Source organism: Salmo trutta, unplaced genomic scaffold, assembly GCF_901001165.1.
Source record: "Salmo trutta unplaced genomic scaffold, fSalTru1.1, whole genome shotgun sequence".
In the NCBI taxonomy this organism is placed as follows: domain Eukaryota; kingdom Metazoa; phylum Chordata; class Actinopteri; order Salmoniformes; family Salmonidae; genus Salmo; species Salmo trutta.
The window spans coordinates 49,340-193,518 of NW_021822729.1; the positions used below are offsets into that span (position 1 = coordinate 49,340).

General features: G+C 40.3%; 1 protein-coding gene across 1 annotated transcript; it reads left to right on the forward strand.

Annotated features, from left to right (window-relative positions):
- Positions 1-13,582: 13,582 nt before the first annotated feature.
- LOC115184044 (coiled-coil domain-containing protein 97-like) lies at positions 13,583-52,411 on the forward strand (the record flags this gene model as incomplete). The annotated part of the gene is made up of 5 exons (XM_029745040.1): positions 13,583-13,805; positions 47,850-48,038; positions 49,569-49,847; positions 50,537-50,660; positions 52,321-52,411. Coding segments are annotated over exons 1-5 (906 nt in total), but the record flags the coding sequence as incomplete, so codon positions are not given.
- Positions 52,412-144,179: the final 91,768 nt, after the last annotated feature.

Genomic DNA, 144,179 nt, shown 5'->3' on the forward strand with positions numbered 1-144,179 from the left:
TATATATTCTATATATACTGTATACTCAGACACTTCCTAACCTGCTATAAAGGCTTCTATATATATTCTATATGTACTGTATACCCAGACACTTCCTAACCTCCTATAAAGGCTTCTATATATATTCTATATATACTGTATACTCAGACACTTCCTAACCTCCTGTAAAGGATTCTATATATATTCTATATATACTGTATACTCAGACAGGCTAACCTCCTATAAAGGGTTCTATATATATTCTATATATACTGTATACCCAGACACTTCCTAACCTGCTATAAAGGCTTCTATATATATTCTATATGTACTGTATACCCAGACACTTCCTAACCTCCTATAAAGGATTCTATATATATATTATATATACTGTATACTCAGACACTTCCTAACCTCCTATAAAGGGTTCTATATATATTCTATATATACTGTATACCCAGACACTTCCTAACCTGCTATAAAGGATTCTATATATATTCTATATATACTGTATACTCAGACACTTCCTAACCTGCTATAAAGGATTCTATATATATTCTATATATACTGTATACTCAGACAGGCTAACCTCCTATGAAGGGTTCTATATATATTCTATATATACTGTATACTCAGACAGGCTAACCTCCTATAAAGGATTCTATATATATTCTATATATACTGTATACTCAGACAGGCTAACCTCCTATAAAGGGTTCTACATATATTCTATATATACTGTATACTCAGACACTTCCTAACCTCCTATAAAGGATTCTATATATATATTCTATATATATTGTATACTCAGACACTTCCTAACCTCCTATAAAGGGTTCTATATATATTCTATAAATACTGTATACTCAGACACTTCCTAACCTCCTATAAAGGGTTCTATATATATTCTATATATACTGTATACTCAGACAGGCTAACCTCCTATAAAGGATTCTATATATATTATATATACTGTATACTCAGACACTTCCTAACCTCCTATAAAGGATTCTATATATATTCTATATATACTGTATACTCAGACACTTCCTAACCTCCTATAAAGGATTCTATATATATTCTATATATACTGTATACTCAGACACTTCCTAACCTCCTATAAAGGATTCTATATATATTATATATACTGTATACTCAGACACTTCCTAACCTCCTATAAAGGGTTCTATATATATTCTATATATACTGTATACCCAGACACTTCCTAACCTCCTATAAAGGATTTTATATATATTATATATACTGTATACTCAGACACTTCCTAACCTCCTATAAAGGGTTCTATATATATTCTATATATACTGTATACCCAGACACTTCCTAACCTCCTATAAAGGATTTTATATATATTATATATACTGTATACCCAGACACTTCCTAACCTCCTATAAAGGATTCTATATATATTCTATATATACTGTATACTCAGACACTTCCTAACCTCCTATAAAGGCTTCTATATATATTCTATATATATATAATATATTCTATATATACACTGTATACTCAGACACTTCCTAACCTCCTATAAAGGATTCTATATATATTCTATATATACTGTATACCCAGACACTTCCTAACCTCCTATAAAGGATTCTATATATATTATATATATACTGTATACTCAGACACTTCCTAACCTCCTATAAAGGGTTCTATATATATTATATATACTGTATACTCAGACACTTCCTAATCTCCTATAAAGGATTCTATATATATTATATATATACTGTATACTCAGACACTTCCTAACCTCCTATAAAGGCTTCTATATATATTCTATATATACTGTATACTCAGACACTTCCTAACCTCCTATTAAGGGTTCTATATATATTCTATATATACTGTATACTCAGACAGGCTAACCTCCTATAAAGGGTTCTATATATATATTATATATACTGTATACTCAGACACTTCCTAACCTCCTATAAAGGGTTCTATATATATTCTATATATACTGTATACTCAGACACTTCCTAACCTCCTATAAAGGGTAGTATATATATTCTATATATACTGTATACTCAGACACTTCCTAACCTGCTATAAAGGATTCTATATATATTCTATATATACTGTATACTCAGACACTTCCTAACCTCATATAAAGGGTTCTATATATATATTCTATATGTACTGTATACTCAGACACTTCCTAACCTGCTATAAAGGATTCTATATATATTCTATATATACTGTATACTCAGACACTTCCTAACCTCATATAAAGGGTTCTATATATATATTCTATATGTACTGTATACTCAGACACTTCCTAACCTGCTATAAAGGATTCTATATATATTCTATATATACTGTATACTCAGACACTTCCTAACCTCCTATAAAGGGTTCTATATATATATTATATATACTGTATACTCAGACACTTCCTAACCTCCTATAAAGGATTCTATATAGATATTATATATACTGTATACTCAGACAGGCTAACCTCCTATAAAGGCTTCTATATATATTCTATATATACTGTATACTCAGACAGGCTAACCTCCTATAAAGGGTTCTATATATATTCTATATGTACTGTATACCCAGACACTTCCTAACCTCCTATAAAGGCTTCTATATATATTCTATATGTACTGTATACCCAGACACTTCCTAACCTCCTATAAAGGGTTCTATATATATTATATATACTGTATACTCAGACACTTCCTAACCTCCTATAAAGGATTCTATATATATTATATATATACTGTATACTCAGACACTTCCTAACCTCCTATAAAGGGTTCTATATATATATTATATATACTGTATACTCAGACACTTCCTAACCTCCTATAAAGGATTCTATATATATTATATATATACTGTATACTCAGACACTTCCTAACCTCCTATAAAGGGTTCTATATATATTATATATATACTGTATACTCAGACACTTCCTAACCTCCTATAAAGGATTCTATATATATATTATATATACTGTATACCCAGACACTTCCTAACCTCCTATAAAGGGTTCTATATATATATTATATATACTGTATACTCAGACACTTCCTAACCTCCTATAAAGGATTCTATATATATTATATATATACTGTATACTCAGACACTTCCTAACCTCCTATAAAGGGTTCTATATATATTCTATATATACTGTATACTCAGACAGGCTAACCTCCTATAAAGGATTCTATATGTATTCTATATATACTGTATACTCAGACACTTCCTAACCTCCTATAAAGGCTTCTATATATATTCTATATATACTGTATACTCAGACACTTCCTAACCTCCTATAAAGGGTTATATATATATTCTATATATACTGTATACTCAGACACTTCCTAACCTCTTATAAAGGATTCTATTTATATATTCTATATATACTGTATACTCAGACACTTCCTAACCTCCTATAAAGGGTTCTATATATATTATATATACTGTATACTCAGACACTTCCTAACCTCCTATAAAGGATTCTATTTATATATTCTATATATACTGTATAATCAGACACTTCCTAAACTCCTATAATGGGTTCTATATATATTCTATATATACTGTATACTCAGACACTTCCTAACCTCCTATAAAGGGTTCTATATATATTCTATATATACTGTATACTCAGACACTTCCTAACCTCCTATAAAGGGTTCTATATATATTCTATATATACTGTATACTCAGACAGGCTAACCTCCTATAAAGGGTTCTATATATATTCTATATATACTGTATACCCAGACACTTCCTAACCTCCTATAAAGGATTCTATATATATTCTATATATACTGTATACTCAGACAGGCTAACCTCCTATAAAGGGTTCTATATATATTCTATATATACTGTATACCCAGACACTTCCTAACCTCCTATAAAGGGTTCTATATATATTATATATACTGTATACTCAGACAGGCTAACCTCCTATAAAGGGTTCTATATATATTCTATATATATATAATATATTCTATATATACTGTATACTCAGACACTTCCTAACCTCCTATACAGGGTTCTATATATATTATATATACTGTATACTCAGACACTTCCTAACCTCCTATAAAGGCTTCTATATATATTATATATACTGTATACTCAGACACTTCCTAACCTCCTATAAAGGGTTCTATATATATTCTATATGTACTGTATACTCAGACACTTCCTAACCTCCTATAAAGGGTTCTATATATATTCTATATGTACTGTATACCCAGACAGGCTAACCTCCTATAAAGGATTCCATATATATATTATATGTACTGTATACTCAGACACTTCCTAACCTCCTATAAAGGATTCTATATATATTCTATATATACTGTATACTCAGACACTTCCTAACCTCCTATAAAGGGTTCTATATATATTATATATACTGTATACTCAGACAGGCTAACCTCCTATAAAGGCTTCTATATATATATATATATTATATATACTGTATACTCAGACAGGTTAACCTCCTATAAAGGGTTCTATATATATATATATTATATATACTGTATACTCAGACACTTCCTAACCTCCTATAAAGGGTTCTATATATGTTCTATATATACTGTATACTCAGACACTTCCTAACCTCCTATAAAGGCTTCTATATATATTCTATATATACTGTATACTCAGACACTTCCTAACCTCCTATAAAGGGTTCTATATATTCTATATATACTGTATACTCAGACACTTCCTAACCTCCTATAAAGGGTTCTATATATATTCTATATATACTGTATACTCAGACACTTCCTAACCTCCTATAAAGGGTTCTATATATATTCTATATATACTGTATACCCAGACACTTCCTAACCTCCTATAAAGGATTCTATATATATTATATATACTGTATACTCAGACAGGTTAACCTCCTATAAAGGATTCTATATATATTCTATATGTACTGTATACTCAGACAGGCTAACCTCCTCTAAAGGGTTCTATATATATTCTATATGTACTGTATACTCAGACACTTCCTAACCTCCTATAAAGGGTTCTATATATATATTCTATATATACTGTATACTCAGACAGGCTAACCTCCTATAAAGGGTTCTATATATATATTCTATATATACTGTATACTCAGACAGGCTAACCTCCTATAAAGGGTTCTATATATATTCTATATATACTGTATACTCAGACACTTCCTAACCTCCTATAAAGGGTTCTATATATATTCTATATATACTGTATACTCAGACACTTCCTAACCTCCTATAAAGGGTTCTATATATATTATATATATACTGTATACTCAGACAGGCTAACCTCCTATAAAGGATTCTATATATATTATATATACTGTATACTCAGACACTTCCTAACCTCCTATAAAGGATTCTATATATATTCTATATATACTGTATACTCAGACACTTCCTAACCTCCTATAAAGGGTTCTATATATATTATATATATACTGTATACTCAGACAGGCTAACCTCCTATAAAGGGTTCTATATATATTCTATATATACTGTATACTCAGACAGGCTAACCTCCTATAAAGGGTTCTATATATATTCTATATATACTGTATACTCAGACAGGCTAACCTCCTCTAAAGGGTTCTATATATATTCTATATATACTGTATACTCAGACAGGCTAACCTCCTATAAAGGGTTCTATATATATTCTATATATACTGTATACTCAGACAGGCTAACCTCCTATAAAGGATTCTATATATATTATATATACTGTATACTCAGACACTTCCTAACCTCCTATAAAGGATTCTATATATATTCTATATATACTGTATACTCAGACACTTCCTAACCTCCTATAAAGGGTTCTATATATATATTATATATATACTGTATACTCACACTTCCTAACCTCCTATAAAGGGTTCTATATATATTCTATATATACTGTATACCCAGACACTTCCTAACCTCCTATAAAGGATTCTATATATATTATATATACTGTATACTCAGACAGGTTAACCTCCTATAAAGGATTCTATATATATTCTATATATACTGTATACTCAGACACTTCCTAACCTCCTATAAAGGCTTCTATATATATTCTATATGTACTGTATACTCAGACACTTCCTAACCTCCTATAAAGGCTTCTATATATATTCTATATGTACTGTATACTCAGACACTTCCTAACCTCCTATAAAGGATTCTATATATATTCTATATATACTGTATACTCAGACACTTCCTAACCTCCTATAAAGGATTCTATATATATTCTATATATACTGTATACTCAGACAGGTTAACCTCCTATAAAGGGTTCTATATATATATATATTATATATACTGTATACTCAGACACTTCCTAACCTCCTATGAAGGATTCTATATATATTCTATATGTACTGTATACTCAGACACTTCCTAACCTCCTATAAAGGGTTCTATATATATATTATATATGTACTGTATACTCAGACACTTCCTAACCTCCTATAAAGGGTTCTATATATATTCTATATATACTGTATACTCAGACACTTCCTAACCTCCTATAAAGGGTTCTATATATATTATATATACTGTATACTCAGACACTTCCTAACCTCCTATAAAGGATTCTATATATATTCTATATATACTGTATACCCAGACACTTCCTAACCTCCTATAAAGGCTTCTATATATATTCTATATATACTGTATACTCAGACACTTCCTAACCTCCTATAAAGGGTTCTATATATATTCTATATATACTGTATACTCAGACACTTCCTAACCTCCTATAAAGGGTTCTATATATATTCTATATATACTGTATACTCAGACACTTCCTAACCTCCTATAAAGGATTCTATATATATTCTATATATACTGTATACCCAGACACTTCCTAACCTCCTATGAAGGATTCTATATATATATTCTATATATACTGTATACTCAGACACTTCCTAACCTCCTATAAAGGGTTCTATATATATTCTATATATACTGTATACTCAGACACTTCCTAACCTCCTATAAAGGCTTCTATATATATTCTATATATACTGTATACTCAGACACTTCCTAACCTCCTATAAAGGCTTCTATATATATTCTATATGTACTGTATACTCAGACACTTCCTAACCTCCTATAAAGGCTTCTATATATATTCTATATATACTGTATACTCAGACACTTCCTAACCTCCTATAAAGGCTTCTATATATATTCTATATGTACTGTATACTCAGACACTTCCTAACCTCCTATAAAGGATTCTATATATATTCTATATATACTGTATACTCAGACACTTCCTAACCTCCTATAAAGGATTCTATATATATTCTATATACTGTATACTCAGACACTTCCTAACCTCCTATGAAGGGTTCTATATATATATTATATATACTGTATACCCAGACACTTCCTAACCTCCTATAAAGGGTTCTATATATATTCTATATATGCTGTATACTCAGACAGGCTAACCTCCTATAAAGGATTCTATATATATTCTATATATACTGTATACTCAGACAGGCTAACCTCCTATAAAGGGTTCTATATATATTATATATACTGTATACCCAGACACTTCCTAACCTCCTATAAAGGGTTCTATATATATTCTATATATACTGTATACCCAGACACTTCCTAACCTCCTATAAAGGGTTCTATATATATATATTATATATACTGTATACTCAGACACTTCCTAACCTCCTATAAAGGATTCTATATATATTCTATATGTACTGTATACTCAGACACTTCCTAACCTCCTATAAAGGGTTCTATATATATTATATATACTGTATACTCAGACACTTCCTAACCTGCTATAAAGGATTCTATATATATAATATATATACACTGTATACTCAGACACTTCCTAACCTCCTATAAAGGATTCTATATATATAATATATATACTGTATACCCAGACACTTCCTAACCTCCTATAAAGGGTTCAATATATATATTATATATACTGTATACTCAGACAGGCTAACCTCCTATAAAGGGTTCTATATATATTCTCTATATATATAATATATTCTATATGTACTGTATACTCAGACACTTCCTAACCTCCTATAAAGGATTCTATATATATATTATATATACTGTATACTCAGACAGGCTAACCTCCTATAAAGGATTCTATATATATTCTATATATACTGTATACTCAGACAGGCTAACCTCCTATAAAGGATTCTATATATATTCTATATATACTGTATACTCAGACAGGCTAACCTCCTATAAAGGGTTCTATATATATTATATATACTGTATACTCAGACACTTCCTAACCTCCTATAAAGGATTCAATATATATTATATATATACTGTATACTCAGACACTTCCTAACCTCCTATAAAGGGTTCTATATATATACTGTATACTCAGACACTTCCTAACCTCCTATAAAGGATTCTATATATATTCTATATGTACTGTATACTCAGACACTTCCTAACCTCCTATAAAGGCTTCTATATATATTCTATATGTACTGTATACTCAGACACTTCCTAACCTCCTATAAAGGATTCTATATATATATTATATATATACTGTATACTCAGACACTTCCTAACCTCCTATAAAGGATTCTATATATATTCTATATGTACTGTATACTCAGGCACTTCCTAATCTCCTATAAAGGGTTCTATATATATTCTATATATACTGTATACTCAGACACTTCCTAACCTCCTATAAAGGATTCTATATATATTCTATATATACTGTATACTCAGACACTTCCTAACCTCCTATAAAGGGTTCTATATATATATTATATATACTGTATACTCAGACAGGCTAACCTCCTATAAAGGGTTCTATATATATTCTATATATACTGTATACTCAGACACTTCCTAACCTCCTATAAAGGGTTCTATATATATACTATATATACTGTATACTCAGACACTTCCTAACCTCCTATAAAGGATTCTATATATATTCTATATATACTGTATACTCAGACACTTCCTAACCTCCTATAAAGGGTTCTATATATATATTCTATATATACTGTATACTCAGACAGGCTAACCTCCTATAAAGGATTCTATATATATTATATATACTGTATACTCAGACACTTCCTAACCTCCTATAAAGGATTCTATATATATTCTATATATACTGTATACTCAGACACTTCCTAACCTCCTATAAAGGATTCTATATATATATATATATTATATATACTGTATACTCAGACACTTCCTAACCTCCTATAAAGGATTCTATATATATATTCTATATATACTGTATACTCAGACACTTCCTAACCTCCTATAAAGGGATCTATATATTCTATATATACACTGTATACCCAGACAGGTTAACCTCCTATAAAGGGTTCTATATATATTCTATATGTACTGTATACTCAGACAGGCTAACCTCCTATAAAGGATTCTATATATATTCTATATATACTGTATACTCAGACACTTCCTAACCTCCTATAAAGGATTCTATATATATTCTATATATACTGTATACTCAGACACTTCCTAACCTCCTATAAAGGGTTCTATATATATTATATATACTGTATACTCAGACACTTCCTAACCTCCTATAAAGGGTTCTATGTAGAACTTTAGTGGTTCCGTATATTAAGCAAGACAGAACCCTTTTTGGTTTAAACAGGAGTGAAGAGTGGGTTGATACAACGGATATATTGTCCAAATTCAGCTTGTAACAACGATCAGAATTAGTAAGAACAATAAAGTTATTCCTGCCAACATATTAGGCAATAATTAAGAGTAGGCTAAATGATTGTGTCATGCTAAAATTCTATAGATATGTGTGTGTATACTGGTAAAGATGTGTGTGTGTGTGTGTGTGTGTGTGTGTATGTGTGTGTGTGTGTGTGTGTGTGTGTGTGTGTGTGTGTGTTGGTGAGACAACCACATATCACAGTGAAATATACAGGATACAAACATTTCATTCCAGCTATATAGCGTTTTGCAAAACAAAAATTAATACACAAAAATCTATGAATTAAAGTCTTACAACAACAATATTTTACAGACACATGAAGGACCCGCAAGCAATCATTTCCGATGAAAAATAACAAATGTGAAAAAATTGTGGAAATAATGTTTTAGAAACAAAGTCCTTAAACAACATTGTCATCTCACCTCTTAGCTTTGTTGTCATGTTCCCCTGAGAGATGCATTTTAGAGGCAGGGCCCCCCTCCTCTCTCTCCCCAGAGAGACTCATTTTAGAGGCAGGGCCCCCCTCCTCTCTCTCCCCAGAGAGACTCATTTTAGAGGCAGGGCCCCCTTCCTTCCTTTCCCCAGAGAGACTCATTTTAGAGCACTGACCCCTGTAAACAGAGATCCAGCATGTTGGTTGTGGTTAACACAGTGACAACTAAACAGAGATCCAGCATGTTGGTTGTGGTTAACACAGTGACAACTAAACAGAGATCCAGCATGTTGGTTGTGGTTAACACAGTAACAACTAAACAGAGATCCAGCATGTTGGTTGTGGTTAACACAGTGACAACTAAACAGAGATCCAGCATGTTGGTTGTGGTTAACACAGTAACAACTAAACAGAGATCCAGCATGTTGGTTGTGGTTAACACAGTAACAACTAAACAGAGATCCAGCATGTTGGTTGTGGTCAACACAGTGACAACTAAACAGAGATCCAGCATGTTGGTTGTGGTTAACACAGTGACAACTAAGCAGAGATCCAGCATGTTGGTTGTGGTTAACACAGTGACAACTAAACAGAGATCCAGCATGTTGGTTGTGGTTAACACAGTGACAACTAAACAGAGATCCAGCATGTTGGTTGTGGTCAACACAGTGATAACTAAACAGAGATCCAGCATGTTGGTTGTGTTTAACACAGTAACAACTAAACAGAGATCCAACATGTTGGTTGTGGTTAACACAGTGACAACTAAACAGAGATCCAGCATGTTGGTTGTGGTTAACACAGTAACAACTAAACAGAGATCCAGCATGTTGGTTGTGGTTAACACAGTGACAACTAAACAGAGATCCAGCATGTTGGTTGTGGTTAACACAGTAACAACTAAACAGAGATCCAGCATGTTGGTTGTGGTTAACACAGTGACAACTAAACAGAGATCCAGCATGTTGGTTGTGGTCAACACAGTGATAACTAAACAGAGATCCAACATGTTGGTTGTGGTTAACACAGTGACAACTAAACAGAGATCCAGCATGTTGGTTGTGGTTAACACAGTGACAACTAAACAGAGATCCAGCATGTTGGTTGTGGTTAACACAGTGACAACTAAACAGAGATCCAGCATGTTGGTTGTGGTTAACACAGTGACAACTAAACAGAGATCCAGCATGTTGGTTGTGGTTAACACAGTGATAACTAAACAGAGATCCAGCATGTTGGTTGTGGTTAACACAGTGACAACTAAACAGAGATCCAGCATGTTGGTTGTGGTCAACACAGTGACAACTAAACAGAGATCCAGCATGTTGGTTGTGGTTAACACAGTGATAACTAAACAGAGATCCAGCATGTTGGTTGTGGTTAACACAGTGACAACTAAACAGAGATCCAGCATGTTGGTTGTGGTTAACACAGTGACAACTAAACAGAGATCCAGCATGTTGGTTGTGGTCAACACAGTGACAACTAAACAGAGATCCAGCATGTTGGTTGTGGTTAACACAGTGACAACTAAACAGAGATCCAGCATGTTGTTTGTGGTTAACACAGTGACAACTAAACAGAGATCCAGCATGTTGGTTAACACAGTGACAACTAGTTCTTGACTGTTAATTGTTCTATTTTATTCATTATCTCTTTGAGAAATAAAACATTTACTAACAGATACATATCCAAATGTAACAGTGTAGGTTCCGTCCCTCTCTTCGCCCCAACCTGGGCTCGAACCAGGGACCCTCTGCACACATCAACAACTGACACCCCACGAAGCATCGTTACCCATCGCGCCACAAAAGCCGAGGCCCTTACAACGCAAGGGGAACAACCACTTCAGGTCTCAGAGCGAGTGACGTCACCAATTGAAATGCTATTAGCACGCACCACCGCTAACTAACTAGCCATTTCACATCGGTTACACAAACAGTCAGGTGATTTAATGCATCACATGAACATGTAGTCGTGACTGATATTTTTCACCTTTTCTCCGTGTAGTGGAACTAATAATAATAATAATGTCTAACTTTCTCTTTTAATAATTTCTCTCATTCTAGTGTGTTGCTTTGTTCAACAGGTGTGATATTATTATGTTGTTACTGAATTCAGTTCATAATAACAATGTTAAGAAAAGTATGTTCAGTGGTTTCAAACCAAATTACACAGGAAGCAGGAGATCATTGTAGTTTAGAAAACAACAAATGTTCTGATATTCTGAAAGATGATTTAGAACTATGATACATTAACATTTTTACAAATGGTAAAATAATCACGATATATGAATCGTATAATACGATATATGAACAATATGTTATTGAATTTGACTTGCCTACGCCCAGTTAGCGCCATTTTGTATGATTGAACTGTCACATAACTGTCCCAGGTGAAATGGACTGTTAGATCTGAGTGTTTTACTGTCAGTCACTATACTAAAATAACACCATACATTTAATTTCTCTACACACTTTACAATAATCACTGGGAAGATTCTTACCTTGTAGCCTGAATTCACAACCAGAACATGTCAAGTCATTGAGATATTTTCCGTTGTTCTGAGAGAGCACCTTCCTGATAACAAGTGGCTCTGTATCTATGTTCTAGGTACAGTTGATCTTTGGATGCAATAATATCTGGTCAAAGTCTAGTGACACAACACCATAGTATATCATAAACATAACAGCAGTTGGCCAGTAAAGGCCATGACATACTATAAAACAGGGTTCGTCAACTAGATTTGGCTTCGGGACAATTTTTTTCTGATTGGGCCAGAACATAATTAGCATATAATATTAGCACAATTAATAGGCCTACACTACAAATTTAACAACATGTTTAACACATTTGATTAGTACATAGTACATTGAGTGACAATAAAATAATTTAGATCTGATTAAGTTCATAAAATCACCAATATCTCTATTCAATTATAACTTTTTGTTTATTTCTCTGTGTGTTGATTGGTGGGGAAAAACAGGTCTACGTAGCCTACTGTAGTCTACACTACTTTATTAATATCAACATTCATTCAGAACAATGAGCTTGATAGCAAGAGAACATGTCGCTCTCAAAAAGTAACAAAAGAAAGGTGGATGATGATAATCAAAGTTTCAGGGAAGAAAGGACAGAGAGATATGCATTAATCTTACCATCTTTCTCCAATGCCAAGCCAGTGTGTCTTGTTGCAATAAAAATGTTTGCAAAGAATTCAATCTCAGACGGCATTATGAATCTAAACATGGTACTTTCAAAGTGGCCTTCCCGCCCCAGACAGAGGCCTGAAGCAGAAACACTGAAGCATTAACTACAAGCTACAAACACGGCAGTAGAATCCTCCTTCGTGGCCTGACCCAACAACAGAAGGTCACAAGTGCTTTCCTAAAAGCATCCTGGGTTCTAACCAAACACAACATGCCCTTCACAGACGCAGAGCTGTTTAAAAACTGCATGGTGACCGTTTTGGAGGAATTGGCTACAGACAAGTCTATGGATAGCATAATTGCGTCTGTCAAACAGGTGCCACAGTCTGCATCAACAGCCGGACTGCGTGTCTGTGCTCTGGCGGATGATGTGCATAGGATTGTTCTGGAGGGACTCAGTCAGGCTGAGCATTTTCCCCTGGCTATTGATGAGAGTACTGACAACACTGATGTAGCACAGTTGTGTGTATATGTCCGTTATTTTCATGGAAATGACTTTAAAGAAGAGCTACTGGCACTGATTCCCCTGGAAGGACACACCTCCGGGGACGTTCCCCTGGAAGGACACACCACCGGGGACGTTCCCCTGGAAGGACACACCACCGGGGACGTTCCCCTGGAAGGACACACCACCGGGGACGTTCCCCTGGAAGGACACACCGCCGGGGACGTTCCCCTGGAAAGACACACCACCGGGGACGTTCCCCTGGAAGGACACACCACCGGGGACGTTCCCCTGGAAGGACACACCGCCGGGGACGTTCCCCTGGAAGGACACACCGCCGGGGACGTTCCCCTGAAAGGACACACCACCGGGGACGTCCTATTCACAAAGCTGCAAGAATTGTTTACTCAGCATGGCTTGTCATTCGAAGAAGTCAACTCTGTGGTCTCCGACGGGGCTCCTGCTATGGTGGGCAGAGGTTTCTGATGGACTCCTGCTATGGTGGACAGAGGTTTCTGATGGACTCCTGCTACAGTGGACAGAGGTTTCTGATGGACTCCTGCTATGGTGGACAGAGGTTTCTGATGGACTCCTGCTACGGTGGACAGAGGTTTCTGATGGACTCCTGCTATGGTGGACAGAGGTTTCTGATGGACTCCTGCTATGGTGGACAGAGGTTTCTGATGGACTCCTGCAATGGTGGACAGAGGTTTCTGATGGACTCATGCTATGGTGGACGGAGGTTTCTGATGGACTCCTGCTATGGTGGACAGAGGTTTCTGATGGACTCCTGCTATGGTGGACAGAGGTTTCTGATGGACTCCTGCTATGGTGGACAGAGGTTTCTGATGGGACTCCTGCTATGGTGGACAGAGGTTTCTGATGGACTCCTGCTATGGTGGACAGAGGTTTCTGATGGACTCCTTCTATGGTGGACAGAGGTTTCTGATGGACTCCTTCTATGGTGGACAGAGGTTTCTGATGGGACTCCTGCTATGGTGGACAGAGGTTTCTGATGGGACTCCTGCTATGGTGGACAGAGGTTTCTAATGGACTCCTGCTACGGTGGACAGAGGTTTCTGATGAACTCCTGCTATGGTGGACAGAGGTTTCTAATGGACTCCTGCTACGGTGGACAGAGGTTTCTGATGGACTCCTGCTATGGTAGACAGAGGTTTCTGATGGGGCTCCTGCTACGGTGGACAGAGGTTTCTGATGGACTCCTGCTATGGTGGGCAGAGGTTTCTGATGGGGCTCCTGCTACGGTGGACAGAGGTTTCTGATGGACTCCTGCTACGGTGGACAGAGGTTTCTGATGGACTCCTGCTATGGTGGACAGAGGTTTCTGATGGACTCCTGCTATGGTGGGCAGAGGTTTATGATGGACTCCTGCTATGGTGGACAGAGGTTTCTGATGGACTCCTGCTATGGTGGACAGAGGTTTCTGATGGACTCCTGCTATGGTGGACAGAGGTTTCTGATGGACTCCTGCTATGGTGGACAGAGGTTTCTGATGGACTCCTGCTATGGTGGACAGAGGTTTCTGATGGACTCCTGCTATAGAGGACAGAGGTTTCTGATGGACTCCTGCTATGGTGGACAGAGGTTTCTGATGGACTCCTGCTATGGTGGACAGAGGTTTCTGATGGACTCCTGCTATGGTGGACAGAGGTTTCTGATGGACTCCTGCTATGGTGGACAGAGGTTTCTGATGGACTCCTGCTATGGTGGACAGAGGTTTCTGATGGACTCCTGCTATGGTGGACAGAGGTTTCTGATGGACTCCTGCTATGGTGGACAGACACAGGGGCCTGGTCAGCAGGTTGTTTTACATTGTCTCATCCATCAGAGTGTGTTGTGTACCAGACTAAACATGGTTTACATTGTCTCATCCATCAGAGTGTGTTGTGTACCAGACTAAACATGGTTTACATTGTCTCATCCATCAGAGTGTGTTGTGTACCAGACTAAACATCCACAGAACATGACATAAGCAGAGCTGTGGGAGACCACCTCAAGCCCCTGGTAGAGCCGGGGGTGGTGTTTACCACTCCACCACGCCTTCAGCATGCTGGAAAAGTGGGATTGATCTGGTTGATCCATTTGTTTGTTTCCGTTTCCAGTAGTTGAATCCTTTGATGTAAACATTTCATTTTCAACAAATTAACTGGGTTGGTTGAAAAGTGATACTAAACGTACATATCATGCACTATTTTGAGATAGTGGAAGAAATACTGAATTTATACTAAGATGGACCAAGATATGTGTTACTTTTGCACAGATTTGTTCATTGGTTTGACAAGAGTTTGTTGATTGTCAGTCATTGGGTTCATTTGTTTTACAATATGTTGAAATCAAATCAAGCTTTATTTATACAGCACATTTCAGACATGGATGCAACACAATGGGTTTACAGGAAAAACGAAATAAATGAAAATAAACAAATATATGATAAAAAACAGAAGACTAACAATTCAAAGACTAGTGAACATTCTAAGGAAATGCCATTGATTAAAATATTAACAATTGGATGCAACATCCAACCCAAAATATAACTTGTTTTACTACATTGTTTGTTACATTCCCGAGCAAGAAAATCAGAAATGTCCCTTAAACAGAAGAGGGAACAAACAAAGAGTCACAACAACCACAACTAAACAGGTGGGGTTTTAGGAGGGGTTCTGATAGACACTATGGGGGTGTCCACTTAAAGTTGACTAGTAACAACAACTGGGACCTAAAAGACACCCACCATGAGACCCACTAAATCTGCCCAAGAAGAGGAAAACAAAAGAAAAACCCACACCAAACTTAAAGACAGGAAGCAAACCAAAAAGGTGGAGCAACTAAAGGTGTTGACTCTCCACATGTATCAAGACAACTGGAGCACTGGGCCAGACACTCTTAAATAGAACCTGGACCAGCTCAGGTGAAACACCTTCCCACTAACGAGATGGACAAGCCAGCACAGGTGTAACACATACTGACTAACGAGGTGACACCAATCAGTGCGTCCTACGAGCTAACGAGCTAGAAGTGCTAACGAGCTAGACGTGCTAACGAGCTAGACGTGCTAACGAGCTAGACGGGCTAACGAGCTAGACGTGTTAACGAGCTAGACGTGTTAACGAGCTAGACGGGCTAACGAGCTAGACGTGCTAACGAGCTAGACGTGCTAAAGTCCAACTTCAAAACATAAATAGAAAAACCAAAGCCTGTAACACCTTCCCCCTTAAGACAACAAATATATCCTACATTTCTTTTGGACAAGTTTGCTCACCACCAACAGAAAACAACTTCAATTTCACATTATAATCAACTAAAATGATTCCCTTCTACAATATAAACATGGTGTCTACTGGCTGTCAACAATTAAAAACAAGAAAAAAAATGTCTAAATAATATACAGTATCTTTTCTCCTTCATCTTTCGTTCTATCCTTCCTTAGCTTCTAGAACTCTCGTCCTCTTGGAGCCCAAACAAAACTCATCTCCAATAGGACACAGACATGTCTGATTTCAAGAGGAAACTCCTGCAATATCCATAGTAACTTTCCACCTCACAGCTTCTCTCTCTTTTCAGGGTTCACTATATAGGCATGTTGTTGGATCGGGGCCCAGTCCCCAATGTCATGTTCTAGTACATTTGGTTTGGCACACCTGAGAATGAACCCTGATATTCTAAAAACAGGGCAACAATGTCAATATAATTGTACCAAAAAATTGTCAGTTGGTTGCATAAATAATTATGATTACTAAATGTTACATGAAATGAAAATATGAAATAGCCCCAATGTCAAAACACAGTTTTAACGTGTCCAAATCAATAACCAATACGCAGAAACAGTTTGGGATGAATTGAAAACCTAAACATAAAATGTGCTATATACACAAAACATCTGCCACAATAATCATATTACTTGTATTTTTTTTAAACAAGCACCTTGTTTTGACAAGTAGCAATAAATCACTGATATCGATTAGGGGGAAAATCAGGTTGTACGTGCTGTTGAAACTAACACAACTAAAAAAAACACATGGAAATGGGACATATATTTTACCTCACTGGTTAGAGGACAACCTGCAGAACACAGTCAGCTACATTTTGGAGTGATACATTTAAATTTAGGGGTCGCTAAACAAAGGAACACTTACTTGTCATAACTCATCGATATCATGTTGAAATCAATTGCGCGAGAGGAGGGAGATGAGGTTGCACGTCCTGTAAAATCTAACAGCTCCAAAACCACACGGAATCTGGGAATAATGTGTACATCACTGGTTAGAGGACAATTTGTAGAAAACAGCTAGCTACATTTTGATTAAAGTGAGTCACCAATGCTGTAAATGTAACACAGCTCTTTTTTTGTTAGTCACTTTTTGTTAAATCTCATAAATAGTGTGTGTTCTCTGGTGTCGAGTCAGATTGCTAGATGTAATAAAACTCTTCCCACATTGATCACAGCTATAAGGCTTCTCTCCTGTGTGTGTTCTCTGGTGTATTGTCAGATTTCTAGATCCTGTAAAACTCTTCCCACATTGATCACACCTATAAGGTTTCTCTCCTGTGTGTATTCTCTGGTGTTGAGTCAGAGAGCCAGATGTAGTAAAACTCTTCCCACATTGATTACAGCTATAAGATTTCTCTCCTGTGTGTATTCTCTGGTGCACTGTCAGAGAGCCAGACCTACTAAAACTCTTCCCACATTGATCACAGCTATAAGATTTCTCTCCTGTGTGTATTCTCTGGTGTCGAGTCAGTGTGCTAGGTGCAGCAAAACTCTTCCCACATTGACCACAGCTATAAGATTTCTCTCCTGTGTGTGTTCTCTGGTGTAAAGTCAGAGAGCCAGACATACTAAAACCCTTCCCACATTGATCACAGCTATAAGATTTCTCTCCTGTGTGTGTTCTCTGGTGCACTGTCAGATCTCCAGATTGACCAAAACACTTCCCACACTGATCACAGATATAAGATTTCTCTCCTGTGTGTATTCTCTGGTGTCGAGTCAGTGTGCTAGGTGCAGCAAAACTCTTCCCACATTGATCACAGCTATAAGGTTTCTCTCCTGTGTGTGTTCTCTGGTGCACTGTCAGATCTCCAGATTGACCAAAACGCTTCCCACACTGATCACAGCTATAAGGTTTCTCTCCTGTGTGTGTTCTCTGGTGCACTGTCAGACCTCCAGATCGACCAAAACGCTTCCCACACTGATCACAGATATAAGATTTCTCTCCTGTGTGTGTTCTTTGGTGTAATGTCAGCTGGCCAGACTGAACAAAACTCTTCCCACATTGACCACAGCTATAAGGTTTTTCTCCTGTGTGTGTTCTGTGGTGTGATATCAGGCTGGTTGACTGAGTAAACCTCTTCCCACATTGACCACAGCTATAAGATTTCTCTCCTGTGTGTGTTCTCTGGTGTTGAGTTAGATGGCCAGATGTAGTACATCTCTTCCCACATTGAGTACAGCTATAAGGTTTCTCTCCTGTGTGAATTATCTGATGAATTTTAATGCCTGATGAGGTGAATCTCTTCCCACAGTCAGAGCAGCAGTGAGTTTTCTTCCCTGTGGATCTCTGCAGGTGTTTCTTGAGGTGTTCTGATCTGGAGAGAATCTTCTCTGCCTCGTCAGCATCATGAGGTTGTTGAGGCTCCCCAGAGGATCCAAGATAGTGAAGTATCTCTCCTGTGTGAACAACAAAGTCAGACAGATGATTTAAAGGCCCACAACAGCAGAAATCCACTGTAAAAGGTGATGCCAACAGCGTAGCCATGATGTTATACAACAATTGATATCTGTAATGAATGTTAACATGATTTAACAATTGTCTTAAAATGAGCAAGAACATTCATTATTTGTCTTGTTTTCACATTAGTAGTAACATCTAAGATTGTCGGCTAGAAATAAGTTATTCATGTTGTTGAAACTCTAAGCAGTGTGCCAGACGACTTTTGGTCTCCAATATTGGCCCCTTTCTGTTTTTCCTAAAATTGCAGCACGAGGGCGATGCGCATGCAATTTGATTGCAGAAACTCCTCCCTGCTAATGAGGAAACCGATAGTTATGGATGTAGTATATCTGCCTGGAGCAAAAATGGTGAGCAAAGATTTTAGTTTTTCACAATGTATTCTGAATGTGAATGGGGGAAAACTCAGGGGAGTAACCTCCATTTCCAGGTTGCTTATGAGTGCATTTCACACTACTTTGGATTATAATTGTAAAGCTCGCTTGAATGTCCTGCTTAATATAATGTTTGCTACAGTATTAAGAACCGAGTTAATGACAGTATCCATTTGGGTGTTGTCAATAAATTTTTAAATGTATTTTTAATTACATTTTGTTTTTCACCTTTATTTAAGCAGGTAGGCCAGTTGAGAACAAGTTCTCATTTACAACTGCGACCTGGCCAAGATAAAGCAAAGCAGTGCGACACAAACAACAAAGAGTTACACATGGGATAAACAAGCATACAGTCAATAACACAATAGAAAAATCTATATACAGTGTGTGCAAATGGAGTAAGGAGGTAAGGCAATAAATAGGCCACAGCAGCGAAGTAATTACAATGTAGCAAATTAACACTGGAGTGATAGATGTGCAGATGATGATGTGCAAGTAGAAATACTGGTGTGCAAAAGAGCAAAAAAGTAAATAAAAACATGGGGATGAGGTAGGCAGTTGGATGGACTATTTACAGATGGGCTGTGTACAGCTGCAGCGATCGGTAAGCTGCTCAGATAGCTGATGCTTAAAGTTAGTGAGGGAGATATATGTCTCCAACTTCAGCGATTTTTGCAATTCGTTCAAGTCATTGGCAGCAGAGAACTGGAAAGAAATGTGTCCAAAGTAGGTGTTGGCTTTGGGGATGACCAGTGAGATATACCTCTTTGAGTGCGTGCTATGGGTGGGTGTTGCTATGGTGACCTGTGAGCTGAGTGAAGGCGGCCTAGCAAAGACCTATAGATGACCTGGAGCCAGTGGGTTTGGCGACGAATATTTAGAGAAGGCCAGCCAACGAGAGCTTACAGGTCGCAGTGGTGGGTGGTATATGGGGATTTGGTGACAAAACGGATGGCACTGTGATAGACTGCATCCAGTTTGCTGAGTAGAGTGTTGGAGGCTATTTTGAAAATGACATCGCCTAAGTCAAGGATCGGCAGGAAAGTCAGTTTAACGAGGGTATGTTTGGCAGCTTGAGTGAAGGAGGCTTTGTTGCGAAATATGAAGCCGATTCTAGATTTAATTTTGGATTGGAAATGCTTAACTTCATCGGGGTAGGGGGCAGTATTTTCACATCCGGATGAAAAGCATGCCCAGAGTAAACTGCCTGCTACTCAGGCCCAAAAGCTAGAATATGCATATAATTAGTAGATTTGGATAGAAAACACTGAAGTGTCTAAAACGGTTTGAATAATGTCTGTGAGTATAACAGAACTCATATGGCAGGCAAAACCTTAGAAAAATCCAACCAGGAAGTGTGGAAATCTGAGGTTTGTAGTTTTTCAAGTGATTGCCTATTTAACACACAATATACATCCAATATACAGTGTCTATGGGGTCATATTGCACTTCCAAAGGCTTCCACTAGATGTCAACAGTCTTTAGAACGTTGTTTCAGGCTTCTACTGTGAATGGGGAGAGAATAAGAGCTGATTGAGTCAGGTGTCTTATTTTAGTTACGTGCGCAGCCATGAGCACGAGCTCAGTTCTCTTTCCTTTATGAAGACAAAGGACTTGTCCGGTTGGAATATTATGGAAGATTTATGATAAAAACATCCTAAAGATTGATTCTACACATCGTTTGACGTGTTTCTACAAACTGTAATAGAACTTTTTTGACTTTTTGTCTGGACTTTAGTGCGCGCGCCTTCTGCATTTGGAATAGTGAACCTAACACGCGAACAAAATGGAGGTATTTGGACATAAACATGAACTTTATCGAACAAATGTACATGTATTGTGGAACTGGGATTCCTGGGAGTGCATTCCGATGAAAATCATCAAAGGTAAGTGAATATTTATAATGGTATTTCTGACTTCTGTTGACTCCACAACATGGCGGGTATCTGTATGGCTTGTTTTGGTGTCTGAGCGCTGTACTCAGATTATTGCAAAGTGTGCTTTCGCCGTAAAGCTTTTTTGAAATCTGACACAGCGGTTGCATTAAGGAGAAGTATATCTTTAATTCTATGCATAACAGTTGTATATTTTATCAACGTTTATGATGAGTATTTCTGTAAATTGATATGCTCATTCATCAGGGGTTTTGGAGGCAAAACATTTCATGCCAATGTAAAATGGGGTTTTTGGATATAAATATGAACTTTATCGAGCAAAACATACATATATTGTGTAACATGAAGTCCTATGAGTGCCATCTTATGAAGATCATCAAAGGTTAGTGATTAATTTTAGCTGTATTTCTGGTTTTTGTGACGCCTCTCCTTGCTTGGAAAGTGGCTGTGTGGTTTTTCTTGTCTAGGTGGTGTCCTAACATAATCTAATGCTATGCTTTCGCCGTAAAGCGTTTTTGAAAACGGACACTGTGGTTGGATTAATGAGAAGTGTATCTTTAAAATGGTGTATAATACTTGTATGTGTGAGAAATTTGAATTATGAGATTTTTGTTGTTTTGAATTTGGCGCCCTGCTATTTCAATGGCTGTTGGCGAGGTGGGACGGTAGCGTCCCACCTACCCCAGAGAGGTTTTAACATGCCGGTACATACTGCTGTAATAACATGCAAGCAAATTGTCAGCCAAAATATTGTGTAAGGTAACTTACTTGAAAAGAAATGTCTTTATTACATTGCTTAACATGTTCTTAACATTTGTCATAATTAGTTAAAGCAATGAATTTGTTTCGGCTCTCGTTGGACTTCTGGCTGCATATTTTCCGCCATTTTCTTCAAATCTGAAAATGTTGTGAAGCTACGTCCATTTCATGAAGAATTGCATTATGGGCCCTAAAGTACTGCGTGTATACGTCGTATTTTGGCGAATTTAGTACGACATCCGGGAACTTTTGGCATACTAACTACATCAACGACATCATAACCGCCATCGATAAGAGACATTACTGTGCAGCCGTATTCATCGACCTGGCCAAGGCTTTCGACTCTGTCAATCACCACATTCTTATTGGCAAAATCGACAGCCTTGGTTTCTCAAATGATGGCCTCGCCTGGTTTACCAACTACTTCTCTGATAGAGTTCAGTGTGTCAAATCGGAGGGCCTGTTGTACGGGCCTCTGGCAGTCTATGGGGTTGCCACAGGGTTCAATTCTCGGGCCGACTCTCTTCTCTGTATACATCAATGTTGTCGCTCTTGCTGCTGGTGAGTCTCTGATCCACCTCTACGCAGATGACACCATTCTGTATACTTCTGGCCCCTCTTTGGACACTGTGTTAACTAACCTCCAAACGAGCTTCAATGCCATACAACTCTCCTTCCGTTGCCTCCAACTGCTCTTAAACGCAGGTAAAACTAAATGCATGCTATTCAATCGATCACTGCCCGCACCTGCTCGCCCGTCCAGCATCACATCACAGCAGCAGGTATATCTCACTGGTCACCCCCAAAGTCAACACCTAAAATTGCGACAAGGGCGATGCGCACACAATTTGATTGCAGAAACACCTCCCTGCTAATGCAGAAACCGCTAGTTATGGATGTAGTATATCTGCCTGGAGCAAAAATGGTGAGCAAGTGGCCTAAGCTGTGCCATTAGAGATTCTGGGTTCGAGTCCAAGCTCTGTTGCAGCCGGCCGCGACCGGGAGGCCCATGGGGCGACGCACAATTGGCCCACCGTCGTCCGGGTTAGGGGAGGGTTTGGCCGGCAGGGATATCCTTGTCTCATCGCGCACTAGCAACTCATGTGGCGGGCCGGGCGCAGTGCACACTGACCAGGTCGCCAGGTGTGCGGTGTTTCCTCCGACACATTGGTGCTGCTGGCTTCCGGGTTGGATGGGCATTGTGTCAAGAAGCAGCGCGGCTAGGTTGGGTTGTGTTTCAGAGGACGCATGGCTCTCGACCTTCGCCTCTCCAGAGTCCGTATGGGAGTTGCAGCGATGAGACAAGACTGTAAGTACCAATTGTGGAGAAAAAAGGGGTGAAAAAAATATATCTATTTAAAAAATGGTGAGTAAAGATTAGTTTTCACAATGTATTCTGAATATTACAGCACTAGATCAGGAGTGCTACTCAAGGAAACTCACATTAAGCTCTGTGTCTATTCACTAATTCACCACCGTGGGGGAAACTCAGGGGAGTTCTCATAGGCTGACAGCAAATATAGCCTCCATTTCCAGGTTGATTATGATTATTATTATCATTTGACACTACTTTGGATTATAATTGTAAGGCTCGTTTGAATGTCCTGATTTAATATAATGTTTGTGTTATTGTCGAAAATGTACTACATTATATTTAAAAACGACTTCAACCAGTAAAATGCTCATTGGCTAGTTTTCCATCAGCCTGACAATGAGGTTTTGTCCATTAAGTGTATGCCAAAATGGTCTATAATCTCACCTAACAATAACATAGACCTACTGTAGGACCCATAACTTCACCTAACAACAACATAGACCTAGGACTATAAATCATTTAATATTTCAGGTGAAACATGGAAACTAAAATGTCTTTGTCATGACATTTCATAACCGGATCACCAGATCATTTTGTGAATAATCCCACTAGTTTACTCTGTAATGTGTTGTCATTCTAAATGTCCCGAATGAAGGAAAATAGCTCTGTGTGTTGTACAATAGCCTATCCACCAAGGAACAGTTCTCTACACATTATGAGCTAAGTATCTCCGTTTCCAAACGGACTAATGAGACCCTACTGTAAATCAAGTAAACAATAACACATTATAAATATCGATTTGTTTGGGATGTTGGATCCAACGTGGAGCACGGCATAACTGTCTTTACCGGTGTAATGAATGAAGAACTACATTTGACTGGCATGCAGAAAATGATTTCCTGGATCAGCTGATGATAGTTGAACATGTGACTGTAACTAAACAGCTACAGTATTAAGTGTTATGTGTAATTATTGAAGAACCGCATTAATGACAGTATCCATTTGGGAGTTGTCAATAAAGTTAAGGTGACTCTCGGTTAGAACCATTGGATTTAGTAAACTGAAATGATTTAGGATTTCTGTGCCCATGAAAACTGTTTTCCCAGCGTAATATAAGGAAACACTAAAATTTACGTAGTTAGAGAGCATTTCAGAGATCTGAATACAAAAAACTGTCCGACAGCAAGATCCAGTATTTAAGTTAAAGTTCATCATATGACAAGCTTAACGTTATGACTATAACTACTGTTCCCTGAAGGAGGGAAACTAGGTACCCAGGTCTGCCCACGTATTCTCGCATACCCCTAGAGCATCGAGCCAGTGGGGTGGTGGCACTGGAATCCTCATCTCTCCCAAGTGGACATTCTCTCTTTCTCCCCTGACCCATCTGTCTATCTCCTCATTTGAATTCCATGCTGTCACAGTTACCAGCCCTTTCAAGCTTAACATCCTTATCATTTATCGCCCTCCAGGTTCCCTTGGAGAGTTCATCAATGAGCTTGACGCCTTGATAAGTTCCTTTCCTAAGGATGGCTCACCTCTCACAGTTCTGGGTGACTTTAACCTCCCCACGTCTACCTTTGACTCATTCCTCTCTGCCTCCTTCTTTCCACTCCTCTCCTCTTTTGACCTCACCCTCTCACCTTCCCCCCCTACTCACAAGGCAGGCAATACGCTTGACCTCATCTTTACTAGATGCTGTTCTTCCACTAATCTCATTGCAACTCCCCTCCAAATCTCCGACCACTACCTTGTATCCTTTTCCCTCTCGCTCTCATCCAACACTTCTCACTCTGCCCCTACTCGGATGGTATTGCGCCGTCCCAACCTTCGCTCTCTCTCTCCCGCTACTCTCTCCTCTTCCATCCTATCATCTCTTCCCTCTGCTGAAACCTTCTCCAACCTATCTCCTGATTCTGCCTCCTCAACCCTCCTCTCCTCCCTTTCTGCATCCTTTGATTTTCTCTGTCCTCTATCCTCCAGGCCGGCTCGGTCCTCCCCTCCTGCTCCGTGGCTCGACGACTCACTGCGAGCTCACAGAACAGGGCTCCGGGCAGCCGAGCTGAAATGGAGGAAAACTCGCATCCCTGCGGACCTGGAATCCTTTCACTCCCTCCTCTCTACATTCTCCTCTTCTGTCTCTGCTGCTAAAGCCACTTTCTACCACTCTAAATTCCAAGCATCTGCCTCTAACCCTAGGAAGCTTTTTGCTACCTTCTCCTCCCTCCTGAATCCTCCTCCCCCTCCCCCCCCTCCTCCCTCTCTGCGGATGACTTCGTCAACCATTTTGAAAAGAAGGTTGACGATATCCGATCCTCTAGGTCATGCCAGTAGGTTACAGTAGGTTGTAACTCTCTAGGTCATGCCAGTAGGTTACAGTAGGTTGTAACTCTCTAGGTCATGCCAGTAGGCTACAGTTGGTTGTATCTCTCTAGGTCATGCCAGTAGGTTGTATCTCTCTAGGTCATGCCAGTAGGTTGTATCTCTCTAGGTCATGCCAGTAGGTTACAGTAGGTTGTATCTCTCTAGGTCATGCCAGTAGACTACAGTAGGTTGTATCTCTCTAGGTCATGCCAGTAGGCTACAGTAGGTTGTATCTCTCTAGGTCATGCCAGTAGGTTACAGTAGGTTGTAACTCTCTAGGTCATGCCAGTAGGTTACAGCAGGTTGTATCTCTCTAGGTCATGCCAGTAGGTTACAGTAGGTTGTAACTCTCTAGGTCATGCCAGTAGGTTACAGTAGGTTGTATCCAAGTGGAAACAATTATGTTATGTGGACACGTGACATACCGACAACTTTGATAAAAACACTATAGGAGTTGTCTCCAGATCGCTATGCATATTCATGCTAGTAGCTTAGCATCTCTCTCCATTGAATACAGGCGGTTGACGTCAACAACCCTCATAGAATATAAACAATAGATTACAATAATAAGATGTATCCACCAATCCAAAGACAGGATAGGTGGGAGCGAGACAACCCACAGTGCAGCTTTGTGGACAACGACTCCCCTTGTTAGGACGGAGAGACATCTTGTCAGTATATCCATAATCTTTGGTGTAGCCAACCCAACTCTCACATGGATCTATTGGAGGTCACGGTGTGTAGTAAAACATCACTACATTAAAATCACTACATGCCGTGGCCCCCCAGTCTGCGGTCAGCAGATAGACCTCAAATATATATGTTAAGTCACTTTTTGGAAACGGAACGGAGAAAACAAGGGGTAGCTTGTTCTCTACGTCGTCTGATTCTAGACATATCAGTCATCATCCCAGGGCCCTCCGTTGAAGAGGTATTGACGAGCCAACTCCGAATATCCAAAGTTAAAAACTAATTGAAGGTGGTACTTACTGGTGTTACTCAGATCTCCTGTCTCATCCTCTTCATCTTTCAATGTGACAGTAATCTCCCCCTCCTTCTTCACTCCAAAAACAACATCATCCTCCTCTTTTACTGTAACATCCTCCTCCTCTTTCACTCTGAAAGCATCTTCCTCTTGTTTAACTGAAACGTCTTTCTCTTCTTCTTTCACTGTAACAGCCTCACCCTCTACTTCTTGTTTTACTGTAACATCCTCCTCTTCCTTCTCCTCTTTCACGACAATGTTCAGCCCCAGAGCTTCTTTCTCGGTCCAGCAGACCTCCTTTTCTTTAACAGGAGGGGAGTAGTTTAGGGAGCTCATGTTCGGGGATGTTAGCTAGCTAGCTATCATTAGCGGCTAGGCTAATGCTAACTTAACCAGCCAGCTACTATAGCTGACAAATAAAAAAGAACGTAATATTAAATTAAATAGGTTAACAAGTAGATACGACAGAAGTGTGTCTAAAACACAGTAGGTAATATAGACCGAAAGCGTATAAATAGGTTGAATCTTTCGGCTATGTTGGCTAGCAAGCTACCGAGGTGGTTGACGAGCTGTTTATGAAGAACCGTCCACTAGATTATACGTCACGCTGCAGCATCGCCTGAAAGACGCACATCGCCGTCTGCTGACTGGAGGGAAACGCAGTTGAGGATCACATTTTATTTTCAGACTAAGATTATTTTAAATGGATTTAATTAAATAATACTATTATATTGAGACATACAAAGACAGGAATGTGTTGGTTGATTAGTGCGAATAAAATGTTTACTACAGCACATTTAAGACAGTTTCACTCAGTCAAACTAAATCTAAATAAGTAGCCAGCGACTGTAGGTCTATATTGCTCCTACATGGTGTAACAATACATCATGTAGATGTATATAATGAACAGACTAGGTCTATATTGCTCCTACATGGTGTAACAATACATCATGTAGATGTATATAATGAACAGACTAGGTCTATACTGCTTCTACATGATGTAACAATACATCATGTAGATGTATATAATGAACAGACTATGTCTATACTGCTCCTACATGGTGTAACAATACATCATGTAGATGTATATAATGAACAGACTAGGTCTATACTGCTGCTACATGGTGTAACAATACATCATGTAGATGTATATAATGAACAGACTAGGTCTATACTGCTCCTACATGATGTAACAATACATCATGTAGATGTATATAATGAACAGACTAGGTCTATACTGCTCCTACATGGTGTAACAATACATCATGTAGATGTATATAATGAACAGACTAGGTCTATACTGCTGCTACATGGTGTAACAATACATCATGTAGATGTATATAATGAACAGACTAGGTCTATACTGCTCCTACATGGTGTAACAATACATCATGTAGATGTATATAATGAACAGACTAGGTCTATACTGCTGCTACATGGTGTAACAATACAGTGCATTCGGAAAGTATTCAGACCCCTTCACTTTTTCCACATTTTGTTACATTACAGCCTTATTCTAAAATGATTAACACTACCGTTCAAAAGGTTGGAGTCACTTAGAAATGTTCTTGTTTTTGAAAGAAAAACACTTTTTTGGTCCATTAAAATAACATCAAATTGATCTGAAACACAGTGTAGACATTGTTAATGTTGTAAATGACTATTGTAGCTGGAAACAGCTGATTGTTTATGGAATATCTACATAGGCGTACAGAGGCCCATTATAAGCAACCATCACTCCTGTGTTCCAATGCCACGTTGTGTTAGCTAATCCAAGTTTATCATTTTAAAAGGCTAATTGATCATTAGAAAACCCTTTTGCAATTATGTTAGCACAGCTGAAAACTGTTGTGCTGATTTAACAAAGCTTTTGTAAACAGTGTTGTTGCATAACAATCAGGGAGTAGAACAACAATAATTATCACCCTCTTGACCAATCTTCCCTCCCCTTAACATTGGGTTGATTCAGACCCTGTCAGTGTACCAGGTGGACATTGGGTTGATTCAGACCCTGCCAGTGTGCCAGGTGGACATTGGGTTGATTCAGACCCTGTCAGTGTACCAGGTGGACATTGGGTTTGATTCAGAGCCTGCCAGTGTACCAGGTGGACATTGGGTTTGATTCAGACCCTGTCAGTGTACCAGGTGGACATTGGGTTTGATTCAGACCCTGCCAGTGTACCAGGTGGACATTGGGTTTGATTCAGACCCTGTCAGTGTACCAGGTGGACATTGGGTTGATTCAGACCCTGTCAGTGTACCAGGTGGACATTGGGTTTGATTCAGACCCTGTCGGTGTACCAGGTGGACATTGGGTTTTATTCAGACCCTGTCAGTGTACCAGGTGGACATTTGGTTTGATTCAGACCCTGCCAGTGTGCCAGGTGGACATTGGGTTTGATTCAGACCCTGCCAGTGTACCAGGTGGACATTGGGTTTAATTCAGACCCTGCCAGTGTACCAGGTGGACATTGGATTTGATTCAGACCCTGCCAGTGTACCAGGTGGACATTGGGTTTGATTCAGACCCTGCCAGTGTACCAGGTGGACATTGGGTTTGATTCAGACCCTGCCAGCATGGCCAGAAATGTATTCCAAGGTCAGTAACTTATAACCACAGAACCACCCCAGACCTTTCATGCATGACTAAAAACACCTAAGTATTAGATTTACTGCCATGGTCTAGTATGTCACCGCCTCAGACACCATTCACAATGCTGGCTGAGGTACGAGTAAAACATGACATATTATTTCCTAACCATTCACAATGCTGGCTGAGGTACGAGTAAAACATGAAATATTATTTCCTAACCATTCACAATGCTGGTTGGGGTACGAGTAAAACATGACATATTATTTCCTAACCATTCACAATGCTGGCTGAGGTACGAGTAAAACATGACATATTATTTCCTAACCATTCCCAATGCTGGCTGAGGTACGAGTAAAACATGACATATTATTTCCTAACCATTCACAATGCTGGCTGAGATACGAGTAAAACATGACATATTATTTCCTAACCATTCACAATGCTGGCTGAGGTACGAGTAAAACATTACATATTATTTCCTAACCATTCACAATGCTGGCTGAGGTACGAGTAAAACATGACATTATTTCCTAACCATTCACAATGCTGGCTGAGGTACGAGTAAAACATGACATATTATTTCCTAACCATTCCCAATGCTGGCTGAGGTACGAGTAAAACATGACATATTATTTCCTAACCATTCACAATGCTGGCTGAGATACGAGTAAAACATGACATATTATTTCCTAACCATTCACAATGCTGGCTGAGGTACGAGTAAAACATTACATATTATTTCCTAACCATTCACAATGCTGGTTGGGGTATGAGTAAAACATGACATATTATTTCCTAACCATTCACAATGCTGGCTGAGGTACAAGTAAGACATTTTACATTTTAGTCATTTAGCAGACGCTCTTATCCAGAGCAACTTACAGTATTGAACAGTTCACTTAATTGTCCATTGAAATACATTTTGACAATTTAATCATTACTACATTAAGGCCTGATTGCTGGAGTGCTGCAGAGATGATTGTCCTTCTGGAAGGTTCTCCCATCTCCACAGAGGAACTCTGGAGCTATGTCAGAGTGACCATCAGGTTCTTGCTCACCTCCCTGACCAAGACCCTTCTCCCACGATTTCTCAGTTTGGCCGGGCGGCCGGCTCTAGGAAGAGTCTTGGTGGTTCCAAACTTCTTCCATTTAAGAATGATGGAGGCCACTGTGTTCTTGGGGACCTTCAATGCTGAAGACATTTTTTGGTACCCTTCCACAGATCTGTGCCTCGACACAATCCTGTCTCAGAGCAATATGGACAATTCCTTTGACCTCATGGCTCGGTTTTTGTTCTGACATGCACTGTCAACTGTGGGACCTTATATAGACAGGTGTGAGCCTTTCCTAATCATGTCCAATCAATTGAATTTACCACAAGTGGACTCCAATCAAGTTGTAGAAACATTTCAAGGAAGATCAATTGAATCAGGATGCATCTGAGCTCAATTCCGAGTCTCATATCAAAGGGTCTGAATACTTAAGTATATACATTTGTAAAAATGTTTAAAAAAAATGATTTTGTTTTGTCATTATGGGTTATTGTGATGTAATTATGGGGTATTGATTATTCAATTATAACATTATTCAACTTTAGAATAAGGCTGTAATGTAACTAAATGTGTAAAAAGTGAAGGGGTCTGAATACTTAATGAATGCACTGTATACCCCTTGCAGTTTTGTACACAGTCATGTGATATGTGGTATAGAAGAGTCCAATCTTAGGAGAGTATATGGGAAGCACTATACTGTGTGTCTGCAGGTGTCTATCTGGTCAAAACCACTGATACAGGAGCCCCTCCACCCTCTGGTGGGATGGATCATGTCAACAGAGAAACCTAGATTCAAATACTTAGATTTGTGTGTATTGGGTATATGTCGTGAAATTGTTAGATATTACTTATTAGATATTACTGCACTGTCGGAGCTAGAAACACAAGCATTTCACTACACCCACAATAACATCTGCTAAACACGTGTATGTGACCAATAAAATGTGATTTTGATTTGAATTAAACGTCCTATTTATCAAAGATGCTTTTGGCTGGAGTCAAAATGACTCCAAAGGATTTGAATTTGTTAAAAGTCCATATTGTAGAATTGAATAAACCACAATTTGACTATGATCAAAGATATGCCTCTGAGGTCAAAATGATCCATGTCAGAAGTATGGTTCAACGCAAATATGTAGTGGGTGTAAAGTTTGTTTTAAATTCTCACTCATTAAAAACAAATCAATCAACACATGCTTCTCTTTGAACGACTTAATATAATATTAAACTTTTATGAAATAAATGAAAAATAAACGTTTGGTTCCTCAACTGCGTTGCCCTCCAGTCAGCAGATGGCGATGTGCATCTTTTAGGTTCAGGCGATGCTGCCAGTGTGACGTATAATCTAGTGGACGGACGCTCCTTCAACAACAACAGCTAGTCAGATACCTCGGTAGCTTTCTAGCAAACATAGCTACAACATTCACGCTCTTTACACTGGTTTGGTGTATATTAGTCGCTGTATATTAAACACACTTCTGTCGTATGTACTTGTTGGCCCATTTAGTTATATATTTACGTTGTTTGTCAGCTAGCTGGTTTGCAAAATTAGCTTAGAACTAGGCTAGTCGCTAATGCTAGCTAGCTAACATCTCCGACCATGAGTTCACTAAGCTACTCTCCTCCTGCTAAAGAAGAGGAGGTCTGCTGGACGGAGAAAGAAGCTCTAGTGAAAGAGGAGGAGGAAGAGAAGGATGTTACAATACAAAAACAAGTAGAGGGTGAGGCTGTTACCATGAAAGAAGAAGAGAAAGACGTTACAGTGAAAGAAGAGGAAGACGCGATCAGAGTGAAAGAGGAGGAGGATGTTACAGTAAAAGAAGAGGAGGCAGAGAAAGAGGAGGATGCAGTTTTTGGAGTGAAAGAGGAGGAGGGGGAGATGACTGTCACATTGGAGGAAGAAGAGGAGGTTGGAGATCTGTTTAACACCAGTAAGTACCGTCTCTGCAGTCGTTGAACCAATATGCAGTAAAGGGCTTCTACACTTTAATGTTGTTCTGTAGGAATGGCTGAAGCTTCACTGTAACGTGTTGAACATCAAGAGTGGACCATCAACAACACGTTAACAATTGATCAAATGCATCCAATGACAATGCCTGAAATACTGTAGTCCTCAATATCTCCTATTAGATTAGCCCAAGATGTTCTCTTAAAGGGGCAATCAGCAGTTGTTACATCCATTTTGGGACTTATACATTAATGATATGTACCCATTGTTTCCTGAATAATTCACTTATAAATGCCTCATGAGCTTAGTTCAACTGTCGTACCCCATCAGAACCCAAAATATAAGCTTTTTTTTACTCCAATGTTTGTCAGTAAATATAAACACTGTATATCCTCAAAACATGGTTAAAACTAGAATGTTGATATCATGGATGGTTACATTTCTCCAGCCCCATCCTCAGCTTTTTACAGAAACGGGCAGGGAGTACGATTTGTTATTGTTTCTACTGCTGATTGCTGCCCCCGTTACTCCTCAAGGTCCAAGGACTGCATGTTATTTTCAGAGGTAGACTGGCTCTGGCAGCAAAAATAGTCAAATATTCCATCTAAATGTGAATCGATTCTCAATTGCGATACGTTTCTAGAAACATAAATCGCTGTACTTTCATGTCACATCAAAATCATTTCACATAATACTTTCATATCACATCAAAATCATTTCACATAATACTTAAATACCGCATCAAAATAGGTAACCAGTCGCAACGTACCAAACGGTAAACCAAATTGGTTTCTCGTCATTTCTCCTTCCTTCAGGCTTCTTTTTCTTCTTTGGACTTTATATGGCGGTTGGCAACCAACTTTAAGGTGCATTACCACCATCAACTGGACTGGAGTGTTGACCTCAGTTCATCTTCTCACCCACGTGGGTATATACCAAGACAGTCATGAAGAGGGCACAACAAAACCTTTTCCCCCTCAGGAGACTGAAAAAATTTGGCATGGGTCCCCAGATCCTCAAAAGGTAATACAGCTGCACCATCGAGAGCATCCTGACCGGTTGCATCACCGCCTGTTATGGCAACTGCTCAGCATCTGACCGTAAGGCGCTACAGAGGGTAGTGCGAATGGCCCAGTACATCACTGTGGCCAAGCTTCCTGCCATCCAGGACCTATATAATAGGCGGTGTCAGAGGAAAGCCCACAGAATTGTCAGAGACTCCAGTCACCCAAGTTGTAAACTGTTTTCTCTGCCACCGCACGGCAAGCGGTACAGGAGCGCCAAGTCTAGGACCAAAAGCCTTCTCAACAGCTTCTACCCCCAAGCCATAAGACTGCTGAACAATTCATAAAATTGCCACTGGACAATTTACATTGACCCCCCTCCCTTTTGTGCACTGCTGCTACTCGCTGGTTGTTTGTTACCTTTGCATAGTCACTACACCCCCACCTTCATGTACAGATTACCTCAACTAGCCTGTACCCCTGCACACTGACTCGGTACCGGTGCCCCCTGTATAGAGCCTCGTTATTGTTATTCTCATTGTGTTACTTTTTATTATTACTTTTTATTTTAGTCTACTTGGTAAATATTTTCTTCTTGAACTGCACTGTTGGTTAAGGGCGTGTAAGTAAAGCATTTCACGGTAAAGTCTAAGTTGGTGTCTTGACGGATTTGTAAAAAAACGGTTTGTCATAAAACACTATATATATTTTTTTTAAATGTTGCTGACACCCCTCCCCAGAGGTGTCTCATTGGGAATTAGATTTGATTACAAATCGCCCCTGTCTGTTACCACAGAAGGGTTCCTTCTGTCCCATTCCCAGCTAGGTTACGAGGCGCTTTGTCACCAGTACCTATGACTGGTTGATAGGGGAGTGGTTTCAGTCTGTCCCATTCCCAGCTAGGGTACGAGGTGCTTTGTCACCAGTACCTATGACTGGTTGATAGGGGAAACCTCCACGCTTATTATAGAAAAAGTAATTAGGGGGAAACTATTTAGTAAACTGAAATAAAATAAGAAACCTGTTTGAAAAATGAAAACTATTCCAAAACTATCTTTGACTCAAACTAAAATAGCCTAAAATAATAACCAGCATGAATTATGTTCAGTTTGAATAATTTATATCTTAACTTTGGGCAAAAATAGAATTGGGTTTTAAATATTTTTGTGGTTTTAAAGCTTCTGAATCTGGTGGCTGGTAAATGCTGCCATGGGATGGCAATGTTTCAAATAGACCTAGCTTGTGTATCACTATCACTAGCTATCACCAGAAATACTTTAAGAAATTAGGATATTGGAAACTCCTTTCAATTCGTATTAACATCTTAAAGAAAATAACATTGGCATGAATTACCCTCTGTGAACAAGAAGCACAACATTACAAATAATTTCAGAGACGTGAGATAATTAACTTGTTCTCTATAATATCGTATAGCTTTGCAATCGTAACAAGCAGACCAGAGAATCTTGTTTCTCATGGTCTTAGAGTCCTTAAGGTGCCTTTTGTCAAACTCCAAGCAGGCTGTCATGTTCCTTTTACTGAGGAGTGGTTTCCATCTGGCCATTCTACCATAAAGGTCTGATTGGTGGAGTGCTGCAGAGATGGTTGTCCTTCTGGAAGGTTCTCCCATCTCCATAGATAAACTCTGGAGCGCTGTCAGAGTGACCATCAGGTTTTTGGTCACCTCCCTGACCAAGGCCCTTCTCCCCCAATTGCTTAGTTTGGCCGGGTGACCAGCTCTTGGAAGAGTATTCCATTTAAGAATGATGGAGGCCACTGTGTTCTTGGGGACCTTCAATGCTGCATACTTTTTTGGGGAACCTTTCCCCAGATCTGTGCCTCGACACACTCCTGTCTTGGAGCTCTACGGACAATTCCTTCGACCTCATTGCTTGGTTTTTGCTCTGACATGCACTGTCAACTCTGGGACCTTATATAGACAGGTGTGTGCCTTTCCAAATCATGTCCAATCAATTGAATTTACCACAGGTGGACTCCGAACAAGTTGTAGATACATCTCAAGGATGATTAATGGAAAGAGGATGCACCTGAAAGCAATTTCGAGTCTCATAGCAAAGGGTCTGAATACCTAAGTAAATAAGTATTTTAGTTTTTTTTTACCTGATTTCACTTTTTCATTATTGTGTGTTGATTAATGAGGATTATATTGTGTGTTGATTAATGAGGATTATATTGTGTGTTGATTAATGATGATTCTATTGTGTGTAGATTAATGAGGATTCTATTGTGTGTAGATTAATGAGGATTCTATTGTGTGTTGATTAATGAGGATTCTATTGTGTGTTGATTAATGAGGATTCTATTGTGTGTAGATTAATGAGGATTCTATTGTGTGTAGATTAATGAGGATTCTATTGTGTGTTGATTAATGGTTGGTTTCTCAAATGATTGCTCCTTTGCACCCCAGTATCTGAACTTGCACATTCATCTTCTGCACATCCTACCATTCCAGTGTTTAATTGCTATATTGTAATTACTTTGCCACCATGGCCTATTTATTGCTTTACCTACCTCCCTTATCCTACCTCATTTGCACATGCTATATATAGATTTTTCTACTGCATTATTGATTGTATGTTTGTTTGTTCCATGTGTAACTCTGTGTTGTTGTTTGTGTCGAAGTGCTTTGCTTTATCTTGGTCAGGTCGCAGTTGCAAATGAGAACTTGTTCTCAACTAGCCTACCTGGTTAAATAAAGGTTAAATAACATTTTTTAAAAACAGTTGACCGACCAAAAAGGGACTTTAAGACTATAATTACTGTTCCCTGAAGGAGGGAAACGAGGTACAACACCTGTTTGGCCCTGCCCTTTCCTGGGTCGGTGAATAGCTGTATTAAATTAAAGGAATGAATCTCACCCTCACGCTCATCACCTGTTGAAGGCGGGGCGCGTATTTAATAGTATGTTGTACCTAGTTTCCCTCCTTCAGGGAACAGTAGTTATAGTCATAACGTGTGGATTTAATAGTATGTTGTACCTTGTTTCCCGCCTTCAGAGAACAGTAGTTATAGTCATAATGTTAAGCTTGTCATATGATGAACTTCAGCTTAAATACTGGATCTTGCTGTCAGACAGTTTTTTTGTTTTTTGAAATTAAGTGGCTTTTTATGTTACGCTGGGAAAACAGTTTTCGTGGGCACAGAAATCCAAAATCATTTCAGTTTGCTAACCTAGAGTCACCTTAACCTCTGGAGGTGGGACGCTATCGTCCCACCCACGGTTCACACTATTCAACGGCCAGTGAAAAATCAGAGCACCAAATTCAAAACCACAAAATGTCATAATTCAAAGTTCTCAAACATAGGACTATTTTACACCATTTTATAGATACACTTCTCCTGAATCGAACCACTTTGTCCGATTTCAAAAAGGCTTTACAGTGAAAGCAAACATTAGATAATGTTAGGAGAGTACATAGACACAAATAACCACACAGCCATTTTCCAAGCAACTAGATGCATCACAAATACCCAAAACACAGCTAAATGAAGCACTAACCTTTGACGATCTTCATCAGATGGCACTCCTAGGACATCATGTTACACAATACATGCATTTTTTGTTCGATCAAGTTCATATTTATATCCATAAACCCCATTTTACATTGGCGCGCGACGTTCAGAAAATATTTTGCCTCCAATACTGCCGGTGAATCAGCACAACAATTTACAAAAATACTCGTCATAAACGTTGATAAAATATTAAACTGTCATTCAAAGAATTATAGATGAACATCTCCTTTATGCTAACGCTGTGACAGATTTCAAATAAGCTTCAAGAGGAAAGCACACTTTGCAATATTCTGAGTACTGCGCTCAGAAAAATACACTAGGCAATACAGATACCCGCCATTTTGGAGTCATCTAAAATATTAAATAGCATTAGAAATATTCACTTACCTTTGATCTTCATCAGAAGGCACTTCCAGGCATCCCAGGTCCACAATAAATGTTGCTTTGTTCGATAAAGTCCATCATTTATGTTCAAATAGCTCCTTGTTGTTAGCGCATTCAGTTAGCTACTCCAAGTGTAGGATGCGCGCTGAAAATGTCACAACGAAAAGTAAAAAAGTTCTATTTACGTTCGTTCAAACGTTGTATAGCATCAATCTTTAGGGCCTTTATAACGTGAAACTTCTGTAATATTCCAACCGGACGATTCCATTGTCTTGAAAAACGTTTTGGAGCACAGCTACCACTCACGTGAATGCGCGCCAATGAACTGATGTCCTTCCCTGGGTCACCAACTTCCCCACCTTCTTGTTTGCTCTCTGTTCATCATAGACGCCTCAAACAACTTTCCAAAGACTGTTGACATCTAGTGGAAGCCTTAGGAAGTGCAAAATGAACCCTAAGTCACTGTGTGTTCGATTGGCAATGACTTGAAAAGACTACAAGCACCAGAATTCTCACTTCCTGGTTAGATTTTTCTCAGGTTTTTGCCTGCCATATGAGTTATGTTATACTCACAGACATCATTCAAACAGTTTTAGAAACTTCAGAGTGTTTTCTATCCAAATCTACTAATAATATGCATATTCTAGTTCCTGGGCCCGAGTAGTAGGCCGTTTAATTTGGGTACGTTTTTCATCCGGCCGTGAAAATACTGCCCCCTACCCTAGAGGTTAACTTTATTGACAACACCCAAATGGGTACTGTCATTAATGTGGTTCTTCAATAATTACACATAATTCTTAATACTGTAGCTGTTTAGCTAGTCACATGTTCAACTATCATCAGCTGATCCAGGAACTGAATGCCAGTCAAATGACAAACATCACGACATAGATATATTTGTTGTTAGGTGAAGTTAGGGGTCCTACAGTAGGTCTATGTTGTTGTTAGGTGAAGTTATGGGCCAATTTGGCAAACACTCATTGTAAGGCTGATGGAAAAGCCAGAGAGCATTTTACTTGTTGAAGTATAAAGCAGTTGATTTGCAATGATGACACAAACATTATATTAAGCAGGACATTCAAACAAGCCTTACAATTATAATCCAAAGTAGTGTGAAATGCACTCATTAGCAACCTGGAAATGGAGGTTACTCCCCTGAGTTTTACCCCATTCACATTCAGAATACATTGTAAGAAACTAAAATCTTTGCTCACCATTTTTGCTCCTGGCAGATATACTACATCCATAACTAGTGGTTCCCTCATTACCAGATATAGTACATCCATAACTAGTGGTTTCCTCATTACCAGATATACTACATCCATAACTAGTGGTTTCCTCATTACCAGATTTACTACATCCATAACTAGTGGTTTCCTCATTACCAGATATACTACATCCATAACTAGTGGTTTCCTCATTACCAGATATACTACATCCGTAACTAGTGGTTTCCTCATTACCAGATATACTACATCCATAACTAGTGGTTTCCTCATTACCAGACATACTACATCCATAACTAGTGGTTTCCTCATTACCAGATATACTACATCCATAACTAGTGGTTTCCTCATTACCAGATATACTACATTTTACATTTACATTTTAGTCATTTAGCAGACGCTCTTATCCAGAGCGACTTACAGTAGTGAATGCATACATTTCATTTCATGCATTTTTTTGGTACTGGCCCCCCGTGGGAATCGAACCCACAACCCTGGCGTTGCACACACCATGCTGGTGTTGCAAACACCATGCTCTACCAACTGAGCAGATATACTACATCCATATCTAGTGGTTTCCTCATTACCAGATATACTACATCCATAACTATCAGTTTCCTCATTAGCAGGGAGGAGTTTCTACAACCAGATTGTGTGGGCATCGCCCTCGTGCCGCAATTTTATTAAACACAGAAAAGGGCCTATATTGGAGACCAAAAGTTGTCTGGCACACTGTTTAGTGTTTCAACAACATGAATAACTTATTTCTAGCCTACAATCATCGATGTTACTACTAATGTGAAAACAATACAAAATATGTCTATTGTTGACTATTAACTATATCACTTGACTATATTAAGACAATTGTCAAATAATTTAACAGACGTCAATTGTTGTACAACTAAATGGGTATGCTCAGGGCATTACCTTTTACTGTGGATTTCTGTTGTTGTGGGCCTTTAACCATCTGTCTGACTTTGTTGTTCACACAGGAGAGAGACGGGACTTTCTTGGATCCTCTGGGGAGCCTCATGATGCTGACGAGGCAGAGAAGAGTATCTCCACATTAGAACACCTCAAGAAACACCAGCAGAGACCCACAGGGAAGAGAACTCACTGCTGCTCTGACTGTGGGAAGAGTTACTCAAGATCAGATTCACTACAACTACACCAGAGAATTCACACAGGTGATAAATCTCACTGCTGCTCTGACTGTGGGAAACGTTGCAAATCTTCATCAGAACTTAAAATACACCTGAGAATTCACACAGGAGAGAAACCATACTACTGCTCTGACTGTGGGAAACGTTTCTCAAGATCAGACTCACTAAAACTACACCAGAGAATTCACACAGGTGATAAATCTCACTGCTGCTCTGACTGTGGGAAATGCTGCAAATCTTCATCAGAACTTAAAATACACCTGAGAAATCACACGGGAGAGAAACCTTACTGTTGCTCTGACTGTGGGAAGAGTTTCTCAAGATCAGATTCACTAAAAGTTCACCTGAGAATACACACTGGAGGGAAATCTCACTGCTGCTCTGAATGTGGGAAGAGATTCAACTCTTCAGTAGACCTTAAAATGCATCAAAGAATTCACACAGGAGAGAAACCTTTTGGCTGTGATCACTGTGGAAATAGTTTTACTCAGCAAAGCAACCTGAAATCACACCAGAGAATACACACCGGGGAGAAACCCTATGGCTGTGATCAATGTGGGAAGAGTTTTACTTTGTCAAGCTGCCTGATAGTGCACCAGAGAACACACACTGGAGAGAAACCTTTTAGCTGTGATCAATGTGGGAAGTGTTTTGTTACATCTGGCAATCTGACTGTACACCAGAGAACACATACAGGAGAGAAATCTTATAGCTGTAATCAATGTGGGAAGAGTTTTACTCAGTCAAGCAGCCTGATAGTACATGAGAGAACACACACACAGTAGAGAAGCTTCACCATTGTTCAGATTGTGGGAAAAGCTTTTCAACATCACAGACTTTGAAGCTGCACCAGAGAACACACACAGGAGAGAAATCTCTTGTGAGCTGTGATCAATGTGACAAGAGATACTCTGATAAAAGATCTCTGATCAAACATCAGAAAATACATGGTGTTGTTGCATTATGTCAATGAAATAATGTCACAATGTAGAATGTTTTAACATTGTAGTAGAAGTATTTTAATGATGTCACAATGTAGAATGTTTTAACATTGTAGTAGGAGTATTTTAATGATGTCACAATGTAGAACCCTAAACGTTTGCCCCCTGTTCTATTGATTTCAACATGATATGGATATTAGCCTCAGGGGGAAAATCCAGGCTCTGAAATGGAAGAGTTACTATTTATGAGATTTAACAAAAAGTGACTAACAAAAAAAGAGTTGTGTTACACTTACCACGTTGGTGACCCACTGGAATCAAAATGTAACACTTCAAAATGTATCTGGCTGTTTTCTACAAATTATTAAGAAGTTCGTTTTTGGCCAGCTGACTCTACACCAGAGAACACACACAGGAGATAAACCTTGTATCTGTGGTCAATGTGGGAAGGGTTATACCTCATCTAGCAGTCTGACTCAACATCAGAGAACACACACAGGAGAGAAACCTTATAGCTGTGGTCAATGTGGGAAGAGTTTTACTACATCTGGCCATCTGACTCTACACCAGAGAAGACACACAGGGGAGAAACCTTATATCTGTGGTCAATGTGGGAGGAGTTTTACTGAGTCTAGCAGTCTGACTCAACACCAGAGAACACACACAGGAGAGAAACCTTTTAGCTGTGTTCAATGTGGGAAGAGTTTTGGTCAATCTGGGGATCTGACAGTACACCAGAGAACACACACAGGAGAGAAACCCTATAGCTGTGATCAATGTGAGAAGAGTTTTACTAAATCTAGCAGTCTTATTGTACACCAGAGAACACACACAGGAGAGAAACCTCATAGCTGTGATCAATGTGGGAAGAGTTTTGTTACATCTAGCCATCTTATTGTACACCGGAGAACACACACAGGAGAGAAATCTCGTAGCTGTGATCAATGTGACAAGAGATACTCTGATAAAAGATCTCTGATCAAACATCAGAAAATACATGAAGGAGTTGTTTCATGATATCAATGAAATAATGTCACAATGTAGAATGTTTTAACATTGTAGTAGGATTATTTTAATGATGTCACAATGTAGAATGTTTTAACATTGTAGAAGGAGTATTTTAATGATGTCACAATGTAGAACCCTAAACGTTTGTCCCCTGTTCTATTGATTTCAACATGATATGGATATTAGCCTCAGGGGGAAAATCCAGGCTCTGAAATGGAAGAGTTACTATTTATGAGATTTAACAGAAAGTGACTAACAAAAAAAGAGTTGTGTTACACTTACCACATTGGTGACGCACTTGAATCAAAATGTATCTGGCTGTTTTCTACAAATTGTCCTCTAACCAGGGATGTACACATTATTCCCAGATTCTGTGTGGTTTTTGAGCTGTTAGTTTTAACAGGACTTGCAACCTCATCTCCCTCCTCTCGGCACAATTGATTTCAACATGATATCGATGAGTTATGACAAATAAGTGTTGTGTTCCTTTGTTTAGGGACCCCTAAATTTAAATGCATCACTCCAAAATGTAGCTGACTGTCTTCTGCAGGTTGTCCTCTAACCAGTGAGGTAAAAGATATCTCCATTTCCATGTGTTTTTTGTTTTGTTGTGTTAGTTTCAAGAGCAGATTCAACCTGATTTCCCCCCAAATGGATATAAGATTTGTGTTTTGCGTTTAGCCAGTGCGTTGCTATGGATCTTTATTTATTTTGACTGCACGTTTTTCCGTATTGGAGATGAGTTTTGTTTGGGCTCGTTCCAAGGAGACGAGTGTTCTAGAAGCTAGTGGGATTTATAAAGAGGAGAGTTCTAGAAGCTAGTGAGTTTTAGGAAGACGAGTGTTCTAGAAGCTAGTGGGATTTAGAAAGAGGAGAGTTCTAGAAGCTAGTGGGATTTAGGAAGACGAGAGTTCTAGAAGCTAGTGAGTTTTAGGAAGACGAGAGTTCTAGAAGCTAGTGGGATTTAGGAAGACGAGTGTTCTAGAAGCTAGTGAGTTTTAGGATTCTATAGAAAGAAAAAGGAGAAACAAATAATACTATTGTATATTATTATTTAGAAATACGTGTTTTTTTTCTTGTTTTTAATTGTTGACAGGCAGTAGACACCATGTTTATATTGTAGGAGGTGAAGCATTGTAGTTGATTATAATGTGAAATGGAAGTTGTGTTCTGTTGGTGGTGAGCAAATTTGTCCAAAAGAAATGTAGGATATATTTGTTGTCTTAAGGGGGAAGGTGTTACAGGCTTTGGTTTTTCCATTTATGTTTTGAGGTTGGACTTTAGCACATCTAGCTCGTTAGCACGTCTAGCTCGTTAGCACGTCTAGCTCGTTAGCCCGTCTAGCTCGTTAGCACGTCTAGCTCGTTAGCACGTAGGACGCACTGAATGGTGTCACCTCGTTAGTCAGTATGTGTTACACCTGTGCTGGCTTGTCCATCTCGTTAGTGGGAAGGTGTTTCACCTGAGCCGGTCCAGGTTCTATTTAAGAGTGTCTGGCCCAGTGCTCCAGTTGTCTTGATACATGTGGAGAGTCAACACCTTTAGTTGCTCCACCTTTTTGGTTTGCTTCCTGTCTTTAAGTTTGGTGTGGGTTTTTCTTTTGTTTTCCTCTTCTTGGGCAGATTTAGTGGGTCTCATGGTGGGTGTCTTTTAGGTCCCAGTTGTTGTTACTAGTCAACTTTCAGTGGACACCCCCATAGTGTCTTTCAGAACCCCTCCTAAAAAACAAGTTATATTTTGGGTTGGATATTGCATCATATTGTTAATATTTTAATCAATGGCATTTCCTTACAATGCTCATTAGTCTTTCAGTTGTTATTATTGTTTTTTATCCTCATATTTGTGTGCTAAATATTTCTGATTATTTTCATAGTTTTTTACTGTGAAGCCATTGTGTTGCATCCATGTCTGACATGTGCTGTATAAATAAAGCTTGATTTGATTTGAACATATTGTAAAACAAATTAACCCAATGACTGACCAATCAACAAACTCTTGGTCCACCTTAGTATGAAAAACTGTATCAATCCCACTTTTCCAGCCTGCTTAAGGCATGGTGGAGTGGTAAACACCACCCCCGGCTCTACCAGGGGCTTGAGGTGGTCTCCCACAGCTCTGCTTATGTCATGTTCTGTGGCCTTGCTGTTCCATTTCTTGACTGCCCCTGCAACACAGAAACACATTTAGTCATATTATATAAAACACTCAAAGCAATGGATATGGAGCATCTATGGCCTCAGTTACACCTGGCACCTAAATGTGACTTCTGATCACTCCAAGCTGCATTAGGTTCAGATCTACCAGGATGGGCCTTTGACATAGTCTGGATGCAGTCAGGCCACTGATTATGCATCAGCAATGTAAAGAGATGGGGTGAATGAGGGGAAAAGTAAATTTGACACAAATTACCTTCATAAATCAAATCAAATGTTATTGGTCACATACAGGTGTTCAGATGTTATTGCAGGTGTAACGAAATGCTTGTCCTTCTAGTTCCCACAGTGCAGGAATATCTAACAATTAATATCTAACAATTTCACAACAAATACCTAATACACACAAATCTAAGTAAAGGAATGGAATTAGGAATATATAAATATATGGATAAACAACGTCAGAGCAGCATAGACTGAGATACAGTGGGGGGGAAAAGTATTTGATCCCCTGCTGATTTTGTACGTTTGCCCACTTACACTTTCACTGACAAAGAAATGATCAGTCTATCATTTTAATGGTAGGTTTATTTGAACAGTGAGAGACAGAATAACAACAACAAAAAATCCTGAAAAACGCATGTCAAAAATGTTATAAATTGATTTGCATTTTAATGAGTGAAGTAAGTATTTGACACCTTTAACTTGTTGTCTGAAGATAAAATGTACATTTTACTGAACTGCGTCCAGTCAGCAGATGGACTAGATGCCTCTTAGGCCGCCCATTGTGACTCCATCAAGAATTCAGCAGAGCAAGTTTGTATGAAGGTCTGGTTATTAAATGGGTACATAGTTCAATAGTAATATCCTCTAAAACGCCCTGGTGACAAACTTTACTGCCCTGTTTCCAGTTGTCCACATGGCTGGGAGAACCTATTCAAGTAAGTAAATAGATTTTGAAAATGTAAAAAAACGATGTATTATTAGCTAACTAGCTACATTGCAGGCTAACTCAAATGAGCTGCTAAATGAGCTAGCTATCTAGCCAACTTCAAATACTGTATAGATAGATACCTAGCTAAGTGAATTAAATATCACCAGCTACCTAACTTCATATTAGCTAGCTATCTTGATGTATTTATCACTGTAAAAAACAAACTCCAAATGCATTTGTAGGTAGCTAGCTAGCAGCCATGGAGGAGGGTGAAAGGATAGCAGCCCCAACTGTCAGTGAGAGATGAGGCTATTCTGGACAGGGCAGGTACTTTTGTGTAGTTCCTGTCCCTAGAAGTGAGGACGGAGATAATAGTAACATAATATTCAGTGTGGTGTAATTTGACTATAATGAAGTCTGTTTCTTGTGAGGTTTTCTGTCCTCAGATAAAGAGCTCTATGAAAGCCAGTCTACATATGAAGAGGTCCCAATGAAGAGCAGTGGTTCTCAGTCCTGGGGACTCAAAGAGGGGCACATTTTTGTTTTTGCCTTCACACTGCACAGCTGATTCAAATGATCAACTCATTATCAAGCTTCAAGTGGTATTTATGTATTCATTTGTGATGCCATGCTTGATATGATCCTGTTATTGTCACATGCTACACATGTACATATGTGTGCCCATGCATCTAACAATCCAATGTTATCATGATTTGTTATCAAGGATATTATACTTCAGTAATCCACAATGACCTGGTGATGTAACAGTCTAATAATTACATTGTCTTCCATATTCCTACAGAGACCCTGTAACTGGAGATTCCTTCAAAACGATTGCCTACAGTTACCTTGTAGGTCACTGCAAGGTTGGGTGACCAGGGTCATCTGGGACTGTCTCCTGGAGGAATTCAGGTGTGTGAAGGCTACCTGTGTCCTGCATAACTTCATGAGGATGGACACGAGGACCCTAGACTACACTATGCACAACCAAAGGCTCTTTTAAGAGCCATTCACATTGCAATAAGAGTATTCTTCCATTTACTGAGCTATGTCAACTGCAGTTATTGAATTCACAGTTTCTCTCCCTTTGATTTCTACTTCTCAGGTGAGGGTGCTGTTTAGGTAAGGGTGTGATGTCTGTGCAAAAACAAAACAGGCTATTTTAAATCACCCATATTGAAAAAAAATTGAACAATTAGACACCCTATAACCCACACCTACACACTCATGAATCAATCTGATTGATGGATTGTGTTGTGCAGTAAACAGGCTCAGGTGTTTAACTGTGGATCCTTCCACCATCAAAGAATAGGCAAGAGGGCCAACCATGGAGAATAGTAAGACACTTCATTATTTCTATAACTACGTTATATTGTTTTTCCTTGTTGGTCCGTTCATGTTTTTCAGCATAAAGTACTCTGCAGCCACTTAGTGTGGTATGGACACCAGGTGAGGCCACACAGAGATTCCTGTTGAACACTGTCGCTTTAACTACCTTATTTTCTCAATAACAGTCTCTCTCCTTCACTTCATCCCTCTCTCCTCTTCTCCCTAAATCCTCTAGGTTATATCAGCTGTGTCGGTGAACTCCTCCTGCATCTGAACTGGCTACATAGAGGGCACAGCATGATCAGAGGTGAGAGGTCACCTGGTCAGGTCAACAGGAAGTATTATTAAAGAGATGCTTTACATTGAAATACAGATAGAGATGCAGTAGTCCCAGAGTTAATGATCCCAGGTCAGTTTATATTATACAGGAAGTATTATTAAAGAGATGCTTTACATTGAAATACAGATAGAGATGCAGTAGTCCCAGAGTTAATGATCCCAGGTCAGTTTATATTATACAGGAAGTATTATTAAAGAGATGCTTTACATTGAAATACAGATAGAGATGCAGTAGTCCCAGAGTTAATGATCCCAGGTCAGTTTATATTATACAGTAAGTATTATTAAAGAGATGCTTTACATTGAAATACAGATAGAGATGCAGTAGTCCCAGAGTTAATGATCCCAGGTCAGTTTATATTATGCAGGAAGTATTATTAAAGAGATGCTTTACATCGCTCCACAGGTAATATTACACTTCTTTACATTACAACGGTTTGGTTTGTTTGATCTGAGCAATTTTTCTTAGCTATCAAAGATAATTGTGTAGTTTTGAGTAATTAGAGTAATTATCAAGGCTAGCTATTTTTTCGTCCTCCTAACGTAGTCAACACTGCTAGCTGCTAGCTAGTCATCACTGCTAGCTAGCCAATCGCTACCCTCTCCCCCAGGGCCTCTAACCCTCTCCCCCAGGGCCTCTAACCTCTAACCCTCTCCCCCAGGGCCTCTAACCCTCTCCCCCAGGGCCCCTGATCTCTAACCCTCTCCCCTCTAACCTCTAACCCTCTCCCCCAGGGCCTCTAACCCTCTCCCCCAGGGTCTCTAACCCTCTCCCCCAGGGCCCCTGATCTCTAACCCTCTCCCCCAGGGCCTCTGAACCTCTCCCCCAGGGCCTTTAACCCTCTCCCCCAGGGCATCTGGCCTCTAACCCTCTCCCCCAGGGCCTCTAAACTCTAACCCTCTCCCCCAGGGCCTCTAACCTCTAACCCTCTCCCCCAGGGCCTCTAACCCTCTATCCCAGGGCCTCTAACCCTCTCCCCCAGGGCCTCTAACCTCTACCCTTCTCCCCCAGGCCCACCTGAAGCGTCAGCATCTGTCAGCGTTCTGCCATCTGATTTCTGACCCCCGGGCGCAGTACTACTGCCGTGAGGTGAGACGGAGAGCAGCGGGACGCTCTAACAGGACCCGGGTTCTCAACCAACGCTACGCCGCCCTCAGGGAGCTGCAGAGGGGTGAGCCGAGCAACCAATCACAGACCCTGGTACTCAGTCTAGCAACCAATCACAGACCCTGGGACTCAGCCTAGCAACCAATCACAAACCCCCTGGTACTCAGCCTAGCAACCAATCACAGACACCCTGGTACTCAGCCTAGCAACCAATCACAGACACCCTGGTACTCAGTCTTCAGCACCAATCACAGACCCTGATACTCAGCCTAGCAACCAATCAGAGACCCTGATAATAAGGCAGTAGTGTCATACTTGAGTAAAAGTGAAGATACCTTAATAGAAAATGACTCAAGTGAAAGTCACCCAGTAAAAATACTACTTGAGTAAAAGTCTAAAAGTGTTTGGTTTTAAATAGACTAAAATATATTTTAACAATTGCGTTTACTTTTGATACTTGAGTATAAAAAAGTAAAAGTATAAATAATTTCAAATTCTTTATACTAAGCAAATCAGATGGCGCCAGGGGCACACGCCAACACTCAGACGACATTTACAAACAAAACGTGTGTTTAGTGAGTCCTCCAGATCAGAGGCAGTAGAGATGACCAGGGATGTTCTCTGTTTAGTGAGTCCTCCAGATCAGAGGCAGTAGGGATGACCAGGGATGTTCTCTGTTTAGTGAGTCCTCCAGATCAGAGGCAGTATGGACAACCAGGGATGTTCTCTGTTTAGTGAGTCCACCAGATCAGAGGCAGTAGGGATGTTCTCTGTTTAGTGAGTCCTCCAGATCAGAGGCAGTAGGGATCAAATCAAATTTCAAATAAAATGTATTTACATAGCCCTTCTTACATCAGTTGATATCTCAAAGTGCTGTACAGAAACCCAGGCTAAAACCCCAAACAGCAAGCAATGCAGGTGTAGAAGCACGGTGGCTAGGAAAAACTCCCTAGAAAGGCCAGAACCTAGGAAGAAACCTAGAGAGGAACCAGGCTATGAGGGGTGGCCAGTCCTCTTCTGGCTGTGCCGGGTGGAGATTATAACAGCACATGGCCTAGATGTTTAAATGTTCATAAATGACCAGTATTGTCAAATAATAATAATCATAGTAGTTGTCGAGGGTGCAACAAGTCAGTAACACAAGAGTAAGTGTCAGTTGGCTTTTTCATAGCCGATCATTGAGAGTATCTCTACCGCTCCTGCTGTCTCTAGAGAGTTGAAAACAGCAGGTCTGGGACAGGTAGCACGTCCGGTGAACAGGTCAGGGTTCCAGCAGGTCTGGGACAACAGGTCTGGGACAGGTAGCACGTCCGGTGAATAGGTCAGGGTTCCAGCAGGTCTGGGACAACAGGTCTGGGACAGGTAGCACGTCCGGTGAACAGGTCAGGGTTCCATAGCTGCAGGCAGAACAGTTGGAACTGGAGCAGCAGCACGGCCAGGTGAACTGGGGACAGCAAGGAGTCATCAAGCCAAGTAGTCCTGAGGCATGGTCCTAGGGCTCAGGTCCTCCGAGAGAGAGAGAGAAAGAAAGAAAGAGAAAGAGAGAATTAGAGAGAGCATTTTTAAATTCACACATGTCTCTAATCCCCCCCAGAGGGCCAGTACTTCAGCGAGGACCAGATGAGAAGCCGGGAGCCCCTACTGTATGAACAGTACATCGGCCAATACCTGACTGAGGAGCAGCTGTTACATCGCTCCCTCGAGGCCATGCAGGGAGGAGCAGGGGAGGAGCGGGGCCCGGGGGGAGCAGAGGGGGGACTGGCCCACCTCCTCCTCAACTCCTACCAGGAGAGACTGATCCAGAGCCGGATGCAGGAGGAGCAGGACAGGGAGGAGAACGCACTGGAGGAGGATGAGGAGGGAGAGGAAGAGGGTAAGACACACAGCATCACCAGACGTGTGTTCAACAAGGAAGTAGTTTGACGACATTCACTACAGTTGGCTAACAGTTTGAGAAGGTAGTCTGTAGCAAAGGTACGGGATTCACTATGGTTGGCTAACAGTTTGAGAAGGTAGTCTGTAGCGAAGGTAAGGGATTCACTATGGTTGGCTAACAGTTTGAGAAGGTAGTCAGCAGCAAAGGTAAGGGATTCACTACGGTTGGCTAACAGTTTGAGAAGGTAAGGGATTCACTACGGGCTAATAGTTTGAGAAGGTAGTCTGCAGCGAAGGTAAGGGATTCACTACGGTTAGCTAACATTTAGAGAAGGTAGTCAGCAGCGAAGGTATGTGATTCACTACGGTTAGCAAACATTTTGAGAAGGTAGTCAGCAGCGAAGGTAAGGGATTCACTACGGTTGGCTAACAGTTTGAGAAGGTAGTCTGCAGCGAAGGTAAGGGATTCACTACGGTTGGCTAACAGTTTGCGAAGGTAGTCTGCAGCGAAGGTATGTGATTCACTACGGTTAGCTAACATTTTGAGAAGGTAGTCTGCAGCGAAGGTAAGGGATTCACTACGGTTAGCTAACATTTTGAGAAGGTAGTCTGCAGCGAAGGTAAGGGATTCACTATGGTTGGCTAACAGTGTGTGTGTGTGTGTGTGTGTGTGTGTGGTCCCTCCAGCTGGAGGGTTGGGAGCAGAGGGCTATGAACCAACACCCCAGGAGAAAGCACTGCTCAGGGACGAGTTCATCACTCTGATGTACCAACGCTTCCTGGACGGACACGACAAAGACTTTAACTACAAGTTAGTAGCTGGCTAACTAAATTACTAACTGGGTAGACTAACTAAATGACTAACAGGGTTGACTACCTAAATGACTAACAGTGTTGACTAACTGAATGACTAACAGGGTTGACTACCTAAATGACTAACAGTGTTGACTAACTAAATGACTAACAGGGTTGACTACCTAAATGACTAACAGGGTTGACTACCTAAATGACTAACAGTGTTGACTAACTAAATGACTAACAGGGTTGACTACCTAAATGACTAACAGGGTTGACTAACAGGGTTGACTACCTAAATGACTAACAGGGTTGACTAACAGGGTTGACTACCTAAATGACTAACAGGGTTGACTAACAGGGTTGACTACCTAAATGACTAACAGGGTTGACTAACAGGGTTGACTACCTAAATGACTAACAGGGTTGACTACCTAAATGACTAACAGGGTTGACTAACAGGGTTGACTACCTAAATGACTAACAGGGTTGACTAACTGAATGACTAACAGGGTTGACTAACAGGGTTGACTACCTAAATGACTAACAGGGTTGACTACCTAAATGACTAACAGGGTTGACTACCTAAATGACTAACAGGGTTGACTAACAGGGTTGACTACCTAAATCACTAACAGGGTTGACTAACAGGGTTGACTACCTAAATGACTAACAGGGTTGACTAACAGGGTTGACTACCTAAATGACTAACAGGGTTGACTAACAGGGTTGACTACCTAAATGACTAACAGGGTTGACTAACAGGGTTGACTACCTAAATGACTAACAGGGTTGACTAACTGAATGACTAACAGGGTTGACTAACAGGGTTGACTACCTAAATGACTAACAGGGTTGACTACCTAAATGACTAACAGGGTTGACTACCTAAATGACTAACAGGGTTGACTAACTGAATGACTAACAGGGTTGACTAACAGGGTTGACTACCTAAATGACTAACAGGGTTGACTACCTAAATGACTAACAGGGTTGACTACCTAAATGACTAACAGGGTTGACTAACTGAATGACTAACAGGGTTGACTAACAGGGTTGACTACCTAAATGACTAACAGGGTTGACTACCTAAATCACTAACAGGGTTGACTAACAGGGTTGACTAACTGAATGACTAACTGGGTTGACTACCTAAATCACTAACAGGGTTGACTAACAGGGTTGACTACCTAAATCACTAACAGGGTTGACTAACAGGGTTGACTACCTAAATGACTAACAGGGTTGACTAACAGGGTTGACTACCTAAATGACTAACAGGGTTGACTAACTGAATGACTAACAGGGTTGACTACCTAAATGACTAACAGGGTTGACTACCTAAATGACTAACAGGGTTGACTACCTAAATGACTAACAGGGTTGACTACCTAAATGACTAACAGGGTTGACTACCTGAATGACTAACAGGGTTGACTACCTGAATGACTAACAGGGTTGACTACCTGAATGACTAACAGGGTTGACTACCTAAATGACTAACAGGGTTGACTAACTGAATGAATGACTGACGAACCATCTACTTTACCAGCTGTGTTGCAGTGGACAGACTGAACTACTTTACCAGCTGTGTTGCAGTGGACAGACTGAACTACTTTACCAGCTGTGTTGCAGTGGACAGACTGAACTACTTTACCAGCTGTGTTGTGTTGCAGTGAAGTGGATGGGAACCCCGACTACGACAACCTGGACATCGTCAACAGAGATGCAGAGGAGAAGTACTTCGATGATGATGATGAAGAGGAGGATGAGGAGGATGATGAGGAGGAAGAGGAGGAGGAGGAAGAGGAGGAGGAGGAGATGACTGTAGTTATGATGTCATGACAGCAGCTGTCATTTGGACTGTAAATACGATAGCTTCTGTAATAACTAAACTATGTTCCTACTCTTTCTGTTCTCATCACATTCATGTAATATTCAGTTTGTATGGATGGCAATAAATCATGTATGTTTACCTACGTTGTTAGTCAGTTTAACTAGTTCCTAACTAGTTCCTAGTTCTTGTTTGGACCCTGCTGACAACACTGGCCACTGAAGTATTTCTGAATGAGTCAGAGAGCTGATTGTAACTGAGTCAGAGAGCTGATTGTAACTGAGTCAGAGAGCTGATTGTAACTGAGTCAGAGAGCTGATTGTAACTGAGTCAGAGAGCTGATTGTAACTGAGTCAGAGAGCTGATTGTAACTGAGTCAGCGACTCAATGAAGAGTTAGTATTTCTGAATGAGTCAGAGAGCTGATTGTAACTGAGTCAGCGACTCAATGAAGAGTTAGTATTTCTGAATGAGTCAGAGAGCTGATTTGTAACTGAGTCAGCAACTCAATGAAGAGTTAGTATCTCTGAATGAGGTCAGAGAGCTGATTTGTAGTATTTCAAAGGGCTGAAAACAGGTGGAAATTGTGTTCCAGGAGTGAAATCGGTTCCATTTTTATTTAGGAGGGATCTTTTCCGTTTCCATTAATGGCGGAGAACACGTTCAGGGATTGAAATTCAACTAGCAAATGAATCCTATAAATGAACAGTGCTCATGATTTCCCCGCCCATGTAATACCGCTCATTATGGTTCGCCAGACCAGTCTTCTATTCAACCAATAAGGCACGAGGGGGTGTGATATATGGCCAATATACCACGGCTAAGGGTTGTTCTACATCCGGTCCGGAGCGAGCAGTCGCACTTCGCTTCGCTCCACAGGTAATATTACACTTCTTTACATTACAACGGTTTGGTTTGTTTGATCTGAACAATTTTTTCTTAGCTATCAAAGATAATTGTGTAGTTTAGAGTAATTAGAGTAATTATCGAGGAGTAATTATCGAGGCCAGCTATTTTTTCGTCCTCCTAACGTAGTCAACACTGCTGGCTGCTAGCTGCTAGCTAGTCAACACCGCTAGCTAGCCAATCGCTACCGACTAGTAGCACTGTAGAAACTATTACATTACAACGGAACGACTTGATTAGTGTAGTGTTAGTTAGCTAGCTACATAGCTGTCTTTGTCATAGCTTGATAATTGTGTAGTTTAGTAATAGCTAGGTTAGCTAGCCAGCTATTTCCGTCCCCCGCGACGCCATTGTTCCATACCCAGCCAACTATTACCGACGAGCAGCATTGTAGAAACTAAATACGTTACAAAGGAACGTCTTGATTAGTGTTATGTTATGTTAGCTAGCTACAAAGTTGCTTTTGTATAATAGCCAACCTCTACCGACTAGCAGCACTGTAGAAACTATTACATTACAACGGAACGACTTGATTAGTGTAGTGTTAGTGTTAGTTAGCTAGCTACATAGTTGGCTTTGCTGTCTATGTATCTAAGATAATTGTGTAGTTTAGAGTAATTATCGAGGCTAGCTAGCCAGCCGCGACGCGACGCCTTGTCCTGACTCCAGACTTAGTCAACACACCTAGTCATCAAACACACTGCTAGCTAGTGGGTTTGCTAGCTAGCCAACCGTTACCGACTAGCAGCGCTGTAGATACTATTACATTACAACGGAACGATTTGACTAGTGCAGTGTTAGCTAGCTAGCTACATAGTTGTCTTTGTCATAGCTTGATAATTGTGTAGTTTAGTAACTATCGAGGTTAGCTAGCCAGCTATTTCCGTCCCCCGCGACGCCATTGTTCGATACCTAGCCAACTATTACCGACGAGCAGCATTGTAGAAACTAAATACATTACAAAGGAACGTCTTGATTAGTGTTATGTTAGCTAGCTACAAAATTGCTTTTGTATAATAGCCAACCTCTACCGACTAGCAGCACTGTAGAAACTATCACATTACATCGGAACGACTTGATCAGTGTAGTGTTAGTAGGAGCAGTATAGACCTAGTCTGTTCATTATATGTTCATTATATACATCTACATGATGTATTGTTACACCATGTAGGAGCAGTATAGACCAAGTCTGTTCATTATATACATCTACATGGTGTATTGTTACACCATGTAGGAGCAGTATAGACCTAGTCTGTTCATTATATACATCTACATGATGTATTGTTACACCATGTAGGAGCAGTATAGACCTAGTCTGTTCATTATATACATCTACATGATGTATTGTTACACCATGTAGGAGCAGTATAGACCTAGTCTGTTCATTATATACATCTACATGATGTATTGTTACACCATGTAGGAGCAGTATAGACCTAGGCTGTTCATTATATACATCTACATTATATATTGTTACACCATGTAGGAGCAGTATAGACCTAGTCTGTTCATTATATAAATCTACGTGATGTATTGTTACACCATGTAGGAGCAGTATAGACCTAGTCTGTTCATTATATACATCTACATGATGTATTGTTACACCATGTAGGAGCAGTATAGACCTAGTCTGTTCATTATATACATCTACATGATGTATTGTTACACCATGTAGGAGCAGTATAGACCTACAGTAGCTGGCTACTTATTTATATGTTGTTTGACTGAATGAAACTGCCTTAAATGTGCTGTAGTGAAAAAATTTTATTCTCACTAATCAATCACCACATCACTGTCTTTGTATGTCTCAATATAATAGTATTATTTAATTAAATCCATGTAAAATAATCTTTGTCTGAAAATAAAATGTGATCCTCAACTGCGTTTCCCTCCAGTCAGCAGACGGCGATGTGCGTCTTTCAGGCGATGCTGCAGCGTGACGTATAATCTAGTGGACGGTTCTTCATAAACAGCTCGTCAACCACCTCGGTAGCTTGCTAGCCGACATAGCCGAAAGATTCAAGCTATTTATACGCTTTCGGTCTATATTAGCTACTGTGTTTTAGACACACTTCTGTCGTATCTACTTGTTAACCTATTTAATTTAATATTACGTTATTTTTTATTAGTCAGCTATAGTATCTGGCTGGTTAAGTTAGCATTAGCCTAGTCGCTAATGATAGCTAGCTAGCTAACATCCCCGAACATGAGCTCCCTAAACTACTCCCCTCCTGTTAAAGACGAGGAGGTCTGCTGGACGGAGAAAGAAGCTCTGGGGCTGAACGTTGTCGTGAAAGAGGAGAAGGAAGAGGAGGATGTTACAGTAAAACAAGAAGGAGAGGGTGAGGCTGTTACAGTGAAAGAAGAAGAGAAAGACGTTATAGTTAAACAAGAGGAAGAAGAGGATGATGCTGTTTTTGGAGTGAAGAAGGAAGGAGAGATTACTGTCACATTGATGATGAAGAGGAGGAGACAGGAGATCTGATTAACACCAGTAAGTACCGCCTTCAATTAGTTTTTAACTTTGGATATTCGGAGTTGGCTCGTCAATACCTCTTCAACGGAGGGCCCTGGGATGATGACTGATATGTCTAGAATCAGACGACGTAGAGAACAAGCTACCCCTTGTTTTCTCCGTTCCGTTTCCAAAAAGTGACTTAACATATATATTTGAGGAGGGTCTATCTGCTGACCGCAGACTGGGGGGCCACGGCATGTAGTGATTTTAATGTAGTGATGTTTTACTACACACCGTGACCCCCAATAGAGCCATGTGAGAGTTGGGTTGGCTACACCAAAGATTATGGATATACTGACAAGATGTCTCTCCGTCCTAACAAGGGGAGTCGTTGTCCACAAAGCTGCACTGTGGGTTGTCTATCTCCCACCTATCCTGTCTTTGGATTGGTGGATACATCTTATTATTGTAATCTATTGTTTATATTCTATGAGGGTTGTTGACGTCAACCGCCTGTATTCAATGAAGAGAGATGCTAAGCTACTAGCATGAATATGCATAGCGATCTGGAGACAACTCCTATAGTGTTTTATCAAAGTTGTCGGTATGTCACGTGTCCACATAACAACTTAATCATTACGAAACTTCTGTTGGATCAAGTAAACCTCATGTAGCAAATAAGCCATTCATTTTGTTGTTGACCAAATTCAACACTTTCCACATTGGGTTGATAATTGTTTCCACTTAGATACAACCTACTGTAACCTACTGGCATGACCTAGAGAGTTACAACCTACTGTAACCTACTGGCATGACCTAGAGAGTTACAACCTACTGTAACCTACTGGCATGACCTAGAGAGATACAACCTGCTGTAACCTACTGGCATGACCTAGAGAGTTACAACCTACTGTAACCTACTGGCATGACCTAGAGAGATACAACCTACTGTAACCTACTGACATGACCTAGAGAGATACAACCTACTGTAACCTACTGACATGACCTAGAGAGTTACAACCTACTGTAACCTACTGGCATGACCTAGAGAGTTACAACCTACTGTAGCTTACTGGCATGACCTAGAGAGTTACAACCTACTGTAGTCTACTGGCATGACCTAGAGATTTACAACCTACTGTAACCTACTGGCATGACCTAGAGAGATACAACCTACTGTAGCCTACTGACATGACCTAGAGAGATACAACCTACTGTAGCCTACTGGCTGGCATGACCTAGAGAGATACAACCTACTGTAGCCTACTGGCATGACCTAGAGAGATACAACCTACTGGCATGACCTAGAGAGTTACAACCTACTGTAACCTACTGGCATGACCTAGAGAGTTACAACCTACTGTAACCTACTGGCATGACCTAGAGAGTTACAACCTACTGTAACCTACTGGCATGACCTAGAGAGATACAACCTGCTGTAACCTACTGGCATGACCTAGAGAGTTACAACCTACTGTAACCTACTGGCATGACCTAGAGAGATACAACCTACTGTAACCTACTGACATGACCTAGAGAGATACAACCTACTGTAACCTACTGACATGACCTAGAGAGTTACAACCTACTGTAACCTACTGGCATGACCTAGAGAGTTACAACCTACTGTAGCTTACTGGCATGACCTAGAGTTACAACCTACTGTAGTCTACTGGCATGACCTAGAGATTTACAACCTACTGTAACCTACTGGCATGACCTAGAGAGATACAACCTACTGTAGCCTACTGACATGACCTAGAGAGATACAACCTACTGTAGCCTACTGGCTGGCATGACCTAGAGAGATACAACCTACTGTAGCCTACTGGCATGACCTAGAGAGATACAACCTACTGGCATGACCTAGAGAGTTACAACCTACTGTAACCTACTGGCATGACCTAGAGAGTTACAACCTACTGTAACCTACTGGCATGACCTAGAGAGTTACAACCTACTGTAACCTACTGGCATGACCTAGAGAGATACAACCACTGGTAAACTTTTTTTCACACTTTTATGGGGTATTGTGATGTCTTTGTGAGGTATTGTCTGAAATGCAGGGTGTGAATGCATGTTGTTGTATGTTCTAGGGCTGTCCCAGATATTTTAAAAAAATTGTATTTTCTTTCAACCAATTGATTGGTTGAAATGTTATGACGTGTATTTTTCATAGACACACCCCATGTGTTTAATAAAATCAACTGTATGTGTGGAACTTGAACTGATGCTTCAAGCGTTTGATTAAATAATTAACACACACAAATTACTTGAGGAAGCCAGAGGTCAATATAACCAGAAGAAAATAACCAATTCCCCACCTGCTGCTGGCCTTCGTTAATTCTGACGTTATGCTCCTGAAGTTTCCGGTAAAATAGGCAAACATTTTCCATTTCCGTTTGAAGTACCAATTTATCTGACCATTTCTACCGATCTGCGTGCCAGTTATGAACGAGTTACAACACCTGTTTGGCCCCTCCCCTTCCTGGGTCAGTGAAGTGAGGTTTTACATTTAAGAAACAAATCCAAGCCTCACGCTCATCACCTGTGGAACGCGGGGCTTCCAGCGAGGCGTGGATTTAATAGTATGTTGTACCTAGTTTCCCTCCTTCAGGGAACAGTAGTTATAGTCATAACATGTGGATTTAATAGTATGTTGTACCTAGTTTCCCTCCTTCAGGGAACAGTAGTTATAGTCATAACGTTAAGCTTGTCATATGATAAACTTAAATACTGGATCTTGCTGTCGGACAGATTTTTGTATTCAGGTCTCTGAAATGCTCTCTAACTACGTAACATTTAGTGTCTCCTTATGTTACGCTGGGAAAACAGTTTTCATGGGCACAGAAATCCTAAATCATTTCAGAGTTTGCTAAATCCAATGGTTCTAACCAAGAGTCACCTTAACTTTATTGGCAACACCCAAATGGATACTGTCATTAATGCGGATCTTCAATAATTACACATAATACTTAATATTGTAGCTGTTTAGTTACAGTCACATGCTCAACTATCATCAGCTGATCCAGGAAATAATTTCCGCATGCCAGTCAAATGTGCTTCTTCATTCATTACACCGGTAAAGACAGCTATGCCGTGCTCCATGTTGGATCCAACATCTCAAACAAATTTATGTTTATAATGTGTTATTGTCTACTTGATTTACAGTAGGATCTCATTAGTCTGTCTGGACACAGAGATACTTAGCTCATAATATGTAGAGAACTGTATCCGGATGTGAAAATACTAGGTAGGAGCAAGCCCATGTAATGCTTTGTAGGTTAGCAGTAAAACCTTGAAATCAACCCTTGCCTTAACAGGAAGCCAGTGTAGAGAGGCTAGCACTGGAGTAATATGATCAAATGTTTTGGTTCTAGTCAGGATTCTAGCAGCCGTATTTAGCACTAACTGAAGTTTATCTAAATATGAATCGATTCTCAATTGCGATAAGTTTCTAGAAACATAAATCACTGAAGTTTCATATCACATCAAAATAATTTCACATAATACTTTCATATCACATCAAAAACATTTCAAATAATACTTTCATATCACATCGTAACAAGTAAGATAAAATACTAGGTTAAAGGCCCACAACAGCAGAAATCCATTGTTTATTTGAGGTAAAAGGTGATGCCCAGATCATACCCATGAACTTGTACAACGATTGACTTCTGTTAAAATATTTGACCATTAAGACAGTCAACTTACCAACAATCATATTTTGTCTTGTTTTCACATTAGTAGTAAAAGAAATAAGTTATTAAAGTTGTTGAAATCCTAAGCAGTGTGCCAGACGACTTTTGGTCTCCAATATAGGCTCCTTTCTGTGTTTGCTAAAATTGCAGTACGAGGGCAAAGCATACACAATTTGATTGCAGAAACACCTCCCTGCAAATGAGGAAACCACTAGATATGGATGTAGTATATCTGCCTGGAGCAAAAAATTATGAGCAAAGATTTTAGTTTCTCACAATGTATTCTGAATATTACATCGCAAGATCAGGAGTGCTCCTCAAGGAAACTCACATTAAGCTCTGTGTCTATTCACTAATTCACCACCGTGGGGGAAAACTCAGGGGAGTTCTCATAGGCTGACAGCAAAAATAGCCTCCATTTACAGGTTGCTTATGAGTGCATTTCACATTACTTTTGGATTATAATTGTAAGGCTCGCTTGAATCACCTGATTAATATAATGTTTGTGTTATTGTCCCAAATCAAATGCTTTATACTTAAAAAAACACTTCAACTAGAAAAATGCTTTGGTTAGCTATGCCATCAGCCTGACAATGAGGGTTTGAACACTAAGTGTTTAACAAATTGGCCCATAACTTTACCTAACAACAACATAGACCTACTGTAGGACCCATAACATCACCTAACAATCAATAACATAGGCCTACTGTAGGACCCATAACTTCACCTAACAACAACATAGACCTAGAACTATAAATCATTTAATATTTCAGGTATTTGAATATCGCGCCACTCGATTCCACTGGCTGTTGACTAGGTGGGACGATTTCGTCCCACATACCCTAGAGAGGTTAAAGAATTATAGATAAACTACTTCTTTACGCAGCCGCTTTGTCAGATTTCAAAATAACTTTACGGAGAAAGCACATTGTTCAATATTCTGAGTACTGAGCCACATCATCAATCCAAGCTATACAGTTAGCCGTCCAGCCACGGCATCCACAAAACTCTGAAATATGTTTAAAATATTTTCTTACCTTTGCTGATCTTTGGCTGAATGCACTCGGAAGGACTCCCACTTCCACAGAAATGTTAATTTGTTCGATAAAGTCCATCATTTATGTCGAAATAAATCTGTTTTGATGGCGCGTCCAGATCACCATTCCAAAATGCATGAAGCGCGTCTATCCGCCGTCGACGAAAAGTTATAATGTTCACTCAGCGTTTGTAGAAACATGTCAAACCATGTTCACAATCAATCTTTAGGGTGTTTTTAACGTAGAATTTCGATAATATTTCAGCCGGACAATAGCAGTTTCATTTCAGAAGAAAAAGAAAAATGGCTAACCCTTCGTGAAAACGCGCGAGGTAAGTCAGTGACCCCAGCGAGACCACTTACTGTTCCGGGGATTATTCAATCAAATTGCATTGTAGAAGCCTCAAACAAGGTTCTAATGACTGTTGACATCTAGTGGAAGCCTTAGGAAGTGCAAGTTGTAGTTTGGATAGAACATAATTTGAAATGACTACAACCCTGAGTGCCCACTTCCTGGCTGGATACCTCTCAGGTTTTTGCCTGCCATATGAGTTCTGTTATACTCATAGACATCATTCAAACAGTTTTAGAAACTTTAGAGTGTTTTCTATCCAAATCTACTAATAATATGTAAATATTTGACTCTGGACCCGAATAGTAGGCTGTTTCATTTGGGTACGTTTTTCATCCGGCCGTGAAAATACTACCCCCTATAGCGAACAGGTTAACCGTCTGTCTGATTTTGTCATTCACACAGGAGAGAGGCGGGACAGTCGTGGATCCTCTGGGGAGCCTCAACAACATCATGATGCTGACGAGGCAGAGAAGAGTCTCTCCAGATCAGAACACCTCAGGAAACACCAGCAGAGACCCACAAGGAAGATATCTCACTGCTGCTCTGACTGTGGGAAGAGATTCACCTCATCAGGCATTAAAATTCATCAGAGAATCCACACAGGAGAGAAATCTTTTAGCTGTACTCAATGTGGGATGAGTTTTACTGACTCTAGCAGTCTGACTAAACACCAGAGAATACACACAGTAGATAAACCTTATAGCTGTGGTCAATGTGGGAAGAGTTTTGTAAAATCTAGAGATCTGACAGTGCACCAGAGAATACACACAGGAGAGAAACCTTATAGCTGTGGTCAATGTGAGAAAAGTTTTGGTCAATCTAGCCATCTGACAGTGCACCAGAGAAGACACACAGGAGAGAAACCTTATAGCTGTACTCAATGTGGGAAGAGTTTTGTTCAATCTAGCCAGCTCTCATTACACAAGAGAACACACACAGGAGAGAAACCTTATAGCTGTGATCAATGTGGGAAAAGTTTTACTAACTCTAGCAGTCTGACTCTACACCAGAGAATACACACAGGAGAAAAACCTTATAGCTGTGGTCAATGTGGGAAGAGTTTTGTTCAATTTGGCCAGCTGACTCGACACCAGAGAATACACACAGGAGAGAAATTGTATAGCTGTGATAAATGTGGGAAGAGTTTTACTAACTCTAGCAGTCTTACTAAACACCAGAGAATACACACAGGAGAAAAATCTTATAGCTGTGGTCAATGTGGGAAGAGTTATGTTAAGTCTACAGATCTGACAGTGCACCAGAGAATACACACAGGAGAGAAATCTTATAGCTGTGATCAATGTGGAAAGAGTTTTCCTGCATCTGGCAATCTGACTCGACACCAGAGAACACATACAGGAGAGAAAGCTTATAGCTGTGATCAATGTGGAAAGAGTTTTGCTGCATCTGGCAATCTGACTAGACACCAGCGAGTACACACAGGAGAGAAACCATTCCACTGTTCAGATTGTGGCAAAAGATTCTCAACTTCACAGAACTTGAAGATGCACCAGAAAACACACACAGGAGATAAACCTTATAGCTGTGGTCAATGTGGGAAGAGCTTTATTACATCTAGCCATCTAACACGACACCGGAGAACACACACAGGAGATAAACCTTATAGCTGTGGTCAATGTTGGAAGAGCTTTATTAAATCTGGCCATCTGACAGTACACCAGAGAACACACACAGGAGAGAAACCTTTTAGCTGTGATCAATGTGGAAAGAGTTTTACTGACTTTAGCAGTCTGACTAAACACCAGAGAATACACACAGGAGATAAATCTTATAGCTGTGGTCAATGTGGGAAGAGTTTTGTAAAATCTAGAGATCTGACAGTACACCGGAGAACACACACAGGAGAGAAACCTTATAGCTGTGATCAATGTGGGAAGAGTTATGTTTCATCGAGCGGTCTGACAGTACACCAGAGAACACACAGAGGAGAGAAATCTCTTAGCTGTGACCAGAGATAATCTGATAAAAGATCTCTGATCAAATATCAGAAAATAGATGGAGTTGTTTCATGATATCAATTAATTAATGTCATAATGTAGAATGTTTTAACATTGTAGGAGTATTTTAATGATGTCACAATGTACAATAAAGTTTGTCCCCTGTTCTATTGATTTCAACATGATATGATATTAGCCTCAGGGGAAAAATCCAGGCTCTGAATTGAAAGAGTTACTATTTATGTGATTTAACAACAAGTGACTAACAAAAAAAGAGCTGTGTTACACTTACCACGTTGGTGACCCTCTTGAATCAAAATGCAACACTTCAAAATGTAGCTAGCTGTTTTCTACAAATTGTCTTCTAACCAGGGATGTACACATTATTCCCAGATTCCGTGTGGTTTGTGAGCTGTTAGTTTTAACAGGATGTTCAACCTCATCTCCCTCCTCTCGCACAAATGATTTTAGCATGATATTGATGAGTTATGACAAATAAGTGTTCCTTTGTTTAGCGACCCCTACATTTAAATGCATCACTCCAAAATGTAGCTGACTGTCTTCTGCAGGTTGTCCTCTAATCAGTGAGGTAAAATATATCTCCCATTTCCATGTGTTTTTTTAGTTATGCTAGTTTCAACAGCACAAACAACCTGATTTCCCCCCTAATCGATATCAGTGATTTATTGCTACTTGTCAAAACAACAGTGTTGTTAAATATTTCTGTTTATTTTGTTAATTTTCATTGTCTTTTATTTGTTTTTTCCTGTGAAGCATCCATGTCTGATATGTGCTGTGTAAATAAAGCTTGATTTAATTTGAACATCTTGCAAAATAAATTAACCCAATGACTGATAATCAACAGACTTCATTTTTTATTTTATTTAACCTTTATTTAACTAGGCAAGTCAGTTAAGAACAATTCTTATTTACAATGATTGCCTACCAGGGAACAGTGGGTTAACTGCCTAATTTTTACCTTGTCAGCTCTAACCACTAGGCTACCTGCTGCCCTCTTGCATAACCAATGAACACGTATTTTAGAATGAAAAACAGTATCAATTCAGTGTATCTTCCACTATGTCAAAACAGTATCACTTTTCAACCAACCCAGTGCATTTGTTGAAACTGAAAGGTTTTGAAATCAACAATACGTCAAAATCAGACGTTTCATTCAGACCCTGCAGGGCTTAAATTAAGCCAGGACTTGATAAACTAGGACAATTAAGTAGCTTTCCTGAACTTGGCTTAGTTAGTCGGAGACTGGAGTCAGGTAAGTAAGCCTAAATGAGAACACCTGGGTTAATCCTGATTAGGTTCAGTATGAACACCTGGGTTAAGCCTGATTAGGTTCAGTATGAACACCTGGGTTAATCCTGATTAGGTTCAGTATGAACACCTGGGTTAATCCTGATTAGGTTCAGTATGAACACCTGGGTTAATCCTGATTAGGTTCAGTATGAACACCTGGGTTAATCCGGATTAGGTGCAGTATGAACACCTGGGTTAATCCTGATTAGTTTCAGTATGAACACCTGGGTTAAGCCTGATTAGGTTCAGTATGAACACCTGGGTTAATCCTGATTAGGTTCAGTATGAACAACTGGGTTAAGCCTGATTAGGTTCAATATGAACACCTGGGTTAATCCTGATTAGGTTCAGTATGAACACCTGGGTTAATCCTGATTAGGTTCAGTATGAACACCTGGGTTAATCCTGATTAGGTTCAGTATGAACACCTGGGTTAATCCTGATTAGGTTCAGTATGAACACCTGGGTTAATCCTGATTAGGTTCAGTATGAACACCTGGGTTAATCCTGATTAGGTCCAGTATGAACACCTGGGTTAATCCTGATTAGGTCCAGTATGAACACCTGGGTTAATCCTGATTAGGTTCAGTATGAACACCTGGGTTAATCCTGATTAGGTTCAGTATGAACACCTGGGTTAATCCTGATTAGGTTCAGTATGAACACCTGGGTTAATCCTGATTAGGTCCAGTATGAACACCTGGGTTAATCCTGATTAGGTTCAGTATGAACACCTGGGTTAATCCTGATTAGGTTCAGTATGAACACCTGGGTTAAGCCTGATTAGGTTCAGTATGAACACCTGGGTTAATGCTGATTAGGTTCAGTATGAACACCTGGGTTAATCCGGATTAGGTTCAGTATGAACACCTGGGTTAATCCTGATTAGGTTCAGTATGAACACCTGGGTTAATCCTGATTAGTTTCAGTATGAACACCTGGGTTAAGCCTGATTAGGTTCAGTATGAACACCTGGGTTAATCCTGATTAGGTTCAGCATGAACACCTGGGTTAATCCTGATTAGGTTCAGTATGAACACCTGGGTTAAGCCTGATTAGGTTCAGTATGAACACCTGGATTAATCCTGATTAGGTTCAGTATGAACACCTGGGTTAAGCCTGATTTAGGTTCAGTATGAACACCTGGGTTAATCCTGATTAGTTTCAGTATGAACACCTGGGTTAATCCTGATTAGTTTCAGTATGAACACCTGGGTTAATCCTGATTAGGTTCAGTATGAACACCTGGGTTAATCCTGATTAGGTTCAGTAAGAACACCTGGGTTAATCCTGATTAGGTTCAGTATGAACACCTGGGTTAATCCTGATTAGGTTCAGTATGAACAACTGGGTTAATCCTGACTAGGTTCAGTATGAACACCTGGGTTAATCCTGATTAGGTTCAGCATGAACACCTGGGTTAATCCTGATTAGGTTCAGTATGAACACCTGGGTTAATCCTGATTAGGTTCAGTATGAACAACTGGGTTAATCCTGACTAGGTTCAGTATGAACACCTGGGTTAATCCTGATTAGGTTCAGTATGAACACCTGGGTTAATCCGGATTAGGTTCAGTATGAACACCTGGGTTAATCCTGATTAGGTTCAGTATTAACACCTGGGTTAAGCCTGATTAGGTTCAGTATGAACACCTGGGTTAATCCTGATTAGGTTCAGTATGAACACCTGGGTTAATCCTGATTAGGTTCAGTATGAACACCTGGGTTAATCCTGATTAGGTCCAGTATGAACACCTGGGTTAATCCTGATTAGGTTCAGTATGAACACCTGGGTTAATCCTGATTAGGTTCAGTATGAACACCTGGGTTAATCCTGACTAGGTTCAGTATGAACACCTGGGTTAATCTTGATTAGGTTCAGTATGAACACCTGGGTTAATCCTGATTAGGTCCAGTATGAACACCTGGGTTAATCCTGACTAGGTTCAGTATGAACACCTGGGTTAATCCTGATTAGGTTCAGTATGAACACCTGGGTTAAGCCTGATTAGGTTCAGTATGAACACCTGGGTTAATCCTGATTAGGTCCAGTATGAACACCTGGGTTAATCCTGACTAGGTTCAGTATGAACACCTGGGTTAATCCTGATTAGGTTCAGTATGAACACCTGGGTTAAGCCTGATTAGGTTCAGTATGAACACCTGGGTTAATCCTGATTAGTTTCAGTATGAACACCTGGGTTAATCCTGATTAGGTTCAGTATGAACACCTGGGTTAATCCTGACTAGGTTCAGTATGAACACCTGGGTTAATCCTGATTAGGTTCAGTATGAACACCTGGGTTAATCCTGATTAGGTTCAGTATGAACACCTGGGTTAATCCTGATTAGGTTCAGTATGAACACCTGGGTTAATCCTGACTAGGTTCAATATGAACACCTGGGTTAATCCTGATTAGGTTCAGTATGAACACCTGGATTAATCCTGATTAGGTTCAGTATGAACACCTGGGTTAATCCTGATTAGGTTCAGTATGAACACATGCTGTTGGTCTAGTGGTGCTCATTAAAACCCGGAATAGAAAACACCAATACTGGTGTGAATCTGGAGACGAAACAATGGCAGAGGCAAAAATAATTTAGTGTGTATGAAAAAACGCTCCAAAACAAACGTTGTCAAACCATCCAGTTATTGAAGGTAAAAACCACACTGCTGCTACTGAGCAGTAGAACAAGCGGGTTGGGCTGCAATTTGCAGTGAATTCAATGGAAATGTAACCACAAGAAGAGTACAACAACTAGAGGTGAGATATCTGCATCATTATCAGGATTTCAAGAAGAAACAACAACTAGAGGTGAGATATCTGCATTATTATCAGGATTTCACATTTCTCAAATTCATATTTTTGTGACATCACTTTTATTATTAAATTATATCTGCCTTTTATAGACTCTGTGGAAGAACCTTAAACTGGCTTTAAAAAGAGAGAAAGCAGAGATCAGAAGAGAGAGATTTACTACTGGTGGTGGACCACCAAAACAAGACAACACTGATGAATTGAGTGACTTCCTGTCAGGAATAATAGAGCAGCAGCAACCTCTGGATGGTATACCAGATGATGACCAACCTCTGGATGGTATACCAGAAGATGACCAACCTCTGGATGGTATACCAGATGATGACCAACTTCTGGATGGTATACCAGACGATGACCAACCTCTGGATGGTATACCAGACGATGACCAACCTCTGGATGGTATACCAGACAATGACCAACCTCTGGATGGTATACCAGACGATGACCAACCTCTGGATGGTATACCAGATGATGACCGACCTCTGGATGGTTTACCAGACGATGACCGACCTCTGGATGGTATACCAGATGATGACTGACCTCTGGATGGTATACCAGATGATGACCGACCTCTGGATGGTATACCAGATGATGACCAACCTCTGGATGGTATACCAGATGATGACCGACCTCTGGATGGTATACCAGAAGATGACCATTTGGACAGTTCAGATGAAGAACTGAGCACTAATGGTACATAAACCAAAGACAGTAAATTGGTTACTTCCTTTGTTAAATATATTCCACTGTCTGAGTCAATCTTTATTCTTCTTCATTATAAGGACCACATGAGTTTATTTGTGCTTCTAACCATGTTCTTTTTCCAGAGGAAAGGAATGTGAACAGTTTGGAAGAGCCAGTACACAGTGAGGGTGTAATGTGAACAGGTCGGAAGAGCCAGTACACAGTGAGGGTGGAATGTGAACAGGTTGGAAGAGCCAGTACACAGTGAGGGTGGAATGTGAACAGGTTGGAAGAGCCAGTACACAGTGATTGTGTTCCCTCCACATCTGCTATAACATCCCTGAGAGAAGATGCTGCCACCACCTTTCAGCAGAGAACAAAGAAGATGACCATGCATGAAACGTTAACCAGAGAATTTCATGAGCATAAAATGAAATATCTGAAGGAAGAACATGAGATGAGAATTGTCCAGGTTGAATTTGATATGAAGTTGGAAGAGAGGTATGATCCTAAAAAGAGACAGTAATGAGACAATAGAGATGACCAGCCATGGTGAACAATATGATATGTAAAACTATACATGTTTTGTCATTTGGATATTCATGAGAGAGAGTATTTTAATCACCACAAACTACATTTTAAACCAGCCTTGGTTTAGTCACTCATTGTAACGGCCGTCGGGAGAGAGAGTAGACCAAGGTGCAGCGGAGTTAGTGTTCATCATTGCATTTAATAACAGAAAGAACACTATACGAAACAACACAAGAAAACCGACAGCCAAACAGTCCTGTCAGGTGCAAAACACTAACAGAAACAATTACCCACAAAACCCCAACGGAAAAACAGGCACTTATGTGTGACTCCCAATCAGCAACAACACTCTACAGCTGTGCCTGATTGGAAGCCACACGGCCAAAATCAATGAAACAAACCAACATAGAAAAATGCACATAGAACGTCCACCCAATGTAACACCCTGGCCTAACCAAAATAAAGAACAAAAACCCCTCTCTATGGCCAGGGCGTTACAATCATTTCATTTTGCTGCACACTATTTGAATTTTGTACCGAACAAACATTATCAAAGCAAAAATAAGCCATAATGAACACATCTGCCTCAGCCACGGACACATCTACCTCAGCCACGGACACATCTACCTCAGACACATCTACCTCAGCCACGGACACATCTACCTCAGCCACGGACACATCTGCTTGATGCTAATCTTCCATGGGAGGAGTTGTGCAGCACAGCTGTAGTAATGATCACCTTGCAGCATCTTCTTGGCTTGGAACGAAGTGTATTGCGAAAACACTGGAATCTATTTTTCCATACTCCAAACACACGCTGGACCATCCCTCTCGTGTGGATATGAGCTCTGTTGTATCTTTGCTGCTCAGCTGTTATGGGATTTATGTCTGGAGTAAATAAAAACTTACTCTGACCAGATTACTATGTAGTAACTATTAGTAGACCATATTACTATGTAGTAACTATTAGTAGACCATATTACTATGTAGTAACTATTAGTAGACCATATTACTATGTAGTAACTATTAGTAGACCATATTACTATGTAGTAACTATTAGTAGACCATATTACTATGTAGTAACTATTAGTAGACCATGTTACTATGTAGTAACTAGTAGACCATATTACTATGTAGTAACTATTAGTAGACCATGTTACTATGTAGTAACTATTAGTAGACCATATTACTATGTAGTAACTATTAGTAGACCATGTTACTATGTAGTAACTATTAGTAGACCATATTACTATGTAGTAACTATTAGTAGACCATGTTACTATGTAGTAACTATTAGTAGACCATGTTACTATGTAGTAACTATTAGTAGACCATATTACTATGTAGTAACTATTAGTAGACCATGTTACTATGTAGTAACTATTAGTAGACCATGTTACTATGTAGTAACTATTAGTAGACCATATTACTATGTAGTAACTATTAGTAGACCATATTACTATGTAGTAACTATTAGTAGACCATGTTACTATGTAGTAACTATTAGTAGACCATATTACTATGTAGTAACTATTAGTAGACCATATTACTATGTAGTAACTATTAGTAGACCATGTTACTATGTAGTAACTATTAGTAGACCATGTTACTATGTAGTAACAATTAGTAGACCATGTTACTATGTAGTAACTATTAGTAGACCATATTACTATGTAGTAACTATTAGTAGACCATATTACTATGTAGTAACTATTAGACCATATTACTATGTAGTAACTATTAGTAGACCATATTACTATGTAGTAACTATTAGTAGACCATATTACTATGTAGTAACTAGTAGACCATATTACTATGTAGTAACTATTAGTAGACCATACTACTATGTAGTAACTATTAGACCATATTACTATGTAGTAACTATTAGTAGACCATATTACTATGTAGTAACTATTAGTAGACCATATTACTATGTAGTAACTATTAGTAGACCATATTACTATGTAGTAACTATTAGTAGACCATATTACTATGTAGTAACTATTAGTAGACCATATTACTATGTAGTAACTATTAGTAGACCATATTACTATGTAGTAACTATTAGTAGACCATGTTACTATGTAGTAACTATTAGTAGACCATATTACTATGTAGTAACTATTAGTAGACCATGTTTCTCACCCTAATATCCACTGTCACCAAGTAGTTGTCCACTATGTTGTCCTCTCTGAAACTGAGACCAATGAAGAGTTGAGGGAAATCCTTCCATCCTGAGTTGCACCTTTCCAACAGGCAACAATGTTTGAGAACTCTAAATTAGGATTAGCATCCACCCTGAACATTGATGGAGAACCAGTTGTTATGGTTACGGTACTCCTCAGCATCAGGAGTTGATGGTAAACCAGTTGTTATGGTTACGGTACTCCTCAGCATCAGGAGTTGATGGTAAACCAGTTGTTATGGTTACGGTACTCCGCAGCATCAGGAGTTGATGTAAAACCAGTTGTTATGGTTACGGTACTCCTCAGTTGTTATGGTTACGGTACTCCGCAGCATCAGGAGTTGATGGTAAACCAGTTGTTATGGTTACGGTACTCCTCAGCATCAGGAGTTGATGTAAAACCAGTTGTTATGGTTACGGTACTCCTCAGCATCAGGAGTTGATGGTAAACCAGTTGTTAAGGTTACGGTACTCCTCAGCATCAGGAGTTGATGGAAAACCAGTTGTTATGGTTACGGTACTCCTCAGCATCAGGAGTTGATGGTAAACCAGTTGTTAAGGTTACGGTACTCCTCAGCATCAGGAGTTGATGGTAAACCAGTTGTTATGGTTACGGTACTCCTCAGCATCAGGAGTTGATGGTAAACCAGTTGTTATGGTTACGGTACTCCTCAGCATCAGGAGTTGATGGTAAACCAGTTGTTAAGGTTACGGTACTCCTCAGCATCAGGAGTTGATGTAAAACCAGTTGTTATGGTTACGGTACTCCTCAGCATCAGGAGTTGATGTAAAACCAGTTGTTATGGTTACGGTACTCCTCAGCATCAGGAGTTGCTGGACACTTGATGGGAACATGACATCCATCTAACCAGCCAATCACTCCTGGGAACTGCCCATATTCAGAGAATTGCACTTTATAGTTGGCTTGGCCAGCAGCATCAGGAAACTAGATGTAAAGACTCCTCCTGCAGACTTTATAGTTGGCTTGACCAGCAGCATCAGGAAACTAGATGTAAAGACTCCTCCTGCAGACTTTATAGTTGGCTTGACCAGCAGCATCAGGAAACTAGATGTAAAGACTCCTCCTGCAGACTTTATAGTTGGCTTGACCAGCAGCATCAGGAAACTAGATGTAAAGACTCCTCCTGCAGACTTTATAGTTGGCTTGACCAGCAGCATCAGGAAACTAGATGTAAAGACTCCTCCTGCAGACTTTATAGTTGGCTTGACCAGCAGCATCAGGAAACTAGATGTAAAGACTCCTCCTGCAGACTTTATAGTTGGCTTGACCAGCAGCATCAGGAAACTAGATGTAAAGACTCCTCCTGCAGATTTTATAGTTGGCTTGGCCAGCAGCATCAGGAAACTAGATGTAAAGACTCCTCCTGCAGACTTTATAGTTGGCTTGGCCAGCAGCATCAGGAAACTAGATGTAAAGACTCCTCCTGCAGACTTTATAGTTGGCTTGACCAGCAGCATCAGGAAACTAGATGTAAAGACTCCTCCTGCAGACTTTATAGTTGGCTTGGCCAGCAGCATCAGGAAACTAGATGTAAAGACTCCTCCTGCAGACTTTATAGTTGGCTTGACCAGCAGCATCAGGAAACTAGATGTAAAGACTCCTCCTGCAGACTTTGTCAACTATTAAACACACAGTTGCTTCACTGGCACTGACACAAATCACCAGTTTCACAATGAAATATTCCAGATGCCAAAAACCTCAGTGATCAGAACTTGGAGAGAATTGGGTGAAGGCCTTCCTCTTTGAGACAGAGAGGAAAGTCTAGGCTCAAGCAGAGATATTATCTCCAATGCATTTTCTTTGTACATAAGAAAGCGGTCTCAAGGTAATGTAATGGATTCCTCCTATCCACAAGTACTGGTCTGGCTGGCCTCTGTAGAGCATGTTGGTCTTCATTTAGACATTCCACATAGTCCAGGCTCCCTCACAAACAGCACTAAGCAGAAGTTAAACCTGCCTCTTTGAAAGATTCATTTAATCTTCCATTTAGTCCTGGAGTAGCTCTAATCCTCCCTCTTGCAATCGGCTTTGATTAGTCCAGAACAGGCTAAATCTACCACTATTTTAACATAACTCAAAGCGACTTGCACAGACTTAAGACAGCTCAAACAAGCATTTTAGTCTGGGACTAAGCTTAAGCCTTGTCTGTGAAACCGGCCCTGAGTGTTTTATATAATATGACTAAATGTGTTTCTGTGTTGCAGGGGCAGTCAAGAAATGGAACAGCAAGGCCACAGAACATGACATAATCAGAGCTGTGGGAGACCACCTCAAGCCCCTGGTAGAGCCGGGGCTGGTGTTTACCACTCCACCACGCCTTCAGCAGGCTGGAAAAGTGGGGACCAAGAAATGTGTTGCTTTAACATTATTTGTTCATTGGTTTGGAAATAGTCTTGATTGGTCAGTCATTGGATTAATTTGTTTCACAATATGTTTAAATCAAATAAAGCTTCATTTATACAGCACATTTCAGACATGGATGCAACACAATGGTTTCACAGGGGGAAAAAACTATGAAAACAAACAAATATTTAGTACACAACAAACAGAGGATAAAAAACAAGATTAACAACTGAAAGACTAATGAGCACCCTAAAGAAATGCCATTGATTAAAATATTAACAATTGGATGCAACATCCAACCCAAAATATAACTTGTTTTACTACATTGTTTGTTGTTACATTCCCCAGCAAGAAAAAATCTAAAATGTTGCTCAAACAGAAGAGGAACTAACAAAGAGTCACTGACAACAACCACAACTAAACAGGTGGGGTTTTAGGAGGGGTTCTGAAAGACACTATGGGGGTGTCCACTGAAAGTTGACTAGTAACAACAACTGGGACCTAAAAGACACCCACCATGAGACCCACTAAATCTGCCCAAGAAGAGAAAAACAAAAGAAAAACCCACACCAAACTCAAAGACAGGAAGCAAACCAAAAAGGTGGAGCAACTAAAGGTGTTGACTCTCCACATGTATCAAGACAACTGGAGCACTGGGCCAGACACTCTTAAATAGAACCTGGACCAGCTCAGGTGAAACACCTTCCCACTAACGAGATGGACAAGCCAGCACAGGTGTAACACATACTGACTAACGAGGTGACACCAATCAGTACGTCCTACGTGCTAACGAGCTAGACGGGCTAACGAGCTAGACGTGCTAACGGGCTAGACGTGCTAACGGGCTAGACGTGCTAACGGGCTAGACGTGCTAACGGGCTAGACGTGCTAACGGGCTAGACGTGCTAACGAGCTAGACGTGCTAACGAGCTAGACGTGCTAAAGTCCAACTTCAAAACATAAATGGGGAAACCAAAGCCTGTAACACCTTCCCCCTTAAGACACAAATATATCCTATATTTTTGATGGACAAGTTTGCTCACCACCAACAGAAAACAACTTGCTGTCAACAATTAAAAACAAGAAAAAACACGTATTTCTAAATAATAATATACAATGATATCATTTTTCTCCTTTTTCTTACTATAGAATCCTAAAACTCACTAGCTTCTAGAACTCTCGTCCCCTTGGAACGAGCCCAAACAAAAATCAAATCAAATTGTATTAGTGATGTCTGATTTCAAGAGCAAACTCCTGCAATATCTCGATAGGCATGTTGTTGGATCGGAAAACACATATTTTTGACTGCCCACATCTGAGACAATCAGAAACCAAGTTGTCCTTGGCAATAATTAACTTAATGGTGAGGCATGAAATAATAAAACACGTATCTTTTGTCAGGCTGGATGTTTGAAATATGAGGTGATTTGAGTCATGCTTCTTCAGTAGTGGAATAAAGACAATTAGCATTTGAATGTTGTAAAGAAATACTGGAGTGATGTAGGATTGTTAATAAAATTGATTATAGACAAATTGATTATTGGCCGTCGGGCATAGTATTCTTTTCAATGACATGTTGCTAGGTGGGATAGCCCCAATTTCAAAACAGTTTTAAAGTGTCCAAATCAATCACCAATATGCAGAAACAGTTTGTGATATATTGAAAACCTAAACATAAAATGTGCTATATACACAAACATCTGCCACAATAATCATATTACTTGTATTTTTTAAACAAGCACCTTATAAACTGCACAAGCACCAGAAACGCTGTTGTTTTGACAAGTAGCAATAAATCACTGATATCGATTAGGGAGGAAATCAGGTTGTACGTGATGTTGAAACTAACACATCTAAAAAAAACACATGGAAATGGGAGATATCGTTTACCTCTCTGGTTAGAGGACAACCTGCAGAAGACAGTCAGCTACAATTTGGAGTGATGCATTTAAATGTAGGGGTCGCTAAACAAAGGAACACAACACTTATTTGTCATCACTCATCGATATCATGTTGAAATCAATTGTGCAAGAGGAGGGAGATGAGGTTGCACGTCCTGTTAAAACTAACAGCTCAAAAACCACCCGGAATCTGGGAATAATGTGTACATCACTGGTTAAAGGACAATTTGTAGAAAACAGCTAGCTACATTTTGAAGTGTTGCATTTTGATTCAAGTGGGTCACCAACATGGTAAGTGTAACACAATTCTTTTTTTGTTAGTCACTTTTTGTTAAAACTCATAAATAGTAACTCTTTCATTTCAGAACCTGGATTTTCCCCCTGAGGCTAATATCCATATCATGCTGAAATCAATAGAACAGGGGACAAACGTTTAGGGTTCTACATTGTGACATCATTAAATTACTCCTACTACAATGTTAAAACATTCCACATTGTGACATTAATATTATGAAACAACTCCATGTATTTTCTGATATTTGATCAGAGATCTTTTATCAGATTATCTCTGGTCACAACTAAGAGGTTTCTCTTCTGTGTGTGTTCTCTTGTGTACAGTCAGACTACTAGATTGACTAAAACTCTTCCCACATTGAACACAGCTATAAGGTTTCTCTCCTGTGTGTGTTCTCCGGTGTAGAGTCAGATTGCTAGATGAAACATGACTCTTCCCACATTGACCACAGCTATAAGGTTTCTCTCCTGTGTGTGTTCTCTGGTGTAGAGTCAGATTGCTCGATGTAGTAAATCTCTTCCCACATTGATCACAGCTATAAGGTTTCTCTCCTGTGTGTGTTCTCTGGTACACTGTCAGATCTCCAGATTGACCAAAACTCTTCCCACATTGATCACAGCTATAAGGTTTCTCTCCCGTGTGTGTTCTCTGGTGTAATGTCAGATGGGCAGATCGAACAAAACTCTTCCCACAAAAATCACAGATATAAGATTTCTCTCCTGTGTGTGTTATCTGGTGCACTGTCAGAGCTCCAGATTGACCAAAACTCTTCCCACATTGAACACAGCTATAAGATTTCTCTCCTGTGTGTGTTCTCTGGTGTTGAGTCAGATGGCCAGATGTGGTAAAACTCTTCCCACATTGATGACAGCTACAAGGTTTCTCTCCTGTGTGGATTCTCTGATGAATTTTAATGCCTGATGGGGAGGTGAATCTCTTCCCACAGTCAGAGCAGCAGTGAGTTCTCTTCCCTGTGGGTCTCTGCTGGTGTTTATTGAGGTGTTCTGATCTGGAGAGACTCTTCTCTTCCTCGTCAGCATCATGATGTTGTTGAGGCTCCCCAGAGGATCCACGACTGTCCCGTATCTCTCCTGTGTGAACAACAAAGTCAGACAGATGGTTAAAGGCCCACAACAGCAGAATCCACTGTAAAAGGATGATGCCAACAGCGTAGCCATGATGTTGTACAACAATTGACGTCTGTAATGAATGTTAAAATTATTTGACAACTGTCTTAAAATGAGCAAGAATAGTCATATTTAGTCTTGTTTTCACATTAGTAGTAACATCGATGATTGTAGGCTAGAAATAAATTATTAAAGTTGTTGAAACTCTAAGCAGTGTGCCAGACGACTTTCGCTCTCCAATATAGGCCCCTTTCTGTGTTTGCTAAAATTGCGGCACGAGGGCAATGCGCACACAATTTGATTGCAGAAACTCCTCCCTGCTAATGAGGAAACCGCTAGTTATGGATGTAGTATATCTGGTAATGAGGAAACCACTAGTTATGGATGTAGTATATCTGGTAATGAGGAAACCACTAGTTATGGATGTAGTATATCTGGTAATGAGGAAACCACTAGTTATGGATGTAGTATATCTGGTAATGAGGAAACCACTAGTTATGGATGTAGTATATCTGGTGATGAGGAAACCACTAGTTATGGATGTAGTATATCTGGTAATGAGGAAACCACTAGTTATGGATGTAGTATATCTGGTAATGAGGAAACCACTAGTTATGGATGTAGTATATCTGGTAATGAGGAAACCACTAGTTATGGATGTAGTATATCTGGTAATGAGGAAACCACTAGTTATGGATGTAGTATATCTGCATGGAGCAAAAATGGTGAGCAAAGATTTTGGTTTTTCACAAGGTATTCTGAATATTACAAAGAAAGATCAGGAGTGCTACTCAAGGAAACATGAAGCTCTGTTGTCTATTCACTAATTCACCACAGTGGGGAAACTTACAGGCTGCCAGCAAAAACAGCCTCCATTTCCAGGTTGCTTATGAGTATATTTCACACTACTTTGGATTATAATTGTTAGGCTCATTTGAATGTCCTGCTTAATATAATATGTGTTGTCGCAAATCAACTGCTTTATACTTTAAAAAAAAACACTTCAACCAGTAAAATGCTCCTTGACTAGCTTTGCTACCAGTCTGTCAATGAGCGTTTGTAAAATAAATGTACCCAAATTGGCCCATAACGTCACCTAACAATAACATAGACCTACTGTAGGACCCATAACTTCACCTAACAATAACATAGACCTACTGTAGGACCCATAACTTCACCTAACAACAACATAGACCTACTGTAGGACCCATAACTTCACCTAACAATAACATAGACCTAGGACTATATATCATTAAATATTTCAGGTGAAACATGGAAACTAAAATGTATTTGTCATGACATTTCATAACCTGATCACCAGATAATTTTGTGAATAATCCCACTAGGCTACTCTGTAATGGGTTGTCATTCTAAATGTCCTGAATAAAGGAAAATATCTCTGTGTATTGTACAATAGCCTATCCATCAAGGAACAGTTCTCTACACATTATGAGCTAAGTATCTCTGTGTCCAGACAGACTAATGAGACCCTACTGTAAATCAAGCAGACAATAACACTTTATAAACATCAATTTGTTAGGGATGTTGGATCCAACGTGGAGCACAGCATAACTGTCTTTACCAGAGTAATGAATGAAGAAGCACTTTGGTTGTTGTTGCATGTCGTGATGTTTGTCATGTGACTGTCATTCAGAAAATGATTTCCTGGATCAGCTGATGATAGTTGAACATGTGACTGTAACTAAACAGCTACAGTATTAAGAATTATGTGTAATTATTGAAGAACTGTGTTAATGACAGTATCCATTTGGGTGTCGTCAATAAAGTTAAGGTGACTCTAGGTTAGAACCATTGGATTTAGTAAACTGAAATGATTTAGGATTTCTGTGCCCATGAAAACTGTTTTCCCAGCGTAACATAAGGAGACACTAAATGTTACGTAGGTAGAGAGCATTTCAGAGATCTGAATACAAAAAACTGTCCTAACAGGACAATAACCTAAACCACAAGGCCAAATCTACACTGGAGGAGCTTACCAAGATGACATTGAATGTTCCTGAGTGGCCTAGTTACAGTTTGGACTTAAATCGTCTTGAAAGTCTATGGCAAGACTTGAAAATGGTTTGTGTCCCTGTTTTATAAGATAGTACTCACTGTATTTACTGGTGTTAACCAGATCAATGTCCCTGTTTTATTAGATAGTACTCACTGTATTTACTGGTGTTAATCAGATCAATGTTCCTGTTTTATAAGATAGTACTCACTGTATTTACTGGTGTTAATCAGATCTCCAGTCTTCTCTTCTTCGTCCTCCTCTAATGTGACAGTAATCTCCCCCTCTTCATCCTTCATTCCAAAAACGTCTTCATCTTCTTTCACTTCATCCTCCACTCCAAAAACTGCATCTTCCTCCTCTTTCACTCTGAACGCGTCTTCCTCTTCTTTCTCTGTAACGTCTTTCTCTTCTTCTTTCACTGTAACAGCCTCACCCTCTACTTGTTGTTTTACTGTGACATCCTCCTCTTCCTTCTCCTCTTTCACGACAACGTTCAGCCCCAGAGCTTCTTTCTCCGTCCAACAGACCTCTTCTTTAGCAGGAGGAGAGTAGCTTAGTGAGCGCATGGTCGGGGATGTTAGCTAGCTAGGCTAATGCTAACTTAACCAGCCAGCTAGTTGACCTACAATGTAAATATGAAATTAAATGGGGTAGCTAGTTGTTTCCACATAAGTATGTTTAAAGCAAAGTGGTAAATAAACCACGAAAGTGTCTAAAGAGCTTGAATGTTCCGACTTTGTTGGCTAGCGAGCTACCGAGGTGGCTGCAGTTGTTGAAGAAGCGTTCCGTCCACTAGATTATACGTCACACTAGAAACATCGCCTGAAAGACACATATCGCCATCTGTTGTCTGGAGGGAGGAAACGCAGTTGAGGAGGGAAAACTATTTTTATTCTTCATTGAATTATAATATTATAAAGCAGTTTAGGGAAACGTTTTTTTTCTCTCCATTAAATAAGAATATATCAACACTTACAAAGAGCAACAAGTTTTTATGAGAATTTAAAACATACATTTACATTTACATTTAAGTCATTTAGCAGACGCTCTTATCCAGAGCGACTTACAAATTGGTGCATTCACCTTATGATATCCAGTGGAACAACCACTTTACAATAGTGCATCTAAATCTTTTAAGGGGGGGGGGGGGTAGAAGGATTACTATATCCTATCCCAGGTATTCCTTAAAGAGGTGGGGTTTCAGGTGTCTCCGGAAGGTGGTGATTGACTCCGCTGTCCTGGCGTCGTGAGGGAGCTTGTTCCACCATTGGGGTGCCAGAGCAGCGAACAGTTTTGACTGGGCTGAGCGGGAACTGTGCTTCCTCAGAGGTAGGGGGGCCAGCAGGCCAGAGGTGGATGAACGCAGTGCCCTTGTTTGGGTGTAGGGACTGATCAGAGCCTACATCTACTCCACATCTGTATTCCGGATTCAGTCAAATAACTAGATATCAATTATTGATAAAGATGAGCAAAAATTACTGTATGAAATAAATAAATTAACTTTACCCACTACCAGGATATTTTAGCCCAAATCCTGGTTACCTCTCTGCTAGGAGGCTGAAACTTGGCCATAAGTGGATCTTCCAGCAAGACACATCAACATCCACAAAGAAATGGTTAATTGGGCACAAAATCAACATTTTCAATGGCCATCTCAGTCTTTGGACTTGAACTCCATTGGTTTGAATTGAACAGGGCAGTCCATAAAACAGACTAAATAAAACAAGGACCTGGAAAGATTCTGTCTGGAGGAAGGGTCTAAGATCCCTTCCAATGTGTTCTCTAATCTCATTAAACATTTCAGTGTCGTTATCCTCCCAAGTTGGAGTATTGAAAACATGGGTAGCAATAATTCAGACCCCTACCTGTTAAGAATTACATGTTACACTAAATCTCTTTCTCTGAGCAATTGTATTAGTATGAAATAATATAATTTCCCTTCATTTTTTTTTACATACAATATAGCTCAGTATTTTAATTCTTGATTTTATAGAGTCGTTTTTGCTCATCTTTATCAAGGGTGTCAACAATTTTGTCCCCCACTGTACCTCCACACCGCTCCTACATGGTGTAACAATACATCATGTAGATGTATATAATGAACAGACTAGGTCTATACTGCTCCTACATGGTGTAACAATACATCATGTAGATGTATATAATGAACAGACTAGGTCTATACTGCTCCTAAATGGTGTAACAATACATCATGTAGATGTATATAATGAACAGACTAGGTCTATACTGCTGCTACATGGTGTAACAATACATCATGTAGATGTATATAATGAACAGACTAGGTCTATACTGCTCCTACATGGTGTAACAATACATCATGTAGATGTATATAATGAACAGACTAGGTCTATACTGCTGCTACATGGTGTAACAATACATCATGTGGGGCTTTAAGGCGATGCTGTTGGTGTGACGTATAATCTAGTGGACGGAACGCTTCTTTCAACAGCAGCAACAGTTATTCAGCCACCTCGGTAGCTTGCTAGACAAAATAGCCGAACCAATAAAGCTCTTTAGACGCTTTAGTGTATATTAGCCACTGTGTTTTAAACCCACTTCTGTCGTCTAGTTAGTTATCAGATTTAATTTCATATTTACGGTGTTGTTGTTATTATTCAGCTAGCGGGCTGGTTAAGTTAGCATTAGCCTAGCTAGCTAACATCTCCGACCATGAGTTCACTAAGCTACTCTCCTCCTGTTAAAGAAGATGTCTGCTGGACGGAGAAAGAAGCTCTCGTCAAAGAGGAGGAGGAAGAGGAGGCTGTTTCAATACAAAAACAAGTAGAGGGTGAGGCTGTTACAGTGAAAGAAGAAGAGAAAGACGTTTCAGTGAAAGAAGAGGATGACGCGTTCAGAGTGAAGGAGGAGGAAGATGTTACAGTAAAAGAAGAGGAGGAAGTGAAAGAGGAGGAAGCAGTTTTTGGAGTGAAAGAGGAGGAGGGGGAGATGACTGTCACATCGAAGAAGGAAGAAGAGGAAGAATCTGGATATATGGGCTCGGTTTCCCAAACGCAGAAGAAGAGAAAGAGGAGGAGGGGGAGATGACTGTTACATTGGAGGTAGACGAGGATGAAACTGGATTTCTGGTCTCGGTTTCCCAAAGGCATGTTAAGGCATCCAATGGTTCCAACGATGAACGGGCCCTGATTAACACTAGTAAGTACTGTCTTAAATACAGAGGCACAAACTCTGCAGTTGTTGAACTGATGTGTGGTGTTAAAGGGGAAATCTGCAATTGTTACATCCATATTGTGACTTTTAAATTATTTATTTATAGCCATTGATTCTTGAAGAATATAACACATGTCTCATGAGCTTAGTTCAACTGTTGTTCCCCATCAGAACCACAAATAAGCTTTTTTTACTCCAACGTCTAGAAAGAATGTAAATGTAAAAACACTGTATAGCCTCAACATGGTTAAAACTATAATGTTGATATCATGGATGGTCAGTCCTTGCATCCATAGGTCTGTCTGTAGTTACATTTCTCCAACCCCATAATCATCTTATAATCAAACTAGTGGTGGAATGACAACTTTGTTATTGTTTGAACTGCAGATTGCTGGGTTGTGTGGGTTTTTTAAACAGCAACAAAATGGCTGCCCAGAGGCTTGGTTTGGTAAACAGCTGAGGGATGGGGGAAGAAGTGTAACCACTCTCAAATTCATAGAGAAAGCTATTGTAGCAACCGTAACCCAACACCTAGCGACCTCTTCAAGAAGTTCAGACATCTTGGCGTAACAGTTATAAGGTGTTGGCTTGACAGTCGCTGGACCCAGGTTTGAGTTCAGCTCAGGGCTACCCCCTGAATTGACTACACTATGAATACAAAGACTGGCCATCCATGATGTCATAATGATAGTTTAACCAGGTAACTAGGATATATAGTATATTCTAGAATTCATCCATGATGTCATAATGATGGTTTAACCAGGTTTCTAGACTATATAGTATATTCTAGAATTCATCCATGATGTCATAATGATAGTTTAACCAGGTTTCTAGGCTATATAGTATATTCTAGAATTCATCCATGATGTCATAATGATAGTTTAACCAGGTTTCTAGGCTATATAGTATATTCTAGAATTCATCCATGATGTCATAATGATAGTTTAACCAGGTTTCTAGGATAAATAGTATATTCTAGAATTCATCCATGATGTCATAATGATAGTTTAACCAGGTTTCTAGGCTATATAGTATATTCTAGAATTCATCCATGACGTCATAATGATAATGATAATATATATAGTATATTGCATTCATGAACTGGTTTGAAACCTTTGTTTTAAACCCTTCTCCAAGTTGGTGCCTCGACGGATTTGGAAAAAATGGTTTGTCATAAAACACTATTTTTTTATTTATGTTAATGTCCCCTTTATTTAACTAGGCAAGTCAGTTTATTTACAATGACTGCCTACCCCGGATGATGCTGGTCCAATTGTGCGCCGCCCTATGGGACTCCCAATGTGATACAGCCTGGATTTGAACCAGGGTGTCTTTAGTGACACCTCAAGCACTGAGATGCAGTGTCTTAGACCGCTGCGCCACTCGGGAGCCCCAAAATCATGTTCTAGTGCTGTCCCCAACTAAAATACATCTTGGTCAACCAAGAGTCATCTGTTCTTTCTACCAATTGCCCCATGTGTTTTTATAAAAATCTATATGTACTGATCTTGTCTGATGCTTTAAGCACGCTGTTTGATTAAATAATTAAGACACTCAAATGACTAGAGGGAGCCAGTCATCAACATAACCTGACTGGAGGGAGCCAGTCGTCAACATAACCTGACCGGAGGGAGCCAGTCGTCAACATAACCTGACCGGAGGGAGCCAGTCGTCAACATAACCTGACTGGAGGGAGCCAGTCGTCAACATAACCTGACTGGAGGGAGCCAGTCGTCAACATGACCTGACTGGAGGGAGCCGACCAGTTCTGAAAGCCTTAAGCCGTACCCTCATCCTACTCCTCTGGTGATGTAGAGGTTATCCTAGGCCCTGTGTGTCCCCAAGCGCTCTCATTTGTTGACTTCTGTAACCGTAAAAGCCTTGGTTTCATGCATGTTAACATAAGAAGCCTCCTCCCTAAGTTTGTTTGACTCACTGCTTCAGCACACTCCGCCAACCTTGATGTCCTTGATGTGTCTGAATCAGGAGGAGCAATCTACTGCAGAGATTAAAGTTCTATCATACTTTCCAGGTCTAAGCCCAAACAGTTTGAGCTTCTAATTTTAAAAATGAATCTCTCCAGAAATAAGTCTCTCACTGTTGCCGCCTGTTACAGACCCCCCCTCAGTTCCCAGCTATGCCCTGGACACCATATGTGAATTGATTTCCCCCCATCTATCTTCAGAGTTCGTTCTGTTAGGTGACCTAAACTGGGATGCCTGGTTGTTGTTTAAAAGTAATTTCCTCACCACCTTATATAAGCATGCCCCTTTCAAAAAATGTAGAACTAAGAACAGATATAGACCTTGGTTCACTCCAGACCTGACTGCCCCCGACCAGCTCAAAAACATCCTGTGGCGTACTGCACTAACATCAAATTGTCCCCGCGATATGCAACTTTTTAGAGAAGTCTGGAACCAATACACACAGTCAGTTAGGAAAGCAAAAGCTATATTTTTCAAACAGAAATTTACATTTGCATAGCTCTAACTCCCAAACGTTTTGGGACACTGTATAGTCCATGGAGAATAAGAGCACCTCATCCCAGCTGCCCACTGCACTGAGGCTAGGAAACACTGTCATCACCGATAACTCCACGATAATCGAGAATTTCAATAAGCATTTCTCTACGGCTGGCCATGCTTTCCTCCTGGCTACCCCAACCCCGGCCAACAGCTCCCCACCCACCGCAGCTACTTGCCCGAGCCTCCCCAGCTTCTCCTTCATCCAAATCCAGATAGCTGATGTTCTGAAAGTGTTGCAAAACCTGGACCCGTACAAATCAGCTGGGCTAGACAATCTGGACCCTCTCTTTCTCAAATTATCCGCAGCCATTAACCCCTATTACTAGTCTGTTCAACCTCTCTTTCGTATCTTCCGAGATTCCTAAAGATTGGAACGCTTCTGCGGTCATCCCCCTCTTCAAAGGGGGCGACACTCTAGACCCAAATTGTTACAGACCTATATCCATCCTGCCCTGCCTTTCTAAAGTCTTCGAAAGCCAAGTTAACTGGTATGGGCTATGTGGGACGCTAGCATCCCACCTGGCGGCAAATTCAAAACAGCAAAAATCTCATAATTCAAATTTCTCAAACATACTACTGTTTTACACCATTTTAAAGATACACTTCTCCTTAATCCAACCACGTTGTCCGATTTCAAAAAAGGTTTTACGGTGAAAGCAAAACATTAGATTAAAAGCCACACAGCCATTTTCCAAGCAAGGACAGGCGTCACAAAAAACAGAAATACAGCTAAATTTAAGCACTAACCTTTGATGATCTTCATCAGATGGCACTCATAGGACTTCATGTTACAGAATACATGTATTTTTTGCTCGATAAAGTTCATATTTATATCCAAAAAAACCATTTTACATTGGCCCGTAATGTTCAGAAATGCTTTTCCTCCGAAAACTTCCGGTGAATGAGCACATCAATTTATAGAAATACTCATCATAAGCGTTGATAAAATATTAAACTGTTATTCAAAGAATTATAGTTAAACATCTCCTTAATGCAACCGCTGTAACAGATTTCAAAAAAGCTTCACGGGAAAGCACACTTTGATAATCTGAGTACAGCGCTCAAAAAACATCAGGCAATACAGATACCCGCCATTTTGGAGTCATCTAAAATCATAAATAGCATTATAAATATTCACTTACCTCAGAATGCACTCCCAGGGATCCCAGGTCCACAATAAATCTTGTTTTGTTCGATAAAGTCCATCATTTAAGTCCTTTTTGTTAACGCGTTCAGTAAGCTACTCCAAATGTAGGAAGCGCGCTGAAAATTTCACGACGAAAAGTCAAAAAAAGTTATATTTACGTTCGTAGAAACATGTCAAACGATGTATAGCATCAATCTTTACGGCCTTTTTAACATAAATATTCAATAATATTCCAACCGGACGATTCAAAATGTCTTCAAAAATGTAATGGAACACAGCTACCTCTCACGTGAAAGCGCACAACTGAGGCCATGTCATTCTCTCAGTCATATCACTCCAGGAGCTCTTGTTCACTCCCTGTTCACTGCAAAAGCCTGAAACAACGTTCTAAAGACTGTTGACATCTAGTGGAAGCCTTAGGAAGTGCAAAATGAACCCTAAGTCACTGTATATCAAATAGGCCCAGTCTTGAAAAACTACAAACCACTTCCTGGTTGGATTTTTTTCTCAGGTTTTTCCCTGCCATATGAGTTCTGTTTTACTCACAGACATCATTCAAACAGTTTAGAAACGTCAGAGTGTTTTCTATTCAAATCTACTAATAATATGCATATCCTACCTTCTGGGCCCGAGTAGCAGGCAGTTTAATTTGGGCACATTATTCATCTGAATTTCCGAATACTGCCCCCTGTCACCAAAAAGTTAATGAACAGATCACTGACCATTTTGAATCCCACCGTACCTTCTCCACTGATCCGGTTTCCGACCTGGTCACGGGTGCACCTCAGCCACGCTCAAGGTACTAAACGATATCATAACCGCCATCGATAAAAGACACTACTGTGCAGCCGTCTTCATTGACCTGGCCAAGGCTTTCGACTCTGTCAATCACCATATTCTTATCGGCAGACTCAACAGCCTTGGTTTCTCAAATGACTGACTCGCCTGGTTCACCAACTACTTCTCAGAGTTCAGTGTGTCAAATCGGAGGGCCTGTTGTCCGGACCTCTGGCAGTCTCTATGGGGGTACCACAGGGTTCAATTCTCGGACCGACTCTTTTCTCTGTATATACCAACGATGTTGCTCTTGCTGCGGGTGATTCCTTGATCCACCTCTACGCAGACGACACCATTCTGTATACATCTGGCCCTTCTTTGGACACTGTTAACCTGTGGGGGCAGTATTTACACGGCCGGATAAAAAACATACCCGATTTAATCTGGTTATTACTACTGCCCAGAAACTAGAATATGCATATAATTGTTGGCTTTGGATAGAAAACACCCTAAAGTTTCTAAAACTGTTTGAATGGTGTCTGTGAGTATAACAGAACTCATATGGCAGGCAAAAACCTGAGGAGATTCTGTTCAGGAAGTGCCCTCTCTGACCATTCCTTGAGCTTCTTGGCTCTGTTTATTGAAGACTGAGTTTCTTTGCTGTAACGTGACACTTCCTACGGCTCCCATAGGCTCTCAGAAGGCGGAAAAATGCTGAATGATGTAATTCCAGGCCCTGGCTGAAAAACTAGATACAGAACTCCTCTATGCACTCGCTATGTCCGATTTTAAAATAGCTTTTTCGGTGAAAGCACATTTTGCAATATTCTCAGTAGATAGCCCAGCCATCACGGCTAGCTATTTAGACACCCAGCAAGTTTAGCACTCACCAAAGTCAGATTTACTATAAGAAAAATGTTATTACCTTTGCTGTTCTTCGTCAGAATGCACTCCCAGGACTTCTACTTCAATAACAAATGTTGGTTTGGTCCCAAATAATTCATAGTTATGTTCAAATATCCTCTGTTTTGTTCGTGCGTTCAAGACACTATCCGAATGGTAAAGAAGGGTGACGAGCACGACGCATTTCGTGACAAAAAATGTCTAAATATTCCATTACCGTACTTCGAAGCATGTCAACCGCTGTTTGAAATCAATTTTTATGCCATTTTTCTCATAAAAAAGCGATAATATTCCGACTGGGAGTGGTGGTTTTCGTTCAAAGAGAGAGAGAAAGTAAACTTGGAGTCGACTCGTGCACGAGCCTCAGTCTCATAGTACTCTGACCGGCCACTATCCAAACGCGCTAATGTTTTTCAGCCAGGGCCTGCAAAGCCACGATTCAGCTTTTTGCCGCCTTCTGAGAGCCCATGGGAGCCGTAGGAAGTGTCACGTAACAGCAGAGATCCCCTGTATTGGTTAGAGATAATCAAGAAATGGTCAGACAGGGTACTTCCTGTTTGGAATCTTCTCAGGTTTTGGCCTGCCAAATGAGTTCTGTTATACTCACAGACACCATTCAAACAGTTTTAGAAACTTTGGAGTGTTTTCTATCCAAAGCTAATAATTATATGCATATTCTAGTTTCTGGGCAGGAGTAATAATCAGATTAAATTGGGTACGTTTTTTATCTGGCCGTGAAAATACTGCCCCCTAGTCATAACAGGTTAAATAAAGGTGAAATCTTAACTTTATTGACAACACCCAAATGGATACTGTCATTAACGCGGTTCTTCAATAATTACACATAATTCATAATACTGTAGCAAACATTATTTTAAGCAGGACATTCAAACGAGCCTTACAATTATAATCCAAAGTAGTGTAAAATGCACTCATAAGCAACCTGGAAATGGAGGTTACTCCCCTGAGTTTTCCCCTATTCACATTCAGAATACATTGTGAAAAACTAAAATCTTTGCTCACCATTTTTGCTCCAGGCAGATATAGTACATCCATAACTAGTGGTTTCCTCATTAGCAGGGAGGAGTTTCTGCAATCAAATTGCCCTCGTCCCGCAATTTTAGCAAACACAGAAAGGGGCCTATATTGGAGACCAAAAGTCGTCTGGCACACTGCTTAGAGTTTCAACAACATGAATAACTTATTTCTAGCCTACAATCTTAGATGTTACTACTAATGTGAAAACAAGACAAAATATGACTATTCTTGCTCATTTTAAGGCAAATGTCAAATAATTTTAACATTCATTACAGACGTCAATTGTTGTCCAACATTATGGCGCCGCTGTTGGCATCACCTTTTACAGTGGATTTCTGCTGTTGTGGGCCTTTAATCATCTGTCTGACTTTGTTGTTCACACAGGAGAGAAACTTAACTATTGTGGATCCTCTGGGGAGCCTCAACAACCTCATGATGCTGAAGAGGCAGAGAAGATTCTCTCCAGATCAGAACACCTCAAGAAACACCTGCAGAGATCCACAGGGAAGAGAACTCACTGCTACTCTGAGTGTGGGAAGAGATTCACCTCCTCATCAGGCATTACAATTCATCAGAGAACACACACAGGAGATAAATCTTTTAGCTGTACTCAATGTGGGGTGAGTTTTAGTCAATCTAGCTATCTGACTACACCCCGACGAGAACACACAGGAGAGAAACCTTATAGCTGTAATCAATGTGGGAAGAGTTTTGTTTCATCTAGCCGTCTGACAGTACACAAGAGAATACACACAGGAGAGAAACCTTATAGCTATGGTCAATGTGGGAAGAGTTTTGGTCAATCTCGCCATCTGGTATCACACCAGAGAACACACACAGGAGAGAAATCTTATAGCTGTGGTCAATGTGGGAAGAGGTTTGCTGCATCTAGCACTCTGACTCTACACCAGAGAACACACACAGGAGAGAAACCTTATAGCTGTGGTCAATGTGGGAAGAGGTTTGCTGCATCTATCACTCTGACTCAACACCAGAGAATACACACAGGAGAGAACCCTTATAGCTGTGATCAATGTGGGAAGAGTTTAGGTCGATCTGGAGCGCTGACAGTGCACCAGAGAATACACACAGGAGAAAAACCTTATAGCTGTGGTCAATGTGGGAAGAATTTTGTTACATCTAGAACTCTGACACGACACCAGAGAAGACACACAGGAGAGAAACCTTATAGCTGTGATCAATGTGGGAAAAGTTTTACTACATCTTGCTATCTGACTTCACACCAGAGAACGCACACAGGAGAGAAACCGTATAGCTGTAATCAATGTGGGAAGAGTTTTACCACATCTGGCTCTCTGACTTCAAACCAGAGAACGCACACAGGAGAGAAACCTTATATCTGTGGTCAATGTGGGAAGAGTTTTAGTCAATCTAGCTATCTGACAATGCACCAGAGAACGCACACAGGAGAGAAACCTTATAGCTGTAATCAATGTGGGAAGAGTTATGTTTCATCTAGCCGTCTGACAGTACACAAGAGAATACACACAGGAGAGAAATCTTATAGCTGTGACCAGAGATAATCTGATAAAAGACTTCTGATCAAATATCAGAAAATACATAGATGAAGGAGTTGTTTCATGATATCAATGAATTAATGTCACAATGTAGAATGTTTTAACATTGTAGTAGGAGTATATTAATGATGTCACAATGTAGAACCCTAAACGTTTGTTCCCTGTTCTATTGATTTCAACATGATATGGATTTTAGCCTCAGGGGGAAAATCCAGGCTCTGAATTGAAAGAGTAACTGTTTATGAGATTTAACAAAAAGTGACTAACACAAAAAGAGCTGTGTTACACTTACCATGTTGGTGACCCACTGGAATCAAAATGCACCACTTCAAAATGTAGCTAGCTGTTTGCCACGTTGGTGACCCACTGGAATCAAAATGCACCACTTCAAAATGTAGCTAGCTGTTTTCTACAAATTGTCCTCTAACCAGTGATGTACACATTATTCCCAGATTCCATGTGGATTTTGAGCTGTTAGTTTTAACAGGACGTGCAACCTCATCTCCCTCCTCTCGGCACAATTGATTTCAACATGATATTGATGAGTTATGACAAATAAGTGTTGTGTTCCTTTGTTTAGCGACCCCTAAATTTAAATGCATCACTCCAAAATGTAGCTGACTGTGTTCTTCAGGTTGTCCTCTAACCAGTGAGGTAAAATATATCTCCCATTTCCGTGTGTTTTTTTAGTTGTGTTTCAACAGCACGTACAACCTGATTTCCCCCCTAATGGATATCAGTGACTTATTGCTGCTTGTGTTTTATAAAGGTGCTTGTTTAAAAAAAATCCAAGTAATATGATTATTGTGGCAGATGTTTGTGTATATAGCACATTTTATGTTTACGTTTTCAATTTATCACAAACTGTTTTTGCATATTGGTTATTGATTTGGACACGTTAAAACTGTGTTTTGACATTGGGGCTATCCCCCCTAGCAACATGTCATTGAAAAGACTTTGAAAATAAGACTATGCAACCAAATATTTCATATTTACATGGAACATTTAGCAATGATTATTATTAATGTAACCAACTGACAATTTTTGGTACAATTATATTGACATTGTTGCTGGACAACACCCTGTCGTTCTCCACTAACAGCAAGGCGGTGACCCGATCCTGTAGGTTCATGCTCTACAACATTCGCAGAGTACGACCCTGCCTTACAAAGGAAGCGGCGCAGGTCCTAATCCAGGCATTTGTCATCTCCCGTCTGGATTACTGCAACTCGCTGTTGGCGGGGCTCCCTGCCTGTGCCATTAAACCCCTACAACTCATCCAGAACGCCGCAGCCCGTCTGGTGTTCAACCTTCCCAAGTTCTCTCACGTCACCCCGCTCCTCCGCACACTCCACTGGCTTCCAGTTGAAGCTCGCATCTGCTACAAGACCATGGTGCTTGCCTACGGAGCTGTGAGGGGAACGGCACTTCCGTACCTTCAGGCTCTGATCAGGCCCTACACCCAAACAAGGGCACTGCGTTCATCCACCTCTGGCCTGCTCGCCTCCCTACCTCTGAGGAAGCACAGTTCCCGCTCATGCTTTGGTTTTTCCATTTATGTTTTGAGGTTGGACTTTAGCACGTCTAGCCGGTTAGCCCGTCTAGCCGGTTAGCGCGTCTAGCTCGTTAGCACGTCTAGCTCGTTAGCCCGTCTAGCTCGTTAGCACGTAGGACGCACTGATTGGTGTCACCTCGTTAGTCAGTATGTGTTACACCTGTGCTGGCTTGTCCATCTCGTTAGTGGGAAGGTGTTTCACCTGAGCTGGTCCAGGTTCTATTTAAGAGTGTCTGGCCCAGTGCTCCAGTTGTCTTGATACATGTGGAGAGTCAACACCTTTAGTTGCTCCACCTTTTTGGTTTGCTTCCTGTCTTTAAGTTTGGTATGGGTTTTCTTTTGTTTGCCTCTTCTTGGGCAGATTTAGTGGGTCTCATGGTGGGTGTCTTTTAGGTCCCAGTTGTTGTTACAAGTCAACTTTCAGTGGACACCCCCATAGTGTCTTTCAGAGCCCCTCCTAAAACCCCACCTGTTTAGTTGTGGTTGTTGTCAGTGACTCTGTTTGTTCCCCTCTTCTATTTTAGGGACATTTGCTGTGGATCTTAGCAACAAACTATGGAGTAAAACAAGCTTATATTTTGGGTTGGATATTGCATCCAATTCTTAGTATTTTAATCAATGGCATTTCATCAGAATGCTCATTAGTCTTTCAGTTGTTATTATTCTGTTTGTTGTGTACTAAATATTTGTTTTTTCCTGTGAAGCCATTGTGTTGCATCCATGTCTGAAATGTGCTGTATAAATAAAGCTTGATTTGATTTGAACATATTGTAAAACAAATGAACCCAATGACTGTCCCATCAACAGACTCTTGCAAAACCAATGAACAGATATGTGCAAAAACAACACATATCTTGGTCCATCTTAGTATGAAAAACAGTATAAATTCAGTATATCTTCCACTGTCAAAATAGTGCATGATATGTACAGTGGGGGGAAAAAAGTATTTGATCCCCTGCTGACTTTGTACGTTTGCCCACTGACAAAGAAAGGATCAGTCTATAATTTTAATGGTAGGTTTATTTGAACAGTGAGAGACAGAATAACAACACAAATATCCAGAAAAACGCATGTCAAAAACCTACTATTAAAATTATAGACTGATAATTTCTTTGTAAGTGGGCAAATGTACAAAATCAGCAGGGGATCAAATACTTTTTTCCCCCACTGTACGTTTAGTTTCACTTTTCAACCAACCCAGTTCATTTGTTGAAATCAATATGTCAAAGGATTCAACTACTGAAAACTGAAACAAACAAATGGATCAAACAGATCAATCCCACTTTTCCAGCCTGCTGAAGGCGTGGTGGAGTGGTCGACACCACCCCCGGCTCTACCAGGGGCTTGAGGTGGTCTCCCACAGCTCTGCTTATGTCATGTTCTGTGGCCTTGCTGTTCCATTTTCTTGACTGCCCCTGCAACACAGAAATAAACACATTTAGTCATATTATATAAAACATTCAAAGTAATGGATATGGAGCATCTATGCAACACAGAAACACATTTAGTCATATAAAACACTCAGGGCCGGTTTCACATAAAAGGCTTAAGCTTAGTCCCAGACTAAAAGATAGTGGTAGATTTAACTTTTGGATAGGAGTTAAATCCTTGAGGTTTTTGGCATCTGGAATCTTTCATTGTGAAACTGGTGATTTTTGTGGTGCCAGTGAAGCAACTGTGTTTAATTGTTCACAAAGTCTGCAGGAGGAATCTTTACATCTAGTTTCCTGATGCTGCTGGTCAAGCCAACTATAAAGTCTGCAGGAGGAGTCTTTACATCTAGTTTCCTGATGCTGCTGGTCAAGCCAACTATAAAGTCTGCAGGAGGAGTCTTTACATCTAGTTTCCTGATGCTGCTGGCCAAGCCAACTATAAAGTCTGCAGGAGGAGTCTTTACATCTAGTTTCCTGATGCTGCTGGCCAAGCCAACTATAAAGTCTGCAGGAGGAGTCTTTACATCTAGTTTCCTGATGCTGCTGGCCAAGCCAACTATAAAGTCTGCAGGAGGAGTCTTTTCATCTAGTTTCCTGATGCTGCTAGTCAAGCCAACTATAAAGTCTGCAGGAGGAGTCTTTATATCTAGTTTCCTGATGCTGCTGGCTAAGCCAACTATAAAGTCTGCAGGAGGAGTCTTTACATCTAGTTTCCTGATGCTGCTGGCCAAGCCAACTATAAAGTCTGCAGGAGGAGTCTTTACATCTAGTTTCCTGATGCTGCTGGCCAAGCCAACTATAAAGTCTGCAGGAGGAGTCTTTACATCTAGTTTCCTGATGCTGCGGGTCAAGCCAACTATAAAGTCTGCAGGAGGAGTCTTTACATCTAGTTTCCTGATGCTGCTGGCCAAGCCAACTATAAAGTCTGCAGGAGGATTCTTTACATCTAGTTTCCTGATGCTGCTGGTCAAGCCAACTATAAAGTCTGCAGGAGGAGTCTTTACATCTAGTTTCCTGATGCTGCTGGTCAAGCCAACTATAAAGTCTGCAGGAGGAGTCTTTACATCTAGTTTCCTGATGCTGCTGGTCAAGCCAACTATAAAGGGCAATATGAATATCTGAATATGGGCAGTTCCCAGGAGTGATTGGCTGCTCACCTCTAGTTGTTGTTTCTTCTTGTAATCCTGATAATAATGCAGATATCTCACCTCTAGTTGTTGTTTCTTCTTGTAATCCTGATAATAATGCAGATATCTCACCTCTAGTTGTTGTTTCTTCTTGTAATCCTGATAATAATGCAGATATCTCACCTCTAGTTGTTGTTTCTTCTTGTAATCCTGATAATAATGCAGATATCTCACCTCTAGTTGTTGTTTCTTCTTGTAATCCTGATAATAATGCAGATATCTCACCTCTAGTTGTTGTTTCTTCTTGTAATCTTGATAATAATGCAGATATCTCACCTCTAGTTGTTGTTTCATCTTGTAATCCTGATAATAATGCAGATATCTCACCTCTAGTTGTTGTTTCTTCCTGTAATCCTGATAATAATGCAGATATCTCACCTCTAGTTGTTGTTTCTTCTTGTAATCCTGATAATAATGCAGATATCTCACCTCTATTTGTTGTTTCTTCCTGTAATCCTGATAATAATGCAGATATCTCACCTCTAGTTGTTGTTTCTTCCTGTAATCCTGATAATAATGCAGATATCTCACCTCTAGTTGTTGTTTCTTCTTGTAATCCTGATAATAATGCAGATATCTCACCTCTAGTTGTTGTTTCTTCTTGTAATCCTGATAATAATGCAGATATCTCACCTCTAGTTGTTGTTTCTTCTTGTAATCCTGATAATAATGCAGATATCTCACCTCTAGTTGTTGTTTCTTCTTGTAATCCTGATAATAATGCAGATATCTCACCTCTAGTTGTTGTTTCTTCTTGTAATCCTGATAATAATGCAGATATCTCACCTCTAGTTGTTGTTTCTTCTTGTAATCCTGATAATAATGCAGATATCTCACCTCTAGTTGTTGTTTCTTCTTGTAATCCTGATAATAATGCAGATATCTCACCTCTAGTTGTTGTTTCTTCTTGTAATCCTGATAATAATGCAGATATCTCACCTCTAGTTGTTGTTTCTTCTTGTAATCCTGATAATAATGCAGATATCTCACCTCTAGTTGTTGTTTCTTCTTGTAATCCTGATAATATTGCAGATATCTCACCTCTAGTTGTTGTTTCTTCTTGTAATCCTGATAATAATGCAGATATCTCACCTCTAGTTGTTGTTTCTTCTTGTAATCCTGATAATAATGCAGATATCTCCCCTCTAGTTGTTGTTTCTTCTTGTAATCCTGATAATAATGCAGATATCTCACCTCTAGTTGTTGTTTCTTCTTGTAATCCTGATAATAATGCAGATATCTCACCTCTAGTTGTTGTTTCTTCCTGTAATCCTGATAATAATGCAGATATCTCACCTCTAGTTGTTGTTTCTTCTTGTAATCCTGATAATAATGCAGATATCTCACCTCTAGTTGTTGTTTCTTCTTGTAATCCTGATAATAATGCAGATATCTCACCTCTAGTTGTTGTTTCTTCTTGTAATCCTGATATTAATGCAGATATCTCACCTCTAGTTGTTGTTTCTTTTTGTAATCCTGATAATAATGCAGATATCTCACCTCTAGTTGTTGTTTCTTCTTGTAATCCTGATAATAATGCAGATATCTCACCTCTAGTTGTTGTTTCTTTTTGTAATCCTGATAATAATGCAGATATCTCACCTCTAGTTGTTGTACTCTTCTTGTGGTTACATTTCCATTGAATTCACAGCAAATTGCAGCCCAACCCGCTTGTTCTACTGCTCAGTAGCAGCAGTGTGGCTCAGTTGGTAGAGCATGGTGTTTACAACGCCAGCATGGTGTGTTATACATACTGGCCTTCCCCGTGGCTCAGTTGGTAGAGCATGGTGTTTACAACGCCAGCATGGTGTGTTATACATACTGGCCTTCCCTGTGGCTCAGTTGGTAGAGCATGGTGTTTGCAACGCCAGGGTTGTGGGTTTGATTCCCACGGGGGGCCAGCACAAAAAATGCATGAAAATGAAATTAAATGTATGCATTCACTACTGTAAGTCGCTCTGGATAAGAGCATCTGCTAAATGACTAAATTTAGCAGACTAAATGTACCTTCAATAACTGGATGGTTTGACAACATTTGTTTTGGAGCGTTTTTTCATTCACACTAAAGTTTTTTTAACAAATTATTTTTGCCTCTGCCATTGTTTCGTCTCAAGATTCACACCAGTATTGGTGTTTTCTATTCCGGGTTTTAATGAGCACCATTAGACCAACAGCATGTGTTCATACTGAACCTAATCAGGATTAACCCAGGTGTTCATACTGAACCTAATCAGGATTAACCCAGGTGTTCATACTGAACCTAATCAGGATTAACCCAGGTGTTCATACTGAACCTAATCAGGATTAACCCAGGTGTTCTCATTTAGGCTTACTTACCTGACTCCAGTCTCCGACTAACTAAGCCTAATTTAAGCCACGTTCAGGAAATCTACTTAAATGTCCTAGTTTATCTAGTCCTGGCTGAATCTAAACCCTGCAGGGTCTGAATGAAACCCAATGTCCAGTGGGATTGATCTGTTTGATCCAATTGTTTGTTTCAGTTTTTAGTTGTTGAATCCTTTGACGTATTGTTGATTTCAAAACCTTTCAGTTTCAACAAATGCACTGGGTTGGTTGAAAAGTGATACTGTTTTGACATAGTGGAAGATACACTGAATTGATACTGTTTTTCATACTAAGATGGACTAAAATACGTGTTCATTGGTTATGCAAGAGGGCGGCAGGTAGCCTAGTGGTTAGAGCTGACAATGTAAACATATGTTGTTCTGCCCCTGAACAAGGCAGTTAACCCACTGTTCCCTGGTAGGCAATCATTTTAAATAAGAATTTGTTCTTAACTGAATTGTCTAATTAAATAAAGGTTAAATAAAATAAAAAAATAATTAAGTCTGTTGATTGGTCAGTCATTGGGTTCCTTTGTTTTGCAATATGTTCAAATCAAGCTTTATTTATACAGCACATTTCAGACATGGATGCAACGCAATGGCTTCACAGGAAAAAACAATGAAAATAAACAGAAATATTTATATTATATATATCACAACAAACATAAGATTAACAACTGAAAGACTAACAAGCACCCTGAAGAAAATCCAAGCCAGCACAGGTGTAACACATTCTGACTAACGAGCTAGACGTGCTAACGAGCTAGACGTGCTAACGAGCTAGACGTGCTAACGAGCTAGACGTGCTAACGAGCTAGACGTGCTAACGAGCTAGACGTGCTAACGAGCTAGACGTGCTAGCGTCCAACCTCAAAACATAAATGGAAAAACCAAAGCCTGTGTAACACCTTCCCCCTTAAGACAACAAATATATCCTATATTTTTGTTGGACAAGTTTGCTCACCATCAACAGAAAACAACTTCTATTTCACATTATAATCAACTACAATGACTAGGTCTTCTACAATATACACATGGTGTCTACTGGCTGTCAACAATTAAAAACAAAAAACCCACATATTTCTAAATAATAATATACAATCATATAATTTCTATAGAATCCTAAAACTCACTAGCTTCTAGAACTCTCGTCTTCCTAAAACTCACTAGCTTCTAGAACTCTCGTCTTCCTAAAACTCACTAGCTTCTAGAACTCTCGTCTTCCTAAAACTCACTAGCTTCTAGAACTCTCGTCTTCCTAAAACTCACTAGCTTCTAGAACTCTCGTCGCCTTGGAACGAGCCCAAACAAAACTCACCTCCAATATGGAAAAACGTGCAGTCAAAATAAATTGTGAACCATGGCAACACAATGGCTAAACGCAAAACTTTTTGAATGCCAACCCTTGAGACAATCAGCAACCAAGTTGTCCTTAACTCCTGCAATATCTGTAGTAACTTTCCACCTCACTGTGGAGCTTCTCTCTCTTTTCAGGGTTCACTAGATAGGCATGTTGTTGGATCGGGGCCCAGTCCCCAATGTCATGCTCTAGTACATTTGGGTTGGCACATCTGAGAATGAATCCTGATATTCTAAAAGCAGGGCAACAATGTTAATATAATTGTACCAAAAAAATTGTCAGTTGGTTGCATAAATATATATCATTACTAAATGTTACATGAAATGTAAATATGAAATATTTGGTTGCATAGTCTACTTTCAACAGCTTTTCAATGACATGTTGCTAGATGGGATATCCCCAATGTCAAAACCCAGTTTTAACGTGTCCAAATCAATAACCAATATGCAGAAATAGTTTGGGATAAATTGAAAACCTAAACATAAAATGTGCTATATACACAAACATCTGCCACAATAATCATATTACTTGTAATTTTTTAAACAAGCACCTTATAAACTGCACAAGCACCAAAAACACTTGTTTTGACAAGTAGCAATAAATCACTGATATCGATTAGGGAAAGGTTGATATCGATTAGAAATCAGGTTGTACGTGATGTTGAAACTGGCACAACTAAACACATGGAAATGGGAGATATATTTTACCTCACTGGTTAGAGGACAACCTGCAGAAGACAGTCAGCTACATCTTGGAGTGATGCATTAACATTTAGGGGTCGCTTAACAAAGGAACACAACACTTATTTGTCATCACTCATTAATATCATGTTGAAATCAATTGCAGAGGGGAGATGAGGTTGCACGTCCCATTAAAACTAACAGCTCAAAAACCACACGGAATCAGGGAATAATGTGTACATCACTGGTTAGAGGACAACTTGTAGAAAACAGATCGCTACATATTGAAGTGTTGCATTTTGATTCAAGTTGGTCATCAATGTGGTAAGTGTAACGAAACACTATTTTTGTTAGTCACTTTTTGTTAAATCACATAAATAGTACTCTTCCATTTCAGAGCCTGGATTTTCCCCCTGAGGCTAATATCCATATCATGCTGAAATCAATAGAACAGGGGGCAAACGTTTAGGGTTCTACATTGTGACATCATTAAAATACTGCTACTACAATGTTAAAAACATTCTACATTGTGACATTAATTCATTGATATCATGAAACAACTCCATGTATTTTCTGATGTTTAGTCAGAGATCTTTTATCAGATTATCTTTGGTCACACTGATCACAGCTGAGGTTTCTCTGTATGTGTTAAATGGTGTGTAGTCTGCTTGCTAGACGTAGTAAAACTCTTCCCACTTTGAGCACAGCTATAAGATTTCTCTCCTGTGTGTGTTTTCTCTGGTGTGACATCAGGCTGGTTGACTGAGTAAAACTCTTCCCACATTGAGTACAGCTATAAGGTTTCAATCCTGTGTGTTCTCTGGTGTTTAGTCAGACAGCTTGACGCAGTAAAGCTCTTCCCACATTGAGCACAGCTATAAGGTTTATCTCCTGTGTGTGTTCTCTGGTGTATAGTCAGACTGCTAGATGTAGCAAAACTCTTGCCACATTCATCACAGCTATACGATTTCTCTCCTGTGTGTGTTCTCTGGTGTACAGTCAGATGGCTAGAAGCAGTAAAGCTCTTCCCACATTGAGTACAGCTATAAGGTTTCTCTCCTGTGTGTGTTCTCTGATGCTTAGTCAGACAGCTAGAAGCAGTAAAGCTCTTCCCACATTGAGCACAGCTATAAGGTTTCTCTCCTGTGTGGATTCTCTGATGAATTTTAATGCCTGCTGATGAGGTGAATCTCTTCCCACAGTCAGAGCAGCGGTGAGTTCTCTTCCCTGTGGGTCTCTGCTGGTGTTTCTTGAGGTGTTCTGATCTGGAGAGACTCTTCTCTGCCTTGTCAGCATCATGAGGTTGTTGAGGCTCCCCAGAGGATCCGCGATAGTCCCGTCTCTCTCCTGTGTGAACAAAGTCAGACAGATGGTTAAAGGACCACAACAGCGGTAATCCACTGTTTATTTGAGGTAAAAGGTGATGACCAGATCATACCCATGAAGTTGTACAACAATTGACGTCTGTGAAATTATTTGACAATTAAGACAGTCAACTTAGCAACAATCCTATTTTGTCTTGTTTTCACATTAGTAATAACTAGAAATAAGTTATTAAAGTTGTTGAAACTCTAAGCAGTGTGCCAGATGACTTTTGGTCTCCAAAATAGGCCCCTTTCTGTGTTTGCTAAAATTGCAGCACGAGGGCAATGCACACACAATTTGATTGCAGAAACACCTCCACTATTGTCTTAAAATGAGCAACAATAGTCATATTTAGTCTTGTTTTCACATTATTAGTAACATCGATGATTGCAGGCTAGAAATAAGTTAAAGTTGTTGAAACCCTAAGCAGTGTGCCAGACGACTTTTGGTCTCCAATATAGGCCCCTTTCTGTGTTTGCTAAAATTGCGGCACGAGGGCAATTTGGTTGTAGAAACTCCTCCCTGCTAATGAGGAAACCGATAGTTATGGATGTAGTATATCTGGTAATGAGGAAACCACTAGTTATGGATGTAGTATATCTGGTAATGAGGAAACCACTAGTTATGGATGTAGTATATCTGCTAATGAGGAAACCACTAGTTATGGATATAGTATATCTGCTAATGAGGAAACCACTAGTTATGGATGTAGTATATCTGGTAATGAGGAAACCACTAGTTATGGATGTAGTATATCTGGTCATGAGGAAACCACTGGTTATGGATGTAGTATATCTGCTAATGAGGAAACCACTAGTTATGGATGTAGTATATCTGGTAATGAGGAAACCGCTAGTTATGGATGTAGTATATCTGGTAATGAGGAAACCGCTAGTTATGGATGTAGTATATCTGGTAATGAGGAAACCACTGGTTATGGATGTAGTGTTACGTTCCCCAGTTTCTGTGTTGTAGTTTGTGTTTCAGGTAATGGCTTCCTGAAGTTCTCCAAGCAGCTGATTGGTCGGCCCCATTGCTGATTGGAGAGCTGACCCCTCCCCCTCGTCAGGACGCAGCTGTCTCCAATTAACAACCCCACCTAAAGCTATATAAGCCAGTGTTCTGTTGAAAGAGAGAGATCATTGCAGGGAGATATTTGCTGAGAGAGGAGGTTGATGGCAGAGGGTGATATATATTGGTTGTTTCTCAGAAAGAGAATTTGCTATGTACTTAGTTAGCTGTTGCTGAGAAACATTATTATGTTCTGTGTTCGTTTGTTGCTCAGAGAGAGAGCTTCTTTAATGTCCTGAGTTTTTCTCAGTTTAGTTGTGAAATTGTTTGTTATTCTGTTTCCTTTGTTTCCCAGGGGGGAAGGGGAAGGCACCTAGGGAGTGCTTAGGCAAGAGGCCCGCGGGCATACATATACCCGTAGTAGTTTGCTGTCTATGCACACTAGGAAAGACCTGGGCGGACCATCCCCCTGTATTTTGGTTAGTGCACCAGGTGGTGGTAGTTAGGTAAGTAGTGGGTAGGCAGGTAAGGTAGGAGAGGGGGCTTTGATATTTACTTTCTTTGCTTTGGTTCCGTCCAGCCCCTTTTCCCCAACCTTGTGAAGGAATAAATTCATAGTAAATGGTATTCTCTGCCTTTTGTCATCCTTGCTCACACCTACACTTCCCTACCTTTGTCACACCACGGAGAGTTAAGTTGTAGCAGGGTGTTGCGTTCCCTCTTTCTAGAGGCGTGCGTAACATAATGGGGGCTCATCCGGGATTCCATTAAACCCACCGAACCCTGCTGCACTGAGCTCTCTGTGATTTGTGATTGAGGTGTGATGGTAGGTTGTGAGTTTGGGTGACTAGTTTAGTTTGTGTGTGTTCAGTGGACTTCTGTGTACAAGATGTCTGCCTCAGCCATCTCCAAGTTTTTTGAAGCGCCCTCTATTGATTCTTTGGTGAGGTTTCGGAAAGCAGACCTTTTAGCTGTCGCTGACCATTATGGATTTGTTATCCCTGAGAAAGCCCTAAAGGCTGAGCTTTTGGTGCTAGTCAGGGAGGGTTTAGTGAGAGAACACATTCTTTCATTGAAAGATGATGAGAGGGAGGCTTCAGGAGAGGAGACGGGTAGACCTTCCGATGCCAAGTCGGCGGACAGGGCGGAGGAAGGGGTTGCTCGTACCCCCTTTACATTGCCCCGATTCGATCCTTTATCTTCTGCTTCAGGTCATTCAGGCGGGACCGCTAGGCTGAAGGTGAGGCTGGCCCGGTTAGAAATGGAGCAAAAAGATAAAGAGAGACAGATGAATTTTGATCTTGAAATTACGAGAATGGAAATTGACAAGGAGGTGAGGATCCGACAACTGGAGCTAGACGCTGGCTCCAGTGCGACTCCACAAGCTGCTTATCATCAAGCCCACTTTGATGTAAGTAAAAATATAGCTTTCGTCCCTCCATTCCGAGAGTCGGAAGTTGATTCCTATTTCTCTGCTTTTGAGCGTGTGGCCGCTGCGCTACATTGGCCACTTGAGGTTTGGCCACTCCTGTTACAATGTAAATTGTCTGGGAAAGCCCAGGAAGTAGTAGCTCTCTCCCTGGAAGACAGTTTACAGTATGATATAGTTAAAACTACCGTGTTGCGGGCTTATGAGTTAGTGCCTGAAGCTTATAGACAGCGCTTCAGGAACCACAAAAAAACATCTCAACGTACTTTTGTTGAGTTTGCAAGGGACAAAGAGTCTCTGTTTAATCGCTGGTGTTCAGCCAGCAAAGCTAACACCTTTGCTGATATTCGGGAGTTGATGCTGTTGGAGGATTTTAAAAGCAACCTCCCTGATAGAATTGTTGTTCATTTAAATGAACAGAAAGTGGTGACGTTGGCCCAGGCAGCAGTGTTGGCAGATGAGTACGCTTTGACACACAAGACTGTCTTTGGTGCACCTCGTTTTGAAGGCCGAACGATTACGTCATCAGTGCCTCGTTCAGGTCGCTTTTCCTCTGATAACCCTAAGCCTTTTCATGAGATCCGTGAATGTTTTTACTGTCACCAAAAGGGTCATGTGATTGCGGACTGCCCGGTTTTGAAAAATAAATCGACACAGTCCCTGTCACCGTCCCCAAAAATGAAAAGTGTGGGTTTAGTCAAGTCTATGGCTCGTCCGTTGGACCGAGATATTGATTCAGCATTTGAGAAACCAGATCCTGTCTATGCTCCGTTTATATCTGCCGGTTGTGTTTCCTTAACTGGAGAACAAGCTGATGGAAAGCCTATACGAATCTTACGAGACACCGGGGCGGCGCAGTCAGTAATCGTTACTGATGCTTTACCCTGGTCCTCTGAAACGTATTGTGGCTCTCATGTCATATTACAGGGGATAGAGACAAAAACAGTACCTGTACCATTACACTGGGCCCACTTAGTGTCAGACTTGGTATCTGGACGTTTCCGTGTTGGTGTAGTGTCTACACTGCCAGTAAAAGGAGTCACATTGTTACTAGGGAATGATATCGCTGGTAGTAATGTCACTCCTGTGTTAGAGGTAGTAGACAACCCAGAAATCAGAACTACAGATGAGAAATTGGTTCAAGCATTTCCACATGTTTTTCCAGCTTGTGTGTTAACCTGTTTGGGCTAGGGGGCAGTATTGAGAATTTTGGAAAAAATATGTGCCCATTTTTAACTGCCTCCTACACCAACTCAGAAGCTAGAATATGCATATTATTGTTCAGGTTTGGATAGAAAACACCCTAAAGTTTCTAAAACTGTTTGAATGGTGTCTGTGAGTATAACAGAACTCCTATGGCAGGCAAAAACCTGACAAGGTTTCATGCAGGAAGTGGCCTGTCTGACAAGGAGTCGTGCGTCTTGCATCTGTTTATTGAAAAGTAAGGATCTTAGCTGTAATGTGACAATTCCTAGGGCTCCAATAGGCTCTCAGAACCCGCGAAATACCTGAAGGTTGACGAGGCGGCCTCTGGCTGAAACAAATTATCGCCTTTGGTAAGTGGCCGATCAGAGGACCATTGAATGAGGCGCATGCACGATTCGCCCCCATGGAGAAATTTAATTCGGCTGTTTAGGCTCATTGCAGATTCCCGGTCGGAATATTATCGCTTTTCTACGAGATAAATGGCATAAAAATTGGTTTTAAACAGCGGTTGACATGCTTCGAAGTACGGTAATGGAATATTTAGACATTTTTTGTCACGCCATGCGCCAGACCGTGATGTAGCATTCTGATAGTGTCTAGAACTCACAAACAAAATGTCGCTGTTTGGATATAACGATGGATTATTTGGGACCAAACCTACATTTGTTTTTGAAGTAGAAGTCCTGGCAGTGTATTCTGACGAAGAACAAGAAAGGTAAGAACATTTTTCTTATAGGAAATGTGATTATGGTGAAGGCTGAACTGGGTGGGTGTCTAAATAGCTAGCCCTGTGATGCTGGGCTATGTACTTAGATTATTGCAAAATGTGCTTCATCCGAAAAGCTATTTTAAAATCGGACATATCGGGTGCATAAAGGAGTAATGTATCTATAATTCTTAAAATAATTGTTCTGCTTTTTGTGAACGTTTATCGTGAGTAATTTAGCAAACTGTTAGTAAATTCCCCGGAAGTTTGCGGGGGGTATGCTTTTTCTGAACGTCACATGCTAATGTAAAAAGCTGGTTTTTGATATAAATATGAACTTGATTGAACAGACATGCATGTATTGTATAACATAATGTCCTAGGTGTGTCATCTGATGAAGATCATAAAAGGTTAGTGCTGCATTTAGCTGTGGTTTGGGTTTATGTGACATGATATGCTAGCTTGAAAAATGGGTGTCTGATTATTTCTGGCTGGGCACTCTCCTGACATAATCTAATGTTTTGCTTTCGTTGTAAAGCCTTTTTGAAATCGGACAGTGTGGTTAGATTAACGAGATTCTTGTCTTTAAATAGCTGTAAAATAGTCATATGTTTGAGAAATTGAAGTAATAGTATTTCAAACGATTCAAAAATCGCGCCACTGGATTGAAGTGGCTGTTACGTAGGTGGGACGAATTCGTCCCACATGCGCCAGAGAGGTTAACGAGGGCGCAATCTCGCAAGCTAGGAGATGTGGTGGATTTGGCTAGTTCCATTTTTGAGAAGGTTGAGGTAGAAGACAATGCACTGAGTATTCCTTCTGAAATGCCGACAGTTTTTACCCCCGTAAAAACTAAGGCAGGGGAAAGCGAAATCGCGCCCCAATTACATGACGTTCTTTTGTCTGTCACCCCCGAGAAGGTGATTGAATGTCAAAAGGGAGACATCAGTCTTCGCAAGTGTTTTGCTTCGGTAATTTCCATTGAGGAAGCTAAAACTAAAGAGACTGCCTACTTTATGGAAGCAGGAGTTTTGATGTGTAAATGGGCAGCTCATGACACCGTTAGTGACTGGAGTGAAGTGTGTCAGGTGGTTGTTCCTACACCGTTCCAACAGCAGGTGTTGTCACTCGCCCATGACCAGGCGTGGTCCGGACACTTAGGGATCACAAAGACTTATAACCGAGTCCTTCGACACTTTTTTGGCCAGGTTTGAAGTCTGACGTTGTCCAATTCTGTAAAACATGCCACGTATGTCAACTCACTGGGAAAGCGAATCAAACAGTTCCTTGTGCGCCGCTCTGCCCGATTCCTGTGGTGGGGGAACCGTTTGAAAAAGTGATAATTGATTGTGTAGGTCCGTTGCCGAAAACCAGGTCAGGTAACCAGTTCTTACTAACAATAATGTGCAGTGCTACTCGATACCCATAGGCTATCCCTCTCCGTACAATAACGGCTAAGACTGTGGTTTAAGGCACTAGTGAAGTTCTCTACGTTTGGACTCCCTAAAGTAATCCAAACTGATCAGTGATCCAACTTTGTCAAAGCTGTTCTCTAATGAGTTAAAGACGCTGTGTATTTCCCATCAGGTCTCCAGTTCGTATCATCCGGAGAGTCAAGGGGCTCTCGAACGCTGGCATCAGACGCTGAAGGCAATGCTACGCAAGTATTGCATGGATACCAGTACCAATTGGGATGAGGGGGTGCCCTTTGTCCTATTTGCTATTAGGGAAACAATACAAGAGTCCTTAGGGTTCAGCCCTGCTGACCTTGTGTTTGGACACACCCCACGGGGTCCGCTAAAAGTTTTGAAGGAGCATATCTTATCTCCTACACCCAGTAGCGCCCCTAAAAATGTGTTGGATTATGTCAGTAAGATGCGGGAAAGACTGCACGCTGCATGTGCGTTAGCCCAAAAGTCTCTCTCCTCTACTCAAAAACGCATGAAGTTGCATTATGACAAAAAGGCTATTGGCCGTTCTTTTGCACCAGGGGATCAAGTTTTAGTTTTGTTGCCAATCCCTGGCTCATCTCTGTCAGCACGTTTTTCTGGACCATATCTTGTGGAAAAGAAACTCAGTGACACCAATTATGTGATAAAGACCCCAGATCGGAGGCGTTCTTCCCGAGTGTGTCATGTTAACATGCTGAAAGCATATTATGTGCGTGATTCTCCCAACAGCTCCTCAAGTAAGCCGGTCCAGTCCGCCGTCTCCAGTGTGGCTGCGGTGGTGCTGAAGCCTGGCTGGGATCTAGAGGATAAGGAGGACGGGTTGGAGTTGCGCCATACGTTACAGCAATGTGAACGTTTATGTAATTCAGAGATTCTGAAAAAGTTACCCTCTCAAATGGAACATTTGGATAAAGATCAAACTAAGGATCTTATCTTATTGATAAACAGTTTTCTCACTGTGTTTCAGAATGTTCCAAGTCGCACGTCCATCTTGGAACATGATGTGGATGTGGGGAACGCTGTTCCTATAAGTCAGCATCCGTACCGGGTTAATGCAAAGAAAAGGGAGGTAATGAAAAGTGAGGTAGCTTATTTATTACAGAATGACATGGCAAAACCCAGTAACAGCTCCTGGAGTTCCCCGTGTATTCTTGTTCCTAAGCCTGACGGTACGTCTCGCTTATGTACGGACTATCGTTGAGTAAATGCCGTTACAAATTCTGATTGTTTTCCTCTACCTCGCTTAGATGACTGCATTGATAGAATTGGCTCTGCTGCTTACGTTAGTAAATTAGATTTGCTAAAAGGTTATTGACAGGTGCCTCTGACCTCTCGAACTTCTGACATCTCGGCTTTCATTACGCCAGATAACTTCGTACAATATACTGTGATGCCCTTTGGAATGTGTAATGCACCTGCTACTTTTCAGCGGCTAGTTAAAACCTCTTACATCTAGACGTTCCGCTAGCGGAACACCTGCTCCAATATCCAATGATGGGCGTGGCGCGAATTACAAATTCCTCAAAAATCCCAAAACTTCAATTTTTCAAACATATGACTATTCTACACCATTTTTAAAGAAAAGACTCTCCTTTATCTAACCACACTGTCCGATTTCAAAAAGGCTTTACAGCGAAAGCAAAACATTAGATTATGTCAGCAGAGTACCCAGCCAGAAATAATCAGACACCCATTTTTCAAGCTAGCATATAATGTCACAAAAAACAAAACCACAGCTAAATGCAGCACTAACCTTTGATGATCTTCATCAGATGACACGCATAGGACATTATGTTATACAATACATGTTTTGTTCAATCAAGTTCATATTTATATCAAAAAACAGCTTTTTACATTAGCATGTGACGTTCAGAACTAGCATTCCCACCGAACACTTCCGGTGAATTTACTAAATTACTCACGATAAACGTTCACAAAAAACATAAATTATTTTTAGAATTATAGATACAGAACTCCTTTATGCACTCGCTATGTCCAATTGTAAAATAGCTTTTCGGTGAAAGCACATTCTGCAATATTCTGAGTAGATAGCCCAGCCATCACGGCTAGCTATTTTGACACCCACCAAGTTTGACCCTCACCAAACTCCGATTTACTATTAGAAAAGTTTGATTACCTTTCCTGTTCTTCGTCAGAATGCACTCCCAGGACTTCTACTTCAATAACAAATGTTGGTTTGGTTCAAAATAATCCATAGTTATATCCAAATAGCGGCGTTTTGTTCGTGCGTTCAAGACACTATCCAAGGGTGATGAAGGGTTACGCGCCCGACGCGTTTCGTGACAAAAAATTCTAAATATTCCATTACCGTACTTCGAAGCATGTCAACCGCTGTTTAAAATCAATTTTTATGCTATTTTTCTCGTGAAAAAGCGATAATATTCCGACCGGGAGTCGTTGTTTTTGTTCAAAGACGAAATAATAAAAACATGGGGTCGCCTCGTACACGCGCCTCCAGTCTCTGTTCTCTGATCGACCACTATCTAAATGCGCTAATGTTTTTCAGCCATGGCCTGCAATGCCACTATTCAGCTTTTTGCCGCCTTCTGAGAGCGTTAGAAAATGTCACGTCATGCCAGAGATTCCCTGTTTTGGTTAGAAATGATCAAGAAGGCCAAGAAATGGTCAGAGAGGGCGCTTCCTGTTTGGAATCTTCTCAGGTTTTGGCCTGCCAAATAAGTTCTGTTATACTCACAGACACCATTCAAACAGTTTTACAAACTTTGGAGTGTTTTCTATCCAAAGCTAATAATTATATGCATATTCTAGTTTCTGGGCAGGAGTAATAATCAGATTAAATCGGGTACGTTTTTTATCCGGCCGTGAAAATACTGCCCCCTATCCATAACAGGTTAAACACTACAACCAGTAAAATGCTCTTTGGCTATCTTTGCCATCAGCCTGACAATAAGGGTTTGGACACAAAGTTTTTAACCATTAGGCCCATAACTTCACCTAACAAAACATAGACCTACTGTAGGACCCATAACTTCACCTAACAAAACATAGACCTACTGTAGGACCCATAACTTCACCTAACAAAACATAGACCTACTGTAGGACCCATAACTTCACCTAACAAAACATAGACCTACTGTAGGACCCATAACTTCACCTAACAAAACATAGACCTACTGTAGGACCCATAACTTCACCTAACAACATAGACCTACTGTAGGACCCATAACTTCACCTAACAAAACAGACCTACTGTAGGACCCATAACTTCACCTAACAAAACATAGACCTACTGTAGGACCCATAACTTCACCTAACAAAACATAGACCTACTGTAGGACCCATAACTTCACCTAACAACATAGACCTACTGTAGGACCCATAACTTCACCTAACAACATAGACCTACTGTAGGACCCATAACTTCACCTAACAATAACATAGACCTACTGTAGGACCCATAACTTCACCTAACAAAAACATAGACCTACTGTAGGACCCATACCTTCACCTAACAACATAGACCTACTGTAGGACCCATAACTTCACCTAACAACATAGACCTACTGTAGGACCCATAACTTCACCTAACAATAACATAGACCTACTGTAGGACCCATAACTTCACCTAACAATAACATAGACCTACTGTAGGACCATAACTTCACCTAACAATAACATAGACCTACTGTAGGACCCATAACTTCAACTAACAACATAAACCTACTGTAGAACCCATAAATTCACCTAACAACAACATAGACCAACTGTAGGACCCAAAACATCACCGAACAGCAACATAGACCTACTGTCGGCCGCATAACTGCACCTAACATAGACCTACTGTAGGACCCATAACTTCACATAACAACAACATAGACCTACTGTAGGACCCATAACTTCACCTAAAAACATAAGCCAACTGTAGGACCCGTAACTTCATCAAACAACAACATAGATCTACTGTAGGACCCATAACTTCACCTAACAACATAGACCTACTGTAGAACCCATAACTTCACCTAACAACATAGACCTACTGTAGAACCCATAACTTCACCCAACAACATAGACCTACTGTTGATAGAAGAATTTATGTTTAAAGTAATGACTAAAGTATTCCATCCTGAAAACTGTAGAACTGTATGACATGTGTTAAGATCATAAGACTATAATCTGATGATGATGTGTGTGTTGAAGACTTGTAAATAGTATTCATTTATTGAGTTAATGTTGAATAATAGAAGGGAACATTCAACATTTATGAGTGTGTTTCAAAGTAGGTTAGAGAAATATTGACCATTAGGAGGGAACATGTCTGTGAGGGTTTGTAGGAAACAAGTTGATCTATTTCTCTGAAGAAATAGGCGAGACTGAGCTCCGAGAAGGGAAGTAAGCCAGGCGCTGCGAAACCACAGAGGTTTCCTGTTTTGAGCTAGACTTGTCAGTTGCAGACATGAAGATAGAGGAAACCAGTTAGACAGAAGAAGCTATCAAAGTAGAACATTGCGACAGAGTTAATGAGGAGGGCATTTATAAAGTGAATGATATAACCAAATGTGAGGTATAAAAGGCTATGTGCATTGTATGATTTTCAGAGAGCTCTCAGAATAAAGGACTGATCTATTGCAGACTGAGACTTTGTCTAATTCTTCATTAACCAGAGCCTTACAACCTCTGGGAATTGGTCAAAGCTTGAGTGATAGTTGAGTTCAACCATTGAGATCGCAAAATTCTCGTGACAGAAGGACCTCAGCGTTACTCTGGACCCTGATCTCTCTTTTGACGAACATAAAGACTGTTTCAAGGACAGCTTATTTCCATCTACGTAACATTGCAAAAATCAGAAATGTTCTGTCCAAAAATGATGCAGAAAAATGTATCCATGCTTTGTCACTTCTAGGTTAGACTACTGCAATGCTCTACTTTCCGGCTACCTGGATAAAGCACTAAATAAACTTCAGTTAGTGCTAAATACGGCTGCTAGAATCTTGACTAGAACCAAAAAATTGGATCATATTACTCCAGTGCTAGCCTCTCTACACCGGCTTCCTGTTAAGGCAAGGGCTGATTTCAAGGTTTTACTGCGAACCTACAAAGCATTACATGGGCTTGCTCCTACCTATTTGGTCCTGCCCTACATACCTACACGTACGCTATGGTCACAAGACACAGGCCTCCTAATTGTCTGTAGAATTTCTAAGCAAACAGCTGGAGACAGGGCTTTCTCCTATAGAGCTCCATTTTTATGGAATGGTCTGCCTACCCATGTGAGAGACGCAGACTCGATCTCAACTTTTAAGTCTTTATTGAAGACTCATCTCTTCAGTAGGTCCTATGATTGAGTGTAGTCTGGCCCAGGAGTGTGAAGGTGAATGGAAAGGCACTGGAGCAACGACCCGCCCTTGCTGTCTCTGCCTGACAGGTTCCCCTCTCTCCTCTGGGATTCTTTGCCTCTAAACCTATTACAGGGGCTGAGTCACTGGCTTACTGGTGCTCTTCCATGCCGTCCCTAGGAGGGGTGCGTCACTTCAGTGGGTTGAGTCACTGATGTGGTCTTCCTGTCTGGGTTGGCGCCCCCCCCCCCCTTGGGTTGTGCCGTGGCGGAGATCTTGGTGGGCTATAATCAGCCTTGTCTCAGGATGGTAAGTTGGTGGTTGAAGATATTCCTCTAGTGGTGTGGGGGCTGTGTTTTGGCAAAGTGGGTGGGGTTATATCCTGCCTGTTTGACCCTTTCCGGGGGTATCATCGGATGGGGCCACAGTGTCTCCTGATCCCTCCTGTCTCAGCCTCCAGTATTTATGCTGCAGTAGTTTATGTGTCGGGGGGCTAGGATCAGTCTGATATATCTGGAGTAGTTATCCTGTCTTATCCGGTGTCCTGTGTGAATTTAAGTATGGTCTCTCTAATTCTATCTTTCTTTCTCTCTCGGAGGACCTGAGCCCTAGGACCATGCCTCAAGACTACCTGGCATGATGACTCCTTGCTGTCCCCAGTCCACATGGCCGTGCTGCTGCTCCAGTTTCAACTGTTCTGATGTGCAACCTGTCCCAGACCTGCTGTTTTCAACTCTCTAGAGACAGCAGGAGCGGTAGAGATACTCTCAATGATCAGCTATGAAAAGCCAACTGACATTTACTCCTGAGGTGCTGACCTGTTGCACCCTTGACAACTACTGTGATTATTATTATTTGACCATGCTGGTCATTTATGAACATTTGAACATCTTGGCCATGTTCTGTTATAATCTCCACCCGGCACAGCCAGAAGAGGACTGGCCACCCCTCATAGCCTGGTTCCTCTCTAGGTTTCTTCCTAGGTTTTGGCCTTTCTTGGGAGTTTTTCCTAGCCACCATGCTTCTACACCTGCATAGCTTGCTGTTTGGGGTTTTAGGCTGGGTTTCTGTACAGCACTTTGAGATATCAGCTGACGTAAGAAGGGCTACATAAATACATTTGATTGGATATGAAATTTGATTTAACAACAACATAGACCGACTGTAAGACCCATATCTTCAATTAACAACACAGACCTACTCTATGACCCATAACTTCACCTAGCAATAACACAGACCTACTCTAGGACCAATAACTTCAACTAACAACATAAACCTACTGTAGGACCCATATCTTCACCTAACAACATAAACCTACTGTAGGACCCATAACTTGTTCTAACAACAACATAGACCTACTGTAGTACCCATAACTTCACCTAACAACAACATAGACCTACTGTAGGACCCATAACTTCACCTAACAATAACATAGACCTACTGTAGGAACCATATCTTCACCTAACAACATAAACCGACTGTAGGACCCATAACCTCATCAAAAATCAACATAGACCAACTGTAGGACCCAATTTAATCCTATAATTGGCCTATAGTAGTCTGTACTTAACCTCTCTAGGGTAGGGGGCAGTATTTACACGGCCGGATAACAAAACGTACCCGATTTAATCTGGTTATTACTACTGCCCAGAAACTAGAATATGCATATAATTGTTTGATTTGGATAGAAAACACCCTAAAGTTTCTAAAACTGTTTGAATGGTGTCTGTGAGTATAACAGAACTCATTTGGCAGGCCAAAACCTGAGAAGATTCCAAACAGGAAGCGCTCTCTCTGACCATTTCATGGCCTTCTTGATCATCTCTAACCAAAACAGGGGATCTCTGGCATGACGTGACATTTTCTAACGCTCCCATAGGCTCTCAGAAGGCGCCAGAACGATGAATGGTGGCTTTGCAGGCCATGGCTGAAAAACATTAGCGCATTTGGATGGTGGTCGATCAGAGAACAATGAGACTGGAGGCACGTGCACGAGCCGACACCATGTTTACTTTCTCTCTCTTTGAACGAAAACAACGACTCCCGGTTGGAATATTATTGCTTTTTTTACGAGAAAAATAGCATAAAAATTGATTTTAAACAGCGGTTGACATGCTTCGAAGTACGGTAATGGAATATTTTGAATTTCTTTGTCACGAAACGCGTCGGGCGCGTCACCCTTCTTTACCCATCGGATAGTGTCTTGAAAGCACGAACAAAACGCCACTATTTGGATATAACGATGGATTATTTGGAACCAAACCAACATTTGTTATTGAAGTAGAAGTCCTGGGAGTGCATTCTGACGAAGACAGCAAAGGTAATAACATTTTTCTTACAGTAAATCTGACTTTGGTGAGTGCTAAACTTGCTGGGTGTCTAAATAGCTAGCCCTGTGATGCCGGGCTATCTACTTAGAATATTGCAAAATGTGCTTTCACCGAAAAGCTATTTTAAAATCGGACATATCGAGTGCATAGAGGAGTTCTGTATCTATAATTCTTAAAATAATTATGTTTTTTGTGAACGTTTATCGTGAGTAATTTAGTAAATTCACCGGCAGTGTTTCCTGTCGGAATGCTAGTCACATGCTAATGTAAAAAGCTGGTTTTTGATATAAATATGAACTTTATTGAACAAAACATGCATGTATTGTATAACATAATGTCCTAGGGTTGTCATCTGATGAAGATCATCAAAGGTTAGTGCTGCATTTAGCTGTGGTTTGGGTTTATGTGACATTATATGCTAGCTTGAAAAATGGGTGTCTGATTATTTCTGGCTGGGTACTCTGCTGACATAATCTAATGTTAGCCCATAGAGGTTAACTGACTTGTCTAGTTAAATAAAGGTTACATTTAAATACATTTAAAAAATAGAGTTTCATGACAAACCATTTTTTACAAATCCGGCAAGGCACCAATTTTGAGAAGGGTTTAAAACAAAGGTTTCAAACCAATTCATGAATGTAATTGAATCTAGGTATGTCTTGCCTTTAATGTAATGGCATGAAAAACAATTGGCTGAATATTATACAATGACTTATCAACAGCTCTAATAATTTGCCTCCACAGGAAATCTACACTGGCAGTTATAGAATATACTATATATCCTTGAAACCTGGTTAAACTATCATTATGACATCATGGATGAATTCTAGAATATACTATATAGCCTAGAAACCTGGTTAAACTATCATTATGACATCATGGATGAATACATTTGAGTGGTTACACTCCTCCTTCCCCCATCCCTCAGCTGTTTACCAAACCAAGCCTCTGGGCAGCCATTTTGTTACTGTTGAAAAAACCCACACAACCCAGCAATCTGAAGTTCATACAACAACAAAGCTGTCATTCCACCACTGTTTTGGTTAGAAGATGATTATGGGGTTGGAGAAATGTAACTACTTTCAAATTCATAGACAGACCTATGCATGCAAGGACTGACCATCCATGATATCAACATTATAGTTTTAACTATGTTGAGGCTATAAAGTGTTGGTTTACATTTCTAAACATTGGAGTAAAAAAAAGCTTATTTGGGGTTCTGATGGGGTACAACAGTTGACCTAAGCTCATGAGGCATGTGTTATATTCTTCAACAATCAATGGCTATAAATTATTAATTTAAAAGTCACAATATGGATGTAGCTATTGCATATTTCCGCTTTAACACCACACATCAGTTCAACAACTGCAGAGTTTGTGCCTCTGTCTTTAAGACAGTACTTACTAGTGTTAATCAGGGAACGGTTTCTCAAAACCATCTTATGGCTAAGTTCACCGTTAGAACCATTGGACGCCTTAAGATGCGTTTGGGAAACCGGGTCCAGATGACTGTTACATCGATAAAGGAGGAAACTGGACATCTCCCCCTCTTCCTCTTTCACTCCATAAACTGCATCCTCCTCTTCTTTTACTGTAACATCCTCCTCCTCTTTCACTCTGAACGCGTCTTTTTCTTCGTTCACAGTAACGGCCTCACCCTCTACTTCTTGTTTTACTGTGATGTCCTCATCTTCTTTAGCAGGAGAGTAGCTCAGTAACCGCATGGTCGGGGATGTTAGCTAGCTAGCTAGGCTAATGCTAACTTAACCAGCCCGCTAGCTGAATAATAACAACAACACCGTAAATATGAAATTAAATCGGATAACTAACTAGACGACAAAAGTGGGTTTAAAACACAGAGGCTAATATACACTAACGCGTCTAAAGAGCTTTATCGGTTCGGCTATTTTGTCTAGCGAGCTACCGAGGAGGCTGAATAACTGTTGCTACTGTTGAAAGAAGAGTTCCGTCCACTAGATAATACGTCACACCAACAGCATTGCGTTAAATTCCCAGACCGCCATCTGCTGACTGGAGTGGGTAACGCAGTTTAGTAAAAGGTATATTTAATTTTCTGACAAAAAGTTAAAGGGTAGGTATCAGGGACGTCGCTAGGCCTAAAATAATCATTACCCCCCCCCCAAATAAATCAATATGAGTCAATACATTTTTTCTGTGATTTATATATTTCTTACCGGGCAGCACTAGGACCGGGGGAGGCTGCGGCTGCACTAGTGTCTGTTAGACTTTCTTCAGCAAAGATGGAGGACAGAAATACTAGGAGAGAGGGGTACCTCTACACAGAACTGAACTGGATCAAAGATGGAGGACAGAAATACTAGGAGAGAGGGGTACCCCTACACAGAACTGAACTGGATCAAAGATGGAGGACAGAAATACTAGGAGAGAGGGGTACCCCTACACAGAACTGAACTGGGTCAAAGATGGCGGACAGAAATACTAGGAGAGAGGGGTACCCCTACACAGAACTGAACTGGGTCAAAGATGGCGGACAGAAATACTAGGAGAGAGGGGTACCCCTACACAGAACTGAACTGGATCAAAGATGGCGGACAGAAATACTAGGAGAGAGGGGTACCCCTACACAGAACTGAACTGGATCAAAGATGGCGGACAGAAATACTAGGAGAGAGGGGTACCTCTACACAGAACTGATCTGGATCAAAGATGGCGGACAGAAATACTAGGAGAGAGGGGTACCCCTACACAGAACTGAACTGGGTCAAAGATGGCGGACAGAAATACTAGGAGAGAGGGGTACCCCTACACAGAACTGAACTGGATCAAAGATGGCGGACAGAAATACTAGGAGAGAGGGGTACCCCTACACAGAACTGAACTGGATCAAAGATGGCGGACAGAAATACTAGGAGAGACGGGTAACCCTACACAGAACTGAACTGGGTCAAAGATGGCGGACAGAAATACTAGGAGAGAGGGGTACCCCTACACAGAACTGAACATGGATCAAAGATGGCGGACAGAAATACTAGGAGAAAGGGGTACCCCTACACAGAACTGAACTGGATCAAAGATGGCGGACAGAAATACTAGGATGGAAGCAAATGTAAGGGATTATAACGAATCATGCAGAAACATGTACAGTTGACAGGAATGTTAGTTAATGTAGAGACAAACGATTATGCATTTTTTTATTGTAAAGTTAATTTACGAAAATCGCGATTTAGCAAGCTAGCTGACTAGCTAACATTAACCAGCTAGCTGACTAGCTAACATTAGCCAGCTAGCTGACTAGCTAACAGTAACCAGCTAGCTGACTAGCTAACATTAGCCAGCTAGCTGACTAGCTAACATTAGCCAGCTAGCTGGCTAGCTTTATGGGTGTTGTGACATGAGTATGAAATTGTCATTCTGGTTGTTTTAGGGACTCCTGAAACAACCAGCAAACCAGGCTGTCGTTTTGTGAAACAGTGGATGTATAGAATCTAGTTAGCTGAAGAGTTTACTGCAAATTGAATGTACAATTTTGTAAGCTTGCCTTGCTGATATTTGCCATGCAGATAGATGAAATAACATAGCTAGCTATGTTCTTGCTTATTGTGCAGTGGATGATTAAAATACCTGTATGCCTATGGATGTGTAGCTAGCTATCTAGCCGATCTGTATGGACCCAAACGTTTGGTATACATATTAGTTCAGAACCTATGAACCTCAGCTATCATAGCCAGTTGTATCAACTTCAAAACAGCCTGAATGACATTAATGAAGCCCATGGACTGAGTAGAATATAATATCATGTTGTGCCAAGGATGCAAGTCGTATATACATGTAGTTATTACCATGCATGAGATCCCCACTTTGTAGCCTGTACATTTAATATATTCACTGATCATGTACTCTACCTTGGCAAATAAAGGTGCAGTTTAGGTATGAATGTCTTTGAGATTATTTTTCAGTCATATCCAATACCAGGAGTATCAAATTCCAGTCTTTGAATGACGCTGTGTCTGCATGTATGTATTACAATTATACACTTCAACAGTGTTAACCAATCTTGGTCCTGGGACATCAATGGTTACACATTGTAACTAATAGACTAGAAACAGGATTTAACTAGTTAATGTTAAATATAATGTTAAAAAACAGAACACTACACTTCCTATGCATTATGTAAATACTCTAACACTGGTTCATCTCAACATCTAATGCCCTTCATCTGCATTGATCTGGTAAACACAGGATAGGTGGAGTATTTCATCAAATTAAACTTCATTTCAACCAGTAGAGAATGTGAAACGCTTTATTGAAAAGCTCATTATCCAAGTGTTATAAATACAAGTTTCAATCTGTACTTCAATGCACATCTGTTGTGCGTTGGAAGAAAGAGGAGGTGGTGAGAGAGGTGTAAAAGACAGAAAGGGAAAGAGGTAAGCACATAGGAGCAGAGAAGGCAGCACATGATTAATCTCGGGTATGTGGGACGATTTCGTCCCACCTACGTAACAGCTACTGAAATTCCAGTGGCGCGATTTTTGAATCGTTAGAAATACTATTACTTCAATTTCTCAAACATATGACTATTTTACAGCTATTTAAAGACAAGAATCTCGTTAATCTAACCCCACTGTCCGATTTCAAAAAGGCTTTACAACGAAAGCAAAACATTAGATTATGTCAGCAGAGTGCCCAGCCAGAAAAAATCAGACAGCCATTTTTCAAGCTAGCATATCATGTCACATAAACCCAAACCACAGCTAAATGCAGCACTAACCTTTGATGATCTTCATCAGATGACACACCTAGGACATTGTGTTATACAATACATGCATGTCTGTTCAATCAAGTTCATATTTATATCAAAAAACAGCTTTTTGCATTAGCATGTGACGTTCAGAAAAAGCATAACCCCACAAACTTCCGGGGAATTTACTAACAGTTTGCTAAATTACTCACGATAAACGTTCACAAAAAGCATAACAAGTATTTTAAGAATTATAGATACATTACTCCTCTATGCACTCGATATGTCCGATTTTAAAATAGCTTTTCGGATGAAGCACATTTTGCAATAATCTAAGTACATAGCCCGGCATTACAGGGCTAGCTATTTAGATACCCACCCAGGTCAGCCTCCACCAAAATCACATTTCCTATAAGAAAAATGTTCTTACCTTGCTTGTTCTTCATCAGAATACACTGCCAGGACTTCTACTTCAATAACAAATGTTGGTTTGGTCCCAAATAATCCATCGTTATATCCAAACAGCGACGTTTTGTTCGTGAGTTCTAGACACTATCAGAATGCTTCTTCACGGTCCCGCGCATAGCGCATTGGCGTGTCAAAAATGTCTAAATATTCCATTACCGTACTTCGAAGCATGTCAACCGCTGTTTAAAACCAATTTTTATGCCATTCAACTCGTAGATTAGTGATAATATTCCGACCGGGAGTATGCATTGAGCCTAAACAGCCGAATAAAATTTCTCCTCAGAAGCGACTCATGCACGCGCCTCATTCAAAGGTCCTCGGAGCAGCCACTTACAAAAGGTGATAATGTGTTTCAGCCTGAGGCTCCCTCGTAAACCTTCAGTTATTTCCCGGGCTCTGAGAGCCTATCGGAGCCCTGGGAATTGTCACGTTACAGCTAAGATCCTTACTTTTCAATAAAAAGATGCAAGACGCACGACTCCTTGTCAGACAGGGTACTTCCTGCTTGAAACCTTGTCAGGTTTTTGCCTGCCATAGGAGTTCTGTTATACTCACAGACACCATTCAAACAGTTTTAGAAAATTCAGAGTGTTTTCTATCCAAACCTGAACAATAATATGCATATTCTAGCTTCTGAGTTGGTGTAGGAGGCAGTTAAAAATGGGAACATATTTTTTCCAAAATTCTCAATACTGCCCCCTAGCCCAGACAGGTACAGTGATACATAAATATTCTCTCAGTTCATCACAATTACATAATAGTCTCATGTCGGCCCAAAGGTTCTTAAAAGCAGGTGAGGTGGCGATGATGGGACTGGGGGTTGGCATCCTCTCACATCAAAACATACCTGCAGATGAGAGACAGATGGAGAGAGAGAGAGCATGTTTAAGCCTTGTTTTTATATTTTATTCTGATATTGTTAGTCATCAATCAGGAGGTGAAATGCAAAACTGACCTTGGATCATTAACTCTGGGACTACTGCATCTCTATCTGTATTTCAATGTAAAGTATCTCTTTAATAATACTTCCTGTATAATATAAACTGACCTGGGATCATTAACTCTGGGACTACTGCATCTCTATCTGTATTTCAATGTAAAGCATCTCTTGAATAATACTTCCTATATAATATAAACTGACTTGGGATCATTAACTCTGGGACTACTGCATCTCTATCTGTATTTCAATGTAAAGCATCTCTTGAATAATACTTCCTGTTGACCTGACCAAGTGACCTCTCACCTCTGATCATGCGGTGCCCTCTATGTAGCCAGTTCAGATGCAGGAGGGGTTCACCGACACAGCTGATATAACCTAGAGGATTTAGGGAGAAGATGAGAGAGGGATGAAGTGAAGGAGAGAGACTGTTATTGAGAAAATAAGGTAGTTAAAGAGACAGTGTTCAACAGGAATCTGTGTGTGGCCTCACCTGGTGTCCACACCACACTAAGTGGCTGCAGAGGACTTTATGCTGAAAAACATGAACGGACACACGAGGACAAACAATACAGCGTAGTTATAGAAATAACAAAGTGTCTTACTATTCTCCATGGTTGGCCCTCTTGTCTATTCTTTGAAGGTGGAAGGAGCCACAGTTATACACCTGAACCTGTTTACTGCACAACACAATCCAGCAATCAGATTGATACATGAATGTGTGGGTTATGGGGTGTCAAATATTTTCAATATGGGGGATTTAAAATAGCCTGTTTTGTTTTTGCACAGACATCACACCCTTACCTAAACAGCACCCTCACCTGAGAAGTAGAAATCAAAGGGAGAGAAACTGTGAATTGAATAACTGCAGTTGACATAGCTCAGTAAATGGAAGAATACTCTTATTGCAATGTGAATGGCTCTTAAAAGAGCCTTTGGTTGTGCATAGTGACGTCTATGGTGTTGCCAGGGAACAGCACCCTCTTTGAAGAAGTAGGAGGTGAAGATCTCCTGCACACGGATTGCCTCTCTTGCTGCGTTGTTGGACCCCATCCTTGAAACATCCTGCAGAGCAGCAGACTCCTCCTCTGGCACACGGCGGCGAGCTGCAGATCACCTCCTGGTCCTCGTGTCCATCCTCATGAAGTTACGCAGGACACAGGTAGCCTTCACACACCTGAATTCCTCCAGGAGGCAGTCCCAGATGACCCTGGTCACCCAATCTTGCAGTGCCCTACACGGTAACTGTAGGCAATAGTTTTGAAGGAATCTCCAGTGACAAGGTATCTGTAGGTATATGGAAGACAATGTAATTATTAGACTGTTACATCACCAGGTCATTGTGGATTACTAAAGTATAATATCCCTGATAACAAATCATGATAACATTGGATTGATAGATGCATGGGCACACATATGTACATGTGTAGCATGTGACAATAACAGGATCATATCAAGGATGGCATCACAAATGAATACATAAATACCACTTGAAGCTCGATGATGAGTTGATCATTTGAATCAGCTGTGCAGTGTGAAGGCAAAAACAACAATGTGCCCCTCTGAGTCCCCAGGACTGAGAACCACTGCTCTTCATTGGGACCTCTTCATATGTAGACTGGCTTTCATAGAGCTCTTTATCTGAGGACAGAAAACCTCATAAGAAACAGACTTCATTATAGTCAAATTACACCACACTGAATATTATGTTACTATTATCTCCGTCCTCACTTCTAGGGACAGGAACTACACAAAAGTACCTGCTCTATCCAGAATAGCCTCCTCTCTCACTGACAGTTGGGGCTGCTATCCTTTCACCCTCCTCCATGGCTGCTAGCTAGCTACCTACAAATGCATTTGGAGTTTTTTACAGTGATAAATACATCAAGACAGCTAGCTAATATGAAGTTAGGTAGTTGCTGATATTTAATTCACTTAGCTAGCTATCTATCTATACAGTATGTGTAGTTGGCTAGATAGCTAGCTCATTTAGCAGCTCATTTGCGTTAGCCTGCACTGTAGCTAGTTAGCTAATAATCATTGTTGTTTTTTACATTTTCAAAATCTATTTACTTACTTAATTACTTGAATAGGTTCTCCCAGCCATGTGGACAACTGGAAACAGGGCAGTAAAGTTTGTCACCAGAGCGTTTTAGAGGATATTACTATTGAACTATGTACCCATTTAATAACCAGACCTTCATACAAACTTGCTCTGCTGAATTCTTGATGGAGTCACAATGGGCGGCCTAAGAGGCATCTAGTCCATCTGCTGACTGGACGCAGTTCAGTAAAATGTACATTTTATCTTCAGACAACAAGTTAAAGGGTAGGAAGCATGAGTTTTTACTCACCAGTGTAACAACACAGTGTGGTTAAAGACTTAGTAACTGAGCTGTAGTCACGATCTGGTTCCCTATAAGGACAGTTATATTTTTGTGTTATTACATATTTCTTAACTTATTTCTGGATATCTTCTAAACTAGCCACAATGCACTATTTCTCTACGTCATATGGAGGATCTACTCTGTGCTACAGAGTTTGTATGCTAGCTCGGTAGCTAGCTCCAGCTTGTCAACATTAGCCACACCTCATGCGTTTCATATACTGTGTGGTTGTGTTATCTAGTGGGAACCCATGAGTGCAAACGATTGGTTTAATATGAAGTTATACATTTGAAGTTATTTCTGTTGTAGTTTACATCATAGGGAATAGGCTGGTCCTCCATATTACCTCACACCTGACTTTAGCATTCTTTGTAATTCTAATTGGATTTATGTAATAACTCTAAAAATAGAACAGTGAGGTGTAACTTTGCATTGGGACTTAAAAAATATTTTATTTTATATTTTATAAACAATACAAAACATACACAGACACAAACGACATCATATTAACATTAACTACATCACACCTTCCCAGACCCACTAGCACACATCTTCAGCGCCCGCATCTCAACACTGACACACCCCCATCTCCAGCTCCTGCATCACTCTCCACCACATGGCCTCAAACTGCACCATTTTATTTCTCTCTGTCGCCCAGCACTTTACATGTTTAGATAATAAAGTATTTGACCTTTCTATTGCGTTAACAGTAATATTGTACTTCTGACAGCCAACTTTCTAACTCCGCCCATAACTTTATGACGTCATAACATTCCCAGAAGGCTTATTGAGTCATTGTTAGTTTTACACTTTAAGACATGATTCTGTCGTTGTGCTGTAGAATTAGGGGATTTTGTCTCTTGTATAATAAGGGACTATGATCTGTCCCAACATCACAGGCCACAGACTTTGATATAGTTAAAGACTTCCAAAAGTGTTTTAATGGGGTTTCTCCCTGTGCACCTGCCAATGTAAATCTATTCAACGAGACAAGTTACCAGACAGGACATATTGCTAATGCTCTTCCTATTGATAACCTGAATGACAATTAACTAGTGGGCGGTGGTGGTGATGACGGCCTATTGGATGATGTCCTCCATCGGGATTCTCCAAAAAAGAAGATGCTCTGGATTGATCACTGGCGTCAGATGTGAAGGAGGAGGTTGATCATCAGGAGTCAGATGTGAAGGAGGAGGTTGATCATCAGGAGTCAGATGTGAAGGAGGAGGTTGATCATCAGGAGTCAGATGTGAAGGAGGAGGTTGATCGTCAGGAGTCAGATGTGAAGGAGGAGGTTGATCGTCCGGAGTCAGATGTGAAGGAGGAGGTTGATCGTCAGGAGTCAGATGTGAAGGAGGAGGTTGATCATCAGGAGTCAGATGTGAAGGAGGAGGTTGATCATCAGGAGTCAGACGTGAAGGAGGAGGTTGATCCTCAGGAGTCAGATGTGAAGGAGGAGGTTGATCATCAGGAGTCAGATGTGAAGGAGGAGGTTGATCATCAGGAGTCAGATGTGAAGGAGGAGGTTGATCATCAGGAGTCAGATGTGAAGGAGGAGGTTGATCATCAGGAGTCAGATGTGAAGGAGGAGGTTGATCATCAGGAGTCAGATGTGAAGGAGGAGGTTGATCATCAGTGAACCTCTATGATTGTGGCTGGGCTGGCGTTTACACTTCCAGCTTGGTCATATATTTTGATACATTGAATGTTGATATTGTGAACCTATGTTATATATTTGTACCTCATGTTTAATGAAGTGATGTCACTAAGTACTTCCCCAATATATACAGTGCAGTTGGAAAGTATTCAGACCCCTTCACTTTTTCTACATTTTGTTACGTTACAGCCTTATTCTAAAATGGATTAAATCATTTTTTCCCTCATCAATCTACACACAATACCCCATAAGACATCACATTGCCCCATAATGACATCACGTTGCCCCATAATGACATCACAATACCCTATAATGACATCACAATACCCCATAATGACAAAGCAAAAACAGGTAAATAAATGAAACATTTTGATTTTCTTTCAAAAACAAGGACATTTCTAAGTGACCCCAAACTTTTTGTATAGACCTAGGCTGTTCATTATATACATCTACATGATGTATTGTTACACCATGTAGGAGCAGTATAGACCTAGTCTGTTCATTATATACATCTACATGATGTATTGTTACACCATGTAGGAGCAGTATAGACCTAGTCTGTTCATTATATACATCTACATGATGTATTGTTACACCATGTAGCAGCAGTATAGACCTAGTCTGTTCCTTATATAAATCTACATGATGTATTGTTACACCATGTAGGAGCAGTATAGACCTAGTCTGTTCATTATATACATCTACATGATGTATTGTTACACCATGTAGGAGCAGTATAGACCTAGTCTGTTCATTATATACATCTACATGATGTATTGTTACAGCATGTAGAAGCAGTATCGACCGATAGTAGATGGCTACTTATTTAGATGTTGTTTGACTTAATTAAACTGCCTTAAATGCGCTGTAGTAAACATGTTTTATTCGCACTAATCAACCAACACATTCCTGTCTTTGTATGTCTCAATATAATAGTATTATTTAATTAAATCCATGTAAGATAATCTTTGTCTGTACATAAAATGTGATCCTCAACTGCGTTTCCCTCCAGTCAGCAGACGGCGATGTGCGTCTTTCAGGCGATGCTGCAGCGTGACGTATAATCTAGTGGACGGTTCTTCATAAACAGCTTGTCAACCACCTCGGTAGCTTGCTAGCCAACATAGCCGAAAGATTCAAGCTATTTATACGCTTTCGGCCTATATTACCTACTGTGTTTTAGACACACTTCTGTCGTATCTACTTGTTAACCTATTTAATTTAATATTACGTTATTGTTTATTAGTCAGCTATAGTAGCTGGCTGGTTAAGTTAGCATTAGCCTAGCTAGCTAACATCCCCAAACATGAGCTCCCTAAACTACTCCCCTCCTGTTAAAGAAGAGGAGGTCTGCTGGACGGAGAAAGAAGCTCTGGGGCTGAACATTGTCGTGAAAGAGGAGAAGGAAGAGGAGGATGTTACTGTTAAACAAGAAGTAGAGGGCGAGGCTGTTACAGTGAAAGAAGAAGAGAAAGACGTTTCAGTTAAACAAGAGGAAGAAGAGGATGATGCTGTTTTTGGAGTGAAGAAGGAAGGAGAGATTACTGTCACATTGAAAGATGAAGAGGAGGAGATAGGAGATCTGAGTAACACCAGTAAGTACCACCTTCAATTAGTTTTTAACTTTGGATATTCGGAGTTGGCTCGTCAATACCTCTTCAAAGGAGGGTCCTGGGATGATGACTGATATGTCTAGAATCAGACGACGTAGAGAACAAGCTACCCCTTGTTTTCTCCTTTCCGTTTCCAAAAAGTGACTTAACATATATATTTGAGGAGGGTCTATCTGCTGACCGCAGACTGGGGGGCCACGGCATGTAGTGATTTTAATGTAGTGATGTTTTACTACACACCGTGACCCCCAATAGAGCCATGTGAGAGTTGGGTTGGCTACACCAAAGATTATGGATATACTGATAAGATGTCTCTCCGTCCTGACAAGGGGAGTCGTTGTCCACAAAGCTGCACTGTGGGTTGTCTATCTCCCGCCTATCCTGTCTTTGGATTGGTGGATACATCTTATTATTGTAATCTATTGTTTATATTCTATGAGGGTTGTTGTCGTCAACCGCCTGTATTCAATGGAGAGAGATGCTAAGCTACTAGCATGAATATGCATAGCGATCTGGAGACAACTCCTATAGTGTTTTTATCAAAGTTGTCGGTATGTCACGTGTCCACATAACAACTTAATCATTACGAAACTTCTGTTAGATCAAGTAAACCTCACGTAGCAAATAAGCCATTCATTTTGTTGTTGACCAAATTCGACACTTTGGGTTGATAATTGTTTCCACTTGGATACAACCTACTGGCATGACCTAGAAAGTAGAGGTCGACCGATTTATGATTTTTCAGCGCGATACCGATTATTGGAGGGCGAAAACCCCCAATACGATTAATCGGCCAATTTTTATTTTTTTTATTTATTTGTAATAATGACAATTACAACAATACTGAATGAACACTTATTTTAACTTAATATAATACATCAATAAAATCAATTTAGCCTCAAATAAATAATGAAACATGTTCAATTTTATTTAAGCAATGCAAAAACAAAGTGTTGGAGAAGAAAGTAAAAGTGCATTATGTGCCATGTAAGAAAGCTAACGTTTAAGTTCCTTGCTCAGAAAATGAGAACATATGAAAGCTGGTGGTTCCTTTTAACATGAGTCTTCAATTATCCCAGGTAAAATGTTTTAGGTTGTAGTTATTATAGGAATTATAGGACTATTTCTCTCTATACGATTTGTATTTCATATACGTTTGACTATTGGATGTTCTTTAAGGCACTTTAGTATTGCCAGTGTAACAGTATAGCTTCCGTCCCTCTCCTTGCTCCTACCTGGGCTTGAACCAGGAACACATCGACTACAGCCACCCTCGAAGCAGCATTACCCATGTAGAGCAAGGGAAACAACTACTCCAAGTCTCAGAGCGAGTGACGTTTGAAACGCTATTAGCGCGCACCCGGCTAACTAGCTAGCCATTTCACATGGGTTACACCAGCCTAATCTTGGGAGTTGATAGGCTTGAAGTCATAAACAGCGCAATGCATTGCGAAGGGCTGCTGGCAAAACGCACGAAAGTGCTATTTTGAATGAATGCTTACGAGCCTGCTGCTGCCTACCATCGCTCAGTCAGACTGCTCTATCAAATCATAGACTTAATTATAACATAATAACACACAGAAACACGAGCCTTAGGTCATTAATATGGTCGAAAACAAAACTTTATTCCTGTTACATTGCACAACCTTCAGTGTTATGTCATAATTACGTAAAATTCTGACAAATTACCCAAAGTGTTGCATATACCCTGACTGCGTGCAATGAACGCAAAATGACACAATTTCACCTGGTTAATATTGCCTGCTAACCTGGATTTCATTTAGCTAAATATGCAGTTTTAAAAATATATACTTCTGTGTATTGATTTTAAGAAAGGCATTGATGCTTATGGTTGGAGCAACGTGTACCTAAGCGATTATATGCAATGCAGGACAGGCTAGATAAACTAGTAATATCATCAACCATGTGTAGTTAACTAGTGATTATGATTGATTGATTGTTTTTTATAAGATAAGTTTAATGCTAGCTAGCAACTTACCTTAGCTTCTTACTGCATTCGCGTAACCTCGTGGAGTGCAATGTAAAGCAGGTGGTTAGAGCGTTGGACTAGTTAACCGTAAGGTTGCAAGATTGAATCCCTGAGCTGATAAGGTAAAAATCTGTCTTTCTGCACCTGAACAAGGCAGTTAACCCACCGATCCTAGGCCGTCATTGAAAATAAGAATGTGTTCTTAACTGACTTGCCTGGTTAAATAACGGTCAAAAAAAAAATAATTGGCCAAATCGGCATCCAAAAATACCGATTTCCGATAGTTATGAAAACTTGAAATCGGCCCTAATTAATCGGCCATTCCGATTAATCGGTCGACCTCTACTAGAGAGTTACAATCTACTGTAACCTACTGGCATGACCTAGAGAGTTACAACCTACTGTAACCTACTGTAACCTACTGTAGCCTACTGGCATGACCTGGAGAGTTACAACCTACTGTAGCCTACTGGCATGACCTAGAGAGATACAACCTACTGTAACCTCCTGGCATGACCTAGAGAGTTACAACCTACTGTAACCTACTGGCATGACCTAGAGAGATACAACCTACTGTAACCTACTGGCATGACCTAGAGAGATACAACCTACTGTAACCTACTGGCATGACCTAGAGAGTTACAACCTACTGTAACCTACTGGCATGACCTAGAGAGATACAACCTACTGTAACCTACTGGCATGTCCTAGAGAGTTACAACCTACTGTAACCTACTGGCATGACCTAGAGAGTTACAACCTACTGTAGCCTACTGGCATGACCTAGAGAGATACAACCTACTGTAGCCTACTGGCATGTCCTACAGAGATACAACCACTGGTATGCAAGTATTTCAACAACAACAAAAAAATCTCACTTTTATGGAGTATTGTGATATCATTATGGGGTGTTGTGATGTCATTATGAGGTATTGTCTGAAGATTGATCATTAAAAAAAATTACATTTTCTCTTTAATCCATTTCAGAATAAGGCTGTAACGTAACAAAATGTGTAAAAAGGGAAGGGGTCTGAATGCACTATGTTCTAGGGCCGTCCCAGATAAAAAGTTATTTTATTTCTTTCTACCAATTGATTGGTTGAAATGTTATGAAGTGTATTTTTCCATATAGACACACCCCGTGTGTTTAATAAAATCAACTGTATGTGCAGAACTTGAACTGAACAGATGCTTCAAGTGTTTGATTAAATAATTAACACTCACAAATGACTTGAGGAATCCAGAGGTCAATATAACCAGAAGAAAATAACCAATTCCCCACCTGCTGCTGGCCTTCGTTAATTCTGACGTTATGCTCCTGAAGTTTCCGGTAAAATAGGCAAACTTTTTCCATTTCCGTTTGAAGTGCCAATTTTTCTTACCATTTCTACCGATCTGCGTGCCAGTTATGAACGAGTTACAACACCTGTTTGGCTCCTCCACGTCCTGGGTCGGTGAAGTGAGGTATTACATTTAAGGATGAAATCATTTAAGGAATATATCCGAGTCTCACGCTCATCACCTGTGGAATGCAGGGCTTCCAGCGAGGTGTGGATTTAATAGTATGTTGTACCTAGTTTCCCTCCTTCATGGAACAGTAGTTATAGTCATACCGTGTGGATTTAATAGTATGTTGTACCTAGTTTCCCTCCTTCATGGAACAGTAGTTATAGTCATACCGTGTGGATTTAATAGTATGTTGTACCTAGTTTCCCTCCTTCAGGGAACAGTAGTTATAGTCATAACGTTAAGCTTGTCATATGATGAACTTGAACTTAAATACTGGATCTTGCTGTCGGACAGTTTTTTGTATTCAGATCTCTGAAATGCTCTCTAACTACGTAACATTTAGTGTCTCCTTATGTTACGGTGGGAAAACAGTTTTCATGGGCACAGAAATCCTAAATCATTTCAGTTTACTAAATCCAATGGTTCTAACCGAGTGTCACCTTAACTTTATTGACAACTCCCAAATGGATACTGTCATTAATGCAGTTCTTAAATAATTACACATAATACTTAATACTGTAGCTGTTTAGTTACAGTCACATGTTCAACTATCATCAGCTGATCCAGGAAATCATTTTCTGAATGACAGTCACATGACAAACATCACGACATGCAACAACAACCAAAGTGCTTCTTCATTCATTACTCTGGTAAAGACAGTTATGCCGTGCTCCACGTTGGATCCAACATCCCAAACAAATCGATATTTATAATGTGTTATTGTCTACTTGATTTACAGTAGGTTTTCGTTAGTCCGTTTGGAAACGGAGATACTTAGCTCATAATGTGTAGAGAACTGTTCCTTGGTGGATAGGCTATTGTACAACACACAGAGCTATTTTCCTTTATTCAGGACATTTAGAATGACAACACATTACAGAGTAGGCTAGTGGGATTATTCACAAAATTATCTGGTGATCAGGTTATGAATTGTCTTGACAAAGACATTTTAGTCTCCTTGTTTCACCCAAAATATTAAATGATTTATAGTCCTAGGTCTATGTTGTTGTTAGGTGAAGTTATGGGTCCTACAGTAGGTCTTTGTTATTGTTAGGTGAGATTATAGACCATTTTGGCATGCACTTAGTGGACAAAAGCTCATTGTTAGGCTGATGTCAGGCTGATGGAAACCTAGCCAATGATCATTTTACTGGTTGAAGTCGTTTTTAAATATAAAGTAGTACATTTTCGACAATAACACAAACATTATATTAAATCAGGACATTCAAACGAGCCTTACAATTATAATCCAAAGTAGTGTCAATAGATAATAATAATCATAATCAACCTGTAAATGGAGGCTATTTTTGCTGTCAGCCTATGAGAACTCCCCTGAGTTTCCCCCATGGTGGTGAATTAGTGAATAGACACAGAGCTTAATGTGAGTTTCCTTGAGTAGCACTCCTGATCTAGTGCTGTAATATTCAGAATACATTGTGAAAACTAAAATCTTTGCTCACCATTTTTTAAATATATATTTTTCTCACCCCTTTTTTCTCCCCAATTGGTACTTACAGTCTTGTCTCATCGCTGCAACTCCCATACGGACTCTGGAAAGGCGAAGGTCGAGAGCCATGCGTCCTCTGAAACACAACCCAACCTAGCCGCGCTGCTTCTTGACACAATGCCCACCCAACCCGGAAGCCAGCAGCACCAATGTGTCGGAGGAAACACCGTACACCTGGCGACCTGGTCAGCGTGCACTGCGCCCGGCCCGCCACAGGAGTCGCTAGTGCGCGATGAGACAAGGATATCCCTGCCGGCAACAGAGCTTGGACTCGAACCCAGAATCTCTAATGGCACAGCTTAGGCCACTTGCTCACCATTTTTGCTCCAGGCAGATATACTACATCCATAACTAGCGGTTTCTGCATTAGCAGGGAGGTGTTTCTGCAGTCAAATTGTGTGTGCATCGCCCTTGTCGCAATTTTAGCAAACACAGAAAGGTGCCTATATTTGAGAACAAAAGTCGCCTGGCACACTGCTTAGGAGTTCACCTTTTACTTATTTCTAGTTACTACTAATGTGAAAACAAGACTAAATATGACTATTGTTGCTGACTTGACTGTCTTAAGACAATTGTCAAGTAATTTTAACATTCATTACAGACGTCAATTGTTGTACAGTATCATGGCTACGCTGTTTGCATCACCTTTTACAGTGGATTTCTGCTGTTGTGAGCCTTTAACTATCTGTCTGACTTGTTCACACAGGAGAGAGACGTGACTATCATGGATCCTCTGGGGAGCCTCAACATCATGATGCTAACGAGGCAGAGACGAGTCTGTCCAGATTCTATCACCTCACGAAACACCAGCAGAGACCCACAGGGAAGAAATATATCTGCTGAAAACATTGCAAATCTTCATCAGAACTTAAAATGCACCAGCGAGTACACACAGGAGAGAAATCTCACCACTGTTTTGATTGTGGGAAGAGTTACTTAAGATTAAAATCACTAAAAGTACACCTGAGAATTCACACTGGAGAGAAACCTTATAGCTGTGATCAATGTGGGAAGAGTTTTACTACATCTAGCTATCTGACTATACACCAGAGAACACACACAGGAGAGAAACCGTACAGCTGTACTCAATGTGGGAAGAGTTTTACTCAGTCAAGCAACCTGTTATCACACCAGAGGACACACACAGGAGAGAAATCTTTTAGTTGTAATCAATGTGTGAAAAGTTTTATTACATCTAGTGAACTGACTGTACACCAGAGAACACACACAGGAGAGAAATCTTATTGCTGTGATCAATGTGGGAAGACTTATATTTCATCTTGCCATCTGACTAGACACCAGCGAGTACACACAGGAGAGAAGCCATTCCACTGTTCAGATTGTGGAAAAAGATTCTCATCTTCACAGAATATGAAGAAGCACCAGAAAACACACACAGGAGAGAAACCTTATAGCTGTAATCAATGTGGGAAGAGTTTTACTCGGCCAGACAGCCTAAAATTACACCAGAGAACACACACAGGAGAGAAACCTTATAGCTGTAAACAATGTGGGAATAGTTTTTCTACATCTAGAGTTCTCACTAAACACCAGAGAACACACACAGGAGAGAAACCATATAGCTGTACTCAATGTGGGAAGAGTTTTTCTACGTCTAGCTATATCACTATACACCAGAGAACACACACAGGAGAGAAACAATATAGCTGTAGTAAATGTGGGACAAGATTTGCTTGGCTAACCAGCCTAGTATCACATCAGAGAACACACACAGGAGAGAAACCTCCTAGCTGTGATCAATGTGGGAAGAGATACCCTGATAAAAGATCTCTGATTAAACATCAGAAAATACATGAAGGAGTTGTTTCATGATATCAATGAAATAATGTTACAATGTAGAATGTTTTAACATTGTAGAAGGATTATTAGCCTCAGAGGATCCAGGCTCTGAATTAAATAAAATGTAGAATGTTTTAACATTGTAGAAGGAGTAATTTAATGATGTCACAATGTAGAACCCTAAACGTTTGTTCCCTGTTCTATTGATTTCAACATGATATGGATATTAGCCTCAGGGGGAAAATCCAGGTTCTGAAATGGAAGAGTACTATTTATGAGATTTAACAAAAAGTGACTAACAAAAAAAGAGCTGTGTTACACTTACCATGTTGGTGACCCACTTGAATCAAAATGCAACACTTCAAAATGTATCTAGCTGCTTTCTACAAATTGTCCTCTAACCAGGGATGTACACATTATTCCCAGATTCCATGTGGTTTTTGAGCTGTTCGTTTTAACAGGACGTGCAACTTCATCTCCCTCCTGTCACACAAATGATTTTAGCATGATATCGATGAATAAGTGTTGTGTTCCTTTGTTTAGCGACCCCTACATTTAAATGCATCACTTCAAAATGTAGCTGACTGTCTTCTGCAGGTTGTCCTCTAACCTGTGAGGTAAAATATATCTCCCATTTCCATGTGTTTTTTAGTTGTGTTAGTTTCAACAGCACGTACAACCTGACTGGCTGATGTTTGTGTACATAGCACATGTTATGTTTAGGTTTTCAATTTATCACAAACTGTTTCTGCATATTGGTTATTGATTTGTACATGTTAAAACTGTGCTTTGACATTGGGGATATCCCACCTAGCAAAATGTCATTGAAAAGACGTCGAAAATAAGACTATGCAATCAAATATTTCATATTTACAATTCATGTAACATTTAGTAATGATAATTATTTATGTAACCAACTGACAATTTTTTTGGTACAATTGTATTCACATTGTTGCCGTGTTTTTATGAATATCAGGGTTCATTCTCAGATGTGCCAAACCAAATGTACTAGAGCATGACATTGGGGACTGGGCCCGATCCAACAACATGCCTATCTAGTGAACCCTGAAAAGAGAGAGAAGCTCTGCAGTGAGGTGGAAAGCTACTACGGATATTGCAGGAGTTTCCTCTTGAAATCAGACATGTCTGTGGTAAGGACAACTTGGTTGCTGATTGTCTCAAGGGTGGGCAGTCAAAAAGATTTGTGTTTTGCGTTTAGCCAGTGCGTTGCCATGGATCACAATTTATTTTGACTACATGTTTTTACCTATTGGAGATGAGTTTTGTTTGGGCTCGTTCCAAGGGGATGAGAGTTCTAGAATCTAGTGGGATTTAGGAAGACGAGAGTTCTAGAAGCTAGTGAGTTTTAGGAAGACGAGAGTTCTAGAAGCTAGTGAGTTTTAGGAAGACGAGAGTTCTAGAAGCTAGTGGGATTTAGGAAGACGAGAGTTCTAGAAGCTAGTGAGTTTTAGGATTCTATAGAAAGAAAAATGAGAGAAAATAAAACGATTGTATATTATTGTTTAGAAATGTGTTTTTCTTGTTTTTAATTGTTGATAGCCAGTAGATCGCCAGTAGACACCATGTTTATATTCGTTATACTCGTTAGCCCGTCAAGCTCGTTAGCACGTCTAGCTCGTTAGCCCGTCTAGCTCGTTAGCCCGTCTAGCTCGTTAGCGCGTCTAGCTCGTTAGCACGTCGCTAGCTCGTTAGCCCGTCTAGCTCGTTAGCCCGTCTAGCTCGTTAGCACGTCTAGCTCGTTAGCACGTCTAGCTCGTTATCACGTCTAGCCCGTTAGCACGTCTAGCTCGTTAGCCCGTCTAGCTCGTTAGCACGTCTAGCTCGTTAGCACGTAGGACGCACTGATTGGTGTCACCTCGTTAGTCAGTATGTGTTACACCTGTGCTGGCTTGTCCATCTCGTTAGTGGGAAGGTGTTTCACCTGAGCTGGTCCAGGTTCTATTTAAGAGTGTCTGGCCCAGTGCTCCAGTTGTCTTGATACATGTGGAGAGTCAACACCTTTAGTTGCTCCACCTTTTTGGTTTGTTTCCTGTCTTTAAGTTTGGTGTGGGTTTTTCTTTTGTTTGCCTCTTCTTGGGCAGATTTAGTGGGTCTCATGGTGGGTGTCTTTTAGGTCCCAGTTGTTGTTACTAGTCAACTTTCAGTGGACACCCCCATAGTGTCTTTCAGAGCCCCTCCTAAAAAACAAGCTTATATTTTGGGTTGGATATTGCACCCAATTAATATTTTAATCAATGGAATTTCTTTAAGGTGCCCATAAGTCTTTAAGTTGTTAATTTACTTTTTTATCCTCTTATGTTTTGTTGTGTACTAAATATTTGTTTATTTTCATTGTTTTTCTCCCCTGTGAAGCCATTTAGTTGCATCCATGTCTGAAATGTGCTGTATAAATAAAGCTTGATTTGAACATATTGCAAAACAAATTAACCTAATGATCGACCAATCAACAGACTTGCAAAACCAATTAACAAATATGTGCAAAAGCAACACATATTGGTCGTTCTTAGTATGAAAAACAGTATAAATTCTTCTACTGTCAATATAGTGCAAATGGTATGCATGTTTATCACTTTTCAACCAACCAGTTCATTTGTTGAAAATGAAAAATGTTGAACTCAACAATACATCAGAGGATTCAACTACTGAGAACTGAAACAAACAAATGGATCAAATAGATCAATCCCACTTTTCCAGCCTGCTGAAGGCGTGGTGGAGTGGTAAACACCACCCCCGGCTCTACCAGGGGCTTGAGGTGGTCTCCCACAGCTCTGCTTATGTCATGTTCTGTGGCCTTGCTGTTCCATTTCTTGACTGCCCCTGCAACATAGAAAGAAACACATTTAGTCATATTATATAAAACACTCAAAGTAATGGATATGGAGCATCTATGGCCTCAGTTACACCTGGCACCTAAATGTGAATTCTGTCATCTGATCACTCCAAGCTGCATATCGACCAGGATTAACATTCACACAGCCAAAAGGGATGAGAAATTACACCCATATCAGTGGACAATTTGCACTAATGTAAATAAACATGGATGATGGAACATATTCCCTTTTGCTGACGCGATGAACCACTAAGGGGACATAAATATTTACCATCCAAACCATGTGTGACCTCTCACCTCTCTGGCTGTAGAAGTGTTCTTCCTAACCAGTCCCTCAACAGCTCTCTGACTGAGCTCCACCCTCACTGGGTCTTCAGAGGAGAGGAAGGCTGAGGAGGGATGGAAGGATGAATGGATCAGTCAGTCAATAAAGTGTAGAGCTGCTGTCTATGCTGTCTGACAAAATCACTATTTTAGTAGTTCATTAAAGTAAATAAGGCTTTATGACTGCTGAATACCAACTATCAATCACTTAGATCATGTATTTTCAGGTAGAGATACATACTTGGGATGTCCCTAGCCTGGTGAAGTTGACATTTAAAAGGGTTAAGGTAGGGGTTAAGGTTAGGGTTTAGGGTAGGGATGTCCCAAGGATCCCGGATAGCATTGACCATTGTGCATTCTTCTGTCTCTTTTACATAGCAGGTGATGGGTTCTGACTTCTGAACTTGAAAATATGAAATATCCTTATTATGTGAAATTGAATGAAACAATAATGTATGTTGATATGATGTACAATATTCCATGATGTTTCTATCTGATAACAATAGAGTAATATATTTAATATGATGTACAATATTCCATGATGTTTCTATATGATAACAATACAGTAATATATTTAATATGATGTACAATATTCCATGATGTTTCTATCTGATAACAATACAGTAATATATTTAATATAATGTACAATATTCCATGATGTTTCTATCTGATAACAATACAGTAATATATTTAATATGATGTACAATATTCCATGATGTTTCTATATGATAACAATAGAGTAATATATTTAATATGACATATACTATTTTTTAAACAGTTTCACAAATTCATTTTAATGAACTTAATCATTATGATTCAACATCAGTTCACCGTCTCACCTCATACTGTATTGGAGCAGCAGCAGCTGACTGCCCGGTTCAACGTCAGTTCACCGTCTCACCTCATACTGTATTGGAGCAGCAGCAGCTGACTGCCCGGTTCAACATCAGTTCACCGTCTCACCTCATACTGTATTGGAGCAGCAGCAGCTGACTGCCCTGTTCAACATCAGTTCACCGTCTCACCTCATACTGTATTGGAGCAGCAGCAGCTGACTGCCCGGTTCAACATCAGTTCACCGTCTCACCTCATACTGTATTGGAGCAGCAGCAGCTGACTGCCCGGTTCAACATCAGTTCACCGCCTCACCTCATACTGTATTGGAGCAGCAGCAGCTGACTGCCCGGTTCAACATCAGTTCACCGTCTCACCTCATACTGTATTGGAGCAGCAGCAGCTGACTGCCCGGTTCAACATCAGTTCACCGTCTCACCTCATACTGTATTGGAGCAGCAGCAGCTGACTGCCCGGTTCAACATCAGTTCACCGTCTCACCTCATACTGTATTGGAGCAGCAGCAGCTGACTGCCCGGTTCAACATCAGTTCACCGTCTCACCTCATACTGTATTGGAGCAGCAGCAGCTGACTTGATCGTTGATACTAATCATCATGTTTGAATCTGAGAGTAAATAGAGCCGACTACACTCTAAAAATGAAGGGTTCAACTGGAGTTGTTCTCAGATCCCCTAAGAACCGTAGGGTTCTTGGTCAATGAAAAACAGCCACAAAAGGTTCTTCAAAGAACTTGTTAGAAGGTGGGTTCATCGAGGAACCTCCGTTGTTGCTGGACTTCTTCCGGGAACTTCGCAATTACAACTGAAAACGATGGTGACAAGTTTGGATGCGACAACAGTTAAAAAGGTTAAGTTGATGTTTGGCTCTGAATATGTCTCGAAATCATTTATTATAATAATATAACATACTAATAATGAATAACGAAGACAATGATGGTTTTCTGTGAATATCTTCCATAACGTTACTATAGTTAATGAACGTAAATATTAAAAAGCCGGGTTTGACCGTCGGCGTTGTATGAGCTACAGTACAGTACCGTTAGCTAGCTAGTTAACGTTATGTCCTAACTAGGCACAACTAGGTTTGGATTATTTCCTCAACTATATTCTTCCCCATATATTGTATATCGTTTCCATAAAGCCAACATGGCTTTACACTCTCATTGTAAGTGGTGTTACATAGATGCTGTGTTCACGATGCATGATTAATACATAATTCATGGTTTATTTGATGTAGTAAATAAATAAATGATTTATTGATGTATAGATAAGAATTTAAATGTGATGTAACAGGTAAATTAACGTTAGGCCATTGTCTGTGTTTTTATGTTCCATCCCGGAACTAACGTTCTCTGATGTTATTGCTACGGAATTTGTTCATTGACTGTGTGCAATCTAACTTAAGCAGATCTTAGTCTGAGTCATAATTGTTGCTGGCAGAGGCTAAGACAGACAGTAAAGGGACTTTAAGGATTCAATAACCTCTTTTCAGGACAAGCAGCCAAAGAGGTATTTTGTTCAAACTATAGAACTTTGTTCATATTCGCGCCGAGCACCATTTGTATTGTTGCGCCGAGCACCATTTGTATTGTCGCGCCAAGCGCCGTTTGTATTGTCGCGCCAAGCGCCGTTTGTATTGTCGCGCCAAGCGCCGTTTGTATTGTCGCGCCAAGCGCCGTTTGTATCCTTTGTTTCAGTACTGTATAATTTATCAACGTTACTGTGTTCGGCATGAAGTGGATGCATCGGAGAAAAAGACGTGCAAGGCAATAAACGCCCGTTTCAAGGTGTAACTTTGCATTGGGACTTAAAACATATTTCATTTGATATTTTATAAACATGCACATACAAATTACTACATCACACCTGTCCAGACCCACTAGAACACACCTCCATCTCCATTAACTACATCACACCTGTCCAGACCCACTAGAACACACCTCCATCTCCATTAACTACATAACACCTGCCCAGACCCAGTAGAACACACCTCCATCTCCATTAACTACATCACACCTGTCCAGACCCACTAGAACACACCTCCATCTCCATTAACTACATCACACCTGTCCAGACCCACTAGAACACACCTCCATCTCCATTAACTACATCACTCCTGTCCAGACCCACTAGAACACACCTCCATCTCCATTAACTACATCACACCTGCCCAGACCCACTAGAACACACCTCCATCTCCATGAACTACATCACACCTGTCCAGACCCACTAGAACACACCTCCATCTCCATTAACTACATCACACCTGTCCACTAGAACACACCTCCATCTCCATTAACTACATCACACCTGTCCAGACCCACTAGAACACACCTCCATCTCCATTAACTACATCACACCTGTCCACTAGAACACACCTCCATCTCCATTAACTACATCACACCTGTCCAGACCCACTAGAACACACCTCCATCTCCATTAACTACATCACACCTGCCCAGACCCACTAGAACACACCTCCATCTCCATTAACTACATCACACCTGCCCAGACCCACTAGAACACACCCCCATCTCCATTAACTACATCACACCTGCCCAGACCCACTAGAACACACCCCCATCTCCATTAACTACATCACACCTGTCCACTAGAACACACCTCCATCTCCACTAACTACATCACACCTGTCCAGACCCACTAGAACACACCTCCATCTCCATTAACTACATCACACCTGTCCAGACCCATTAGAACACACCTCCATCTCCATTAACTACATCACACCTGCCCAGACCCACTAGAACACACCTCCATCTCCATTAACTACATCACACCTGTCCAGACCCACTAGAACACACCTCCATCTCCATTAACTACATCACACCTGTCCAGACCCACTAGAACACACCTCCATTAACTACATCACACCTGTCCACTAGAACACACCTCCATCTCCATTAACTACATCACACCTGCCCAGACCCACTAGAACACACCTCCATCTCCATTAACTACATCACACCTGTCCAGACCCACTAGAACACACCTCCATCTCCATTAACTACATCACACCTGCCCAGACCCACTAGAACACACCTCCATCTCCATTAACTACATCACACCTGTCCAGACCCACTAGAACACACCTCCATCTCCATTAACTACATCACACCTGTCCACTAGAACACACCTCCATCTCCATTAACTACATCACACCTGTCCAGACCCACTAGAACACACCTCCATCTCCATTAACTACATCACACCTGTCCACTAGAACACACCCCCATCTCCAGCGCCCGCATCAGCACCATTTTATTTCTCTCCGTCACTTTCATCTTTTAGATAATAAAGCATTATACCTTTCAAATGAATTAACAACAGAGGATCGGTTGATTTCCAGGTTTTAATTAAGTATAATATTTAGGATGATTGACGAGAAAAGTATCGTCCAACTCTGGGGGTATCTCACTGCACCCTCAAATGCCATGTCTTGAAATATGCAGACAGACGGATTAAAGTACATTTACATTATAATACTGTACTTCTGACAGCCAACTTTCTAACTCCGCCCATAACTTTATGACGTCATAACATTCCCAGAAGGATTATTGAGTCATTGTTAGTTTTACACTGAAGACATGACTCTGCTGTTATGCTGTAGAATTAGGGGATTTTGTCTCTTGTATAATAAGGGACTATCATTTGTCCCAACATCACAGGCAACAGACTTTGTTATAGTTAAAGACTTCCAAAAGTTGTTTAATGGGGTTTCTCCCTGTGCACCTGCCAATGTAAATCTATTGAACGAGACAAGTTACCAGACAGGACATATTGCTAATGCTCTTCCTATTGATAACCTGAATGACAATTAACTAGTGGGCGGTAGTCGTGACGACGGCCTATTCGATGACGTCGTCCATCGGGATTCTCCAAAGAAGAAGACACTCTGGATTGATCATCAGGAGTCAGATGTGAAGGAGGAGGTTGATCATCAGGAGTCAGATGTGAAGGAGGAGGTTGATCATCAGGAGTCAGACGTGAAGGAGGAGGTTGATCATCAGGAGTCAGACGTGAAGGAGGAGGTTGATCATCAGGAGTCAGATGTGAAGGAGGAGGTTGATCATCAGGAGTCAGACGTGAAGGAGGAGGTTGATCATCAGGAGTCAGATGTGAAGGAGGAGGTTGATCATCAGGAGTCAGATGTGAAGGAGGAGGTTGATCATCAGGAGTCAGATGTGAAGGAGGAGGTTGATCATCAGGAGTCAGACGTGAAGGAGGAGGTTGATCATCAGGAGTCAGACGTGAAGGAGGAGGTTGATCATCAGGAGTCAGATGTGAAGGAGGAGGTTGATCATCAGGAGTCAGACGTGAAGGAGGAGGTTGATCATCAGGAGTCAGACGTGAAGGAGGAGGTTGACCATCAGGAGTCAGATGTGAAGGAGGAGGTTGATCATCAGGAGTCAGATGTGAAGGAGGAGGTTGACCATCAGGAGTCAGATGTGAAGGAGGAGGTTGATCATCAGTGAACCTCTAGGATTGTGGCTGGGCTGGCGTTTACACTTCCAGCTTGGTCATATATTTTGATACCTTGAATGTTGATATTGTGAACCTATGTTATATATTTGTACCTCCTGTTTCAGGAAGTGATGTCACTAAGTACTGCCCCTATATATACAGTGCAGTGAGAAAGTATTCAGACCCCTTCACTTTTTCCACATTTTGCTCTGTTATTCGAAAATGAATTAAATCAATATTTTACCCTCAATCTACACACAATATCCCATAATGACATCACAATACCCCATAATGACATCACAACAGCCCATAATGACATCACAATACCCCAGAATGACATCACAATACCCCATAATGACAAAGCAAAAACAGGTTTTTATAAATGTTTCAAATGTAACAAAAACAACAACTGAAATATCACAGTACCATTCAAGGGTTTGGACACACCTACTCATTCAAGGGTTTTTATTTTTACTATTTTCTACGTTGTAGAATAATAATGAAGACATCAAAACTATGAAATAACACATATGGAATCATGTAGTAAGCAAAAAAGGGTTAAACAAATCAAAATATATTTTATATTTGAGATATTTTAAAGCAGTCACCCTTTGCCTTGATGACAGCTTTGCACACTCTTGGCATTCTCTCAACCAGCTTCATGAGGTAGTCACCTGGAATTAATTTCAATTTACAGGTGTGCCTTGTTAAATGTTGATTTGTGGAATTTCTTTCCTTCTTAATGCATTTGAGCCAATCAGTTGTGTTGTGACAAGGTATGGGTGGCTCTCATGAGGATTGACACAGGAAAGGAAGACCCAGAGTTACCTCTGCTGCAGAAGATAAGTTCATTAGAGTTAACTGCACCTAAAATTGCAGCCCAAATAAATGCTTCACAGAGTTCAAGTAACTGACACATCTCAACATCAACTGTTCAGGCCTTCATGGTTGAATTGCTGCATTCAAAAACACTGTTTACAAAAGCTTTGTCAAAGAACAAGAAGGTCGGTATAGTATTTACAAAAGCTTTGTTAAAGAACAAGGCCAGCACACTGTTTACAAAAGCTTTGTTAAAGAAAAAGAAGGCCCACACACTGTTTACAAAAAAATAGCTTTTCTTTCAAAAACAGGGACATTTCTAAGTGACCCCAAACTGTTGAATGGTAGTGTACATCTACATGATGTATTGTTACACCATGTAGGAGCAGTATAGACCTAGTCTGTTCATTATATACATCTACATGATGTATTGTTACACCATGTAGGAGCAGTATAGACCTAGTCTGTTCATTATATACATCTACATGATGTATTGTTACACCATGTAGGAGCAGTATGGACCTACAGTAGCTGGCTACTTATTAAGATTTAGTTTGACTTTATGAAACTGTCTTAAATGTGCTGTAGTAAACGTTTTTTATTCGCACTAATCAATCAACACATTCAGGTCTTTGTATGTATCAATATAATAGTATTATTTAATTAAATCCATGTAAAAAAATCTTTGTCTGAAAATAAAATGTGATCCTCAACTGCGTTTCCCTCCAGTCAGCAGACGGCGATGTGCGTCTTTCAGGCGATGCTGCAGCGTGACGTATAATCTAGTGGACGGTTCTTCATAAACAGCTTTTCAACCACCTCGGTAGCTTGCTAGCCAACATAGCCGAAAGATTCAAGCTTTTTATACGCTTTCGGTCTATATTAGCTACTGTGTTTTAGACACACTTCTATCGTATCTACTTGTTAACCTATTTAATTTAATATTACGTTATTTTTTATTAGTCAGCTATAGTAGCTGGCTGGTTAAGTTAGCATTAGCCTAGTCGCTAATGATAGCTAGCTAGCTAGCTAACATCCCCGAACATGAGCTCCCTAAACTACTCCCCTCCTGTTAAAGAAGAGGAGGTCTGCTGGACGGAGAAAGAAGCTCTGGGGCTGAACATTGTCGTGAAAGAGGAGAAGGAAGAGAAGGATGTTACAGTAAAACAAGAAGTAGAGGGTGAGGTTGTTACAGTGAAAGATGAAGAGAAAGACGTTTCAGTTAAACAAGAGGAAGAAGAGGATGATGCTGTTTTTGGAGTGAAGAAGGAAGGAGAGATTACTGTCACATTGGAAGATGAAGAGGAGGAGACAGGAGATCTGAGTAACACCAGTAAGTACCGCCTTCAATTAGTTTTTAACTTTGGATATTCGGAGTTGGCTCGTCAATACCTCTTCAACGGAGGGTCCTGGGATGATGACTGATATGTCTAGAATCAGACGACGTAGAGACAAGCTACCCTTTGTTTTCTCCGTTCCGTTTCCAAAAAGTGACTTAACATATATATTTGAGGAGGGTCTATCTGCTGACCGCAGACTGGGGGGCCACGGCATGTAGTGATTTTAATGTAGTGATGTTTTACTACACACCGTGACCCCCAATAGAGCCATGTGAGAGTTGGGTTGGCTACACCAAAGATTATGGATATACTGACAAGATGTCTCTCTGTCCTAACAAGGGGAGTCGTTGTCCACAAAGCTGCACTGTGGGTTGTCTATCTCCCACCTATCCTGTCTTTGGATTGGTGGATACATCTTACATTTACATTACATTTTAGTCATTTAGCAGACGCTCTTATCCAGAGCGACTTACAGTAGTGAATGCATACATTTCATTTTTTGTACTGGTCCCCCGTGGGAATCGAACCCACAACCCTGGCGTTGCAAACACCATGCTCTACCAACTGAGCCACACGGGTCCAATTATCCCAGCGGAACAGACAGACAGGTATCTTACTTCGTTGAAAGGGGACTCTGGTCGGGGAAAGCAGGCCGTAGTTTGGGCATGCAGACTGTAGAGCCAGGCATGTCCCCATCCCCCTGGGGGCCAGGCCAATCCAACACCCGCTGAGGCCACAGGCAATGGGACTCCTGCAGGGCCCGTACAGACACGGGGCTCTCACGGTTACTTCCTGGGAGGGTGAACTTGGCAAACTAAATCTTCAAAACCTAAGAGAGCATTTATCTTATTATTGTAATCTATTGTTTATATTCTATGAGGGTTGTTGACGTCAACCGCCTGTATTCAATGGAGAGAGATGCTAAGCTACTAGCATGAATATGCATAGCGATCTGGAGACAACTCCTATAGTGTTTTATCAAAGTTGTCGGTATGTCACGTGTCCACATAACAACTTAATCATTACGAAACTTCTGTTAGATCAAGTAAACCTCACGTAGCAAATAAGCCATTCATTTTGTTGTTGACCAAATTCAACACTTTCCACATTGGGTTGATAATTGTTAACACTTGGATACAACCTACTGTAGTCTACTGGCATGACCTAGAGAGATACAACCTACTGTAACCTACTGGCATGACCTAGAGAGATACAGCCTACTGTAACCTACTGGCATGACCTAGAGAGATACAACCTACTGTAACTTACTGGCATGACCTAGAGAGATACAACCTACTGTAACCTACTGGCATGACCTAGAGAGATACAACCTACTGTAACCTACTGGCATGACCTAGAGAGTTACAACCTACTGTAACCTACTGGCATGACCTAGAGAGATACAACCTACTGTAACCTACTGGCATGACCTAGAGAGATACAACCTACTGTAGCCTACTGGCATGACCTAGAGAGTTACACACTACTGTAACCTACTGGCATGACCTAGAGAGTTACAACCTACTGTAACCTACTGGCTTGACCTAGAGAGTTACAACCTACTGTAATCTACTGGCATGACCTAGAGAGATACAACCTACTGTAACCTACTGGCATGACCTAGAGAGATACAACCTACTGTAACCTACTGGCATGACCTAGAGAGATACAATCTACTGTAACCTACTGGCATGACCTAGAGAGTTACAACCTACTGACCCTACTGGCATGACCTAGAGAGTTACAACCTACTGTAACCTACTGGCATGACCTAGAGAGATACAACCTACTGTAGCCTACTGGCATGACCTAGAGAGTTACAACCTACTTTAACCTACTGGCATGACCTAGAGAGATACAACCTACTGTAACCTACTGGCATGACCTAGAGAGATACAACCTACTGTAGCCTACTGGCATGACCTAGAGAGATACAACCTACTGTAACCTACTGGCATGACCTAGAGAGATACAACCTACTGTAACCTACTGGCATGACCTAGAGAGTTACAACCTACTGTAACCTACTGGCATGACCTAGTGAATTACAAACTACTGTAACCTACTGGCATGACCTAGAGAGATACAACCTACTGGCATGACCTAGTGAATTACAACCTACTGTAACCTACTGGCATGACCTAGAGAGATACAACCTACTGTAGCCTACTGGCATGACCTAGAGAGTTACAACCTACTTTAACCTACTGGCATGACCTAGAGAGATACAACCTACTGTAACCTACTGGCATGACCTAGAGAGATACAACCTACTGTAGCCTACTGGCATGACCTAGAGAG